Consider the following 144,179-nt stretch of genomic DNA (forward strand, 5'->3'; position numbering starts at 1 on the left):
TCTACATTTTACATATTACATTACAGTAATCGTTTTATTGATTTTTCAGTGTTTTAGAAACGTTAATTAAAATTGATACGACGATAATGGTTGACCATGAAAAGAGAAATTTATCTTCTTTTTTCACTTGCTTTTTGTTTATCAGAAGAAATAGAAATTTGGTGAATTAGTAAACAAGATTGTTCAAAAGTATTTTATTCAATAAATAAAGTCATTTCTTGTTAATTCATTGAACTAACTCTTAATAAGTGTACCGTAAATCTGACACATACGCAAACATTTCCTGTCAGTAAAAATAATTAATGGTAAAATTTTAATAATTTTCAAGTTTACTTTGCAACATTATTATTGAAGCATTTAATATTTCTATTATTCTCTACAATGTGATATCGTGATATATTACATTTCCAAAATCTAATAAAGCATTGAATTCAGAATTATTCAGGAATGGTAACTATGAATTTGCATAATGGAAGAATATTTCTGGTTCACATTTACTTTTCCATATCTTTCAATGCATAATGTATAGAAGCATCCCCACTTTCTCTTATTGATTGTTACAGTGTATCCATGACTTTATGCAGAGAAAATCTGCCTAAATTGTATAGCATCCTTAAAATTTATGGAAAATGCAAAGAGACAGACAGCACAGAGATAAAAGCAGAATATGCTGTGATAATTCTGAAGACCTAATGTAGCTGATAGTTAAAGCTTATTTTGAATAGAAGAGGAGGAAGGTGTAGCTAGAAAAGGGACAGAAGAACGTAGGAAAGCTTTTTTCGTTTGTGTTCATATATCATCGTTGATTCCCATCTAATATTTTCATTTATAATCCTTTTCCGAATAAACGCTTACGTTCATTCATTGAAAATATGCGTTGAGTTGAAGAAGATCTCTCATGCAGTTCTGATAATGAAAGCAATGATATCTATTGATTTTTACTTCAATATCAATTATCCATTATCATCAACATTTATTATTATCACTTACTATTATTATTATCAATATTATCATTATCATTATTTTTTATCATCATCAGTACAACTATTGCTATCATCACTCTTTATCATTATTTTTCTCCTTATTAGCATTGCAGGCAGAAATACATAGTAATTTCTACTTTTTCTTCGCTTATTCTTCCCGTAAATTAGAGATGTTTTCACATTTACTTTGAATAAAATAATACATTGATCTTTGGTTTCATAGCCGAAATAAATATGCTTTAACTTATTTCACTTCTTTTGAGGTATGAAACTTGCTATACTTTCGAGGTGTATATAATAACATTTTTATATCTAAATAAACGAAATCTTGAAAAACTGCTGGAAGACAATTTTGATATAATTACATTAAAAAGCAATAATTGCAATTAATTGACATTTTTTTTTTTTTTAATTTGAAGAAAACTTAAAAACACGGTCATTTTTATGAAAGGAAGATATTAAATTTATTGGTTGAATGTATTATTTAAGAAATAAAAAAAAAAAAAAAAAAAAAATGAATATTAAAGTGTCCAGTCATATTTCTATATAAAATTTCCATGAATTTATTTAAATTGTTGTATAATCTGTGATCAAAATTGACGAAGTTAATCTTCAATTTAATAATATAATTGAATGTCAATCATTTAAATTGAAACAGTGATTTTCAAACACGAAATTTTTCGCCAATTTAACAATAACAAAGGGATATGTGTTAAGAGAAGAATTAAACGAATTTCACATCTTGTTTTCAGAAAAAAATGATTATATTTTCAAGTTTATCTTCTCTTATCAATCTTAGTAACCATTCTTTTCTTTTTTCCTTGACTTCTTCATGATCTAATTTATATTTTTAAGGTTTTTTATTTTTAATCATAAGCAACATCTATTATACATGATTAAAATTAGAATTAAAATTACATTAGGTGAAATTAGGTTAAATTCAAATTTCATTAAGAATAAAACTGAATAAAAAAGTTAAGAGAAATAAGATGAACTTAAATTAAATCAATTTAAACTAGGATGAATTTGAATTATTAAAGTAACACAGAATGATAATATATTCTAAAGTTTTAGTATTTCAAATTGAAACATTCATAGGGAATTGAATTAAATAAAGCTTAAATAAATTGATGAATTGATTTAAATATGAAAATGATGCAACTCATCCTCACACACTCCTTCCTTTTTAATGATTCTCTATGCCATTTAGATAAGCAGCTAACCAATTGCAAGCCTTTCAGTGTTAGGATTTCACGTCGGCCGCACGCTGCTGCTACTACTACTATTACTATTGCCCCTTTCTTAACGTAAGTATCACTGGCGTGATCCTCGTCTTTCCGTGTTATCCGTTTGTTGGGTAAATCTTAGTTTCTTTTTTTTCTTCTTTCTTTCTTCTTTTTTATTATTAGTTTTTTAAACAAGGTAAATACTATATTAGCTGTTATTGTAGAAAAAACGTTGTTATAATTGTGATGTCAACTTTTTCTCAGTTTTTATAAATGTTACATTTTTATTTTATTTTCTTCTTAAGTATAATGTAAAAAAATGAATTTTCAGTACGATGGAAGCAATAGTTGAGCGAATAGTATTTGTATTAGCTTAAAGTAAAAAGTGTTGAAATAATGGAGGAAGGACGAAGTGGAAGCGAATTGCATTGCTCATCGGGAATGAAGTATTGTTATGTTATCTCTCATAACACTTATCATCAATACTTATCGTTTATCTTTCTCTGATATATTAGTTATCTTTTTCATTTGTCGACTTAATTCTTTGCAAAAGTTTCCTCTTTTTTTTTCATCATTTTTTTTTTTTAAATACAAACACGGCTTTATTAAGGTGATGATCTTATTTCGCTAGTGATTTGCTTTAATTTTTCGTCCTTTTCAACCTTTTCAAATAATTTTAAATCTCGGATTGTATTAAGAATCAGTCGATACTTTTAGCCCAAGTGATTGCAAATAAAAAACAATAATAGAAAAAGACATTAGGTGATGTTAATATTCCATGTTTTTTATTTACAATTCTCATCTACTGCAGAGTGGAATGGGTGGAAATTGTGGAACCGCAGACACGGCAATATATGTATGCAAATTTACGAACGGGTCAATGTGCTTGGGAGCCACCAACTGGTGTACCAGTGTAAGTTTTTCCTTTTTTTTTTTTTCATTTTTAAGTTTTAAAAATGATTCATAGCGAATTATTCACATTTCAAGTTGTTTCATTATTGTTTCATTTCAACTTTCAGTCTCTTTCATTAAATGAATATACAGCTGAGTAGAAAGAAATTGTTAGCTCAATCAAAATATTATTTTAAGTACAGTTAATATAATACAAATTATATTTTATTTACGAATGAGACTGGAATAATTTCTGTTGGCTATTTGAAATGCTTCATTTTCTTAGGAAGAAGACTGCAAGCAATCAATGGTGGGAATTATTTGATACCAATTCACAACGGTTCTACTATTACAATGCTACTACTATGCAAACGGTATGGCAGAAACCAGCAAATTGTGATATTATACCACTTGCGAAACTTCAGGTAAACAATTTACATGCAGTATCTCTAGAAGCCTGTTGGAACGGCGATGCTATTATATTTGAAAGTGTGATGATATGCGACACAATTCAGAGATAGTAATCATCGAGCAGAGAATTTAAAAAATTCTGAAATCAAAATTCATCATGTCTTTGCATTCTTTACTTTTCTCATTGGAATTTGCAGTCATTGTAGCAGTCGTAACAAACACAAAACGTTTAATATATATACATATACAGTGTATGATGAACTCAGTTCCTAATTTCAATACTTTTTAACATTTATGAAATAGGATAAACATTTAGCTTTCCCATTTATTATTCACAGTTTTTCTATAGACCCTCAAAGAAAATACCGAACTTCATTCCAATTTGGAGCATGATGATGAGTGTCCAGTGTTTGAAAGAACAATGACAACTAAACGAAATACTGAAACGCAAACATCACCGAAAGAAGAAAGGAGATCCGGTAGCAGCCGTAGTTTATCCCATACAATTTTTGCCCAAGTTAGCACTATTTATGTATTAGTGAACTTCTGTCTTCGTTCGAATTATACTATTATGTTTATAGCATAATTTTTATGTAAAATATACCACTTTCAGTTTGGGTTTAGTATTGTTTTAATCAACTTTTTTTTTAGAATATTTCACCTGAATCAGGAATTGTAACAAGAAGACTCAATTCACCACATACATCCATTTCAAGGAAGGCATATAATAAATCATCCTCTTCAGTGCAAGTTTCGCATGGTTATATTGCACCGCTAGTTAATACTGTTCAGGTAATCATTTCATTAAATGACTGATCGATAACAGCTTCTATTTATGCTTTTTGAAGAGCATATTTTGCAAAGAAGATAACTTATACGAAATAGCATGTGAAAAGAACCTTAATATCTTCATACTACAAATTTAAATAGTAGTTGTCATAATTTAACATCCTGAAACATAAGACATTCCGCCATTTATTCTGCAAATGATTCTAGAAGAAAAATTAGAATTTAGCAGTTTGAAGTGTGGATTTTTTCTTACGCTTTCTTTTGTAATACTTTTTTCGATTTCTCATTAATCGATTTTGTAAAACTTATATTAGTTAAGCTCAATAACGTTTTTGAAATGTAGAGCTGGAATGTTTTTCAGGGGTACTGTATATACATATATATGTAAAATGTTGTGCTTCCTTGAATGAGTCATCCAGATTTTTTGTTAGAATCACATAATATCATTCCATTATAGGACAAGTTTTTATTAACATAAAACAAACCAGCTGTTGCTATTTTACAGTGATATCATAATGAAATGATCGGCAAAGCGCAGAATTGTCCAATCTCTTCCTTTATATCAATCTTTTTTTTCTCGTTTTCCCATTTTCCACTTCGCTGTTTTTGTAAATATTCAAAAAATAGAGGCGACGAATTCATTCTTATTCTATCTAGACCAAATGAAATAAAGAAGGTGGATCAAAATGATTGAAATTATAGAAGTTTTTGAAATTTCTCTATGTGTCTATTTTCGAAGCAATTAATTGACGCCCCTCAAATAAGCGTTATTTTTACTCTATCCTAAAATATCTTTCTTTTATGTCATTATATCAGTGATATTGCTTGAGCACAAATAATCGAAAGGCAATGGGTACTTTTTTCTTGACAAGATAAGATAGGATAATACATTTCTCTATGTTACTCTGAATTTGCTAATTTATGCAAATAAATCGTTTTATTGCAGGATATGCGTATATACTCAAATCGAGAATGCCTACCGCGAAATGTTCCTGCTATGCCAGTTGCTTCGTATATTCCTCGTGATGACTCACTGGAAGGTCATTCAACACCTCTGCACCGTCCGCAAATCGGTAAACTTGAAGTAATATTAAAGTAGAGTTGGAGCTGTAAACAACAGAAATGAAATGAATAATTATTATTTATATGGTATTGGTGAATAATTGATAAATATAACCAGAATTTTTCATTGCTGTTTAATTGCGTATTGCTGATATTTTCAAGGTTTTTTTCTTTTTGTTTAAAAATTTTTATCTTTCTGTTGCAGTTATGTCGACTCGTACAGCATCATCTGCTTCAACCAATATTATGCCATCAATTATTCAATCTTCAGCTGGTAGTTCCAGCTCATCACTTACAATAAGCAGTAGTCGTCTTCCCCTTGATGATGGTGCAACACTGAAAAAATGTCACAATTCAACATCAAGCCCAAAAGTTCGTGAATTTAATGACGCCACTCTTGGAGCATCAGATTGCTGGACTAAAGAATCCATCAAACAACCCGTTTCGGGCAATATGGATGACAAGCATGTGAAAAAAGAAGCACCAAATATGTTTAAAGTTATCCAGAGCTATATGGGTGACCGGAAAAGTAAAACGTCCATTGATCAGGTTGAAATTTGAAATTCTTAATTGTAGCAGAACTTATGCTAGGATAGTAAATCTTAGAACTGAAAACAGGGATAGTGGATATTGAATAATTACTTTACATTATCTGAAAAATTGAACTTATGTTACAGTGCTATCTTTTTTAATTACTTTTTTATTTAATATAATATTGACATCCCAGTTTATGTTCATTTTTTTTCGATGTAATGATTAAAAAGAGTAATGTACTCTGTGTTTTCAATAACTCTGTGTAAGTATGTTAAACAATTTTATCTTGATTTTTTTAGCTGGCCTTAACACTATGTGAATGGGGTATTTCAAAGGAAGGTTTGGCCGATGAACTTTTTTGTCAAATTATGAAGCAGTTGACGGGCAATGAGAGATTTGACTCGATACGAAGAGGATGGGAATTGCTTGCTATTTTTCTGTCTTTTTTCTCGCCGTCAAATTCGGAAATAGCTCAGAAATTGACTGAATTTATTGAAGCAAATTCTGATCGATTATTGGATATGCCCGAGGTATCATTCTTGAACTAAATAATGTAGACATCAAATATTCAAAAAGTACAAGGATAAGCAAAACTGACGGATGATTTTATGTCGAAGAAATGGGAGAAATCGAAAAACAGTAATTGGCAGACTTTTTTTCTTCTACTGGTTATCATCTGATACTACTTTACTTTTGCTTTTTTCTTTGATGAAAATTTTAGAGGGAAATGTAAATCATATTTGATCTGATTTAGGTGCCCGTCTCACATTACGCTATACAGTGCAGCAGACGTCTCGTGCGTTTATCGGCTACACGACCAAAACCGTCGCTTAGTCTTATTCAGGAATCTCGTGTACATATTTTTAACCCACCGCAATTTTGTACTCCTCTGGAAGAACTGATGGAAATGCAAGCGGAAAAGTATCCAGAAAGGTTTGTCTTGATGGTTTAAGTTTTGTAGATGTTTTGGAACTCCATTGTTCGTAAGTTAATCAGTTATTTTAATATTAAGTGTGGTAGTAATACAGCAGTTTTTTATTCAGGTTTACGCGGCCAAAAAGGGAAAAGAGGGGGAAATAAAGGGAAAAACAAAAAAAGGAGGATGAGAGACAATTATGTCAGTAACAATTCCAAATTGTGGCTAAGAAATTTAGCAGTTACTATTAACAATATATTTATGCATGCTATTTTATTAATCATTTAGGCATTGTTATTTTTGAGCTTATAACTAATAACTGATGTTTCAAAAATTTTCTGAGTGATGAATTTTTACTGCTAGCTATCATTCTACTTTTTTTTGCTGATAATTTTGTAATCTCATCGTCTTACACTTACACTAATTTAAGCATTTCGGTGCACTCTAAGCTTAAGCATAGAATATATATGGCATATATCTCAATCACAACTTTTTTTCGGTCATTCTCAAAATTTATAATAATGTTTCAGAATCTTGCCTTGGCTCGAAACAACCTTGATAGATTTGATATTATCGGCAGATGGACAACATACTGAAGGTGTTTTCCGTGTACCAGCGGATCCAGATCATGTTCATACAGGTAAGACTAAGTTTATTTATAATTGTTATATTTGACTAGTTTGGTAATTATGCATTACTTTAATAAATAATTTGAAGTGCTGGGTACTCTTGTTTTAATTATGTCCTACTTCTCTTAAACTAATTCGGGAACGAGAGAGAGAGAGAGAAATATTTAAGAGAAGAAAACTTTAAACATCATAAGCCGCCATATTCTTAGAAGTTAAAAATTTTTTTTTCTTTTTTTGAGCGAAGTATGTTTTTCAACGCTGAAGATTATTTATAATATATAAATAAACTTTAGCGACGATGACTCAAAAAGTGTTTTATCGCTGTTTTTTGTTTTTAATTTTAGCACGATTGCGTCTTGATCGAGGACTTATTCCGGTTGTGCGTGATGCGCATGTTCCAGCAGCGTTATTAAAATTGTGGTTACGTTCATTGCCAGAACCACTACTGCCGGATGCTTTTTATCTACGTTGTTTAGCAGTATGTGATCAACCTGAAGAAGCATGTCGTATAGCTGAGTTGTTACCTGCTGTAAATCGTCTAGTCTTAGCAAAATTACTCGAACTTCTCCAGGTACATTTTTGTTTATTTTCGTGATACCTTTGTTTGACATATAATAATACTATTACTGGGATAAACTTATAGTTTAAGATTGAAATTTTATTTCATTTGTTTTACTATATGATTTCTTTAAATCAGTTTTAAAGTTGTCATATTAGGAATAGATATAACAATTCATTGTTCATTTTTATCACAGATTTTCAAACAAATATATATTACAGTTACTCGCAGAAGAAGAAACAGTGAAATATACAAAGATGGATGTATGTAATTTAGCGATGGTAATGGCACCCAATGTATTACGATGTGGTAGTGATGATCCACGTGTTATTTTTGATAATGCGCGACGAGAAATGACGTTTCTAAAAACACTTATTTTGCATTATGATACTTCCTTTATACGCTCTGTTTCCTAAATTCTATAAATTTATTCTTGGAAGTGTAAGAAATATTAAAGGACGATTATTTCTTCTTTTAATTTGTTTAGAATTATTGAAGTATTCTTACAAATGATTTCTTTTTTCCGGTGTTGACTTGATTATATCTCCAAGATAACTGTATATGAGCTGTTTAAAGAAGGTCATAACTTTTGCAGCCCGAAACTATTTCATTTAATCTACGTGCTCTTCAGATTTCATATGGCTAGCAATCAAATTTATATATTTTATATGAATGGAAGATTTGTTTTTATTGAAAACAATATTGAAGGTCTTGTCTTTAGGTAAATAAATGGTCTGGACTTTGAATTTCTGCATTAAAAATTTTTTCTATGATTCATTGATTTATATGGCATTACATTTGAATTTTTTTAGAAAGAATCTGTCATAAACGCTATGTATAGATATCGATTTTGACGTTTTATTTTTATTATTTGCCTATCAGTTAATTAATCTGCTCATCGATGCAAATAAGTTTATCAAATTATATTTCATCTTATTATTATATGTTAATATCGTACCAGGTATCATTTGCCAAGGTATTTCATTCACTGCTGACAGTAGCATAATATATCGTAATTACCGTGTTTGTCTTTTCATTCAGTGCACCATCAACCTTGGTAATAACTTTTTCATCGTTCCAAAAACAAATGTCGATAGTATATCTGTTAAGCCTTTCCATCTAATTTAGTAATTAAACTTCGGTGGTTGTCATGCACCTGTCATAATTTTTCGTTTTCTTTTTTTTCTCAAGTCTGGAATTGTTCAATTTTCTCAATTTCAATAGACATTGTAATTGTTTTAATACGGTGAATTTTTTTTTTTTGGCATATTTTCATGATTATATTATTGTATTTTTCGTATCAAGTTTTAAAATATTTACATGTTTCATAAATATTGTTACAGAGTAATTATATAATTTTGAATAAGATAGGATAGCATTACTGTTTAGTAAGGAAAAGTTTGTTGCTTAATAATAAATGCTATCAATTGTATTATATGATTATGTCTGAGGATATTTTTGAAATAATATTTTGCTTTATCTACAACTTTAGATTGATGACTTTCGCATTAGTATTCTAGTCTATCCTATCATTCATATTCTTCACTATTTTTGAATAATCTAGTCGAACTGTCGCGTCTGATTCAGTTCTTTGTTTTTTTTTTTTTTTTTTTTTCTTTCTTTTTTTTTTTCAATTATTGTATGGTTTTTGATCGTTAAAATACAATAAATACCTCAGAAAGTTTAAAATTTGTAAATTTCTAAAACATTTTTACTTTCTTGATCTTAGATAATATACATATCTTCGAATTAAATTTAACAAAATGCACAAAACTTTATTGTATTACTTCTTAATTGATATCATTTGATACAGTATAGTGTGTTATTTTCGGTAGCAAATATGGTATATCAATTATTAACAGGGAAGAAATTTCACATTTGTAATTTGTACGGATAAGGATTAATTAATAGATGAATTATCTTCAATTTGTGAATTATATGTGGTACTTCCTAATTAATTCATCCATTTCTTTTACAAATGGAATTAGAGAAAGGGGAAGAAAGAATGACTAATTAAATTTGTATACCCTACATGTAATTTTTAGAATTACTTTAACTTTACATTTCTATCATTGAAGCATACTATGGTTGTTCATAGAGTTATGATTAAAATAATTTTACAGTACTTGTGGATGGTTATAATAGTAGAAATATGGAAGATATAGAAGATGTTATTCGTGTTCCTGCAACTGTTAATTTAGGACGAGATTATGTGATTGTTAGAAAACGTCTGAAAGGTGATGGTGAAATATTTTACGGTGATAGTTTTGTTCCTGGTATGTACATTTATTAATGTTTATCGGTATTTCAATATTTTATTAGTTCATCTATACCATTATTAATTCATATATTTTATGCAGTTTCATTTAAAAAAAAAAAGGGAAACGAGTTATAAAATAAATTTTACTATGTAAATTTGAAAAACTTTTTAAATAAATCTTTGTTTAAGTCAGTTCATTTAGTTTTATTTTTTATATGAATTCTTAAAATTTTTTTTTTCTTTTATACAGACAAGAATTTTTTGTAATAGAAATTAATAGAATTATTATCCAACGATATTATCATTTAAATTTCTTTGTATTCATTTAGTGAGAAGCTTTTTTTTTTCAGGAACACAAAAAATTTACATAAGAACATGGGGTTGTACACATAATACAAGCGATTCTGAGCAAATGGCTGGTTTATTATCTGCAGCTGGTCATCAACTGACCAATAAAAAAGTATGTGTTTGTTGTAAAGCATTTATTTAGTTACTCTTACATTATTTAACTGACTAATTTTGTGCTTGAAAATTTTGGAATTTTATCTAAAATAATTTATCCATATTTTTTTTTCTTTTTCTTTTTTCTTTTGTTTTAGGAAGATGCATCTTTATGGATACTAAACAGTTGCACTGTAAAGACACCATCTGAAACACAACTTGAAAATATGGTTAGAGAAGCTCGAAAGTTGAACAAATTTATTATTGTAGCAGGTTGCGTATCTCAGGTAATATTTTAAGAAAAATTCTCTTCTTTTTTTTTTCTATGAAAATGAAAAATTTTAGAAATGATGGAGATAAATTATTTTGAATTTTTATTAAAAGTAACTACAAAAAGTATTTGAAAATGTAATTATATTAATCAAAGATTATCCAAATATAGTTTATTTTAATAAATTATTCAAAAATGATTATGGCATCCTTTTTTTTTTTTCTGGATGTTTCGCAGTATATGTCCTGTATCATCTAGTGTTTTCAAGGCTGAACCAAATTTGCGATTTTTGGATGGAATTTCAATAGTTGGAGTTAAACAGATTGAGTGTGTAACACAGGCAGTGGAAGAAACACTGAAAGGAAATTGTGTGCGATTCTTGTCGCGAAGGAAACAAAATTCTAATCTGTTACTTCCAAAAATACGAAAGAATAAATTTGTAGAAGTTAGTGAGTATAATTTTCTTTAAGTAGGTATTATAGAAGTATTCGTCGTAAATTAAAAATTGAACAACAATTTCTGGTTTTTGCCAATTTGGAATAGTTTTTCCGATTTTTTAACTTGTTAATTTATAGATTATTCTTTATTGTATCTCAACATGTATAGTCTCTGTGGAATATGAAATGTTTATGTAAGAGCAACGTTAAGAAATTTTAATATATTTCATTATGCAATTTAATCAAATTGGATTTATCATTGACTTTTTTTTAAATAGAATTTACGAGTGATACAGTTTTTGCAAAGCAAGAGTGAATCGTATTTGCAGATTCTTGCAATTAGTAGTGGTTGTTTGAACCATTGCACTTACTGCAAAACAAAATCTGCTCGTGGAAATCTTGTTAGCTATCCACTTGATAGTTTATTAGAACGAGCACGAAATGCATTTGCTGATGGTTGCAAAGAACTTTGGCTAACATCAGAAGATTTAGGTGCTTGGGGTCGCGATATTGATATGGTATATTTATCAATGCAGTTTTTATTGTCTAATAAGAATATTTATTTCATGATCGTATAGTTTGTCCTATTTTTATTGAAATATGAAAATAGATAAACAAGTAGTATGACAACATTGCTGCTACTCACTTAATGTTTCTATTCTATTGAAAATGTAATTTTCTAATAGTTTTTGCTTAAAATGACCTTTTTCTTGACGAACATCTCTCTCTTTTATTTCTTTCACTCATAATAACATTAATTTCTTTTAATTACTATTTAAACAGAAATACTAACTTACTCTTCCCTATCTCTAAAATTTTATACAGTTCTTATCTCTTTTACTATTCTTCAAAATTTATAATTGCCGTAATTCTATTCTAATGAAGAGCAGAAAAAAGACATAAGACGATGAAGAATTAAAATTTTTTTATCAAAAATTTTCTTTCCTTTTTTCCATAAGAGTGATGGAAAAGTATCACTGTTGTGTTTTTCTTTTTTTTAGAAGAAAAAAAGATATATCCTATTATAGGTTTTACCAGATCTATTAAATGCACTAGTAGAGATTATTCCCGAGGGATGCATGCTGCGACTGGGAATGACAAATCCACCATACATACTGGATTTTCTTGAGGTTAATTTTTCTGAGCTCTTATTTTATAAAAAAATCAAAAATTGCGATAGATTTTGCTAAGCATTCAAACAGTTTATGTACAGCAATGAATTTTTTTGGATGCTGTTAAATCTGCTATGAATTTCAGGAGATTTCGGAAATTTTGAATCATCCAAGGGTTTACTCCTTTCTTCATATACCTGTCCAATCGGCAAGCGATGCTGTACTATCGGACATGAAACGTGAATATACCTGTACTGATTTCTGCCGAGTTGTTGATTACATGATTCAAAAGTTTGTTAACTTTATGATTTCATATTCTCAAAAATGATGCATTTTTTTCAGTAAGAAATTAACGAAGACATTATTTTCCTTGTGTTTTATGTATAATAAAGACTAAAATTATAACAAAAACTTTGCAAGATGTGTAGTATATAATAGAGAACAAATACTAAAAATATGTATAATAAAAACAATAAATGATAAACATAAAAACTACAACTATAACAAAAACTATCTGAAATTATAATAAAACTCATTGGTCCGTATAATGTAGAGGTTTTGAAATGAATATTTATGAATAAAGTATTGTATTTACAAGTAGATCTCAAAAATACAGTAGTAAAATCTACTATTTTATGTAGCAAAGAAACATTTTGCAGCGTTCCAAATATCTATATAGCGACAGATTTCATTTGTGCCTATCCAACCGAAACAGAAAGTGACTTCGAGGAGAGTATGGCATTGGTACGGAAGTATCGTTTCCCTTCATTGTTTATTAATCAATTTTATCCTAGAATTGGAACTCCAGCTGCAAATTTGAAGAAAATCGACACCATCGAAGTATGTTTTATATAATTTTTCCGATAAAAAAATATACTGTTGGAATTTTCCTAGTAGTATGGAATAGATAATAATATGCAAGTCTAAAAGTATAATAAAATAAATGAGAAAAATACTGCTTTGGATTGATCGAATAAAGCCACCTAATTCGAATTAATATTCAAACAAAAAGATAAAATTAATCAGTGTTTGCCATAAAACACCCCTTGAAAATCTGTCTGAAACTATATACGAATGATACTTAGAGTGAAAGTACATTCGATTTCCAAAATTTTTCTATTTTAAATTACGAGTGCTTCAGTGGAATGAAATTTTCAACATTTTTTCTATTAATAAACTTCTAATTAAACCAAAGCTAAATTTATCTATTCTATTCTTAAATTCTTCAATACTTAAATGAGGAATACTGGTTATGAACTAGACTGGTTTCAGATTCCTATCAACCTAGTCAATCCATGATGGTTCGATTACATATTATTTTATGAGAATTTTAAATCAGTTACAAATTTAAACTATGCTGTTTCTTTTAGGCCCGTCGTCGGACCGCAGAAATGTCATCGCTTTTCCGGTCTTATTCAAGATACAACAAAGAACGAATTGGTGAAAAACATCGAGTCCTTGTTTGTGAATTGGCAACTGATCAGCAGCATTATGTAGGCCATAACAAACACTATGAACATTTTCTTATACCTTCCAAGAAATGCCTTTTAGGCAAGTGGGTTCAGGTGCGCATTACAGATGTTTCTAAATTTTACATGAAAGCTGTGTTAATAGGTGGTGATATTAATGCATGGTTAAGCAATGATTCGATGGCTATTATCTCGGTCCTAGCACATAGTTACCGAATAACAGCTTTTAGTATAATCATGTCGATCCTCATTTTTTGGTTGCTGTTGTTGTAGCATGGTTTGATTGTTTATGTTTACTTGAAATTCGATTTAAAATAAAACCTTCGAAATTTTTCTGAAATTAGTTCAGGATAAACAATTTTGAATAGGAGAAAAAAAATTTTAATGGAATGTTGAGCTCTGGTAAAGACTGTAAATTGTTGGAACTGTTTCCTCATTATTCTCTCGAAAATTTAAGATTTACTGGTTTCATACTCACATTTGAATTTAGCTGAAAAGCTGGACTGAAATGGAAAAAACACTGAATTTATGAAAAACAAATTGTTTGAAAGGAAGTATTGCCGAGAATGCTGCTCAAAAAAGCGAAATTCATCAATTCTGTTATCAAATTTAAGATTGAAACTTTTCGGGGAAAAAGAACGTCCTTATCATGGTCAAATTCCCAGGTCAAGGAGGCCAAGGGTTTTAAAAATCAGAACTTCATAATTATCTCTGAAATTGAATTGGCAAACTACATTCTAATCATTAAACTTCCATTATCTAGTGCTCAGTTAAACATACTGGAAATTGATTTTAGTAAATGTATTAACGATGGAAATAATGTGATCTTTGTTGTTGCCGAGGTCAAATTCCCAGATGACCAACGAGGTCAAGGGTCATAAATAACCCTATCAACATCGCCAGATACATTTACGAACCAATAAAAACACAAATTGATCCATAAATGGAATGCTCTTCCTTTCATCTCCTTTTATCTCCTCATCATTTTCCCTCCCTCCCAAAAAAAAAAAAAACAAAAGAAAAAAAGTAATTCACTGCATCGATAAAGCTAATCCTACAACCCAGTCTGAGGTTAAAGTTCAACTCTGCATTTTACTGTTGCGGTTTGCTGTACCAGATAATTTCTGCTACTATTATTATTCCTTTTCTTTAATATAATATCAAAAGATATTTATCATACAATTCATCTAATTTCTCCCTATTCATATTTCTATATTATTTCATGTATAACGAAAACAACAAAACGATAACAAAAAAAGAAAAAAAAAAGACTCTACGGTCAATCTATCAACAATTTATTACTTGGATATTTTATCAATTACTATCAATACAAATGGCATGCAAAGGCACAAACAATTCAACAGCAACAACTTCAACTTCCAACTCTGATAAAGATGACGGTATTTTTTCATAGAGTCCTTAGTTAAAGGCTGTGTAAAATAGGGCTGTCAGAAGAATTGGGTATGGCGTACTGATAAGAGTTATCGGTGGCATATGTGTAATTATTATTTTTTTTTCTTTTTGTTTCTTTCTTGTTTTAACAATTATCAATAGCTGTATGGAAAGTATTTTTTTTTTCTTTGGATTTTTTCATTTATATTATGACAAGAAAATACTTTGACAGTTGTTATAATCTTAATTGAAAATTTGGAAATTTTGTAGTAGATTAATAAAATAAAATATACTACATATCAGCAATATTGATATCCTATTAGCTGTTATTGGTAGTATTTCATTTTTAGTGTAGATTAATTTGATAATTATTTTGACTTTTGTTTTGATGACTAATTTTATTTGGCAAATTTATTTCCAGATTTAAAAAAAAAAAAAAAAAATTCTTTAAAGTAGCAAAGATTTGCTCAATCTGTAAACTTTTATAATGAAAGGCTTGCTTTACGCAAGGCTTGGATAATCCCTTAAAGCTGTTCCATTTTCTAATTCGTTTTATTCTATTAATTTTATGTTTTTAGTCTTTTCTCTAGGGTGTGACAACTGGACTTCTCCTTACCTTTTAGAGCTTGTCTGTGATTTTTGTCTATGATTTAGAGCTTTTAGAGCTTGGCATCTCTATTATGGAATGTAATCGAAAATAAAAGTTCATCTCACTTAGAAGATTTTTTGTTTGAAGTGTAAAGTATTCATGCCTTTCCTTCTTATTCAATTTTCAGTATTCGGTAGCGATGACTTTACTATAACACCCAATCGGTTGTTTTGGCTAATGCGGAAAAATAATGGAGAGAGACTGCGAGACGCTGAGGGATTTCGTTTACGAGCTGCTGGAATATGCACACGCGGTGAGGGTAACAGCCGGGAAATCTTGCTAGTTACTGGTGGCAAAGACGATGGTCGATGGATCATTCCGGGTGGTGGCATTGAGAAGAATGAAAATGAATCGGATGCCGCTTTACGTGAGGTTTTTGAGGAGGCTGGAGTTAAGGCGGAAATTTTAACTCGTGTCGGAGAATTTAGGGTTAGTGTTTTTTTTTTTCTGCTGCTTGAAGTTTTTATTAATAGAAATCTTGGTAACTTATTTATATAAATTATCCGTCTTCTAAATTTGAACTAAGGGAGAAGACTATCAACAGATGAATGAGATAATAGAACAGTGAAAGTGGATAGATGAGTGAGAAAAATTCTACTTCATACACTGTTCACAATAAAATGGGTTTTCTGCAATGTAAACAATAACCGTATCGTCGAGTTGGACTTTCTTAGGGTAATCCCTTAAGCATTTTATTTAACATTTTACAGTTGCTCCAGGTTTTATGATGTCTGGGAGAGTTATCATGACTTATAATGCAATTAAAAGAAAAAAAAATAGCGAATTTTATTTGATCTTTTATACATCATTTGTAATCCGGTTCTGATTTTCGTTCTGTGACTTTTAAATTTAGGATGAAGAAAGACGGCATCGGACAGTGGTATTTCTTTTAAAAGTTAAGGAAGAATTAAAGGAATGGGAAGATAGCTGTTTCGGACGACAGAGGGAATGGGTAAGCCTACAAGAAGCATTGCGACGAGTGAAACATTCGCAAACATGTATTATTGAACATATTTGTAGTATGTAGCTCAAATTGATTGCGTTCATCCGTCCTTATCTTTTCTTTATTGTGGGAAGATATTAGAAACAGCTTTCAGGGAAGCAGCTTGTGCATTTTTTAAATTTAATTTCGAATTTGAAATTATTCTGATGTATTATGTTTCGAGTTTATCTCTTTTGTCAGTATTTATAATTTCTAATTTTGTCTGCTTTTGATTTATGTTGTTACAATCGATCTGGAGCGTATTTTGTTATATCCTCAGCTTTCAAGAATCTTATTTTTGATTTTAATAAGTTGAGTGGCTCAGGAGGGTGCCATCTTCATTTGCGTTTCATATCGGTGCTTTTATTATATTTCAATTGAGAGCTTCAACAATCAAAGATGTGTAGTTACTTGCTCTTTATTTTATTTGATTGTCTCTTATTGTGTTGCTATCAATAAATCGATTTCCATTTACATGATTTTTTTTCAGCCGGTCTGCTCCGTGCAACCCAATCATTGTTTTTCTTGATCTTAGCTAGATCTTCTATTCAAAATATATTATGGAATCACTTCCTTATTTTTTAGTATGAAGATCATTATGGAAATAATAGTAAACGGAAAAGAATCATCTAACCACTAGAATTTCGCAGACTGATTATTGTGGAGAACGTGCATAATTTGTAACATGTGGGTCGCTGTTTATACATGAAATATTATGTTCACTTTTGAAATCAGTAAATTAGCTTACTGCAAGAGGAAACTGTCAAAGAGTTTCGATAACAAATACTAAAAAATGAATACAAGTTTGAGCTTTGGTCATAATAGTATGCCTGACATCCTGAATTATGTGGATTATTAAAACAAAAGCTTTTGTATTAAACATACCTTGACATGTTTAATAAACATATTAAACATGTCAAGATATTTAAGAAGGTAATTAACTCAAAGATATCACAGATTAAAAACCGTAAAGATGAAAGAAAGGGTGAAGATTTCATCAACTGAGATCAATAGCAGAGTGATTACGCGTTAGCACTGTATAGAGCCATCGCATACAACGGTCAATATTAAGACCTTGTAATGCCGATATCGAGATGAGAGCCAAATCACCCCTATGTCGGTCGTCGGTTGTTAAAACTCTAATTATTTCCGTTCCTATGCATTCTTCTATGTCACTTTTGTTGCAAACAACCAAAACCGGCATTTTTTGAACAGCCTCACTGTTCATTACTAATTCTGAAATTAAAAATCTTGGACTTGAAAAAAGTGAAAAAATAAATCTGCATGAAGCTTAGAAATAATTTCTAATCCATACTTATATTTCCCTAGTTAAAGATTTATTTCAGTATTTGGAAACCTTGATTTGAAGTGATGTCTTCAAAACAAAATATTATTTACTTACTGAATGCTTCACTAACTTCTGGAAATCGATCAGAATCACAGGAGTCAACTACAAATATCAGTGCCTGTGAATCCTCGAAATATTTATGCCAAAGTGACTGCAATTCTTCCTGTCCTCCAAGATCCCAAAAACTGAGACGAATAGAACCAAGTACAATTGTTCCAGCTGCAACAATTATCATAGAACTCTCATTAAAGTGTCACATTTCAAAAAATAAAGAATCAAATTTTTTTTAGAATCGGTACTATGAACATTTCGTATGAAATACCGCAAATCATCTTACCATTTAAACCAACAGTGCTTGTAATCTTCAGTGGATTTAACATCTGATAATTCTTAATAAATCTCGACTTGATCTGTTCCAGAAAGGTCTGTAAATAGTTGATATCTTGTCTGTCAAAAGATAACCTCAAAATATCTACCACAGCTTTCTAACGATTATCCTTTTCTGGAAAATTACAAACATCTCATCACGAGAACAGCTCGAGAATAAGTTATTCGCAGTAGTTTAGAAGGTTGAAACAATTCTTTAAAAAAAAAAAAGGGGGGGGGGGGAAAAAAAAAAAAAACGCAAATAACAATTTACAAGTATCCTTATAAAAAGAAGTGGTAATTTTACGATAGAATCTTGTAAATTTTGAAATATTTGACAAAAATATTCTTAAAGCTAACAAAAAAAAGAAAAAAATTTTGCATTGATCAGAATTTCAAAAATACTTACTGTTTTTCCGGCATTATCCAATCCAACGATAACAATGTAATAATTGCTCTTTCGTCTCAAACGTTCCCATATACCAACTCCAAGTGTATACATCTTTCCGTTTGAAGTATGCTTAACTCCTCTTTTATATACCAAACATGATTGAAAGAAATACAATCCTGAGTTTGGAAAATTTTTCAGGAAACTAAAATTTGCATATATAAAAATGTAATCACATCTATGGATTGTCATATATTATATTCAGTATAGTTTTGAATCATTTCAAATGTAACATAATCTAAATCATTTCAGGTTTAGTACAATTCCAATTCATTTTATATTCAATATAACCTTGAATTATTTTATGCTTAATGTTGTGAACATCCCAATTAAAAATTTGATTGCCTATCCTACATTTTAGACTTCCTAGTGATCAAAGAATTATTATATGAAAGTTTTCTGACAATACAGCTAAATAATATATAAAAATGTAATAGTTGTAAATTGTTTTCGTTCTCTTACAACGAAATTTTGAATATGTATGACTGATTGGCGAGGAGAAGATGAAAGAGGAAAGAAGGGGAAGAGGAAGAGGAAGAAGAGAAGGAAAAATAAATATATTTACCTGGTGGAGGGGTTAAGGGATTTGTCGCAAAAAAAAGAAAAGAAAAAAGGAATAGGATTGATAACGTGGATAGGTATTGAGAAACAGGTAGAATTACCTTCCATATTAAATATTGAGAAAAAAAAAAGAAGGGGAGAAGCATTTTTGATGATCTCATAATATTTCCATTTGTTTTTCATTTCACTACTGCTCACCACATTTATTAATTGTAACTGGCAATTTGGCACTATGTTAATAATAAAAATTATGAAATGTTAAGAGAATTTGATAATTCATCCTCTTTCTCTCCCTCTCCCAATTTTTTTTCTCTCTTCCTTCTCCTTGTATTTCTCTTTCTGATCTTTGTATTTTAATGCAAGTATCCATGTTATAGTTTGATTTACTTGTTTTATTGGTTAAATATTCTCTTCTGATCTATTTATACTAGTAAATGTCGAAGTGATACTATGCTATACTATGAATGCTTTAGCAAAATTAATTTAGCCATGAATAAATGATTTTGCTAAATTGTTCTGTTGTTTACCTATCTCTTCTAATTATATCATTAGTTAGAGTTAGTGAGGGGGAGAAAGAGAGAGGGCGAAATAATTTACCATATGTAATCCATTATTTAGAAATAAATAATTTTGTTTTTCGGACCTTTTCTGGATTTTCTTTTTTTATGCAACAATAATGATGCAACACTTGGTGGTGGAATTTTGAATGGTTTCGTTGAATGCGCTGTTTGAAAATGTATTTCTTTACCTTTCTTTTAGATTGGAATCATCAAAATTAGCAAAGACGTGAGATGTCGGACGGTCTCGTACAGCGACGTAAAACCGTTGCATCTCTCAGAAATGACGAGGTATGCAAACTTAGCTAATTCCTTGTGTTTGGAAAATAAAAAAAAAATTCTCCATATATCTAATCTTTAACAAAGAAATTTTTTTAAATATTTGTGCGTTAGGAAATTACACAGTTTTATTGTTTGATATAATTTAGAAATTTTTTTTTGTTTTTTTGTTTTTTCTAGAATGCGAAAGATTTTGATAATATTGACAGTGATGATTCTAAAGGAGAGTTTGACGATGATAAAGCTACAAGATTAACATTAATGGAACAAATTTTGCTGCTTGGTTTGAAGGATAGAGAAGTTAGCTTTTTTATTTTTAATATAATTCGAATGTTTGTTTGAAATTTGTACTCTTTATTCCTAAAAATTACCATTTATATAACGAAGACCTACTAAATGAATGTTTTGAAATAAATGATTTCGATCATTTATCCTATATAAATGTAATAAATTGAAGATTAAATCCGGCGTGCGACTGTTGTAAATTTTCTGTTATTACTTAGGGTTATACATCATTTTGGAATGACTGCATTAGTAGTGGTCTTCGGGGATGCATTCTCACTGAATTGGCACTAAGGAACCGAATCGAATTAGAGAAATGTGGAATGCGGAAGAAAAGTTTAATGAACAGGAAGGTATACTTTTATAACATATATTTGCATGCTTCTGTCATCATTGTATTTTATATTAAAATTAATTCAGTAAAGAATTGGAATTTTTTTTTTTTTTGTAATTTTATTTTTCATTTGGTCTTTATAGGCATATGCTTGCATTTAAAGAGCAGAGAATGAATGGATTCTGAAAGAAATTGTAGAATTAGAGTATAGAATTTTTTACATCATAAAATTAAACTCAAAATTAATTTGCAGAAAAAATTAATTTTTATTCAGCTGTTAAACATAGTGCTTTTTTTATAGATTAATTAATTAGCGAGACAGGAATGGAATTTACATCATTTTGGCACTTAACTGTCAGAATGATTTTTTACAACTGTACTTTAGGTGTTGTTGAAAAGTGATCAACCCACAGGCGATGTGATTTTGGACGAAACACTAAAGCATATCAAGGAAACACAGCCACCGGAAACCGTGACGAGTTGGATTGAATATCTCAGTGGTGAAACGTGGAATCCACTTAAATTGCGTTATCAGGTTACTTTTTATGATTTTCACTTTTCATTTTGAGATATTATGGATTGTGTCTTTATTTGAACATAATGTCAAAATGTTTTTGTTCAGCTTCGTAATGTACGTGAACGACTGGCGAAAAATTTGGTTGAAAAGGGTGTACTAACAACAGAAAAGCAAAATTTCTTTCTCTTCGACATGACTACTCATCCACTTCATGATTGCAACATGAAACAGAAACTGATTAAGGTTTACATTTTTGTTTTTTAGAAATTTAGAAGATTAACAGTTTGAAAGGGCAGCATTCCTTATTTATTTATGATTTGAATCATCAAGGAATGTTGTCATTATTATTCGGACTCATATTACATTACCTCTGAAATTATTGAGAGATTATCACCAATCATATCAACATGCAGTAGTTGTTTATTTGTAGTTCGTTCAGTTTGTTGCAGTTGCATCGGTTGACATGTTTTTGTTTCTCTTTCTGCTTATTAATGTATTTTAAAGAAACAAAATAAATGAAACATTTATCGTTTATATCTTTTTGTTTTAACCTATTAGCTTATAAGGTCAATTTGGTTCATTACAGTCATTTCATTGTGACCACTTTAAGCAAACATCATTCCGGTTGCTTTTCAATGGAATAGAAATCGAACCTTATTTTTTCCCAAATTTAAGTTGTATTAAGTCATTTAGTCATTAGTAACTTACTAAAATAAAACTGATTGCAGTCGACTATCATATGGTTTGATCTGTTACCTTTTAATAAAATATTCCACTTCATATTAAATTTAATTAATTTAACTAATATTGGATTTAATTTAATTAAGGCATTGTGATACTGGTACCACGACGAAATTTAAATTCAGAAGTATTTTTTTTTTGTCAACGCAGAAAGAAAACGGAAGCAGATTTTTAAGCGCTGTTTTCTTTTTTTCAGAAAGTACAAGAAACTGTATTGTCACGGTGGACTAATGATGTACAGAGGATGGAGAAACGAATGATGTCATTGGTAGTGTTGGCTCATGCTAGCGACGTTTTAGAAAATGCTTTTAACCCTCTTTCTGATCAGGTTCTCTTTATGTTTAATTATTATTAATTCACGACTTAACATATCTTTTTCTAGGGCAATTTTTATTCCACCTATATATAGATTTCAATGTTTTAATGATGTTTGCATGCCACTACATTTTTACCTATTTTCGGAGTACAAAAAAGAAAAAGTTTTTTTGGGTCGCAATTTTTTAGAATGAAATGGAACCTTACTTCAAATCGTAATGTTTTCATCAAAACTCTCGATTTGACAATATGCCAACGGAAATGTGTCGATTAATTTAAATCTATTTTAAGTTGAAATTATTTGCACATATAAATGGTATTTTTCATCGATTTTTCTGAGGTTCTTGTTAAAAAAATTGAATATTTTTCTATTGGAAAATGTTCATTTTCTGAATATGATTTTTTTTTTTCCTTTTTACACCGATTTGGTTCTTACTTCTTAGTGTTCATTGTCAATAATTAGTTCAGAATTTATTGTTTCTTTACTATTTTACTTATCTTACTGAAAGCTTCGTATGTGATTCTTATTTAGAAGGAATTAACAATCTATATGTTATTTCCTTGGCATTTTTCCTGCTTATTGCATCTTATAGATAGTTGTAATTTTTTGACGGAGTTTCATTTCTGTAAGCGGAAAGTTTGTTGTACGACTTTTTTTCTTTCCTTTTTTAAATCATCGACTGAAGTTGAACGAACCTAGTGGCTGTCATAACAAGATAAAAATCGTAATGTTATACATATACTGTCCAATTTTTGCAATGTTCTGCTTGAAGAATGTAAGATTGAGATAATGCGACTTCTTTGTAGAAGACAATAGTCAATCAGTCATTTTTGAGCAATGTTTTAGCATGATGTTAGATCAATTTGTGGCAAAAGTTATCTTTCAAATTTATGTCTGTAAGTATGATTGATTTGAAGTTGAATTTTTTTAAACATAAAAAATGTTAATAGAACTCTTTAATTGACTATCTGATGTCAATTGTACGACTAAAGTTTTAATAGTAGTTCTATTTTCTTCTTCAGGATTATGAAATAGCAATGAAGCGTGTACGATCTTTACTTGAACTTGATTACGACGCTGAAAGCGACAAGAAGAAAGATCCATGTGTTGATGTAATGTGGGCTGTTTTCGGAGCCTTTAACAAATAATTTTTCTTTGGTGACATATCAGAACTGTAATTTGTTGTTTAAATTAGATGAAATGGTTATATTTTTGGGAAAATTTCCTTTGAAAGGTTTGTTACAGAATTCTTATATTTTGTTTGGGATAACATTCTAAGAACGATTCCAAGTGATTAATTTTAATTTATTCGCTGAACTTTCTTCATTAATTTATATCTTTCATTTATTAGTTTTCAGCGCAGTAGTTGCTCCAGAACTTTGTAGCCGGCAATTAAGGCGCTGTAAAATTATAAATTATGACGGAAATAGACTATACTATTGCTAAGCAAGCTACCTCGATCCTCTTTTGTCTTATTTATTGAACAAACATATTTTTGTTTTGTAACATATTTTGGTAGCCATTTCACATAAACATAATCCTTTCACACAACCTTATTTATTTACTAAATTGGGTCTTTCTTTTATTACTGGAATAAGTTTTGGAACCAATACGAATTAGCAAATCGTTATACTAGTAATAATTACAGATTATTTGCACATTCATGTGTGTTTATATGTATGTATGTGTGTTTGAGATGTTTGAAATTAAATTTGAGACCGTTTATGGTGCCTTTATTGCCATTTTTTTTTTTGGAGTGTTGGCAATTTATCTTTATTTCCTTCACATTGTTACATTTCAGACTATTTTCTTTTCGGTTGACTAAGACATCTCTTTGCGTAGATTATTTCGCTCTCCAAATATCGAATATTTCTGTCAAAAGATTTCTCGACTTTCATTGTTTTGTCTTTTCTTGTATCATTTACAATTTTGAACAAATCTAATACTTTTTAGAATGATATTTTTAAACCGCAAAGAATTGCTAAAAGTTACTTCTTTCATGTATTTTTATATTTTCTTGCCAGAAGATTTCCTGAAAAATATGAGATGTCTGTGATAAGCTTTAATAGATGGCTCATAATCTATTGTAATGTTACTATTTTATATAAATTCCACTGATAAAACTTGATGTGGAATAATAAGCACATTTTAAAAGCATTGTATAAAATAACAAAACATAAAGATAGCAATGATTTATATTTTTAATTTCATATTGTTAGTGTAATTCAATTTTTAGTATCGCATTATTCGTATTTCTTCATTACTCGTTTCGATTCTGTATATAATTTATATATACATATACACACATGCATACATATGGGATATTAAGTCGCTTTTTTTTTTTCGTATTAATTTTCATTTACTATTCGCTACTCTTATCCATTGTTATTATTCATATAACATTTCTTTTTTTCTGCAGATTTACTTTGGTGAAATATTTTCCATTTATATTCCTCTTAGCAAGTCAATAAAGCAAATTTTATTTTCTTCATATCTTATTTTACTTTTTTAATGAGGAACTATCACCTGTTACAATTTATAAGCCTAACATATCTCATATTAGTTTTATTATTTATGATAAAAAACACATGGTTTACACTTATGTAACTAACACACAGGGATTATTTTGAACCTTTCTAATAATAGTCGTATCCCAGCACAGCAGTAATAATAGTAGTATATTGCTATGCTAGGATACGCTAGTATTTCACAGCGAGATAGGACTGCATTAAAATTTGATTTAGGAAGTACGTTATGGGATTGAGATGCTCATTCGAGTTAAAGCTTTGGTGTGTTTTTTAGCGTAATTTACGTTTTTAGCAGTTTCTTAGGTTCTCAATTGTTGATAGTATGAGATAAGTTAGACTTACCAATTTTAGCACATGATTACTTACTATTACTTATTATTTGGTAATATATGATCATTAGTAGGAAAAATGGGAGCATATTTATAAAAGTGTTTCGTAACTCAAGTAATTTGATTCTAACCATTGATAATTTGACAAATGACTGAGATATAAAGGACGAATTGATATTAATTGCTTCTTCTGGGAAATTATTTATATTCAGCAATTAGCTAATTATATCATTGTAAGGTAATATATCAGCAGAAGTATAAATCGTAAGTTAACAAATGAACTGTACCTGATCGGTGTATTTTTGCATTTCATAAAGTTGTTTGTTTATTTCTGTTCGTTTCATTTGAAAATCTTTTCGTTGCATGCTTATCGAGGGCTTGAATTGCTATCATGTATTTTTATCTGTTGCAATAATGTCAGGGGTAGTAGGTGAAATTTTTGGAAAATCATCAAAGATGTTGATGCCAACAAAAAATCGGAAAGCTATTTATGAGTATTTGTTCAAAGAAGGCGTATGTGTGGCTAAGAAAGATTATAATTTGAAAACACACCCTAATATACCAAATGTAACCAATTTGGAAGTGATAAAAGCTTGCAAGGTGAGTTATTTTTACTATTTTGATATTTTTCATTTATGTACTGTAGTTTTTTTTTTTTTTAATTAACATAGCAACTTGATGCACTGTAGAAGGTTTGGGCAACATATTTGTGTCGGATAACATTGACATGTATTGTAATATATAACAATTTGGAAATGTTCATATATGGAGGGTTGTATGTGTAAAGTAGAAAAAAAAAAGAAGGATATGGATTTGATTTCTTCCAAGGTGAAAAAATATGTTAATCGAAGTTTTGAACTGCAGAGTCTTGCTTCACGGGAATACGTAAAAGAACAATTTGCTTGGCGGCATCATTATTGGTATTTAACGAATGAAGGCATTGATTATTTGCGAGAATATCTTCATTTGCCAGCTGAAATTGTTCCATCTACTGTCAAGGCCAAACAGCGAGAACCAAGGCTTGGTTTCGAGCGTATGCCCCGAGGTAATCTTGATTTAGCTTCAAAATTTGGTAGCTTGTGAATCTTTTGTTTTCTTAGTTCAAGTGTGGCTAGTTAGAGTTTTTGGCTCCTTGATTTAATGCTTACTAAATTCTGGTCTTTCTACGGAGTAGATTTATTTTCAGGACCGAAAGTAGAAAGCGATAGAGATGCATACCGAACAGCTGAGAAAGTAACCGAGGCGGGTCCAGGTGCAGCACCAGTATCAGGTTATCGGGGTGGATATGGTCGGGGTGCAGGAGCCCTGCAATAAGACTGTATACAAAAAATGATAATGATTGGAAATGTTGTTTTTTGTTGTTATTACTGAATAAATGACTCGAGTAGATGTAATTTTGTAATACACCAGCAGAAGTATAAACCGTATTGCTGCGTCATTATTTCAGATTTAGCATTTAAGTAATGGGATGATAATATGACATATGTAGAAATATAAATTTAAATTTCGGTTTTTTGTTGGTTGTTGCTGTTGATTTGAACTCGTTATGTTGGTAAAAGATTGCGAATGAACTGAAAAAGAATGGTTAGTTATTGAGGAAATGGAAAAGAATATGGAAGACGGCATTTGATTTATTTGTATTTAATGAGCTGAGTCGGAGGGGTTGTATTTTGCAGCAGTGATGGATGTTCCTGGTCCGTCACTTTCGAGTCGCGAGAAACATCATCTGGAAACATCAGATGCGTCATCACTTTTCTTGCTTAAAGGTGAGTTGTACCGGAAAATCGATGAGCAACGTCGAAAAGCTGCTACAGCTACGGTGAAAGCTTCCAACAGGAAGGTATGTAACATTTTCATGTAGCTGTTTTCCGGAATATAAATTTGGATGGTTTATCTTGTTAGTGAGGTGCTGAATATTAGAATCACTTCTTTCCCGAAGATATTTACTGCAGAGAATTTGGTAATCAAGCATTTCAGTGGAGATTTGAAAAATCGCAGTAATTTAAACGGCATTATAAAGAATTTCTATACTGAATTTTCCTGTAGAGTGTTTTACGAATTAGCAAAGAAGAAGAGAAAAAACTTGCGGAGGAGAAACGCCAACGAGAAGCACGTATCCGTGAACTAGAAAAGTCAATAGCACATGATGAAGAACAGAGGAAGCGTGTGCAAAAGATACTAGAAGAGAAAAGTGAAATTTATTCTCGCTTAAGTCGAGGCGAAGCAGTTTTAACTGGTTCGTTTGGTTATTTTTTAGAAGCAGCATTCTTTTTTTTTTTTTTTTTTTGGAAGCACTAAAAACGTAACAAATAATAAAATGTAACAGCGAAAGTGTAGTTTCTTTTCTCTACTTGTATGTGATTTAGTAAAACACATGAGCAAGTACAAGTAATTTAGGAATGATTGGGACATGTACATGAAAAAGTTTTTTTTTTTTCAATTTGCATAATTATTTTTAATTTTGAGTGAGCATTGAGTGGTACAATGGAATGAGTTGTTTGAGAAAAGTCGATAGATAATACATTAAAAGATTCGTTTATTGGCTGGTGTAGAAGTAATAGACTGAAATGTTTAGTTTCGTTCAATACAATGTGTTTTATTAAGTGGAAACAAGTCATTTTTGCTTTTATTGGTAACTGTGTCTTTTGAGAGAAAAAGATGAATTAAAAGCAAATCAAATTATTCTTGCATTTCAGGTGACAATGAACCAGTGGAATTTCTGGTAGACTTCAATGCAAAGAAGCGTGAGCAAGAAGAGCAACGTTTGAATGATGCTGAAAAAGCAAAAAATGAAGAAAGTGAAGCTGTACACTTCAATCCAAACGAAGGTATAATAATTGATCAAAGTTGTTTTCATTTTAATTTTCAGATATAAAAACTAGTCAGTTTGAGTAGTAATACTTCTTGATCGATTTTATTTTTACCTGCTGATCACTAAACTATCCATCATAGTTTCTTATAGTTAGGTCTTATTTTTTTTTACAATATTTCTGAGCATTTTTTTTTCTTGATTATTTAAAAAAAAAAAACTATTTTTTCAATTAGTTTATAAATAAATTTAGAACAGCGAGTTTACGGTGTTTCTCATGTTCCGCTTCCGGTCACTGAAAGTAAAAGGCAAGAACAAATACAAGAGTTACTGGAACTGAGTAAGGTAAGAAATCAAAAATAACTAACACAGTCTAGGATTTTCTTTTCAGTTGCATTTTTCTATATCCATTTTTCGGTGGTGATTTCTCATCTTTAGAAAACTGAAGTTAATCGAGCGAAAAGAAAACATTTACTTGAAGAACGAGAAAAGAAGAAGTGGGAACAGTTGAATAGAATACGGAAGCGAAAAGGTTTGGAAGAATTACCCTCATGGAACTCTGAAGGTAAATATTATTTAGTGATTTTAAGTCTTAGTAGTATACCATGTAGTGGAAGACATAATTTAACTGTAAATCGAAAAGGATTTATGTTTTTCACTCCGTGATGAATATTGCATAGAAATTTCAGTTATACTTGTTTCCACTTTATTGCTTTCCTTGTTAGCTTATTTCTTTATTTCAGGAGATAATGAAGCGAATTTTCTTGACATTCCACTTCCTGATCAACTGCCAAAAGCTGAAACGGTGCAACCAGAACCAAAAAAATTCATCCCTGTTCGTGAGTGGGATCGTGGAAAAGGTATGTTTTTTAACTGAGGAGAGGATCACCAGTATAAATATCTCTACTGTCATGTCTTTTGATATTAGTGAAAAAATGACGCACATATTAAATTATTTGTATTTCAGTGCTTTATGATAGATGGATCACAAAACAGCGTGATGAACGTGATGATGAATTTGCACCACCTTCAAGCTACTTTAGATAATTCATAATTGAACTATTCTTTCCTTAGGCATTTCAAATTTTTAATTTTATGTATATAAGTCTTAATAAAGGTATTTGACAAAGTTTTCTCATCTTCTGATAAATGTTATTTCATTCAATATCAATATTCATTTATATAATCAGTGTATAGTGTATATTTGAATTTATTAAATGCATTAGATGACTGAAATATTACTGTAGAAAAATGAAGTTCGTAAGATAATTTGTGGAAGTCACTGGTAGATTTATATCTTTAAACATTAGATTTGGAATGAAATATATGACTGAGTAAGGTTATCTTTTATAAGAAATCATGTTCTACCTTCAAACTATGATAAGTAATTCTCGTGATAAATCGAATTGAATATAATATATCGTGGATAGCTTGGACGATTGCTTGAATTGAACGGTTTGACACATAGCATTTCATAACTGTTCCAAAACATTTTTGTTTGTATTACGAATATACTGCTCGAGATCTTTGTAGTTGAAGTCTTTTTGCATTATTGGTAGATTCGACTAAATACAAAGGGAAGTACTTACATCTTTTCTGAATGTTTCAGAATGAATTTTAATCCAAACTTTGAAGAAATAGGAAATGCATTCATCCAACATTATTATTCGAAATTCGATGTGCAAGATCCTGCAGCACGAAGTTCAGGTCTAAGCGATCTTTACGATCCAATGAATTCCTACATGACATTTGAGGGTGTACAAGTAAAGGGACGGGATTCTATTTTGCAGAAATTTGCTGTAAGTACTTTTCTTGCAGAGTAGGATTACCAATTTCTCAACAGGAAAGTGTTATAGGCTAACGAGAAAATTATGTTTCTATTAATCAGCTTATTGTCTAACGATTTCTAGGATATTTACAACCTCATAGAATTGAAGAATAGAATATCACTTTATTCTTAATATATATACTCTAACAACATTCATTTTTCTTTCAGGCCTTGCCGTTTAGGATGATACAACGAGCGATAACAAAAACAGATTGTCAACCACTACCAGACGGGTCTATACTTGTTGCAGTCATTGGACAGCTTAAGGTTGTCTCTTTTTCTTTCTAAATTTCGACTTCTGATTTAAAGGAATTATGCCGGTGGGGAACTATAATACTGGGCATAAATAAACCTTGCAAATAAAATGGTCTGATTTTGTATTGCATCATTCAAGTCCTGAAATTTATTTTTCTGTATAAATTTACTAAATTTTTTGAGATTAATTAGTTTGCAGCTTGAATCTTGTTATTGAGAGAAAAGTTTTCTTATTAAAAAATGATTTAAATTTTCCATCACGGAACAATAATTGCACCATTTTTTCTTTTTTTTTTTTTTTCATTATTGAAGTAGACATGGAACGAAACATACTGCAAAAACGCGTTAATATTTATGTTAGGTTTTATAAAACAGAAAGCCTAGTTGCTGTTAGACGTCTTAATTAATAAGAATGTTTAACGCGTTTTTGTGAAATTATTAGGTCATATAAGTGGTTATCTGGATGAGTAATTTTATATAGTATTTTATTATCTGAAAATATTTTCGAGGTTTTTTATCGAAAAAAGCGATTTCGACAATTTTTTTTTTCCAGACGGATGATGATCCAATTCAGTCGTTCAATCACTTTTTCGTACTTCGTCCTGCAACCGGTTCATTTTTCATCTCAAATGAAATCTTCCGTTTAGTATTACACGATCACTGACAACAGTATGATATGCCATTATTGCTTTCTCTCTCACTTTTTCGTTTTTCCCTTGACATAGTTTAATATTTTTGTTGTTTTCATCAACTTACATTGAAGTAAAAAGAGTAAAATGCTGCCTATCAATGATATTTATTTAAATTGAATGTTTTATCATTTTAAATATTACATTCTTTGTGTCCTTTATTTGACTGAATTCATAGTTGGTTTAAATTGAATTAGGTTTATGAATGAAGTTTTGGATATGTGTTACATTGATTTTATGCTAGAACCTAATTATTTTTTTTATTCTTCTCAAAAATAATATAAGATTTTGAATACCTAAAAATCTTTTTCTTATCCATTAATGGATGGTTACCTTTGATCTCGCTCAACGCTGATAAGAATAAATGATATGCTTGACCTCCATCTATGCCAAATTTTGATAAGCATTTCATGACATATCCCCTACTCCTTTTAGCATCTTTTGATAGCTGCATATTTGTTTCATGACGTAATTAATTATTTCTTGTTGCATTATCTTCCAACTTTGAAATATTTTCTTAGTGAGACTTTGTGCTCAATTTTTTTAACACTCTTTTTTTTATTCTTTTGACTTTTTGAAGAGAAAAATATTCCTTCGTTTTGTTAGTGTTACAATGTGTGATGTATGTTGATATCAGTAAATGTATTTGTATAACAAAATGATAGCATTTGCTTTTATTGTTTCTTATAATATTCGAATGATAACCTATTTTATTTGTTAAGCTTCGTTCGAAATTTTGTTTAAAGCGTATGAAAGTATTTGATCACCATTAACAGTTACGTTTAAGTTTATGGTATTAAATTAATCTACATAACAATTTTTATACTCTTCCAAATATTTCAATATGGTCGTATTTGCTTCAAATTTTTTCAAATTAAAATTAAGAGAGCCAGAATATATTTCAATTTAATTACGTTTTATATTGCATTAATCATACAAATTGAATCTCTATTAAATGATGCGAAAAGAATGTTCCTAGATTAATCTTTTACTGAATAATATGGTTATTATCATAACTGTAGTCAAGTACATTAGGAACAATCTTGATGAAAATGATTTTCATCAAATCTTAATGATATTAAAAGAAAGAAATTAAGCATTCATTTATTTCTAGTGGGATTTATTATATTGGTGGAAGCAATATAATGCTTGAACAGTGATGAATATAAGTGGGAAATCGGGTAAAGCTGCCACGCGTGGCCAAAAGCAAATTTATGAAGAGAATCAAACTGTGATATTACATTACTCAACTGCTTCCATATTTTCTTCGGTAAGCATATTTCATTTAAATTTTAAACAATAATTGACTAATGTTTAATGTGTAGTAGAATTTAACATACATTATATATGTAGTAAAAACAAAAAAATATCAGTAAATATTCTAAAAGAAGTTTTATTTTATCATAAGCATTTAATCTATTTGTTTGCTGAATGCCTATGGATGATTTGAATTGCTTGGTCTTCGTTGAAAAGACTTTGTTGGATTTACTTAAATGATACTGGACAGATGTTATCATATCTCTTCGATAGAATTGTTAGTGTATTTAAATCAAAATTTATCAGCATTTCATGAAAAATTATTTCCATTGAGAATTTTTATATTTTAACTTTTTAAATTTTACATTTTATTTTTTCTCATCATATAGCAGTAGTATTCAGTTCTTGTAACAAATAAGCATTTGTCATTTCCTATAACAGATTATGTAATTATCATTCAGAACGACTTCAATATCTTAAAACTACATTTTCCAGGTTTTTTACATACTGATTTCGGTATTTTTCTTTCAACGAACAACATGGGAATGGGTACATTGTTTAATTACTTTTTATATGTGTAAATAAGTAACATAACTTTATTGCTATCTTCAAAGTCTTACTAAATGTAGCTGCTTTTTACACAATTGTCTATTATTATCAAACTTTACTTAACATTTGATCATAATATATGCGAATTTTATGCCAGTCAATAAATCCCTTCTTTTTTTTCTCCTTCTTTCTCTCTCTGTCTCTCCTTAGTTCCAAATCATTTTTAAAACTTTATATATTTGCAAAATTGTGGTAATTTTCAAAAATAAAATAAAAAACTATTTTTGGTTTTGGAAAGTTTGGATTTGATAATTTTACATTAATATTATTTTATAAATAATTGCTTTAGTTGATGATTTTAAATTTAATATTGTTCTAGGAAATAGTTATTACGAATTATCAATATTTTTACAGCTTGGTTTCTCTATTTGCTGTATGCTTGAAGTGGCAGCCATTCTAACTATGCGTTCTATGGCACGATGTCATCGTAATGAAAAAGGCCAAGTAACAGATGCTGGCTCAGATCTTAATCAGCCAGATGCTTTTGGAGAGTTAGTATTTTGCAAATTTTTGATCACTGATAGTAAACATTTTGCATAATGTTTTTGTCTACATTTAGATCATTTATATAACTTTAATACTTTTACTTATAAATGAATAAATGATTGAGAGAGAGGAAGATAAAATTCTTTAAAACTTTTTTTGACTTTAATTTAAAAATTTCGAGTCTACAAAAAATAATTATATTAATATTACTTCAGGTACTGTAAAGATGTGGTAATTTTATGCTCATTTGTTGCAATAGTAGCTACAATTTGGTCGATGATTTTATGGCTCTTATTGTTAATTCCAGCTTATGTATTTTACAAACTATGGAAAGTGATCATTGCACCATGGTTTTTCGCTGAACCATTAGAACAAGATGAAGAAAAGAAAATAAAAAAACGTGAGAGGAGACTTCGCAAAACATGAAATTATCTCCCTATTAAATATTAAATATTATGATTGTATATTGTTGATTTTTTTGGGAAGAAATATTATAGGTTATTAAATTTATTTCACTAATAAAAGTAGGTATTTGTGATTTATAATAATAGTAATGTAAGAAAAAACTCAATGATGATTTGATTTTATTTTTTACAAAAAACGTACTTTTTAATGCAAAACATTTTCATCTAAATTCTTATGTATTTAAAAGTGTGCTTTATAGTCATTTTGAATTTTTTTTTTTGGAATTTTATGGATTTTGTATTCCTTCTATTTGTCAAGTATTTTTCGGAATTTATTTTTCTTTTTGCAATTCGTTATCAGCAAATATTATGCGAACTATTTTCAATATTGTTCGCTGAATAAAAATTGAAATTTTCAATGTCGATGAAAGCATTTCCGCCAAGAATATGAATTCTTTATCATTTGTCGTTGCTTATCAACTATCAGTTTTCAATAGATTCCATTTCTTTTTCAATGTTTTAAAATTTGTCGAAAATGTTAATACTTTCTTCCTATTATTGCAGTGTTCATTTTAAATCTGATAAGTGCTTTCATAGTGTTTATGATAGAAATTATGAAAATAAAATTAAATATTCTTGTCTTCATTTCATTTTTTTTCCTGCATTTGCATGGGATACGTTGTTAGTAGAATATTTATACTTTTTAGATCAAATTTCTAAAATATCTTTTCGTTCTGCTTCTGCATCCTCTGGTTACTCTTAATCTTACACTACAATTAGTCTTTGATATAAATAAAATCAGAGCAGAGGCTCTTGCCATATTAATTGATTATTCTTATGCATAATGGAAGTGTATCATAATTAAACAATAAATTGAGCATGTTTCTTTTTGAAGTTTAGAAACTAATACTCGAAATTAAAGTTAATATAGTAAGTGAGGTGAATGAATTATTTTTTCTAAGTAGGTTAAATTTAATCAGATTTGATAAGAATTCTGAAGTTAGTTTATATTTTATATATATACATATTTTTTTAAAGAATGGATATATATGGTAGCTATCCGTCACGCTTATCAATTGCCTGTTCTGAGTTGCTACCTCGAATTCAAAATCAAAGCTATACTTTGGATGTATATTTTTTGCAATCAGTTGTTGATCGTATTTTCAACGATTCACAAATTGATCTTTTATCTGTTTTATCACAATCAGGTATGAATGATGCTGGAAATGAATATGACCAAGTAATCGAACTGATTGGTATAAATTCGGTTGTATTTAAGGTAAGATTTTTTTTTTTTAAATCATCTCTTATTCTATCTCTAACATACTTATACTTAATATTAATAATTGAGTTAATATCTGACTAAAAGATATTTTATATTGCAACAATTAAGATTACTGTTTCGTTGCTGCAGTACTAAGCTGTAATTATATTTATAGATTAGATTGAGCTAAAAAATATAAATGGATTAGAAGGCATACATTTTCATGTTTCAGCTTTTATTGGAATCAAAAAGTGATTTTTTCAAATACTTTATGACTTCGTTTTGTCGACATTTGGAACGTAGTTCGTGTATATTACCACTGAAAATTGTTCAAGATAGTGTCTATATGAGACTTCTCTCCGATTATGTTTGTTTTATGATGCCAGTTAATGAGGAAAACGCAAGTGCTGTAACAGGAAAGAAAATTCATCCTGAAAATACAATGAAAAGTAGTTATAGTACACCGTTAAATCTCTTTAAAGAGGTATGATTTCAACTTTAATTATCAACTTTAATTAGACTATTATCATAAAAACTATATACAATCATTTGCTATCATTGGGACAAAAAGTAATGACAGAAATGCATAGCAAGTGTAACTTTCCATTATTTGGATTTTTAATGGCTTGATAATAATCTAAGAGTTGCAATTTGTTTCATTTTAATATTAATCATCAATTTATATTTATTGTTAATTTTATTGTTACAGGAAGCTTTAAGGCGATATGCACTATGTCCTTCATCACATTCCATTCGAACATTACGAACTATGATTCAGTCTATTTCACCACACTTTTTAACATTCATATATATTCTTGTTCGTTCATACTGCTCACTATCAAATTGGCCAACTGATTATCGTTTGATCGCTCTAAGGTTAGCAATGATTATATTTGATCAGAAAGTTTCATCATTAAAAAAAAAATCTGGATTTCAAATTTTGTTAAAGATTTTAAAATAAAGCTTGTTTTTCTCTTCCTTGACCTGTTTTCTAACTTGTCTGAAATGAAGTAATTTTCGATTATGTTCTTTTAAGAATTTCGAATTATACCATTTTTATTTCAGATTTGTTCTTAAGGAAATTCATGTATTTGCACTTGCTGAATCGGAAGATTTCAATTTTTCTCAATCGAAACTTCAATTGCAATGGAATGCACCATTTGCGGATGAACTTTTTGATTTTTTCTTGTCATTATTCACTCGTTGGCCACCAAATCCATCATTTATTAATCTTTTCGGTTGATCTTCATTAATTAAATCATTCATTTATTTGTATTCTCTATGAGAATACTTATGTGCTTAAATTATGCTTTGAAATTTAAACTTTTTCGAGAAAGATGAATTGAATTCTCGAAACCAAACGAAGTCAAGATATAATTTTTAGATGTATGGGTTACATGGATCCGACCATGGCGTTACTGTGGCAATGATCTACAACGTGTTATGCCATTTATTCGTTCCAATCGTCGTTATTATATCGAATTATCAGATGCATTCTGGGAACGGAAATTTTCGCTCGAATGTACAGGCGACATAGAGAACTTAGCTTCATACATTTGTATTCTAACTTCTCCTGATATGTTGGAAGTAAATTTTTTTATAATTTTAGATTCTAAATCTTTTTATTATTTTAAATTCGGAATGTGAAACATATGAGTAAATAGTTATATATATATATATATATAATTTAATCATGGTTTTGAATAAAAATGTAATAATCCAATTCGTGGCGTTATATGTCGGATAAAGGACATTGATAAGTATAACTTCAATATAAAAATTAATTATATCCTAAAAATTAATTCTGTTTATGTTTTGTGTATTGGTACAATATCAATATAGGTTCTCCTCTTTTCTTTTTAAATGGTGAAACAAATTCAAAATTTTTTTTGGATCAATGAAAGTAAATAGTGATTTGATGATGTATACATCGTATTATACAGATATACGAAACCTTGGAATATAATTTGGAGCCAAATGTGCTTGCTTTATTGAATTCATTGAAAAATGATGCGGAAAATTTACGTTTAAAAGTGCTGAAATATGAAGAGCAATTAGCAAAAACAAACTGGTTTCAGCGCACATTCTTTTGTCTTGGTTTGATTTTGCTTTTAATCATTAGTTGATCTATTTATTCTATAGTATGATAAAAGAAAAAACTTTTTTTTTTTTTTTTTTTTTTTAACAAAATGGAATATTAAGAAAAATCAAAATATTTTCTGTATTTTTTTCATAAATGTTTTTAATAATTTCTTTTTCCATGAATATTTGTGGCGATTTCATTGCTAATAATGATGTAAATTATTATATGGTAAAATTTAATTCCAGTTTTTAGTTTTATTTTTGATAGAAAATTTTGTTTTCAGTCATTTTCAAAGATGAATCACCTGAGAAGAATAAATATATAATGAGTTTCTTTTCTTTTTTTTTTTATTTTTAATTGCTGCTACGAGGCATTCAGATAAGAAATTGTCACCAAATATGGAATCTTAATAAAAGTAAAAAACAAAAACTTGTCAACATTATCAATAATTTTTCATAAAATCATTCATCTTTAAATGAGAAATGTTATTTACAGAGGAGGAATTATTGTTGTCGGAACAAAAAAAGACTTTGGAAGCACTGGAAAGGCTTATTTTGAACGCAAGCAAAGCTATGCCAGATGGAGATTGTAGTGAATCACAGGATGTCAACTTTGCTACAAAGACAATTTCAACAAATGAAGCTGAGAGTACTTATAATTCATCTAAATCACTAAGCTCTTTCTCACCACTTTCACGAAAGCAAATTCCCGATCATTATATTGATTCAACGACAAAATTGATGTATCTTACACCACTTGGACGAAAGCAAGTAAGCTTAGATCATATTTGAATTATATTTAAAATATTGAAGTGAATATCGAAAATCGACATAATTTTTTTTTTGCTAAATGTAACTTCACTTCATTTCGGTGAAGGAAATCGATAAAGGAATGGTTAAAATATTCTAAGATGCAAACAAGTTAACAAAATAATATCATTTATTTTTGAGTAATGCCATTAACAATTCTACAGTTGCTTTAAACAAAACATTTGAACAGCACTGTTGATAATATTCTAATTGTCTTTTACAGTTAATACTAAACAATCTCTCATGTAATCTGCAAAAATGGTGATATCAAACAAAAAAAAAAAAAAACAAGAATTTAAGCATATTCGAAAAAGGCTTTGATATGAATTTTACAAAAGGATTCATTTGATATCAAATATATTGATTAAAAATGTGTTAGTTAAAAAAATTTCAAATTTATTCTAATTTATAAATTTTAAATCAATTTATAGGTTGCTCAAGGAACACATCGTTTTGATTATTCGAATTGCTGGAGAGCAACACCACCAATTATTTCATCACTTCGTTCTGATGAAGTCTGGTGGTTATCCAGATTATTGTATCGAATTTCTAGAGCTATTAATCGTACCAAATTTATTGAGCATCTTTCTCAATCCTATAATGATACTACATTAACTGGTTTTATTGCTCGATTTTTGCTTGATCCGGAATATCCAAATATTTCTGTTCCGGCACATTCATCAGTTATTGCATTTCAAAAACCATGCTTAAATTTACGTTATTTTGCATATTATCGTAATTTAATACCATTTTGTATTTTCTTTATTTTACTCTTTTTTCTCCCTATTTCATACTGCTCAATAATATTGTTTGGCATGATGTTGTATAGTAGATTTTTGCCATAAATTATTTATACGGTTAAATGATGATAAAAATAGGAAGAGCTTTTTTAATTTAAATGAAACTTATCATAAATATCAACAAAAAGATTTTCTTTTTTTTTTAAGAAATGAAAAATATACATGAACAAAGTACAATTTATTACTTATTATTGATGCAAATATCAGTCATTTGCTTTATTACAGTTATTATTCCGGTTAAAAATTGTTCACTGCTTTATATCGCTTTATGCCATCAAAATGTTTTCATTATGATTTCCTTAATTGTTCTAATAGCAAAATTTTAAAGCTTTATCAGTATACTAAAAAAAAAAAAAGAATTTATTTCGATCTCTTCTTTCAAATATTCATAATTTTCATGTTGTTGTTTTTTTTTTTTTTTTTTTTTCTTTTTTTTTTGTCTGAATTTATATTTCAATAAAAGTAACAATTCTTTTTCTTTCTTTTTTTTTGGCATAATTATGCACAGATTGGACCATTTATTTTCCAATTTATGACTTAAATTTATTTGAAATGTCAATTTTTCCTTTTTTTTGATGCAAAATATCATTGAATAGAATCTTCGGTATCTCTTATTAAAGAATATTTTCTATAATATCATTTTGCTAATATTCATACATTTTCTTCCAAAAATGATATGCTGAAACTGATAAGATCTGTAAGAGAGATATTATGGTTTGTATCAGTTAAGGATGTTTTTCATAATAAGATGAATTTTTTGGTTTAACGAAGGAATCTATTCGAAGGAAATTAATCTTAAATCATTCTTCTAAAAATTCGAAGTATCGTAAAATAGCACAATATTTATATGATAATGATAGACAATTGTCTTCATTTATCATTTATTTTCGGTAATATTTCATATAATTTTTTAATCTTTATAACTAATTAAAAATCATTTATTTTCTGTAATATTTCATACTGTTTCTTAATGTTTATAATTAATTAAAAAAGGTATATTTAATCATGTTTCAGTCAATGGTTATGAAAACGTAGCTTTAAAAAAATTTTTAAATAAAAAATTTAATTTTATAGATAATATTTTCAGGAATAAAGTTTTTTAATGGATGAATTCCTAGATATGAATAGTTTGGATAGTTTAAGAGCAATGCATGAAAGCGATGAGCAATGGAAATTACGACGAATGTTTCTTGAACGACACATGGATAATTATCCTAAAAATCGTTTACTCTGTCTTGCGCAAATTTTTTGTAATATGATCTCATTGGGTTGTACGTAAGTTCATCATTATTTTATTTCTATTTTAAACATTGATAACTGATAAAATGATATTAGTATTATAGTAGAATACTAATAAGAAAAATTAATTATTTGATTGATTAACAAAATACTATGTAAATTTGATATCTTGAATAGATTAGAATAATATTATTTTACTAAATGAAAAATTTTGTATCTTAATAACACCAAAATTATTTTTTCTTTGGAAATTTGTTTTCTTAGAAAATGCTTTTATAAATTTCAAAATTAAATCTTATCTTGTTTTTCTTTTTTTGGATAAAATTCAAAAAATTGGTAATTTACAGTTAGTTTAATAGTTTTATTCTAAAAACTAACAAGTTTTCAAATTTAGTCAGTACATGTTAGCTTTAATTTATTCTTTCTTAATCTTAATTTATTTTTTTTTTAAAAAAAAGTTCTGCTATGAATAAAATTGTTGGGTTCATTTTTATGCCAATATCGATTACTAGAATATTTGATGGATAAGCAAAACACATTAGCACGAGAATAAGGTCTGACAAATGTAACTGTCTTTGCAGGTATAACCCAGAATTGATGAAGACAGTCAGGGAAATGGGTGCAGGATTATGTGAAATGTCTAAGGTCAATACTTTTCTCGAAGCTAATAAAGAATTGCAAGAATTTTTTGAATTTGGTGGACTCAAATTAATGCAGTAGTTTGAAAAATTTAAATCTATAGAATAAAGAGATGAACTTTATGTAGATAAGAAAGAGATAAACTTTATTTATGGAAAAATTTTTATTATAATCGGCGAATATTATAATTTTATTATTATCACCACATATTTAAATCGATTTCCTATAAAATGATTTTTTTTTTTTCATTTTTTAGGGTTATAAAAGAACTTTTGAGGAGAACTCTATCGAAGCACCTGTTTCGAAGAAAGAAAGATTAGAATCAAGAAGAGTTAGTACTATCAGTGAAGATTCGCCATGCGCTTTGAAAAGAAAAGTTTGTTTGGATTCTTATGAAAAAAGAAAAAAAAAAATTATAGCTAGTTTTTCTGTCTTTCATTATGCAATAATTTAGCATCTTCTAATTTAGAACTATTAAAAATTTCTAGTTTAGCAATTCTTAGTTTTAGCCTTACGTTATTTTATTCAGTAATGTTCATTTCGATAATAAGAAATACGTTTCCTTTTTTTTTTTTCTTTGCAGAGTTTTATGATAATGAGAGCACAATTAACTGTCCTTGAAAAAGCAACTGAACCACTTGTTTCACTCAATCAATTAACATCACGACTTAAGTATAAATGGGAGCTGAAAAGTACAGAAAATGGCAAATCATTACTTCTTGTAAACGATGTTACTGTTTTGGAAGGGATTTTACCACCATGGAATGATAATGATGCAAAAAATTTTGCTGCTGCAGCTGCTTTAGCATCATTATCAAAGGTATGATTTATTACTTAACAATTCTTATCAATAAAAAAAAAGTATGTTGAATGATAAAATGAAAAGAAATTACCACTTCCAAGTTTATCATACTTATATGACATATTTTCTTTTAAAACAAAAAAAGTTCTTTTCTTCAATTTAAGACCTCAAAATTAAAAGTGATTATTCAACTACAATTAGGCATAACAAACATTTCCCAACAAATTGTTAGCATTTGATTGCTCTTTTGATTCATATGACATCATTTATGCATTATAGGAAGATCGAGAAGTACGCGCAAAAGGTGGAAAATTTGAATTGTGTAAAGGTGATGATAGTGGCCCATGTGATTTTTATACCTCCTATCTTATGGATCAATTGAAATTGGCTGTTAAAGTAATGCCTAGCAATGGAACATCATTTGATAAATTAGAAAGTGGTCTTCGTGTGGTACGAATGCCATTACGATATGTTGCCGAACGTGGAACCGGGTAATGATGACATTATTTTTGTATCTTATATCTAATTCTTTTTTACTTCAAAGTTAAAATACTAATACTTAAATTTGAATAATTTTAGATGGGAACAAAAAATATCAATAAATGCACTAAATGTTCAACTAGCGAATGCTGTTTTACGAAAAGGTGAATGTAATAAAAGTCGAGAAAAAGAACGAAAAGAAGATCTGGCCACTTTAGTAATTCAAAAACTCAGTAATTCAGATTTTGAACTTATTCCGAGCAACAATGGATATATACTTCGCTAGTACCATCGCTTATAAAAAATATACGATATAGCATCTTTTCGCAACTGTTTGTTTGTTTTTTTTTCTTTATTGTGTGTTTGAAAAACTGGCAAATCTTTTTTTCTTTCTGTTATATCAAAATCAAAAAAAAAAAAAAAAAAAATTCGTGATAATGATATATGATAGTCCCAAAAATAAAGAAAATAAGCTAAATTTTATCTATTTCTGTTGTGGTTCACATTCATTTTAAATTTTATAAACACATCATCACTACCGTAATTTATAGTTACAGGACAGGAAATACATCTGTACAAATCTGACATTGATTGGTCAGAATTCAAAAATTCACATTTAAAAATTGATAGTGAAGTGTGTTACCTGAAAGAATCTAACGAAGTCAACTTAACAAATAACTGATAAATACATAGGTGATGATCGCTTTAAAATAAACCAATTCAATAAATAAAATTATGTATACACATTAGAGGGTAAATAATACCAAAAATAATTCTAGTCAATGAACAATAAACAACACATGTAACTTAATAGTAATGAAATGTTATCGATTGAAAATATGGTAGTGATGTCAATCTGATCTAATTTGTCTAATTTCTTATTTGTTGTCTACTTTTATTCAAATCAATGATTACTATTATTTTCTACCATTTTTATGATTGGAATCATTTCAATTATTCGTTTCGTATTATGTGCAACTCTTAAAATTCTGATCGAGTAATGACTAAGGAGGTGAACCTCCTTTCGTTATTTAAATGTTCGCAAAATAGTAAATTGCTTACTACGTGTTTATTATTTTAACAATACTCTCCTATAAATAAAAAAAAGTTTTTTATTTCTAACTTTATACAACTAACACTCATGCAACATTGAAGTTGGGATGAAATATTTCACAAAACTTTTTACAGTTATACATAAATCTATTGCATACCATTTTCTTATAGTGAAAGTTTGTATTGAATGGGTAATTTTTGAATTGAAAGTGTGAATTTAGTCATTATGTCATTCTTTCGTTTGTTCATTTTTCAAAAATTTCCGCAAAGTTGTTCGATAAATGGAAGTTTTGTCATTTTGTTAGAGACTTCATGAAAATAATATTCTCTTCTGAATATTATTTCACATTTTTCAATTCAAAATCAAAAAAAAAAAAAAAAAAATTTAACATTCTCACCTTTTATTAAGATATAACTTTTGTTTATGGAAAGTTGCTGTTTAATTATCTAAACTGTTGCTTACTAAGATTGTCGAAATACAGCATCATCAGAAACCTTTGTCTCTTCTATGCCACATACCGTAGAACCTTCATGAATTCTACCTTGTACTTGTGAGCCACCGATATCGATCCATAACTATAAATATATGTGATGAAAAAGACTGTTTAAAACTTATTCAATTTCAATTGTAACGTCTAGGCATGAATTATGCAGGAAATTTTATGCAAAACTGGTTTAAAAGGTCATAAATCATTTGCCTAAATTTCAATAAAAACAAAATTTGCAGTCATTTGTAATAATGATGAGCATTTTCAATTTTCAATTATGTGAAGAAACAAACATTATCCTCAGGAGTGATATCCGAGTGTACCCAAGCAAAAGCAAGTGGTCGATGAAGGCGAACACTGAATGTTCCTGATGTTATCTGTCCCACTCGCTGAAATGATACAGTCACTTATGATATAATGATAACATTATGTTATCATTTTTCTTGCATATATTATAGATCATACAAAATTATCCCAAATAGAACAATAGATAACATACATCTTCTGAACCTTCCTTACGAATTACTTCCATTCGTTTCGGTATCATTCTCCAACTTTGAGGTTCAGTAAGCGGCTCACAAATCAAAAGTACCTAAAAATTTTGTATTTTAAAATTTAAGCGATTTTATTAAGATGTAGAAGAAGTGATATCTTCCACTTGTTTTGAATAAAATCAAAATTGCTTTTCTTTTACTATTGCTTCCTGAATGTTTTTCTGATATGTTAACCATATCGTAACTAACATTAGTTGATTATATGATTTTTATCTTACAAAGACAATATGCTTTTACTTTGCCTCAAATTTCCGCGAATGCGAATGCATTTTAGTCGATATTTCCGACCAAAGAATAAATATTGGATTTATTTGACTTCAGTTAGTTTGTTTTATACCATTATTTGGCTCTCAAGTCATAGAGAGATAACGTATGATAAGGATGAAATATGTACGACTCTTACTGTTGTCTTTAATCTTTCTTTACAAAATAATGTATCTCACCGCTCCTAATGTCCCCTTTTTATTTTATTTTAATGGAAACATTATTGAGGTACGTATGGACACCTTTTTAATGGATATATTTATATACACTTTTAGATCATTTATTCCTTTTGCAAAAATTTTGAATTATTTCTAAGATTTTGTTATTTGAAATTTAAAGTTACCTGCTTCCGATTCCACTGTTTCTGCGATAATTCCATGCAAGATGTTTTGCCAATGAAGTTTTCCTTATTCAAATCTACCATCTGACTTAATCCACATTCGTAAGGATTTGTGTTTAGCGTAAGCTGTATAAAGATAACGAAATATTCATTAATAGCAAATATCACTATCAGGATAGAATAATAAACAAGAAATTTTCCCATCTATTGATGTCCATTAATGTGATATCATACGCCATATGATACTTATTATCAAATGCTAGTGAAAGAATGATAAAATAAATAAACAAACATACTTCTCTGCCCCAAATCTTATAACCATTCTCGATACGCATCATATTCAGTGTACTTTGACCAAAATTAACAATTCCATAATTTTTACCAACCTCCATTAATGAATTATACAGTCCCAATGTATCACCTCTAAAAAAGAATTAGTTTAATTACTAAGATATAATTAACGTTTTGAAAAACCGTTAAACCATTTTTCGATTACAGCTATACTATTATCAAATAATATACAAATGCTAAGATGGTTTTGCTAGAGTTATAGTCCGATAATTTTAAATTATATGTTCAAATTGATAAAGTTTTATAATGGAATTTTTTGAAAGATGAACTGATGAACAACTCTAAAATATATTTTTACTGCTTAATTTCATATATAATAATATATTTTAATAGGCAAACCTGCTATGATAGAGTTCATAAGAAAGTTGTCCTGTTGCATCTGTAGTACGAACAGCAATAACTGGTGCTGATCCAAGTCTCATTAGTCGTGCTGCATTTTGTTTAAAACCCAAGTCTGATTTTGTTAATTCTTCTAACACCTAAAATTTTGAATTCCATATGTTCACTTCAGAAATTAGTTCCATACATAACTATTCGTTGCAAATGATATAACGAAGCAATTAAAAATAAAATGGTATATCGAAGTAAGTTATTAAACACGAAAATTTTTATATTTGAACTAAAAAAATAACTAATGAATTACGAAGATATAACAGAAAAATCAAAGCAATCTAAAAGAATTTTTTTTTTTGTCAATTACTGGTTGATAAGTGACATAAAAATTGAGCAGTAAAGTTTAACAAAACATTTCTGCATATTTCATTACACATTTAATCAGTATTGCTTGCTTCTTATCTGCTAATGTTATATCGAAAGGTATAACAGTAACAGATAAAAAAAGCAATACAAAATCATAGCTTAAATCATAGACTGTCACTATCGAGAAAAGAAACTCACTTCCCGACTTTTTGGACCGACAATAGCAAGCGAAGCTAAATACTCACTAACGCCAGATATTTCTACATTAGCTTCCATTTCGATTGCAGCTCTTTTTAGCCAGTTAAGTTCACGAGATTCTCGTTCTGGATCGGTTAAAAGTATAAATTCTGATCTGTAGTATTTCAGATTTTCAAAAGTGTACCTATACATATATATAATAATTTTATAAAAACAGTTAATCAATAAACTTATATTTTATCCTTTACTCTAATTTTTGAATAACATCCTCAGTTAGCATCGAGTCAGTTAGACCAAGATTATAAACTGAAATTTTTTACTTGTAAAAATTAAGATTTCCATATCGTATAATTAAAGAAGAATGTGCAACCGAACAATTCCCCATGACTATAAGCTACTAATTAGCTCAATCTTCATATTGTAGAATTACCTGTACTGATCATGATGGAAAAGGTCTAATGATCCGAAAATATTTCCCTTTTTCGTAAGCATTAATCCCGAAGATACTTCGCCTAGTTGAGGTGGCTCGTTAGCCAGCACATAACTGAGCAACTTTTCAGAATCCTTACCACGTACCTCAAAAGATGGTAGTATATTTCGAACGAAAAGAAAAAAGAATGAATTTTAAACTCAATTTTCAAAACTTAATTGAATTTTTTCTTTAAAATTTCATCATTTTATTGCAAGAATTTTTTAAATTTTCCTCTGATTACCAATAATGGTCAAAATCTTTTGTAATATTTAATCGCTGACGAAAAAAAAGTTAATTAATAAACAAAAAGAAAAGGAAAGAGAACTTCAATTTTGCCACGCCAAGATAAATCGATAACACCACATTTATTTGATACTAACTCATATTCACGTATCATATTCGGTAATTTATCTTTGTATTCAGCAGCAAATGATTCGGCAACCTGTAGAAAAATGATTACTTATCATATGCAAACTATCATCAATATCATAGTTCACATTTCAGTACTTTCAATGATTTATTGAGAACTGCTTATCAAATCACTAAAACATTTATATATCTCCATTTTAATTAAAATATATGAGTATGAATTGCTTATATAATATGATGCCATATATAACAAATGTAGATTATATGATTTCAAGGTTTTGAAAATATTTTATAACCTTAACAGTTATCACTCTTGTAACAACAATTTAATTAAATTTTATGAAGAATTACAAAATAAATACAAATAATAAATAATAAAAATTGAAATAAATTGAATTGAGCCAAAAAAGAAAAAAAAAAATTTAAATGACAAGATATAAAATTACCTCCCAACCATTGCGGAATAAATAAAAGCATCCCTCCTTTTGTAGCCGCCCATAAATTCCACTTATACGTTCTGTAGGTCGTCCAGCTAATCGATTCTTGTACGACCAGTTGTAAAACATGGAATATGTTTCACGACATTTATCAATGATATAATCTCGTGTTACCCAACGATCAAATCTGTAATGAAGTAGTAAAATAAAAATAAATAAATAAATAAGTAAATAAATAAATAAATAAATAAATATATATATATATATGCATAACAAGAAAGAAAAAAAACAATAAAATTTAACAAAGAAAAAAAAATTAGTTTCAAATAAGCAAAAGAAACTTCCCATATTCTCGAAACCCACTAGAATTATTAGTAATGCAAAGAATTCTTCTTTTTTTTAGCGAAATGCTTTCCAATAGAAAATATTCAGTTAAAATCATTTAAATATTTCAAAAACAAAGACGATAGATTAAATTATTAAACATCGAAAAAATTCGATTTCTGAATCTAATAGAATAAATACCAAACAATCTCTCTAACTTAAAGCATTAATAACAAAATGAAAGTGAAAAAGGACATAAAAAAAACAGAAAATATGAAAAAATAAAACAAATTTTTAAGATAAAAAGTAATAAAGTAAAAGTGAAAAAATTATAAACCAAACCACACCTATTAGCATCAGTATCAAACAACTCAGATGGAGGTTCACCATCGATTATCCAATCTGCTAAATACTTTCCCATTCCACCACCGCTTGAAATACCATCAAAATATCCAGCCTATAAGATGAATTAATTTATTTCCAAGACAACTAAATATTTCTAAAAATCTTAAAAAAGTAAACTAATTGTCAGAAATATAAAAGTTTCACCTGAAGCCAATAATTTTGTTTATGATTGATAGGTCCAACAAGCGGATAACCATCTGCCATCATTGTAACAACAGATGCACGTGCATCAACATTAACACCACGTAAGCATGGAATAAGATCACATGCACGCTCATAAGCTCGTTTCAAGCGTTTGAAATCTGGTTCAATGACCACTTCTGAAGAGATCTAATATTGCTCTGTAATTTCAAAAACATCAATTTAAATTAAAAAAATGAAATTAAAAATGAAGTATAAATTTTTTTCCAAATTTCATCTATCTCTTTTTTTTTTTTTTTTTTCATACAAATGCTATAAGTGATGAAAAGAATTAAATAAGACAAGCAAAAACGAAATATTGCACTCAATTACTGCACTACTATTCCAAAAACTTTAAAGCATAGCACAGAAATGTTATTCCCTCCAAGTTTTATTATAAGATTAATTACTATCTTCATTATTTTGCTATCTTCTAATTCACTATATTTTTCAAAATCCTTTATGAAAGATTATCGTGAAAATTCAATTAAATAAAAACAATCCTAATAAAGCAAGCAGGGTTATATTTTTGTGCTACATAAAAAAAAAAGAACTCCAAGCATACCTTCCGGCATGCGTTCTATCCAATCTTCCCGAATAACAACATCTGAAGGTTTTTGCTCGAAACCACCAAATAACAAACTATCACCTTCTCTGTGTATATAAAACGTACTTTCATGATCTATAATAGCTGGCAAATCCAATAGCGGTTCTACCTAAATTTTAAGATAATATTGCATATTGCTTTCTCGACTAAAAATACAATCTAAAATATTTGATCAATCATGAAAATCAATCCCAAATTATTAATTTAGCTATTATAGTTGGGCTACTGTTGTTGATAAGAAAACTTCTACTTTCCAAATAATTTTAAATTTCTTAAAAAAAGAAAAATTTGATTTACCTCAGGTAAAGGACCAATACGAGCAAACTGATGTTCAACTATTGCAAGCGGTATATCTAAATTTGTCAAACGACCAAATTCTCGAGCCCATAAACCTGAAATTCTCTTTATAAAAAAAAAAACACAACACACAATCAAAATGCTAATACTATAAAGGTTTCATCCAAATATAGCATAAATGAAATCCATTGATACAAATAAAATTTCACATTAATACTAAAAGATACAATAACATCTTGAAAGATCCTGAAAGACCTTCTATCTTTCTCTTTCTCTTTCTCTCTCTCTCTCCATGTCTTTCTCTTTATTCATAAATAAACAATACTGAAAACTTCTATTGTAGTATCAGAAGTACTATAAAAATACAATCTAAAATATTTGATATGAATATCAATCTCCAATTATAAACTGAAATTTAGCAAAAAAAGGAGCCATTAAAAATTGTAAAACCAAATAAAATTCATTAAGAAATGACCATCTTTAATTACTTTTAATTAAATCTAACAATAGAATAGTCTACCTGCTGCATTAACAATATTTCGAGTTCGTATTTGTCTACCATCATCAAACTTCACAACCCAATCAGTTTTTCCCTCTTCCACTTCTGTAATTTTTGGGCATTGTTCGATAAGCACTGCACCGCGTTTTTCAGCACCTTTAGCCAAAGCAAGTGTTAAATTTTGAGCATTTATATAACCATCGCCAGATGTATATAAAGCTCCCAAAATAGTTTTTGCATCCAAAATAGGTGCCAAATGTTTCACTTTGTTAGCATCAATCAGTGTTGTTTTTGCTACATCACCTTTCTGTAAAGAAGATTGAAAAATTGTAAAATATTTTAGGAAACACTTTTTTTAAAAAAAAAAAAAAAAAAAACATCCGTATTGCTATGTAAATGACAGATACAAGATTCTTAAAATTATTAATCAAACTTTTAATATTTTAGTATGAAATTAAGCATTTTTTTTTTTTGAATTTATATGATGGAAAAACAATAGTAGCATAGAGTAGAAATTAGAAAAAGATTTGAAATATTCATTCAACAACTTAAAAAATTTTCATTTTAGTTCATTTTTTATAGAAAAAATGAAAAGTACTTGAAAATAATCTCGAGCTGTGTACTGTCGAAATTCATCTAAACGTGCCTCATCAGTTGCTAATCGTAATGTCCCAGGACGAAAAAAGTCAAGTTTCTAAAATTATATATGCAATAAATTAAAGAATTATATAATTTGGCAGAAATTTTAATCTTTCTGGTAGAAACTTCAATAAAAAAAAAAAAAAAAAAATTACAAAAATTCCAAAGCTTAAGAGGGGTTTAATTTTAAAAGACATACTTCATCTGCTTCTTCTTGTAAACGTACATATAGTTCAACAGACCATGCAAGAAATGGTTTGTAGCGATGAATTGGATGTGCTGAGCTAACCAAACCTGGCTACAAATTTAAAAATAGAATTAAAATGATATATTTTTTTTTTTTTTTTAAATATCTAAACAATTTAAATCAATCACTATGCCAATTTATGAAAAAAAAAGAGGATGAAGAATCATTCTATAACACAAAGACATCCAACAAATTCATGTGTTATAAATTACCTTAACTTAATTAATTTCAAATCAAAGATTTCATACACAAAACAAAAATTTGCTATCGTAAAATTCTAGAAATTTCAAGAAATAAAGAAAAATTACAATTCATTAAAGCATTTTTCACTTAAATTTCACTTAGAATTTTTTTAGGTGAAATTTGTGTAATAAATTTTAAACTTAAAGAAAAAAAAATTAAATGATTAGAAACTCAAACCAAATGCAGTGATATGCCATCGACTAGTTTTCCTCTCTCCAATAAAACTACATCACGAATACCACGAAGTGTTAAATGATAAGCTAATGATGTTCCAACAACACCACCACCAACAATTAATGCAAATGCATCCTTTGGTACTTCACTAAGATGCCTACATAACTTCCTATTGTAAATTTATTACTGCAAATTTTAATTTGATAAAAATTCAATTTTTTTTCCAACACAGTATTCATTTTCATTTTAATCAATAAAAATAATGTTGTTTTCTTGATTGATGAAGAAAAAATTTTTCAAACTATTGATAAGCTTTATAATTGAACAAAAATTAAAAAGTTGAATTTAATTTAAAGGTAAAAATCATAACATTTCTTCAAAATAGTCAGATGCTAAATAAAAAAAAAAAAAAAAAAAAACGATATTAGCAAAATATAATATATTAATAATTCATCTCCTCTATTCTAGTATGAAATATCAGGTATTTCATTTCTTTCTTTTTTTTTTTTTTTGCATATCTGTGTCTTACCCAAACTAATGGAAAAAAGTTTTGTTTTTGCTTATGTAACAATAACTTTGATAAACCTATCAATGGACTAATTAATTAATCATCAAACAATTCAAAAACAGGAATGATCATAGGATTTTTGATCAAAAAAGCTTTCACTAAGTTAAAAAGTTAATAAACATTAATAAGAAAGGATGTCACATTATTTTTTAAAAGATCAACAGACAGTGAAAATAATCAATTTCAAAAATCATTATTTTATTATAATGAAATTTATAAATTCAGTTACCGTGCCTGCTCAGTTAATTGACGTTTTCTGGAAGCGGTTTTCAACAACGCAAACATTTTACACTTCTGCTGTTAAACGTAGCAATAATTGGTGAAAAACAGCAATAAGCAAGATAAATAAAATTATCAAATATCTGAAATTCTCAGTTAGCTATTTCTTGTAATGTTCTTTGCAGCAGCATATAAAACCGAAAAGTATGAAAACCAAAGTATACAATACAAATAATTCAAAGTATAATATAAAAAATAATTCATTGATGAATAAATTGTTTTTTTAATATAAAGAAAAATTCAACTCGTTATTTTAATGAATAAATATGGTTGATGAATATAGACAAGTTTAATATAACCTGTATTTCTAACACTGATTACTAATAATTCAAATTTAGCTTTAAAAAAAAAATCAAGACAATTACTTCTGTGTTGTTAATGTTTCTAATCAAAAATGAAAGAATTTTGGAAGCTATCATTTTTTAAAGAATTTATTCAAATAATTTTAAAATATCAAACATATCGCCTCTTTCCGTTTCGTTTTTTCATCGAAATACTTCCAACTATCGATATATTTTATAAGAATATTAAGTGATAATATCTTTACCCTTACCATTTTTCCCAAAATGTTATTTTGTACTTTAATTAGCGAACATTTGTTGTAAAAATTGTATTCAATGAGTTTACTATTTATGATATTAATTTAAGATAGTATAAAGTTCATGAACTAAAGTGTATTTCCACTGATAAATGTGAGAATAAGCTGTAAACAACATTTGAACATATGTGTATGAAATAAATTTATAAATTACGAGCTTCAATTACTATCTTTCGATTTTCTCATAATTTATAATCTTTTAAATCATCGATGATTTGTAACTCTCTGTCATTTGTGCTTATCAACTAATCCTTCCTTTACGATCAAAAATTTTCAAACTATCGCTTCATTTCTATGCTAAGAAAATTTGTAACATCTGAAAATCAGACTAATGTAATAATTTTTAAATCTTATAAATCCTGAAGTTCTGGTTAACAACAGATCAGTAATGTTTAAAATGAATAAGAAAAATTTTGAAATGAAAATCCAATTTTGAACAATCAGAAATACTGATAAGTATTTGAATGTTGCTCTAAATTCAAAGAATTGATTTCTAATGATCAATATATAAAATTTAATAAATTCATCTTTGAAATGTGCATAGTGAAATATATTGAGAATCATATAAAACCAAACGTCTAGCATATTACAAAGCTGCAAAAGATTTAGAAAATAAAATTTAAAGTAATATTCGTCTAGCAGAACAATTAATTGTTCAATTTAACGGTCAAATATGAAATCGTAGACATGAATGCGCAAAATATGTCAATCTCGAAATTAAGAAAAAAAGAAAACACTATGCTGCAGAAATAAATTTCGAATAATAAAGTAATAATATCCAGGAAAGATAATTTAAATGGTAGTCTACCAAAGAATTGCACAATGCAAAACATATGTGTTCTTAAAATTTATTCTGATCAAAACTTTAAATGTCAATATTTTAAAATACAATTACATCAAAAAGAATGCAAAAGAAGACGAATACTGTAGATGGACAGAAAGATGAATGGAAATAATTACTTGAACATAATTAAAAAAACATAATTCGGGAACATAATTATGCTTGATTTCAAGCTAATTAAGCAACTCATTAGCATTATAAAGTTTAATGATAAAATTTCTTCAAATTCTTAACCTTAATTCAAAAAAAAGTGATTGTCAGAATAAATTTTAACAATACAATCAGTTAATCACTAATCAACAGGATGAAAAATATGATAAAATCTCATGTCAAAAAGTTTCAGTCATTCAAAAATAGTGCTTAAGTGCAAAATTTGTGTACTAATTTGTGAGGGAAATCGATATGGAATCATCGCAACATACAGAATAATTGCTTTGGCTGATGGTCTAAGTTGATCACTTGCTGCTGGATTACGATCTAATTCTTCCGCTAACAATTTCATTACTGCCACGCATAAATCTGGTAGCACTAGCCGTATCTGAAAGGTCGAGAAAAAAGTTCTCCAAAAAAAATTTAATTCCTAATATAATGCTCTTAATGTTACTACAGATTAATATTATTAAGTATAATTAATCATAAGCTTTATTAATTCCACTTGAAACATATTTTAATTCATAAAAAGAGTCAGTTTTATCATGAAATAAATAAGAGTTACTAAAAAATTTCAATAAGGAAATTAACTTTTAGCAATGTAAAGCAAATTTTTGAAAGATTAGCTATTTACGAAGAAAGTTCAAGAAATAAATAAAAATGAAAACAAAAAAAAGGAAAAAAAATGAAAATGCGCAAAAATGTGTATCTATTTATAACATTTTCATGATGCATAACCAATAGGTTAAATTGTTGGTATTTTTCTTTTTAGCAATTCTCAAACAAAAAAAGCTCCACATTTTTAACTCCACAAAAAAAAAAAAAAAAACAAAAACAAAAACAGACTTGATCAGAGACCATGTAAAACGTAGATACAAATGCTTGCACCTCATCTGGATTCATCGGTATGCATTTCAGTTTCTTTATTATTTCCATACATGCTTCAAATCTAGAAATAATTCTTAAAAGATATGCATCAGATGATCATCTAATGCTGAGCTGTTAGACAGATATTATAAAAATAATTTCTTTTTAGTTTAATTTCCTTATTGAAATTCTGAGTATAAATATATCATTCTTGCATTTCTAATAAGTAAATGAGTTATAAGGTTTTATTATTTTTAATTTATTGCTCATATCATAGCTAACACATATTTAAACCATTGGCAATGATAACTTCGCATTTTCGCATGAATCTAGATGACATAACCAGTCACATTCATTTAGAATAATAATATGATAAGCAAAATAATTTGAAATTATCAACTTACTTCCTGTCATGATAAAATTGGAAAAACGTGGACAAGTCAAGCAAAAGATATAAAGTTGGAAGTGCATCCAATGTATTCTTTCGAGCTGTTGTCGTCGAATGTTTGCAAATATTTGCAATCCATAGCGCAAGCTCACGAGCTTCACCGGCATCCTTGTAATGAATTATCTCTTTAGCTAAACCTTCGCAAGCCAATCGTATTGCGTCATCGACATGCTGTACATAAGATAAGTTTACATTACATTTATGAAAAAAACCAATCAAAATTTGAGAACTAATGACCCAATTTATAAACAATTTTTCAACCAAAAAATACTTCTATTAAAACTATTCAAAGATCACATAAAAATTTTAATAAAGAATAAAACTAACATTAGCAGCCACATAAAGTTGTCCAGCAAGAGTTCCATCACCGCTAACTTCAGTATCTGAGGCTACTTTTGCGATAGCATCTTCTATATCGATATCTTTGGCGTATTTATCGATTAAACCTTCATGTCGAGCACCTTTTTCATTAATTTTCCCAATAATTCGCCATGTTTCATCAGTCAAATAAATCGTACGAGAAATGCAAGAGTAAAATAAATTCCCACCTGCAACAGCAATTAATTTTCTTTAAATTACTAGACTTTTTGTCTCTTGTTCAGTAATAACAATGAGGATTTATCAATATCAACTAAACTTTCTAAATTCAATGCAGTAACAAGTCAGCAATGTTTGTCATAGTTTTATTGACTTCTTTAGATCCTTTCAACCGCATTAATAAATATTCTTACCTTAGAAATTTCTCCCCAACATCTTCATTCATTTTACTCTCAATTTCAATTGATAACATAATTATATTTCGAAGTGCATTCAAAATCTGCGGGAAAATTTCCTTCCTCACTTAACAATACATTAAGAATTGAAGAAATCAAATTACAATGTTATTTATATATGATAAAATCATTACCAACAGGTGATTCCATCTTGTTTAAAAAATATGCATAATCCAAAGTACGTTCAACATCAGTACATTCAAATCCTTTCACATAGAGCAAAATAAGGCGACAAAAATTGAGAGAACTTTGTACTGGGTCTTCTTGCTGACTGAACACTGAATTTAAATAGATCAAATTCGTATTACTACGATATATTAAATATATATATAGCATTTTATAAAATCTATAGATTAAGCTGTTCTACTAGTTTTCCATCAGATTGTTTAAAACTGTAAAAATAAGTAACTTTAAGATTTCAAAAAAAAAAAAAAAACTAACGTATTGAATGGCCAATATCATCAACAAGAATCAGCACACCGTTGAGAAATAATAAAATGGCCATATGAATTGCATGCATCAACATATTATTTCTATAATTTCAAATTAATTTTACTGCTAGCTTGTTTTTTTTTTTTTTTTTGTATGAGCAAGTAATCAGTCCAGAAAAATTCTATATTTTATATATCACAAAAGAAAAATTTTTAGATTGCAAAAATATTACAAATTATTGAAAATTTTCATTACTTTCAAAGCTTTGTATACCAATAGTTTAAGTCCAGATAAATTAAAAATTCTAACAAAAGATACTATAGAGAAGACAAAGCATATGAATAACCTATATAGTAGATTTATCGCACGTTCATACTGTCCTGTTAACCATAATGCTTGAAAATAAATTAATACACTTCCATCACTACCGACAAAGTAGTTTTCACCTAAAAAATACCCTATTATACAATTAGAATAATTTAACTATTTGATTACTTAATACAGCATATCTAGATAACAGGAATATGCACTGTACAAAGCGACATATGGATTTTAAAATGTAGGCTTAAATATACAAGTTACAATCTTATTTCGCTGCAAACTGCTATAGCTCAAGCAGTCAATCATCAATCTTAACTAATCAGTAAAATTTTGATAATTTCTAAAATTTCATTATGAAAGTGACATCTGTTCAATATTCTATCATTCACTGCCACTCTTATCATTTATTTGTAGATAATACATAAATGAAAATACTCGCAATATTTATAATTATAAATTACCATAGTCGACGGATATAAGTCGCTGAAGCTCTTTGAAAACTGCAGGCGAAAGTGCAGGATCTATACCACATGGATATAATTTCAACCAAAGCCAATTTTCTAAATTATTGCAAACTTCAGGTACATCACCACCAAGCAAAGCACAATATACTGCTTTTTTGTAAATATCCACAAACGAACGCGATTCACAACGCCATTCCGCTTTCACTTTTAGTCGAATATCAGCAGAAAGCCTAAGATTAAATTAAAATAGGCATTAAATTAAAGACAGCCATTTAAAGCAATTATGCCGAATTACATAAAATCTGCAAAATAATTTCAGCTACATCAAAATAATAACGCGATTGTTATGTTGAAAGATAAAACTAAATAATAATGCGCTTTTTATGTATAAAATCAAATATTCAAGTACATGTGCAAAAGTTACGGATGAATCCCGCTAAAATCTAAGAAAAAATAAGTTCTATAAGAAACTTACTTTTTATTTTTTTCAAGATGAAGCAGAGCAACTGTTACAGCTGCACATGAGGGTAAGTTTTTCAAATGTGAATCAGCTATTTTTGCAACAGACTGCAGTTCTCCAGCTCTCAAGCAATAATAAACAATCTCCCAAAGGGCATGTCCATTTGGTCCATACACGCCATCCTAAAAATTGGTAGACTGTTAAATGAAAAAAGTGCTAGAATGTTTTCAGTAGATGCGAATTCAGTCTCAGTATCTTGAAAATTTTCAAAATATGATTAGACAAGGATAGCTTCTAAAGACAAATACCAAAATCAAACTACCTGAGTGTGTCGCTGAGTTGGTTTTAAATGTTTCACATTTAGAAAAGCATCGATAAGCGATAACATTGTTGGATTACCACCTCTTCGAGCGACTGCTAAATTATTTTCCACAACTGTTTCCATATACGAAGTAAAACTGAAAAAATATTTACTTTGTATGAATTAATAACTAATTCTGATAAATGGAAAATTATTTGCTATAATTTAGGAATAAGTATAAATATGTATTTATAGAAGTTGAATCATACTTGTATTGCCATAAAAACAATTTTCTCCGAATAGTTCAGCATTCAAAACATAAATATTTACTATAGCCTTTCTCTACTTCTGCTTATTTAACTAAAATATAATCTATAAGGTAATGGAACACTAGAAGAATTAAAAATTGGCTCACTTCTTGTGAAGAAATTCCAAAGTTGTATCAATGATGTGCTTCATCCAGGAAATCGAAGAGCGGAAATTTTTGGCAGTACCAGTAACAACAAATTGGTGATTCAGTGGAGCAAGTGCCTGTCCCCATAATGCGACTATCCCATCATCACGTGATTTCGATGCAGCTTCTTTGAAAGCCATAGCCAACTTATCCTCTTTCTTTTCAACTATGTAATCAGAAACCTGAAAATTAAACAACATAAGAGGAAAAAAAAAGCTAAATTATGCCATAAAAAATCTTTTCTGTAGATAAAAAATGTACTTCGCTTAATCAAATTGTTTCCACTTATTTCTTTAATAAAATAATTTGTGTTAAATTTAAAAACTTACACCCTTAGCGAATGTTAATTCTATACTGTCACCAGGTTTGATGGAAGTCGTGGAATCCAAGTGTGTTACCTAAAAAGTTGTTATGTCTAAAATATGTGAACAAATCGGAAGATTCTTACTTTGACATGGATATTGAATGTGATACATAAAAATGATTCTCCAAGAACAGAGCATGGTCGAATTACTTTCAGCAACTATTTAACAGATTAATTTATAAAACTAATTGACTGCTCAAATGTTAACAGTTACTACATTTCATGATAAGAAATACGAATTATAAAAACAAATAAAAAAGGAAAGTTACAAAAGTGTAAAAAACATTCCGTTAATAAACATTAAGTTATTGAACATTGTAGCAAGCTTTTATCCCAATAACTACTGATATCTTCAACAATTAAAAGGATTAATCAGTGACTGGAAAAGACTAACTTTGGAAGATGAAATAGCAGAAGGAGTAGTTTTCTTTAAAGATTTAGCCGTCGTATATGCTTGATCCACTACACGTTGATTCATGAATGCTCTTTCAGCTTCCAGACGAGTACGCATCGAAGTTTCAGCAACAATTTCATTTAACATGTGTTGGCAATCTGACGAAGGCTTTACTTCTGCTTCATTTTCACTTGGCCCTTCTTGCATTTGTGGTACTGAACTAAGTGAGAAGCCTTTTCCACCCAATAATAAACCCATCTTAAAAGCAAATTGTTAATTAAATGAAAAGAGAACAATAAGTTGTCAAATTATGCACAGTATAAAAAATCATAAACGATGAATAAACGTACTTCTATATCAGATAACCGTTCCTCGGCAGGGGTCTTTCTTTTCCATAAATCTTCACTGCGTCGGAAAACATCATTTAATGCAAGATCGACACGGGTTTTGTACTGAAGTGGAATGATAATTCATCCATACTTTAACGAAAGAATTTATATTTCTCATTTCAATTTCAGCTTTTTAATTTCCTAATAATTCCATGAAAAAGTTCAATTGGATAGGGACTTTTGTCGTCATTGCTCTTCACTGCAATACAGCAAAAAACATTTTTTGCCTAAATACAGCTTAGATTTTAGCCAAAAATCGCAATACTTTGAGTATAAAATTAGTTAATTGTTTCTTTCTATGTTCAATAAAGGAATTTGAGAAAAATGAAATACAATTTAAGATTACCGATGATCCTGACGATGCTTTCGGAATGACTTTAGATGGTAGCGTCAACCGATCCGACTTATTCAGCAAATCTTCGAATGCTCCCGGCATCCTGAAATGTAATCACCAAAATGGATGGAAACATAGATTCTCAGCTGTATTTTCTTTTCGCACCATTGATATTTCATTCACAAATTTCAAGATTAATTGAACATTACTCCAGATTTGGATGAGAATTTCTAAGATAAATCAAATCAAAATCCTAATAATGATCCGTAAGAGTAATGAGAGTTTAAAGAAGTTGATGTTCAGTTAATAGTAAAGCATATTACTTTAACGAGCTATCGCTGTTACTTTAAGTTATCATTATTTATATTAAAGATATATTTCACGAATTCGTTTTCATTTCATTGAATAATATTCACCTCACTGAACAATAGCTCCAAAAATATTAGTTGGATGAAAAAGGTTAAGGTGAGAAATAAGAGATGATTAAGATGAGCAATACCATAAATACTCTCCACATATTTAATGTAAACAAGTTGAAATTACAATTCTATGCTTAAGCTTAAGCATTATTGTTTTCGATGTTGCCTTTTTTCCTTTTATTTTCCAAGTATTATCAACTGTGTATGGTGGAATAATGCAACAATAATGTGAATGTTTCAATTCTGCTTAAGCTAAAGTGTATTACAATTAGTATTTAATTAAATATTCCAAATAATCATCTCTGTAGTACAATTTCTTTTCTCGCAAAAAAATTTCCAAACAAAAAATGATGCAAAATAAGGACAAACTTTTGCATATATTTGAAAATTTCAATAATTAAATCCTAATTCAAAAATTTTTATATTGTTCTTATCTTTCTTTTTCAATCAAATATATCAAATGAAAAAATTTTCTATTTACATCCAATTCATTTACTCAAAGATAATAAAAAAAAAAATTAAATGTTACAGTCTCAATAATCAAACTACACCACATACACACTCTCAATCTTTTGCATCACAATTTACTACTTTCAATACCCTCTCTCTCATCTCTATTATCAATCTCTGTCTTCTCTTCAATTACCCTACTCCCTTTTCTTCCCCTCCGTCCAATTTAGTAATATTATTTCAAAATTATTAAGTCCTCGCATCCATCTAAGATTCATTATTAATTTATTTTCAGTATGCTAATTGCTAACTTAATTTACCGGTGGATCAGTATGAAATTTTGAATTTCCCAATTATTACAATGCATCCATTTCATTTTATTTCAATAATATTTAATAGAATTATTCAATTATTATGAATTAATTAAATTATTATTAATACTAAATTTAAAAAAATTATTAATATTGCTAATACTATAATATATTCAAAAAAAATTTTTTTTTACACTTATTTTTAATACATTTACATACAATCATTGTAACTTTTACTAGTAACACAAATGTTTTAGCAAAATATTTAATAAAAATATTCAGTAAAAAATTTTTACCATTTGAATATCATTTATTTTAAAAAATATTGATTAATTTTTTATAAATTATTAATACTGCTAATACTATAATATAATGTAATAAAATATTAATAATATTGCTAATATTATAATAGAAAAGATATTATTAAAGTAATATTAAAATTAAGATTACTAGTAATATTATTTGAGTAAAAGTAATAATACTTTCCCTTCTAATGGATAAATGATAGAATAATTAATACTTTATCCATTTTTATGCATCGATATAAAATATATTTATATTTATTTATTTATGCAAATATGTTATAACACTGGTTTTCGCTTTTTTTTGTCTCTCTCTCTCTCTCTCTTTACTTTTTTAAAAGGAAAAAAAAATTATTTGCATAAGGAATGAAAATAGAGAGAAAGAGGGAGAGAGAGGGAGAAAGAGAGAGAATAAATGATTACGGTAGCTTATTGAATGATATCAAACATTACACCAATAGCAGCTATAGTAATAAGAATAGCTAAAGTGGTTTGTTATCGCTGTTATGTGTTTATGGTTAGCACCGCTCGGTACCATCTTTACGAATATTAAATGGTAGGTAGGTATCTTTGCCTTATTGTTACCTGATTCACTCCATTTCATTTCATTTTATTTCATTTCCATTCTATTTCATTTTATTTCATTCCATTCTATTCCATTCCATTTCATTTCATTTCATTTCATTTCATTTCATTTCCATTCCATTTCATTTCATTCATTTCATTTTATTTTATTTCATTCCTATTTATTTCATTTCATTCATTGATATATATGTGAGAGAATATTTTATATATTACATAAAAGTACAATTTATAATCAGATTTGATAAGTTTTATTTATGCCATCTTATTATTATTATTATTCATTTTTTTTATGAAATGATTCATCATCAAATGATTAAAATGTTTGCATTATTATTTTTTAATGTTATATGTAAATTTCAAATACAAATAATAATAATGGGGTAAAAAAAAAAAAAAAAAAAAAAAAGAAATGAAAAAGAAATATATTAATAGATTTTAATGCTATACAAAGTTCTATAAGTTCATGCTTTTTAAAAAAAAAAATAATACAATTTCATGGTTTTCTAACAAAACTGCAAAATGATAATAATAATAATAATAATAAATTAATAAATAAATAAATTGGGTAAATAAAAAATTAAATAAATAGAAAATAATACATTGCTATAATTCAATTCAATTTAATAAAATATAACTATGCATTTGCAAATAGTTATATTTTATTACTTAGATTGTAAGATGATGATAATAATGATAATAATAATCCTAATAAATAGTCAATAATGCTTATAACGATGACTGCTACAATATGGAAATAAGTCTATTGTAATGGGAGTATTTATTATTTGTTCTGATGAACAGGTAGATACAGGTGTACAGGTGTTAAAAAAAGTATATGCCAATTATATGGCTATAATATATATCTATGTTTGTGTGTGTATGTATGTGTGTATGTGGCGTGTGTGTGTGTGTATGTGTGTGTTTTAAATCAAAGAATTAAAAAAATAGCATTTGAAATAATTCATAAAAAGAAGAAAGCCTAACAAACAGTCATCTAAAACAAAGTTTGCTTTTTGTCTAACATTTAAAAAGCAAATGCTTTATGGCATTATAAATGTTTCGTCTATTTTTTTTTTCTATTCAAAAAAAAAAAAATGGAAAGGAAAAAAAGAGAGAAAAGTGAAATTATTTCTGCTAGTTTAAAAAAAAAAAAAAAAACGAAAAAGTAAAAGTTAAAGTAAAAATGGTTAGAAATAAATAAACAAAAAAAAAAATCTTTTAGTTTTATGCTTTTAAAATAATTTAATAAATCATTCATTTAGTATTTTAGCAATTTAAATGTTAACGGAAAAAAAAAATAAAAAAAAGAGTAAATAATTGGGAAAGAAACAAAAGCTTATTGAGCTAAAAAGAAAAAAAAATATATGTATATATATATGATGTAAACATTTAAAGTAATTAAATATTTTCAAAATTATAGTATTATATGTAATATTAGATTTCATTTAATAAGAATAATTTTTTAAATTAATTTTATTTTCTTCTTTTTTAAGAAAATTAAATCTTCTTATTAGACGTTTTTCAAAAAATTTTTTAATTTAGCTCGCATAAATTTTTACAAATTTCATTTTTCCAATATTTATGTAATCAAAAAAAAGGAAAGCAAAGATTGCAGATTAAACATAAATTTTTTTTCTAGACAAAATTTATCACTAAAGTTTAGCTAATAATTGATTGATTCAATTAAATTTTCTTATTGATCATTTTTACATATCAAATTAGTAATTGAATTTTTTTTTTCGATTTTAAAAATAAACTTTTTCTCTTATTTTTCTGTTAAGCAAGAAAGCAAAGTTAAAGAAATGTTTTCTTTGAAAGAGGAATTTTCAGTAAGTGTTAATTATCAGTTTGTTATGCTTCTTTATCAGTTTATTACGTTTCTTTTTTAGGGTAAACTTATCAGCTATCATATGTAATATGAGTAAATTGCTAATATTAGCTTTGTCTAAAATTTTGTTTATCTCTGAAACAAATTTATAATAATAAGGAATATATCACTTATCATTTGTTTATCAGCAATTTTCAATGTCTCATCATTATTATTGTCAAAAAATGTCTGTGATTAACAACAAATGATGCATTCTGCTCTATCAAATGATTGTTATCTAAACCGAATCCAGTTTTCGGTTTACCGGATTCACTGTTATCTAAACAGTTCTCTATCACTACATTTTTTTGATGTCATTTGTTTGTCTTTATGTGATAGCAAAATGAATGAATATTGATTCATAATAGCATCTCATTGTCATCTCTATGATATTATCAGTTTCACAATTTATCATTTATTGATAAATGAAAAAAAGCAGAGAATTTTGAGAATTCAAATAATTCCAGAGAAAAACCAGTGCACTTTTAAATATTTCAAAATAAAAATTTCCAAATGAATGATTAGTACAAAAACCTTACATTTTTATTTTAGATTTATATAAATTGATGGAGTGAAAATGAATTTTGCAATATTTTATTATTAATTAAAATCAGTTATCATTGCTAAAGCAATTCACTATCTAAATTCATTAATTATTCACTTGTTATTTAGTTATATATATTTAATTTTTAATCTATAATTTTCTTTGTCCAATTCTTTTCATAATTCTTTTCTTAATTTGTTTCATCTTATTATTTCTTTTACATTCATTGTTTTTCATTTGATAACAAAAATATCATTATTACTATTATTACCATTATTTATCATCATTATTAATTATTGTTATCATTATTATTAATTATTATTATCAGCGATCATTAGTATTGTTATTATTTATTATTATTAATTATTACTATTACCATTTATTACTATTATTAGCAATCATTAGTATTATCATTATTATTACTAATTACTACTGCTATTCTTCTTCTTCTTCTTATTATTATTATTATTATTAGTAGTAGTAGTATTATTATTGTTACTATTATTATTATTAATTATTATTATTATTATTGCCATTATCAGAGTTATGCAAACATCTGTATGATAAAATTTATTTCAAACAATACATTTTTCATTTTAATTTCTAATCTATAACTATCCTTATCAATTATCAACAATGATAAACTGATATGTACAACAATGTATATTATAATTAATGAAAGAATAAAAATTTTTTGTTATTTCAATAGCATATCGTAATAATTTAAAAGATTCGTTGTTATTTAGTATTACTAATAACAGCTGACATTCATTCATTTATTCATTTCTCATCCATCCCATTAATATTTTTACATTATTGTAATAAAAATGAGAAAAGAAAAAGGAAAGAAAACGAAAGAGAGAGAGAGAGAGAGAGAGGGAGAGAGAGAGAGAAAGAGGTGAAAAAAAAAAAATCTTTCAAAATGTATAATTAGCAAAAATTGCATTTAAAATGAATTGTCATGTTTTTTTTTTTTTTTTTTTCAAAAAAATTGTAAAGTGAATAATAATATATGCTATGGGACAGGTGGCACAAATTTTTCACTATGAAAAAAAAAAAAAAAAAATGTAGCAATAGCTTAAAAAGCATTCATTTTACAACAAAATTTTCACATCTCAAAATAAAACTAAACAAAAATTTTTCATTAATTTAAAAAAAAAAAAAAAAAACGACAAAAATTGCTATTAATTTTATTTAATGAAATATGTTACTTTCTTAATAAATTCATTTTCTCGTTTTTTCATTTCCTTTTAACATTTATTCATTTAATTTTTTTCTTAAATTATTCATAGTGTTTCGCTTTTTTTTCTTTCCTTCTGCAATATTCCTTTTCCTCTTATTAATTTAATTAATTAATGAATAATTAATCAACAATATATACTTACTTCTATCATTTGAAAATTTTTATAATTAAAAAAAAAAAAAAAAAAAAAAAGAAGCAGAAATAATTAAATTTTCTTTGAGAACAGTTATACGGTATTTCTCTTGTGTTCATAAATATGATATTCTATTTTGTATTAATTTGAAATTAATTACAAATTAATTAAATTATTCAATTAATAGTGAATTATTTAATTAATGATTATTTCTTGATTTGGAATAAATAAATACCATTCCTTTGTTTCTGTTATTGTGTAATATATTTTTATTAATAAAAAAAAAAAAAAAAAACAGAAATTTTATTAAAATTTTTTTTTGACAAGAATTTTGATTTTTTTAAATGAGTTTTTTCTTTTCTATTTTATTTTGGAATTAAAAAAATAATGGAATATAATTTGTAATATAGAATGTTGTTTTTATTTCACTCTAACTTTTACCATTCATTTTAAGAAAATTTTGAAAAAAAAAAAGAATGGAAAATTAGTATTTTTATTTTCAAAAAAAAAAAAAAAAAAGGCAAAGTAAAATGCAATAATTTACATTTTAATAATAATTTTTTAAATTTAGTACAATTAATTATTCCTTTGTAAATTTTTTTTTTTTTTTAGCTTTGACAAAATTCATATTTAGTAATGCGTAATTTGAGCATTATTAAAATATATTCGTTTTTCTCACTTTTTTTTTCTCTTGTAGTAAATTTTTTTTTTAATTAATTTGGAGAATAATTTTAGCATTCATATTATGAATATAAATTCATTACATTCAGTTATTTCAAGTTTTACCAAAATTTATTTTACATTTTTTGATTAAATTTGGCGAACATTTACAAATTCTTCTCCTTAAAATTCAAGGTTATTTTAAAAAAAAAATTTTTCTAACTGTAAAATGTAAAATTTTATCTTATTATGATAATCAATTCTAACATCAATTGAAAAGTTAGTTTTTGATGATTCTACTTTTTAATAATCAATCGCTTTGTTAATCTAATAAACTAGTTAATATTCCATTTAATATTCAAATGTAATCCAACCCATTAATTCAACAAAATAAAAGTTATTCCTAAAATTCGAAGGAAATTTTTTTAAAAAAAAAATTTGGAAAAGTTTTTTTTTTGAAAAATTTTAGAAGAATACATTTAGTTGATTTTTCGAATATTTTACTTGAAAAAATAAAAAAAAGAAAAGGATGGAATCTTTTTTTTTTTTTTTTTTTTAACAAAATTTTTTGACAACTTTAAGATTTGTAAATATTTCTTCATAGATTTTTTTTTTTTTTTTACCAAACAAATATTTAACTGAGTGTTATTTTCTTTTTTCGTTTTTACAATGGCAAAAAGTGTGTTTTAAGAAGTTCCAATTTATAAAGCATTGTAATTTGACAAAAAAAAAAAAAAAAAACTTTGACACTAAATAACAAACTTTAAAATGAAAAAGCCATCAATTTTATGCTAAATTTTACACCTATTAATGTTAAATCTGAAGAATAACAACAAATAACAACAAAAACAATAACAATAAATAACGACGAACAACAAACAACAACGATAACAATAAATAATAACAACAAACAACAACAAAAATCTTTCATTTCGAATTTAGGATTCTAATCATTTGCTTATAAAATTTCTCTGCTCATAATTATACCTTCTGCTCATTGAATATTTTCAATTCATCGGAAGATGATTCATTTCGAATTTGGGATTCCAATCATTTGCTGTAAATTTAACAACAACAAAGACAATATATATGATAAGGATGAAATAATTATATCATTTATAAACAGCAAAATAAATAAATATTGCACTTATTATTGATATTAGATTGAAATAAACAATTTTGAAAATAAATAAACAATTTGAATTATTTACTTTTATGTTCATTAATGCTTTAGTATCAAATTAATTTTCAATCATTTCATTAAATCGTTGCCGAATTTTTTCATTTTTCTTCTCGTTTCATTCTTTTTTTTTTCTTTTCTTTACTAATTTCTTTTAAATGCAATTTTTGAGATGGAAAAATCCCATCGATTTTTTTTTTTTTATTTTTGTTATTATAAGATAAAAATAAGACCTAATTATAATATTCATAAAATTATTTTCAAAAATAATTGTTTTTTTTTTTTTTTCTTTGTTATTATAAATTTTTATCATTTTATGCATATTTATACACCAATCATTATGATTAATTTAAAAAAAAAAAAAGTGTCAGAATCTCATTTTTGAAGTATTTATTATTAAAAAAAGAAATTAATATTTATATAATAAATAAGTAAATAAAATTATTCCACTAATACGTAATACAACAAATATTTATATGTATCAAATTTAAATAACGGAAGTAAAATCTAAAAAAAATTTTTTTTTTAAAACAAGAAAAGAGAGAAGCAAGAAAGAGAGAGAGAAAGAGAGGGGAAAAAGAAAAGCAGATAAATAAATAAAAATTTCAAAATAAACTAGATTTTCTTTCCTTTTTTTCTTTTTTTAAAAAAAAAAGAAAAAAAAAACTAAGAAAGAGATAGCACTAAATACATGAAATGAACATACCAATTGACAATTTAATGGCTCATAAATTACAATTTTTGAACCACAAAAATATCTCTCTTTTATCGTTTGTCAATTTGTTGTTCGACAAAAGCGCCAATTTTCCCTCTTCTTTCCTCTCTTTCTGTTTTTCTTTCTTTCCACTTTTTTTTTATCGTTTTATTTTTATTTTTATTTGTTTATTTTTTTATATAATTGTAATCTAAAAGAAAAAATGACAACTTTCTTTCTACCTTTTTTATCGTTTTATTTTTATTTATTTATTTAATTATTTTTTTATATAATTGTAATCTAAAAGAAAAAATGACAACTTTCTTTCTACCTTTTTTATCGTTTTATTTTTATTTATTTATTTAATTATTTTTTTATATAATTGTAATCTAAAAGAAAAAATGACAACTTTCTTTCTACCTTTTTTATCGTTTTATTTTTATTTATTTATTTAATTATTTTTTTATATAATTCTAATCTAAAAGAAAAACTAACTAATATTAGATGAAAAAGAATAAAATGAACATATTTTGTTGACATTTTTTTTTTTTTTCTGTGTGTTATGTATATTTCTTTTCTTTTTTCTTTCGATTGTTCAAAATAATTGGAAAAAAAAAATTATTTTGAATTCATTTTTGATGAAATAATAATTTTTTTTTTTTTTTTTTAGAATTTATTCATTCATCTAAAATTATTCCCTTTTATTTCCTAAAAGTTAATTTTTTTTTTTCTTTTTTACTTTTATTTCCTAGAATTAAATTTTTATATTCCCTGGCTTTTGGCTTTTTGTTTTAACTAGGCTAAAATTCGTTCTTCTCTCTCTCTCTTTTTTTTTTCCTGAATTATATATTTGTTCTTCTTTTGCTTCTCTTTTTTTTTTTTTAAAACTAAATTTTATTCCTTTGCTTTTTATTTTTCTAGGCTACATCATTCCTTTATATCTACCATTTTTTTTTTTGCTAGGCTTCTATTTTTTTCTTTGCTAGGCTTATATCTTTATTGTCAAAAAAGCCTTAAAGAGATTTCTTTCTAATAACTTATTTGAAATAATAATTTAGTTTTTTCTTTTTTCTTTTTTTTTTTTTTTTTCATTTGTTTGTTAACTGCGAATTAATACTGTTATTGATTTTTGATTAAGAAAGCAAAAATTGTTCTAAAAAAAAAAAATAAAAAAATAAAATTTATCGAACTATTAAATACAATCATTTAAAATTGAAAAAAATTCGTTCACTCTCATCGTATTTACCCCAAATCTAACTAATCTTATGTTACCCAATAATACCCAACATTACCCAAAAATATACAATACAATTAATCTTACCCATTCATATGTATGTAAAAATCCATTCTATTAAACGTTATTATTTATCATTCTACTTTATATTATCCAATACATTTATTCATTTCTATATTTTATTTCAATATTTATTCAATTTGTTAACGCTTCCTTTTCCTTTTAATATTTGATTGAATAAATTCAATTTATTATTAAATTAATGATTTTTTTTTTTTTCTTTTGTTTATTTATTTCATTTTTTTGTGTGCAATTCAGTTCATTTAAAATTCTTTCTCTCTTTTTTTTTTTTTTTTTTTATTCATTTACTATTTAAAAATTTAAGTTTAATTCTTTAATTATTTTCAATACAAAAAAAAAAACGAAAAATTTTTAATTAATTTCAATAAGAAATATTTTCTTTTCTTTTTTCATTCATTTACTATTTTAAAAATTATTTTTTTTTTCTCAACTTTAATTTTTAAAATTTTTAATTTTGATTATTGAAAAATTTTTTGTAATAAAATTATTTGTCGATACAAAACAAAAAAAAAAAAAAAAAAAAAAAAAAAAAAACCGAAAATTTCTAATTAATTTTAATTTCATATAAAAAAATTAATTTTATAAAAAATATTCATTTATTATTATTAATAGGTGTTGATATGATTATCTTATCATTTAGTTTTATCATTCTTCTTTTTTTTTTTTTTTTTACCTATACAAAAAAAAGAAAAGAAATGAATGTCATTGCAAATGTCAACACACATAGATATATTCAAAAATGACCTTCTGTTATTTTACGTTGACAATCGATCAAATCTATAAACTATTTTTGAAGATGTAAAAATGTGACAAAAGATAAGACAGATAATACAACTAAAAACTAAAAATGATTAATTGATATTACTATCTTTTCTTTTTTCTTTTTCTCTATCCAAAAATTTTTTACATTTTTTTTTTTACATTTTGCACCTTTTTTTTTTTCTTTTTCAACATGCATATAATTAAATGAATGAATAAATTTAATTTGTTTTTTTTTTTTTTTTAAATAATTTCATATTTTGATATTTTTAATTAATTATTTGAATTAATTGAAATATTATGAACAATTATAATTTAATTATTAATTGCACTAAGAGAATGATGTTTTGTTATTTGATATATAATTTTCATATTTATTATTTTTAATTTATATATTTATTAGATTGTAATATTTAGATTAAAATAATTGATTTTTTTATTAGACTAATATTCAGAAATTGTCTGCATATCATTTATTAGATTATGATATTTAAATTGAAATAGTTTCAGATTTCAAATTATAATTATCATTTCATAAATACGAAAAATGTTTAGTCCCAATTAATAAACTTGTTTTACTATTGGATATTTAAAAATTAAAATTGCTTAGTTCTGATTTGTTAATTGTCATTGACAATTTTATGTTATATTTATTCTCGAAATTGATTTTTTTTTTTTTTTTCATTATCTAAGCATAATTTTAATAATTATGATATAATTACGATTTAATAATAATTATGACGTAACTGCAATTAAAATAATCATTCCCGTAATGTAATTTTTTATAAATATTTAGGCATAATAATACATTTTTCATTCGAAAATATTTCAGAAACTAAAATTATTTTCTGCGATGAATTTTAGTTATTTATTTGCTGAAATTAATTTTTCCAGGTTTGTTAAAAAAAAAAAAAAAGAAAAAAAAATGGAATAAATAATGGATAAAATATTTATTTAATTAAATTTTTAAATGACAGAATGATTTTGATAAGAACAGTTTGATAATCTAATAATGGTTATAATTTCATTAATTCTCTTTGAAAGAGAGAGAAAGAGAGAGGGAGAGGGTGGGAGACAAAAAGGAAGTAGTAATCCAAAAATTAAAAAAATAATCAAGTAAAATTCCAAAAAATTAATAATATTTGAAGTAATGATGAAGTTTTACTACATTCGTTTTATTCTCAAGCAATTATCTTTCAAATGTCTAAAAATGGGAATTATTAATAATTGTAAAAGTTTTTTCAATAAACTTGTAAAATAATCAAAATAATTTATCAGTAAATATTTGCTGCAAAATTAGTCCATTGATGAAAAAAATGATAAATGTTATGATAAGTGATAATTAATTGATAGAAAAGAAGATAATCGATTGATAAGTGAGATGAAATAAATAAGATAATGATTAGTGAGTTATGATAAATGAGATAATTAATTGAATAAATAATAGAAAAAAAATGATAATTTATGATAAGTGATAAATAAAAATATAAAAGAATGTAAAATACTTCAAAATTTATATTGCAGTTACAAAAATTTAATTTCTTAAATCATTCTTATCACTAATTTCATTTATAAGTTCATTTTTGAATAATTATTTCTCACCTTTTACAATGATAAATTCTTTATCAAAAAAAGAAGCACATATAATGATTGATAATTAATATAAATATGCATATTCTAATTGTATTATTTTTGCTCGGAAAAATTTTACAAATATTTAGAATTTTCATTAGTTATTTCAATTAACGTTACAGAAATTATTTTAATGCATTTTAATTACTAATTTAATTTATAATAAATATTTTAATATATTTTAATTTATGGTAAATTTCTCCTTCTATTTAACAATAAAATGCGTTTTTCTTTTCATTTTATGTTTTATTCATTTCATTTCTTTTGTTTTTTGTTTGTTTATTTTATTTTCATTCCTTTTTATTCCTTCAGCTCTTCCATTTCTTTTTCTTTTTCTCTTTAAAAAAAAAAAAATTTCATTTACAACAATAATATTTGATTGATCTGAAAATATGTATGTCTGAAAAAAAAATTTTTTTCAAATTTTATTTATTTAATATTTTGAAAAATTTAAGTTTTCCTTTTGCAAACACATGTATAATATATTATCAATTTATTTTGATTAAATATTACTTCTTTTAATTTATTAATTTATCTTTCAAAATGATCAATTCTATTTCCTCCTTCTATTCTTTCTCTCCCTCTCTCTCTCTCACTCTTCCTCCCTCCCTCTCTCTCTTTCTTTCTTTCATTCTTTTTCCCTCAGAGAAATTTTATTCTTTAATAGAAATATCAGAAAGTAATCAATTTAAAAGAAAAAATAATAATTCATTTATTTTTTTCTTTTTTTGTTATTATTTAATTATCAAAATGATTCATTCAATTATCATTTTTTGCACATTTATTTGTTATTTCGTTGCATTTCTATTCAATTTAAACTGTCACTTCCTCTCTCTCTCCCTCTCTCTCTCTCCCTCTCTCTCTCCCTCTCTCTCACTCCCTCTCTCTCTTTGCTTTTAACATATAAAAAAAATCGTTCATTTTTCTTTTTTTGAAAAGTTATTTATCATTTATCTATCATACATACTTTCATTTCACTCTTATCAATTATTTAAGTATTTCATTCTTTTTCCTTTTTCTTTCCGCTTTTTTTTTTCTTTTTTTTTTTTTTTGTTTTAAAGACAAATAAATTATTACAACAAACATTTAACATTGCTACTTAATTTTCTTATTTAAGCTAACTAAAATTGAAATTATATTATTTTATTTTGTATTTGAAAAGATAACTACAAATTTTTAATATTTCTATTTCTTTAATTTTTTTTTTTTTTTCAGATAAAATTGTTATATAATATTTTCAATAATTCTTTTTTTGTAAATAATTCAAAATCAAAATAAATAATGTTATTAGTATGAAATGATAAATAATACAAATTATTGGATTAAAAATATTTATAAATTATTACTGCGAGACATTTGCGTAATTGTAATTTGCGCTAATTGTAATTCAATTATTGTTTATTAATCCAAAATTTTCATTATTCCATTATTTGAACTAAATTTTTGTGAATGAATATTTAAAAAGTTTTATTAAAGTGAGGGAAAGTTTTTTTTTTTTTTTTTATATAATATAATCATAAATTTATTCAAATCGTAAAATTATCAATTAAAAACTAATAAATTATTTGATATTATCTAATTTTTGTATTTAAAAAAAAATTTTTATTTTCAATTTCAAAATTAATTCAAATTTAATTAAATTTTCAATTTCAAAATTAATTCAAATTTTCAATTTCAAAATTAATTCAAATTTAATTAAATTTTCTAAAAATTTCAAAAATTTCAAAATTAATAATATTTTCTAAAAATTTGAATAAATTTCTGATTCTATCATATAATATAAGAAAACATTTCGTTTATTTCATTTGCATACTTTTTGGCAATTTGTTTTTTTTTTTTTTTTTTCTCTCTTTTTCCTTTTGTTATGTTTATTTTATAAAAAGGAATATCTAATGGATGTGTCGATTTGTTAGCGCTAATAAAAATATAAATGCATATTTCTTCTTCTTCTTCTTCCTCTTTCTCTTCTTTACCATTTTATTTTATACTTTTTTTTTTTTTTTTCAAAAAGTTTACAAAAAAAAAAAAAATAATTGAAATTTGAAAAAAAAATTTTTTTCTTTTATTCTCAATACAGATGCAACTTATCATTTACAATTCTAACATATAATAATAGTTATAATAATTTATGATATAATAGTGATAATGTTAGAAATATTTTCAAACATTGATAAAACATAATGAATAGTAATATTAAATGATGATAATGATATGATAATCTGATAAATTTTACTCATCTTGAAGTATTAATTTAATAAAAATTTGATTGGAATAAAATTTTATTCATTTATTAATATCACCTATTGTTCAATTAAAACAAACAAATACCCATTTATCAGCTTTATAAATGTTTGTTTAAACCGGATGAGATGTCAAGTAACTCTTGTTGACTTTATCAGTTACTAAATTAAATCGGATAAAATATCAAATATCAATCATATGTTAATTTTATTAATGCCTCATGTCAGTTTTATCATTATCATATCAAATCGAATAAAATATCAGTGAAATTATCAAAATTATTCTAATCTAAACTCCAAAATGAATAATATATAATACTACTTTTTCATAAAATTATATTATTATCATTAACAGTGATACAAATGACAAACAATGATAATATGCAAATAATGATAAAAGCTTTATGAACTAACTATTCAAATAATCACACCTCAATCACTCAAATGTCCTATTTGCGCATGTATTAATTTCCGCTCTATTGTTGTTTTTTTTTTTTTTGTTTTTTTTTTTCCTGAAGGTCAAACATTTTCTTTTCCCTTTTTTTTTCCTTTTTTTTTTTGAATGATGAAAAGTGCGAAATATTTTTCTTTTAATCTTTTGTCATGAAAATCCAAATTTTTTTTTTCTTTTTTCTTGGAATTTTTCAATGCTGAAATGATTTCAACAAAAATTATTCTTCTATAAACGATTATTTCTTTTTTTTTTCTTTTTTTGATATTTTTAAAATATTAAAATTAAATATATCATTTATCTAACAGTATTCTTGAGAAACCTAAAGTTTAAATTATCATTAATTATCATTACTCCTATTACTTATACTACTATTAATTTGTTAGAAAAGTAAGATTAACTATGTAATTCTTCTGTAAAAAATAATTTTCAAAATACTATACTAAATTCTATTTGACTCTTAAGAATTTAATTCTTGATATTTATTAAGTATTCTTGAGAAATCTCGAGTTTAGATTACAATTATTACTATCATTATTACTACTATTACTTATACCATTACTTTTACTTATGTTTAAGCAAAGAGAAGCTTAATAATTATATAAATTATCAATATATTTTGTCACGATAAGTTTTATCATTTTAATTTAGTATTTATTAATTAATATCGCTTTATATTATAATTGAATGGTTTAATATTATAAAATAAAATTATAAATTCAATACATTAAACGATTTAAAAAAAAGATGCGAATTACAATTTTAAATTGAATTTAAATTTGAATTTGTGTTCACAATTTATTTTGAGTCGAATATTATTATTATTATTATTTTTTTCTCTCAAATGAGTATTATTGTAAAATATTTAATAAAATAAATTAAGCAATTAAATTGTTCATTTCTTAAGCTTATTATAATTTAATTCAATTCATGATTTAAAGTACTAAATTTTTTTCTTTTTTGTTTTTATTTCAGTACATTATTTAGGCTTTTAAGCAATTAAAAAAAAAAAAACGCAAATTACAACTTTAAGTTGAATTTAAACTTAAATATATATTCAACAATTATGAATACAATTTAAAATTTATTTTAAATCAAATATTGTTATTTTATTTGCTGTATTCTGCAATAGTACAATCCATTAATTGAATTCTAAAATTTTGGAGTATTGAGTTGAAAAAAAAAGAAAAGAGAAAAAAAGTTTTAATTTTGCCGAAAATGCTACAACAATTAAAATTGAAAATTTAAAGCTAGATCCATTAATGCATCAATGATTAATTTAACAACTCATTACACTTGTTTATTAGAGAATGGAATTTCAATAGTAAAGTAAAATTTTGAAATTAAATTAAAAGGAAATAATTTAAAAAAAAAAAAGTGAAAAGTTGAATAGCAGAAAGTAAACCGATCATTCAAATATGAAATAAAAATTGTAATAATTCAAAATGCAAAAAAAAATAAATTTATTTGTTACCATTACTTCTTATTTTTTTTTTTTTTCACTTAAAAAATTCAAATTTAAAATGAAAAAAAAGAGGAAAGATTCAAATTAAGACAAACAACTTTTTTTTTTTTTCTTATCAAATACGAATTAAATATATGAAAAAGCAAATAAGAATTTAATTATCAAAATCTAATTTATATTTAACACAAATATTCCAATTCTTAACAATTTACATTTTGTAATTTTTTTTTTATGTTAAAAAATACTAATTAAATTGTAAATTTCGTAAATTAGAAATTATTAATCAAATTCTTATTTTCATTTGATAAATTTATTAGCTATTCTATAATATTTTATTTTGTTTTATTTCGTTTTTTTTTTTCTTTCTTATAAATAAAGGGTTGAATTTTTTTTTTTGGTGGAAAATATTTCGATGAAATAATTATTGAATTGTACCATTCCCTAACATCGTTTCTTACAAAAATAATATTTATTCCTGTATTAACTAACAAATAACAGATGTTTGTTTACCTTTTAAAAAAAATAAACTGAAAAAAAAAAAAAAATCACAATTCTTTACATATCTAAATCTCATCGTTAATTCATAACAATTTACGGTTCAATCTTTTTTTTAAAATAAATTTTATCCTATTTCACCTATTGTTAGCTTTTCCACTTTCCTCAATCATTCAATCGGCATCTTTCTTCTTTTGCGTTACGTAAAAAAAAAAAAAAAAGAAAGTTTGCTAACTTTTTCCAATTTTCCCTTTTTCCACTCCCTCTCTCTCTCTCTCTCTCTCTCCCTCCCTCTCTCTCTCTCATTCTGAGCTTTTTTTGTTCGCTCGCATCAATACATTTCTGTACAACAATTCATATCGAATTGATACATTTTCATCATCAATTTCTATTTGTTGCATTGATTTATGTCTTTTCCTCTTTTTTTTTTTTTTTTTTAATTTTTCATTTCTATTCAGTTCAATTCAATTCTATTCATTCCTTTTCAGTTCAATTCAATTCTATTCATTTCTATTCAGTTCAATTCAATTCTATTCATTTCTATTCAGTTCAATTCAATTCTATTCATTTCTATTCAGTTCAATTCAATTCTATTCATTTCTATTCAGTTCAATTCAATTCTATTCATTCCTTTTCAGTTCAATTCAATTCCATTCATTTCTATTCACTTCAATTCAATTCTATTCATTCCTTTTCAGTTCAATTCAATTCCATTCATTTCTATTCACTTCAGTTCAATTCTATTCATTCCTTTTCAGTTCAATTCAATTCCATTCATTTCTATTCAGTTCAATTCAATTCCATTCTATTCTGTTCAATATCATTCTCTTCTATCCACTATCATAAGTATCACTTATTCTCTTTCATTTTGTTTTATTCTATTCCTATTCTATATTTTTTTTCAGTTCATCTCACATATAATATCATGTCACGTTAACCGGAACGGTCAAATAGTCTATGTTACATTAATATCGTTAACCGGAACGGTCGAATTAGTCTATGTCATATGTAATATCATGTCACATTAACCGGAACGGTCAAATAGTCTATGTCGAATGTTATAACATGTTACATTAACCGGAACGATCGAAATAATCTATGTTGTATTAATATCGTTAACCGGAACGATCGAAATAGTCTATGTCACATGTAATACATTGTCACGTTAACCGGAACGATTGAAGTAGTCCATTTCACATGTCTGGATCGGAATAATCCATTTCAGATGTAATATCATGTCACTTTAACCGGAACGATCGAAATAGCGTCACATATAATATCATGACATATCATCCGGAACAATCGGAATATCCATTCATGTGTGATATAGCTAAAGTGATGGCAAATATATAAAACAGTCATTCGTATTTCGCTGTGACAAATTTATAAAATTTATCTATTTGTTATAACTTTCTTCATTACAATTTTTGCTTGCTGTTCCAATATGAACAAAATTTTTATTCTTACAAATTCCTATTAAATTAGTAATTTTACTACACAAATAAAAATGAAGAATGAAAGTATATGCATTTATAAAAATTAAAAAATGGATTATATACTTGTGTAAATTTCTTAAATTTATCACTCGAATTAACAATATTATTTGATAATTAAAAAAGAAACTTTAAAGAAAAAAAGAATTAATTGTCAATGCTTATTTTTGAAATAAAAAAATTATTTGAAAAAATTACATTTTCATTATAGAAAATTTTAGTCAATTCAAAAAAATATTTTTTGAATTTATTAACTTTTTGTCGTTTTTTTCTTTTCTTTTTGACGAATTCATAACAAATTCGGCAGTAGCAGAAAAGAAGGAAGACAAAAAACAAAAGTGACTATTCGGGATAAAATATTTTCACTTTGGTGACAAACCGTTACTATCGTGTAGACTTATGCCCTAAATTGGGTTGATTTGTATGACGTGACCCGATGACCCCTTAGATGGTATTAAGTGTTAAAATTTTAGATTTTATATCTACAGTGACTGGGTTGCAGGTAGTTTTCATTTTTCGTTTAATTCAGTTAATTTGATTTACATTTTTTAGTGGTTTTTCTAAATGATGAAATTATTTTACATCCATTATGCTAATTTCAAATTTCTATTTTTTATTTTTTTTTTTTAAAAATTTTTTTCTCGTTAATTCAAAATGCATTAAATATTATTCTCATTTAATTTCAAATTATTAATCAAAAGTTTACGATTAATTTCAAATTTCATAAATTTATTTTTTTTCGATTAAAAATGTAAAATTTGATTCATTTTCAATTTTAATTTAATTCGACATAATATTATCAAAATTATTTTCTTCTTGTCTTATATAAATAATCACTCTGTTTACTTCATTTGATAATTCATTGTTTACAAATTATTCATTCAATTTCCGTATTATTGTTTACTTAACACCTCATCTTTTTGTTTACTTGTTTATTCGTCTGCTAGACTGAAAAATTTTGGTGTTCGTTAGATTATTAATAATATGAATATTATTGGCGACAAGTTTAATTGAGCACAAATAAATTGATTCATATTTTTATAAATCAATTTAATATAAGAATCAATTATTCAATAAAATTTCTTTCCTTTTTTTTTTTTTTTTTAACAATTTTTCTTTTCTCATATATTCTTTTGCTTACCTGATTGTTATTTCTTCATTTATTGGCTTGGTTTTTAGTCAACCTCCGCCTTTTCTCGTCATCCCATATTTACATCGATAATATTTTCTATCATCATCTTTGCCTAACTGATATTTCATACCATTCATTCATTCATTCATGACCTTCATTTAGTCAAATACTTAACATTTTGTTGTTGTAAAGATTGTTCAAAAAATTTTTTATTACTTCGTTTTTCCTCTTTTTTTTTCTTCATAAAATTTGTTATAGTGTTCTAATTTTTCTAAATTTTACAAATAACAATCTAGTTTGATCAATCTAATCATTTTTTCTATTTTAATTTTACTTTGCAATTTTCTTTCTATACCTTGGTATTAGAGTGATACTCATTTTTGCAATTTTTTTGATATAAAAGTCAATTGTGGAATATCTTAAATTTAATTAATTAACTAATTAATCGACTTTTTTTTTTTTTTTTGTAGGCTTTTCGAAGCTTTGATATATATAACTTTTAAAAACTTTAAAAGTAAATTGTTTAGAATATGAGAATTATTCAAATGTATACAATTGGTTCGGTAGCTGATATATATCACATAGTAAATATTTAATACTTAATATTTATTAAAATATGAAGTATTTGTAATACTTTTTAACTACACAAAGAGATGATTTAGTTGTGGTAACTATATTATTTGACATAAATGTTTAAAGTGCTTTGTAAATATCGAATTAATTTGGATGTAAGTGAGTAAAATATTACTAGAAAAATTAGAGAGAGTAGAGAGAAAGATTAATATTATCAGTACGGGATTATTTTATTATTGATAATAGAAGAATTTTATCTTCTTTTAAAAATTAATTCTGAATAAAATATGTTTTTCTTTTTTTTTTTAATTTTCTTGCAAATATTTTTTGTTCATATTTGAATAATTTGAATTTATCTCTGTACGGATAGTATTTGTTAGTTATAGTACGAATAATTGTTAGTTATAGTAGGAATATACGCGCATCACTTATTTCAATCAAAGCTATTATTATTACTTTTTCTTTTCCTTCTTCTTCCATTATTTTCTTTTATCATATTGAAAATTTCAGATGAACTACGGATGAAACCGCTCAATAAATATTTCTCTGATGCTATTAGCGTATTTCCAAGTTTAGAAGTGCATAAATTTTTTCAAATTCATGGTATGAATTATGTGACCATTGTTGTGACAAATTAGAAACAAAAATTCATGATATTATTTATTAGACGAAAGATATCACTGTCATATTGAAACAAGAATAATAATGAATTTAAAATAATAAATAAAGATTGATTTTGAATATGTAACATGATATTATGTTAATAATCTTATATACTCGGGTTAGTATACTAAGCTTTTGAGTATAGATTTAAAAGTCACGGAAAGAAGCATGAAGCCTTATTTCGATCAGGACGAGAAAAGTGAAAAAAAAATTAGTAGTTATTGATGTATAATAATGAATTTAAACAATAGTGATGATTTTGAGTCAAAATTAAAAGCGAAATTAGACATTATTGCTAAATACAAATGATTATTGTAGCTAAATTGAAATATTGTTTGATTAGGTTGGATAAAATGGATGATGAAAAAAAAAAATTTTTTTTCTAATTTAGTATTAATTTAGTATTCTAATTTAGTATTACAATCATTGATTGACAGGTATATCGTTCACATAGCCTGAAAAATGTTTTTGAGGAATTTAAATTAGAAGTTGAAATCAACAAGATGCTTTTCAGCTTCTAACTTAAATGTAAAATGAGTATTGCAGGACTGTGCAAAAGCAATCCAAATGGTAAGCCTGTTATTGAATTACGAATCTCATCGGAGGTGCCTTTCGATCTCTTGCCTTCACTGATTTTTTCAACTTATTCTCTTTATACCAGGCTAGTTCTTTTTTTTTTTTTTTTTTTTTTTTTTTTTTACAAGAGATTATAAACTAAATGAAAAGTTTGGATTTGACTATTTAATGAAGGATTAGAGGATTATTTTAATAGTTTATGCAAACTGTAATTTGTACAAAAGTGTTTTATAAAAATTCGTAGACCGTTCACTTAATAAATATTATTGACTTTTTATTTTCGAAATATTAGTTTTTTTTTTTTTTTTCTAATATAATGGAAAATACTAATTGGAATAATTTATGGATTCGGAAATTTTTTTTTTCCTGCAGATGTTCGGATAAAAAACATACGTTGTACATAATCATTGATGTTCGTAATTGCTCCGAGGAATGCCTCCATACTTTTCTTCAAACACTGCGACAATCAGCCGTATGTTTCTGTTTAAATTAATACATTTCGATGATTAAGTTTTTAGCAATTTAGTGAGATTCTATACCTCATTGAATGTTAAGAAAAGTGATGATGGTCTAGGTTACTGATCGATTTTCAGGTACGCAATGTATACTTCATGAAATTTTCAGAAAAAAAAAAGAAATATTATTGTTGAACTTGAAGTGATTAAAATTGCTAAATTGATTTAAGTGTACTTTTTTTTTTTTTTTTTTTCAGTCATGGCTTGAAGGTACGATTGACTGCATATTATGGGTTATCGGGTCCTCTTTGCCTAATATAGAAACTATCATCAATGAAGATCTCATTTTATCACGAGCTAAAGTTAGCATTTCCTAAGATTTTATGAATATGTATTTAAGTATGTATTGTTTTTCAAAAAGTATTTATCTAAAAAAGAACTGTAACACCTTAATCTATAAACAGTGTAACCCTGTAAAAGATGACGTATCAAATTTACTTTGCAGAATATCATGGCCGATATTGAGGGTATTACAAAATATATTGAAGCGGGCAGTTTTTCAACATATTTAAATGGTTTAATCGATCCCGAGATTACGCGACATTTTCTTCAAATGCGATTCGTTAGTTTCGTTGTGTTCGAGTGAAAGTTTATGTGGAACGAAAATATAGAATCTTTGGGAAAGAAATAATAAGTATTGCCGTCGAATCGTTTACTATAGCTTAGCTATTGATAGTGTGATAATACTGCCGGCAGCCATTAATTATTTCGTTTGAATCATCGACTGTTTAAGGCAAAATATGAGATTCATTTTACACTGAAGCTTTTTTAATCTTTTCTTTATTATCATTTATTGTCATCAGCGGTTGCCTACTAAACTTCATAATGTTGTAGTCAAACATTTGATATCAGCGAAAAAAATTAATTATATTTCCTTCAATGCAGTTCGTTTTTCGTATTCATATGACAGCAGATATATTGTACATTGAATTTTTTTTTTTCAATATTTGTATAACTTATTTGCTTTCATTGTTTATTCATCAGTGAATTCTATTGCAGTGTGTGGAAGATTTGTTGAAAAAAACACACAAAACAGCAAAACTGTATATGAGTTTACATGAATATCTAAAGCAGTTTGAAGTGCCGCAAGACCTTACAACCGCTAATGCTGATTTATTGCGGGAACAATCTGAAGAGTATGTTTTTTTTTTACATTTACAAGTTTTATTATAGTCACGCTTTTTATTGTTTTACTGGGATCACAGGTGTTTAGAGTTTTGATTTCGGCAAACTTTGTTTTACTTTTTTTTCTAACGTTTAAAAGCGAAAATTGAATGAAATGTGAAAAATCATCGAAATAAGCTAGAAATTCAAAATTAAATTTGCTTATAACTGCAAAGAAAGTTAACTAAATAGCTTTTACACTTCTTTTAATCAAGTATTTATATGTATCATTCATAGTTCTATAATATTTTCTATATTCTGTTTATGTTTTCAATCAGTTATTATTTGCCACCAAATATTTTAACGTTTTTAAAACACGTTAGATTATATCTAATGCTGTTTGATTACATTCGAGATAGTGAAAAGTCTTTTTTTTTTTTTTTTTTTTTTTAGAGAAAGTGATAGAATACTGTATAATGCTTCTATCATTCCAAAAAAAAAAAAGAATATTTAAAAAGTCGTCGATAATAGGCATTATTTATTGGTACAGTATTTTGCTGAGAACTGTTATATTTTTCATATTATATTTTCATATTGAATTGAGGCTCTTTTTTCTTTTCTTTTTTGTTTTTTTTTTTTTTGATTGACAGAACTAATCTGTTTGTTTGCTGTGCAAATCTTATACTTTTACACCTTTACAGATTAAAGAATCGATGGAATGCTGTGAAAGATGAACCAGATGTGATATTTTTGTTGCATCGTGGCGAAATACTGTGCGAAGAACTAAAAACACAATATAACAATCTTCACCATCTTGATTCTTACCTCTTCGCGTATGTTTTATTTTATTACTTCTTAAACTCTTAGATTGTTATTCTTCTTATGAATACCGTTAGAGATTTTTATTGCGAATATGACATCGATTATAATTTTCAAACATGAATCATGATTACTATTTTATAATTTATATGTTCTCTTCTATCTTTTTTTTTTTTTCGTTTATTTTTTTATTCATTTATATTTAGTTTATTTCTTTTTGTCCGTATGGCGATCAAACAGTTTAAGTATTATTTAGCTATTCTTATAATTTAGAATTTAGATTCAAAAATGCACATCTATGGATGTTGTTAATGTCCATAAATTTTTATAGTACCTTTTCATTTCTGTCTTTAGAAATCAATTTTGTGTTTTATTTCACCTTGAAAATTGTTTATTAAGCTGATAACCTTAATCAGAAGTGTCTTATCACTTATACAAATAGGACTTCCGATTAAATACCAACAAATTAAGTAAAGTAAATCATAATAATGCATTTTGTCTATTTAAAATAGCTCTTTCTTTTTTTAATATTTGTATGTTTGCAATTAACCTTAGAATTTTTAAAATTAATTAAAACATTTTCCATGATTTTCACTTTACAGAACTGAATATCAGATCATATCTGTTCATCAAAATTCTTAGATTTACTAGAAATTTTTTCGATTCCATAACTACAGAGTTTAATCTATCATATGTTTTGTGGAAGAGTTTTTTTTTTTCTTTTTTTTAATCAGCATAATGTAATTAGCATAAATGTGTCAGTGATAAATGTCCCTTTTTCTAATAACGTTGATTATATATTCGTATAATCATATAAGTTTCTGATGTTCTGATTTTTACATTTTACTCTAGCTTATTTTTTTCATCTTTTTTTTACAGTGATGCAGTAAATCGTGCTGTATCAGGGTTCGAAGAAGTTAAAGTTGTAATGCAGCGAAGTAGTTCAAGCATATCAAAACGTCTATACGCTCTTAAATGTTCAGCAGAAGCAGTTGAATTTTTGAAATATGTTCCACAGGTTTAGTTTTTCTTTACGATTAAGTGCTCTTTTTCAGGTTTTTGAAATTATATTTTGTGCAGATCGTTTTCTTCCGAAGTTTTGTAATTTTTGATTGTAGCTTCTTATTTTATTTTTCTTTATTTTTTTAAACAATTTCTTTGTAGTTGATGGAATTTATCAATAATGAAATAGATGATTTGGAACAGCTAAAAGTAATCAGGATATTCAGTGTTGTAAGATTGACATCTCAGGTTGGTTCTAATAATATTCAATCATTTAATCATAATTTTAGTAATAAATTTCTTAGTTCTTTTCTTTCCTGTTCTTTCTTCTTTTTCTTTTTTCCTGATTCAGTTATTTCGTGTCAAATTAAAAACTCATTCATATAATTTTTGTTTATATATTGTTTATTTTAGATTAAGCAAGTGGATAGTAAAACCACAGAATTGACAAGATACTTAGATGAAGCTGATAGCCGTCTGAAAGAAGTGGTGCATTTGCCAGAGGAAGGCTCATTTGGAAATGTAGACCGGAAAAGAATCACTGATATGTTCGATTCATTCAGTTCCTTTCTAGTATCTTGTAAACAGCGTGTTATGGAAGTACGGCCTATTGTTCAAGCTGCACTTGATTCCCGTATTCACATTGATCAGGTGTTTAATTTCAATTTTTATTTTACATCTTTTATTTTTAGAAATTTTATTTCTAGAAATATTTGATTTTTGTCTGGATTTAGTTTTTGTGAAGTTTTAATTGGTATTCTAGTAGTCTCTTTTCGTTTAATTTTAATTCAGTTCGCTATTCTGATTTCCTGCCACTATGAGGAAATTAAGAACTTTCATTGATACGATGATATTACTTATAAATTTAGGTGTATAATTGGGCTTTGCTTCACGCTAAAAGAAGTGATAATGAAAAGGAGAAAGAAATGTTAGTTTCGAAATATCCGTCTACTGCTATTGCTCGTCTTCATGAGTATGTCGCTGTTAGTTCGACTGATTGCACAGTAAGTTCTGATTATAAATTATTTGCTATTGTTAGGTTTTCAGATTTGGAATAGTTATATTTCTTATATTTTATTTCCCGTAATGTAACGTGTAATAGATGAATATTTCATATTTCATAGCTGAGCGCAAATTGTCCAAATCAATTATTTGGTGAAATTTGTTTGTACCATTTAATTTTTTTTTCTCTTTTTCGTAAATAAGAAATATTGATTTCATTGTTAGGTTCGACAGGAAATAGAAAAATTACTTTCGGATTGCGAAAAAGCCATTATGGGTTTGGATCCTACACTCAAGATTTGCGATTTACGTTGCCAAATGAGCGCTAGCTCAAGTCAAGAAAGTGGTGATGGTACTGCGAGTCAGGAAGTTGGCGCTGTTGATTCATGCTTTAGTGGAGAAGCTGATTGTTCAATCATTGATTTATCGTTACCAAAAAGTCGTTGCTCTGATTTATCAGATTCAGTGTCCGATACACCGATGGAGGTATATTCGGATGTGGAAGAAAGTTTTACTGTTGATTTGCGGAATGATTTGAATGCAACTGAACATTCTCGGCAACAGACAAGCCCAGCTCCAACGCAGTATGAAATTCCAATTTCAAAAGCAACTACTTCAACAGAACATCAACAGCCGGTTATTGTTTTTACATTTTTCTTTTTTCTTTTTGCTTTTCATATATTTCTCCATATTTTCTTTCCATAACTATTTATTAGTCTAGTTATTCACATTATCCCTTTCTTTCTTTTTTTGATTAAAAATTGATTTTGCATATTTGTGGCATGCACAGATTCAGTGTTCTAAAAGTTGTATTTTAATTACGAAATAACTGATTTTCTGATATATAATATAAAAGCAGATGTAGATGTATGCATGTATTTATTTTTAAACATTGGTTTCTTTGAACATATATTTTATAAGACAAAATTTCTTAATATTTTTTTTTTTTCTATTTTAGGGATTAACAGAATTGGAAGAAGTTCGATGGCGTCGCAATTCATGGGCACCATCCGTACATACCGGTCCATTGGAAATCATTGAGGAATCCGCAATTGGAGCTGCACCCGTAACCCTTAATATGACTAATAAAGTAAACTTTATATATGAAATATTTTTTTTTTTTTTTAATGAAGATCAGTTTACCTATTTTCATATAAAACATATCTGTGATAAGTGAAAAACTGTTGAACTATTGTGATGAATTTAAAAAACACTAAATATTGTCTTGATATTTTATATTAGCAATAGTATTGCGTATTTTTAATATTTCAACTTGTTACACTTATTTTAGGTGATTACATCGATGTCTACAAATACATTGCACAAAAGATTGGATCAACGTCGTTCTGCTAGTACTGTTCCATTACGTCTTCCAAATCCATTCCTGATAAACGGAGCTGCTCGTCCCGGATCAGCACGATTTGTGGTATCTCAGAAATCACGGCGTCCATTGATGAGAACTTCTAGTAGTGATTTTTTGGAAGAGGTATTGCTAAATTTTAGGAAAACTTCAAAATATCTCCAGTTTTGCGATGTTTATAACTGTAATAAATGTATTTTATAGGATTGTCGTTCAGCTCTAAGCGCTTTCCAGTTTCTGGACGATGACTGCTGCAGCATAAGTGAATCATCACCTCAACCAACTATCGCATCAGGTTTTATACTTCTATTCTTGATTTGCTTTACTCATTGAAGGATGATAGTTCAATTAAAATACATAGCAATAACTACGGTTTATATTTCATTATTGGCATATTTTAGCTTTTGTAATGAGCACTCGGCTTTTTATGGAACATTTCTGAATGATTAATTAATGTTTTCTAATATACTGAATTTTGTGTTTTATAGCATTCTCAGCTTTGGATTTTTCGATGCGTTCCGAACAGATAGATATGATACGAGATTGGCTAAGTCCGGCGAAAACAAGTGATGCGAATTTCAGAATTGAATGTACTGTTGTACGGGATTTGCTGGATTCGGAAATTGATTATGTCAGTGCTTTAAGGCTTGTCGTTCAGGTACGTTTTCTTGCTTGATCTGAAGGTTTTTCTGTTTAATTAGCAATGTTTTAGGTGAATTTCTAAAATGAATTTGAAAATTTTCATGTTAATTCAATTTTTTACTACCATTGTCAATTTAGTAAGAAATCCATGCTTCATTTGTAATCCAAGATTTGTTTGAGATTAATGTCAAAATATGAACTTATTGTTGAATAATTGTGTGTTGAATGAATCATACTGGTAGATTATCAGAAATATAATATATGCTATTTTCTTATATCTTCCAGGATTTCATGCCGGAAATGGCGCGAGTTGATATCCCGAGTGCACTTCGTGGTAAAAAGTCATGTATTTTTGGAAATATCGAGAAACTTTTTCAATTCCATGCTCATTCATTTTTGCCTCAGCTTATTTCACGACTGAGGTAAAAGAAAAATTTTAAACTGTAAAAGTGTTGAATAAATATTGATATATTGTTAATGATAAAATGATATTCTGAAACTTTAGCAAATATTAAATTATAATTTGTTTGTAGATTTCGTTGTGCTGATGAATCAGTTTCAATGACAACTGGGCGATTATTTCTCGACAATCTTAGCTATTTTGAATTGTATGCATTGTATGCAAAAAATAAACCTAAATCTGATCAATTGATGCGTGAAGCTGGGCATAAATTTTTTAGTTCTGTTCAGGTTGGTGGGATAATTTTTTTTTTGACAAATCATTTGTCAATTTTCGAATACATATTTGGCTTTTTTTTTATTAGTTTTAAGAGATTTTACCTTTTGTTGTTCAAAGTATTTCTTTTTACGTGCTTTATTTTTATTTTTATTTCAATGAAAATTTGCAGAGCTTGGCTGACTTATCACATTTATTAATTAAACCGATTGAAAGGATAGGAAAATATGCTCTTGCACTTCAACAACTTCTCAATGCTGCACCACCAAACAAAGTGGTTAGTGGTCACTGTCTTCTTGACAAACATTAAATATTTATATTTTCCTTTCATTGTAAGTTTAAATTTAGCTTAACATTTCAATTAACTTTTTTGACTGTCAACTTTCAATTCCAGGAAGTTGTAGAGGTATTAGAAAAAGTGGCTATGATAGTTGGGCAGCAAATTCGTCGTGGTACTGATTTATTAGCAATGGAACGAATAAGTAGTTGCGATTTGAATCTCAAGGAGCAAGGAAATTTGTTACGGCATGATACGATGTATGTCACTGAAAAACGTGGTTTGCAATCTAAGAAACGTGTACGAAGCGTATTCCTATTCGAGAATTGTGTTGTCCTTACAAAACCAAAATTATCTCGATCATGGCGAGGAAATACATTTGATGAGCTGAAATATAAAAGTAGTATACAGGTGTTTTAATTTTATCGACTTTTTTTCTTTTATTACTCTTTTTGTTATTGAATCAGTTGGTAATCTCTGCTTCATAATTTCTAAATCTCGACTTGTTTCTTGTAATTTATTTTTTATTGATATATAATTTTAATTAAAGAATAACTAAGGAAAAATTAAAGCCATACAAATTAATTGTTGTCAATTAATGTTAATGAAGGCTAAATAGATTTCAATGAAATTTGAAATCAATATATCTAGTAATCAAATTGAATGGAATTGGTCGAAAGTTTCCTTTCTGACTTTTGTTTTTAATATTTGAATAGCAAGTTTATTGGATACCAAGTTTTTCTTTTTTGTGCTTCCATAAATTTTACCTTATTTTTTCTCTGGTTTCATTAAGATATTGGTTGAAATATTTATCAGTTTTATGATTCTGTAGTGAAATAAAATTATTTCATTTAAGATGACTGACTGCGGCTTAACAGAAATGGTGAAAGATTCAAAAGTTAAATTTGAATTATGGTTTCGAAAGCAGAAAAATTCATTCACATATGTAATGGAGGTAAAATTTTGACAATTTTCAGAATTTTTTTATTTTCCTAGATTTTTTTTTTCTTATATTTTTGTATGGATCTCTTTTTCATAGTGTTAGATTATTTTGCTATGAAAAATGTTAAACTTTTGCAAATATTTTTTTTGAAATAATATAAGATGCGATTATTTAACTTTATATGTTTTAGTCACAAACAGCAAGTATTCGTGATGCTTGGGTTGAAGATATTCGTAATATTCTTTGGAATCAAGCAATTCGAAGTCGTGAAAAGAATATTCGTGAAAAGGCAAATATGGGCATTGAGTTACATTCCTCGTATATTCATTTAGGACCACGCGCTACGGTTAGTAATATGTGTATATTTGTTGTAGAAATGGGGAATATGTATGATGAGATGATTGAGATGTAGCTTGATAATGAGATATGATGTACTTGATGCCGAATCAAAAAGTTGTTTAAATTCCTTGTTTAAAAAAAAGTATTGAAAAATCAAAAAGATGTTGAAAAAAGCTAAGCTAATTGATCTTTTAAAAATTTTGTTCACATCCACTAAAGATTGAAGATCGAGATATTGCCTGATCAGTGAAATTAGTTTATTTGAAATTCCACTTATTTTACTAATGTAGCAACTTAAAAGAAAAAAATTCCGCTTATGTACTGATATAATTACTTATATATTAGTAATAAATGTTTTTAATTGTTGTTATCAAACAAATGAAGATATATCATAGCTTATTGAATTGTACAAGTTTAACTATCTTGTTCAAAATTCAGGAAATTTTGGACAGGATTTTTTCCATCATTCTTTTTTTTTTCCATTACAGCTTAGTGGATTGCGTGATTTTGGTTTTGTGGAAGGTACTCGACGACCATGCTCACTAATATCATTAACAGCTTCGTCATGTTCAAGTTCAAATAATTTAGGACGAGTACAAGGTAACATTTATTTACTTTTAGAAATTTCACTTATGTTAGATAAAAATAATTTTTTTTTTTTTTTTTTTGCAGAATGTACATTATCAGCTCCTATAGATTATTTTATTGTTTCCGTAATTTTTTGGGATTTATTGAGGCATTTAGATTAGATTCCATGACATATCTATGATATGAAGATATCATCCCGTACGGAGGAACAAAGAAAAATAGAGAGTTTTTCTTTTTTTAATTTTTACATGAGGCAATTAGAGTAATTCTCTGTATAAAATGGCTGAGATTTCCTGTCGAGTATACTTTTGTATTCTGAGAAAATTGGTATTTTTTTTAACAGGAAGGGGTACATGCGAAATTAGCGGTGATCTTTGTCGGGTGGAAGAAGGTGATGAATGGGAAAGTATGCACGAGTCCAGTCCAACTGTCAAGTATGCAGAAAGCACACTTCCACGTTTTCGAGCTCCACCACCACCAGATCTGAATCAGTAATAATAAAAGTGTCAACCAATGAATGATTCATCCAAGATAATTGTTTTTCTCATTGGTGCTGTAATTATTTTATCTCCCATATTTTATCCTCTTTTTTCTTTTGTATGCATGGTGATATTATTCCATTGTTATCAAATTTGTTATCAAATTCCAGATTGTCATAAGAGATTTAGTCATTCAGACAATCATTCTCAATCTTTTATGCTCTGTGAATGCTATCTACACGCATGATATATGTCATCATCACATATTCAAATTTGCCAAGATTTATAGTTTTATTGCAGAATCTAATACTGCATAAACTTTAAAAGCCTTTCTCGGACTGATTGCCGTTGAATAAAAGTTATGTCACTATTACTTTAATTAAATATAATAATATAATAAATTATAGTTCAATTGCAACTTGAATCTGTAGGATAACTGAATTCATCAACTTTTTTTATTTCTCTAAATTTACATAATATTCAATGGCGAATAGGAAAGAAAAGATCTACTCACTCCATCTGCTTTGCCGATTTGTTTGTCCCATATAAACAATTACTGCAGGTGCTTTACATAATTTCAAGTATCCTTCTATGCTTGCCTTACTGTGCTTAATTGAGCTTTGCTTTCTTCTCGTTCTCTTTTGATGAGCGGTCTATACTTCATGTAAAAGATACTGTAAACAATTCCTTAATTAATAAACAAACACTGATGAATTTCAAAAATGCTAGAGGGTAGTCTTCAACGACTTTATGAAAAATTTATGAAAACATGAAATGCAAGATGACAAACATTCTAGCTTAGAGAGAATAAATTGAATGATGAATTAGTAACTGGTTATGAGCCACTATTAATATGCACTTTAAAAATATTTATTGTCACTGAATGATAATGAAAAAGTTGTATTAAATGAGAATTTCAAATGATGCTATATGTAAGGACACTATCATTTTCTCTCAAAGGGGAAAGTATAGCGTCTTTTTTTGAATAAATTTCAACCCTCATGATTTTTCTCTTGTTTACAAGCATTTTTTTTTTCAGGTAAATAATAATAGTAATTTATATACAGCGTGGTTTAGAACCAAGATGAATACATAAAATGAGATCACAATGGACATTCGACAAATTGTAGCAGCGTGTATGAAACATCAAGAAATCCATTGAATCCTCTCCATTTTTCCATGCCTACTTCTATACAGTATGTTTCCTCCATCAAATTAAAATTAGCTGATTTCAACAAAAAATGTATTTGCTAAAGTAGATTCAGTCTCGAATACAATTCAAGACTGCCTCAATTCAAAATGTGTAGGATTAAATAGCAACATCCACCAAGTTCTAATTATAAGATGAGAAAATGATGGAGTAAGATTCATCATGTTGGACATGATATAAAGAAAGCCCGTTAATGAAACAGTTGCCGGCATAAACAATAAAAAATTGAATCGAGACTGCCGAGACTGCCCAATCAATAAAAATTTACGAATTTATACAAAATAAGAATAAACTTATATCTCTTTCAATAACGGCTATGATGATGGAGGAAGTTGAACTTGAAACTGCTGTATGTTGCCTTCCGGTAAATTTAATGCAATCAATTGAATAGGTTGGTTGCCCGTACCTACAGGTAGCTGTATCGGTTGTCCAATTTGAGTAGCTTGTACAACTGAACCTGTTGCTAACGCTCCATCTGAGGATCCAACCTAAATAAAACTATAAAGAGAAGAAAAACTATCAATCTATAGGAAAAAAAGTAGAAGTAAATTTATATTTCTATCAATTTCATCCAAAACAAATTCCCGTCCGTAAAATTGCGGTAATATGATTTTTACTGGAAAAATTTTTCAAAAGAACCACTAGACGAGAACAAAACGAAATTAAATAAGATAAAGAGGAAAAATAACTTTTCAGATACCTGTAAAACATATTGAACATTCCCATTGGTAGACATCACATTGTTAGCATCTGCAACAACTGCTTGTACTTCTTCAGCTTGCTCTTGCTGTAGCATAAAGAAAACATTATTGAAAGAGAAAAAGCTGATTTGAATCTCTATCTCTCTAAATCAAAAAACTGCCAATCAGCAAGTACGAATTTCGAAGATATTCATATAGCTTCAAAGTTTGATTTCATCCGACTTCTAATTAATGTTAGAAATACAATTAGACTATCAAAGATTAATAACAAATTCTTGTCAGTAAACTGAGCAAACTAAAGTGATATATGATTTTAGTTTATTCATGAGATGAGATACTAAAGTTAAAATCCTTACTAAAAGCTACTGGAGAAAACTTTATAGTAATTTGTTACTACCCTTTTTTTCCTTTTTATGATTTCTACCTCATCTTACATATAATTCAAAAAATTGCATCTATTTTAGAATTAATTAAACAAAAGCAATCCATGAATAATAATTTCAATGAAATTGCTGAAAAATCGCAAGTGGAAACCATAAGATATCGATTCGACTATACATATGAGCATGACTAGATAAATCAGTAATAATAAACAGATGAGAGCAAAGAAAAAGCAACCCACATGACTGTTAGATTGCAATGGCCATCTCGAATCTTCTCGTGGAACGATGTCAATTAAAAAATCGAACATATCGTTTCTGTAAGCAAAAATATTACCTCATAAACTTAAAAAAATTATCAAAATTAGATTTTCAAAATATATACTTCTAGAACTCTTAAAGTGCGCAAATTCTACCTAGACAATAACATAAAGAAGGGAAAAAGTTACCAAAAAAAAGAAAAAAAAAATCATACCAGAGAAATAGGAAAAAAAGTTATACCTGGCTATAGCCTGAGAAATATCCGACTTTTGCAGTGTTTTTCGCTTATTATCTTCCGTATGTTTCCAAGCATTTAACGTCAATTCTTCAACAAAGATTTCTGATGCTTTTGCTAGTAAAATGGGAGTTTCTGAGCCAATCATCTGAAAAATATAAAGCAATTGCAAAAGTGAATATGTCATTCACTGATCATAAAATTCTAGCACTTGATTTTCATAGTTACGTGAATATGGTAATAACTGACAAAATGTTAAAATCTTAGTTCACTGTTAAGATAGTCAGAAGCAGAAAAAAGTAATCAAACTTGCCATTCGTTTAACATCATCATCTAACTTCATGATTTTTTTTATTCTCGCCAAGGGTAATTGCAATTCTTGGTGACGGCTTGCTTCACGTAATGTTTTCTGCATTTCAGTAACAACAGAATATATTAAATTTTGAAGCTATCAGATTCAATATTTTATCTTCATTTTAAAATTATTTAGAAGAGAAAAAAAAACAAATAAAATCATTTAGATAATGCATTATCCCCTATAAGTTTTCTCGAGAAGTACTTTTAAATTTCATTAGTATTTTGATAACATAACTTTCAACATAAACATCGCAAAACAAATCTTTAAAAATTGTAAAGCAAACTATGCAAGACTCCTAACAGAGCTAATTTAAATATTAAAAATGAACCAACTGGATCAACTGCTTCGATTTTTGCACGAATACGAGACCAAAATGAAGCAATTTCCTGATCTATATCATAAATTCCACCTTCTCTACTAAACTGTAGTTCATCATTTCCTTCCTCCTGAAAAAAGAAATAAAGAGGACTGAAATTCAAATGTAGCATTTTAAGATATGATACGATTAAAACAGATATCAATAATACAAATAATTTACCTAATTATTGTTCTGCTAACGAAATAAAGAAGAAAAAATGGGTTCTCTGCCCATTAGACTTACATATTACAAATGACAATAAAAGATTACATTGATACAAATATTAGAAAGAAAAGATTGATAATGGAGCGAAAAAAAAAACAAAAAAACCTGTGAAATGGATCGATCAACTTGAATAAAATGTGTCTTATCATTCTCCATTATTTTTCGTATGAATAATCCACCATTAACAATTTGTTGTTGCTGATGATGTTTGCCATTTGTTGTTGTCATTGATGGCAAATAAATGACAACTTCTGAATGCTACTGAAAAAGCATTAAATATTATAAATGAACATTTGATAAAAAATAACTATCTCTTATCAGTGCAATGAAAATTGAGAAAAGTTGAACAATTATTCATTAGCTAAATCAATCAATTAAATCTTCAATCAGATCTTTTCAATTAATTAATCAATTAGACTCCTTTCACTAAAATCTGATACTTTTTCTTCTTTTTTTTTTTTTTTTTTTTTTTAAATTTAAAAATAAGACAGTGCTGTGAAATTATGTGAATTATTTTTGAAAAATAAGGAAAACAATAGCACTAAAAGAAAAAAAAAATTGGATAAATTATATGGGTAAAATAAATGGATATAATTTGGGTTGATAAATAAAAACATATGGGAAGTAAGAGAGCGGGTAGTAAGTTACCTGAGATAAACATGATAAGAATGTCAAACGATGTGACGAAAACATCCAATTACTGTCTGTCGTACAATCGTTAGGTCATCAGTCACTAGCATCGCATACAGTAATCATATCTTCGTGGTAAGATTTATCGAAAGACATTTATGCTCGTTTAATTTCTCAGAAAGTTTTTTGACACTTAAAAACTCGTTTAAACTCTCAGAAACTCTTTTAGACTCTCAGAAACTCTTTTAAACTCTCAGAAACTCTTTTAGACTCTCAGAAACTCTTTTAAACTCTCAGAAACTCTTTTAAACTTTTATTAAAACATAAATTAATACTATTATTATTTGTTTGCACCACAAATATGTCATATAATTGGGATATATCGGTACTATCGGGACAATTCTTTTTAATAGTTAACAAACAAAAATAAAACTTATAGAAATTTTTAAAACTATTCAACAAAGTATAAGTTCAAATTTAAACTTTTCAAGCTTTTCAATAAATTCAATGCTTATTTTTATTTCAAATATAAAAAGTCACACATAGATTTGCTTTATATTAAAACACACAAAAATTTATACTTTCTTCTTTTCATTCAATTATTTGTATCAAACAAAATTTATATATATCAAAATTATTTGAAATTTAAGAAAGAAGAAGCAAGAAATGATAAAATGTTAATCAAAATTATGTTAAAGCTTACATAACTTTTTTTATATTTGATATAAAAATAAGTAAATAATGAATTTGTTACTATTTTTTTTTTTTTTTTGATTTTGATTAGCAGTCTAATTAATATCAAATACTTTGTATTTTTTTTCATCTGATACTATTGAAGCAAATGCAATTTAAGTCAAAATTGGTATTCTTTTAAATTTTTATTTTTCTTTCATATTTAGAATAAATGATAATTGTAGTGATTGATTTATATATTCAGTTATAATTGTACTAATGATAACAGTGATTATTTTATCAACTTAGATCTAATGATCGATTTATACATTCAGATGTAATTGTAATTGTGATAACAATGATTTTTGATCAGTTTAGATCTAATGATTAATTAATATATTCAAATATAACGTAACATTTCATTGTAATTAATTTGCATATACATATGCTACTGGATGAATTGTTTTTTGCCGGATAAATGAAACCGGTAATTTGTCTTGTCATAAAATTTAGTAAGATCTATTGAGTTTAGTTTTAGTTTTAGCGCAAAACTTCAAAGTGACGAATGTTAGCGGTATTAGCTAAATTACCTTTGTAAATATTAGTTTGCAAATGTCTGTTATATCTTTCTTACTCTTTCATTCTTTTTCTTTTCTCTCTTTCTGAAAACCGGCTTTTTTTTTTTTGAGTTATTTTTTATTTTATTTAATATTTTGTTAAAGATATTTTGCGCCTATTTTATGTGTAATTTTAATTGGCTAATTTTTATGTGTAATTTCAAAATGGTTATATTATTAAAATTGAAAATGATATAAAGCATAGTTTTAAATCTATTAAAGCAATTTGCTCCATTATTATTATTATTATTTTTTTTTTCACTACCTATTTTGTATTTTATTTTTCGAAAAATATTTTTGTATTTTTAATTTTTTGAAATTGTATCACAATGTTTTTTTTTTTTCGAATTAATTGATTGATTACATTGATCGCTTTTTAATTAGATCAATGACATTCATTCTTTTAAATACTAAAATAATCAAACTCGTATGAAATTAATTGTAAAAATCAATTAACACAAATTATTGGTTGTAAAAAGAAATTGTTTTCATATGACATTGACATTTTCGCACTTTTATTAAAAAAGCAAAATATTTTTTTTCCCCCTCCCAAAAAAAAATAAAATTTTCCAGTTATGGTGATCATTCAATTCAGCAATTTCTATCATCATTTCATCCTCAACCAGTCACTATTTATAATTGCTATTCCTTTCTTTTTTTTTTCTTTTTTTTTTTCAAAGATCAATATGAGAAATTAGAATTTGATAAGTGTTAATAATCAGTAAGTTATTTCTAATCATGATTATTTTATCAGTAATTGATTTCTAACAATGATTATTTTATCAGTAATTGATTTCTAACAATGATTATTTTATCAGTAATTGATTTCTAACAATGATTATTTTATCAGTAATTAATTTCTAACAATGATTATTTTATTTAATTCTGTGTCATATTTTTTTTTTTTGTTTTACTATCAAGAAATATATCAGTAATTGATTTCTAACAATGATTATTTTATCAGTAATTGATTTCTAACAATGATTATTTTATTTAATTCTGTGTCATATTTTTTTTTTTTTGTTTTACTATCAAGAAATATATCAGTAATTGATTTCTAACAATGATTATTTTATCAGTAATTGATTTCTAACAATGATTATTTTATCAGTAATTGATTTCTAACAATGATTATTTTATCAGTAATTGATTTCTAACAATGATTATTTTGTTTAAATCCATATTACATTTTCTTTTGTGACAAATATGATTTTTCGTTGTTTTATCGCCATGAAATGTAATGAGTTTCAAAAGAATGTAATTCATTTTAAGCAATTTTCTTTATGCATATGTTTTTTTTTTCTTTTGTTTTTTTCGAACATATAATGCAAACTTTTTACTTTATATCATATAATTCTATTGCAAAAAGATTATTTATTTTTTATTTACTAAAATTAAGCAACAATTTTAGCACAAAAAACAATTAATAAATAAGAAAAGTGTTAATTGATACAATAAAAATTCGTCCCTTTTATAACTTTTAAATGAAATCAATTTTATATTACTTAAAATTTTCATTCAAAAATTTAATTATAAAATTATTACCTTTATTTAACAACAACAAAAAAAAAAAAAAAAGGAAATTGTTTTTATATTTTTTCGCCCTTTTTTTTAATACGATTAAACGATAGCATTTTCATTATTAATTATCTTAGCTGATAATATATTTAATGAAATATATCGAATAAATCATTAAAAATATTTTTTATGCATACTTTTTAATAAGTTTAAGTGTATTTGAAGAAAAAAAAAATTTTTTTTTTTCTTTTTCAATTTATTTTTGCCTTTTTTTTTTGATATAATATAATTATATTCATATTATATTAATATCGTTTTTTAAAACAAATTCTCATTATTATTAATGTATTTAGTGAACATAAAATATTTTTAATATTCATTTAACGATTGTAAAAATATTTTCAATATTTTTGCTTATCAAAATTCATTTTTTTTTTTTTTTCAACATATTTATTTAAAAATATTGAATATATTTGAATGTATAAAGTACATTTGAATATTAAAATCAAAATATTTTTAATCATTATCAACAATACATTATTAACTTTGTTAACTATGTAGCAAATATTTAAATACTTTCATTTTCAAGTAGATAATTTTGAAGTATTTTCTTATGTAAAAAAAAAAAGAAAAAAATTTGAGAGCACCCTTGAGAATTACTTTAACAAAGTAAAAAAAAAAAAAAGAAAAAGGAATTGAATATGATTCATTCTTCTATTTTTTTTCCTTGCTTTTCTTTCATTTTATACTAAATAATTCTCATTGTAATTGAAAATGTGATAACAATAAAATTAAGTTTAGTAACAAAAAAAAAAAAAAGAAAAAAAAAGTTATTCAATTTTCCTTTTTTTTTCATTCTTTTTTCTCTTTATTTCATTAATATAGAATGTTTTTTTTTAAAAAAAAAGCAAAAAAAAAAGAGAGAAACATGAAGTGAAGGTTAAGTATTAGTATAACTAAAATGGAAAGAATACTTAAGTGAATAGTATAAGTTAAGTATTATTATCAATTTTACATCATAATTAATCTAAGCAAGATGACATTGTTATAAGTTAAGTTAAGTAATAGTATAAGTTAAAAAAAAGAAATTATTAGTAGTATAAGTTGAGTCTGTTTATCATTTTTACATTATTATAAACAAGAAGACAGTATTATAAGTTTTTATAAAAGTTAGAAAAAATTATTAGTAGTATAAGTTAAATATGATTATCAATTTTACATTATAATTATTCCATTACATTTCTTTGATTACTTATTATTTTTAGAATAATTTTCAATATCTTTTTTTATTAATAATTTTGCAGTGTTAAAAAACTAAAATTAAATTTACTCAAAACATTTATTCTATTTCATTTTTAGATGCATATCTATAAATTTCTATAAGGAATAAATTCAATCTAAAATTAAACAAATGAAATATTAATTTAAATTTTAACACTGATAATTAAAACTTTCCTATTATTCGAATTTTCTTTTATTTTTTTTCTTAAAATTTCATTGCCAAAAATTTTTAACAATTATAATTTTTATTCTCACAATTTCAATTCAACGATGAAAACTCTTTTTATTATTTTTTGTTTTTATTTGAAAAAAAAAAATTTAATAAAATCAAAATTTAACTTTTTATTATACCAATTGATTCGTTTCATTTTCACTTTTAATTTTCACATTTTCAAATATATGTTTGTGTGTATTGGTCGATTACACAACATGTGATAATATTTATGATATTTCAAAGAGAGAGAGAGAGAGGGAGAGAGGGAGAGGGAGAGAGAGAGGGAGAGAGAGAGAAAAAAGTTTCATCATTTAATTAAAATGTTCTTTGGTATTTTATTACAGCAAACCACTCGTATGACATAATTTCTCGCTTCACTTCGCTGTCATCTTAATATCCTTACAATTTAAACGCCTAATTATCGTATGATTATTATCATATTCAAATTTATATTGCTTATATAAATTAAAATTTAAATGCAAATTTACACACATACACACACACACACACACATACAAACATACACATACATACACATACACATACATATATATGCTACACAAACTTTAAAATGAAATCATAAGTCGTTTCATTTAATAAATGAAAAATCAAAGAACAAATAAATTATTTTATTTCCATCAAAATTTTTACTTCTCAATGTTATCTAAAAAAAAAGAAAGAATAGAAAAGCACTTTTTGTAAAAAAAGAAAAGAAAAAAGTTGGCAAAAGTTTATTAGCAATTTTATTAGATTATTAAAAGTATTGTTTTGTTTAAACTTTCTTATTTTTGTAATTTTCTCCCATAAATAAATTTTCTTTTCTGTTTTTTTTTTTTTTTTTTTCAAATTTATTTGAGTAATTTTTTTTTTTTTTAAATTTAAAAATTATAAAGAAAAATAGTTTCCTTTACTGCATGAATATTAATGAAAGAAAGATTTTTTTTTCTTGTTATTTTGTGAAAAGTAATCTGAAAATTGCTCCTGATTTTAATTAAATTGAAAATAAAAAAAGGAGTGTATAAGAAATGATAAGTCGCCTAAGATTACTTATTGTATTGCAGTTGTAAAGAATTTAATTTAATCAAGTAGAAAACAATTTCGACTTCTAATTAGTAACCAATTAATTTTATTAATTAAATTCATGCAATAAATTATTGAACAAATTACAAAAAAAAAAAAAAATTAATTGGCCGCTAATTTGAAATTGAAATTGTTTTGCAGTGATACGAATAGCAAAATTATGTTTATCAGTTATTAGTTGTTTATCAAGAACAAATAATAAATCATTTATTTCACATTAATAATAATAATAATAATAATAATAATAATAATAATAATAATAATCAAATTTGTTATCAAAATCATCAACCATCGATCAAGTTTTTACAAAATAATTCTCTCTTACTAATATGAATAATTAATAATTTACATAAAACTCTAATCAAACTAATTTCATATATTATTAATCAGAAATGCCAAAATAACAACCATCAAAAAGAAAAAAGAAAAATTAATGAAAATGGGAAAGAATTTTAAAATAGTAAATGGTAATAATATTTCTAATCATTCAAAAAATCAAGAAAATCAAAATTTTATCATACATTTCTTAAATTTATTAATTATTTTTATTTATATTTGTTTCAATATTAAATTGAAATCTTCTAAAAGAAAAAGCAAGATAAATCAAATATTATTTAATATAAAAATTTTGTAATTTGTAATAAAATTTCAATATAAAATGTAAATTTAATATAAAATTTGTAATAAATAAATAAATTTGTATCAAAAAATGATAAAATTTTCGAAAGTGATATTTAAATAAATTAAGAAATATTACAATATGAATGTAATTTGAGAATTTCATACAATATATATTTCATATGAAGTATGAAATAATTCACAATTTAATACATCATTGCTTATTTTCAACAATTTCACTCTTCTCAATCCTTACAACTTCTCCCATTTCATCGTTTAACTAGCAAACTATCTTCCTCTAAAAGTATTAAACAACTGTTCTATGAATTTAATAGAGTATAAATTTAACAAATTTAAAATTTAACATATTATCATTAAAATTTCCATTGAAAACATGCACGCATTTATTAATATTTAGAATTTAAAGATTCATTTTACGTTTATTTTATTTCATCTTTTCATTTTTTTATGATTCTTTTCTCTTTTTTTTTTTTTTTGTCTATTACAATTACAAGGTATTTTAGGTTTTTTTTTTTTTTGAAAATTAATTAATTCATTAATTACTTATTTGCTTTAAGTTCTTTGACTAATATTAATTGACTAATTATATGTTTTTATTACTTTAACTAATATATTATATTGTCAGCGAAGAAGTTGTCAGTTATAATAAATGGATTAACCATTTGGTAATATGTCAAAAATTTTTGTATATTTCCGGTTTATTCCGATTACTCTCTGTCAGTTGTCTGAGAACTTTCAAAAAAAAAAAAAGAAGAAATGAAAAAAAAGTTTCAATTAAAAACATATTTGAGTATCAATAATAATAATAATAATATTAATAGTAATAATAATAATAATAATAATAAAATAATTAATAATAATAATAATATTAATAAAATAATCAATAATAACAATAATAAAAGAGAAAGAAAAGCTATAGAGATACATATTTTTTTCCAAATAAATAGCAACAGGAAAAAAAAAAACAAAAGAAAAATGATAGTTCTTATGTCGTTGCTTAACTTTTATTTTTCACCATAACAAATTTTAATTTTATCCTTTCGAAAAAAAAATTTTTTTCTTTTTTATTGCTTTTTCAATTTTGTTTTGTAAAGTAATATTTAAATTATTAGCATATATTTTCACATTTTTTTTAAAAATTTTTTTAGAAAAAATATTTTTCTAAAATTTTTTTAGAAAAAACTTTTAAAAAAATTCTCAGATTTAAAAAAAATTTTTAAAAAAATTCTCAGATTTAAAAAAAATTTTTAAAAAAATTCTCAGATTTAAATTCCAAATTTTTACTATCAATTTTTTTTCTTCATTAAAAATTCATCTAAGTGAATTTATTATTTTTAGGAAAAAAAACATACTTATATATATGTATAAAAAAAGTTACTTTAGAAAGTAGTTTAAAATTATTTGGACATTTTTTTCTAAAATTATTTCTGCAAATAGATCCTTCCCTCTTGTCTTCTTTCCTATTTATCTCTACTCTCTTTCATATCCGAACTCTTTAATTCATTCCCCTTTTCTCTCAAATAACTTCCCCAAGTTCATATTTACTTTATTTCATTCGATAGTTTACCTTCTTCAGATTGTAAATTCAAACAAAAAAATGAACACCTTTTCTCTTACGTTTTCCCATTTTTCAACCGTTTCAGTCAAAAAACCAAAGAAGAATACTGCAGATCTGTGTATGTGTGTGTGTGTGTGTGTATGTGTGTGTGTATGTGTGTATGTGTGTGTGTGTGTGTGTGTATGTGTGTATGTGTGTGTGTATGTGTGTATGTGTGTGTGTGTCTGTGTGTGTATGTGTGTATGTGTGTGTGTGTGTGTGTGTGTGTGTGTGTGTGTGTGTGTGTGTGTGTGTGTGTGTGTATATGTGTGTATATGTGTACATATATTTGTGTATGTATGTGTGATTGTGTAAATGTGTCTGTATATATGTATGTGTGTATTTGTACGTCTGTATGTGCATGTATGTATGTGCACGTGTGTATGTGTGCATGTGATGCACGTATGTGTACATATAAGTATGCGTACGCACATGTATGTGTGTGTGTATGTATACGCATCTGTGTGTCCACGTGCGTGTATGTGACGTGCACGACAAGCAGTCACACGTCCAACCTGAAGAGTCATATTTCATCCGGTAACCATCAACACCTCTGTGTGAGAGTGTATCGATGAGAGACAAAGTTCTGCTAATGCAAGCATTCGCACTAAAACCATCACCAGTAGTTGCAGCACTCTCCTCCCATATATCACACCATCACATCACTTATCATTACTCATCATCAACACACTCCACTGACAACGGTGATATTATTATTCATTAGACCACCTGCCAGCACAATTCCTTTTGAACCTGTTGTTCAATTGCCAATGGTCATTAATCCTACTACTACTACCACTGCCACTACTACTACTACTGCTACTACCTCAACTACTATTATTAATAATAATAATAACAATGCTATTAATATTATTGTTGACGTTATTATCATTCTTATCACTTCCGGTTGAACAAAACAAAACGAAAAAAAAAGAAGAAAAGAAAAAAACATTAGAGCAAACAAACTTTAAAATTAGCCAACCTCAATCATCTCTCAATTGTTTCGTCGAATTTCAAAACAACAAATATATGCTATTATTCAATTATATTTCAATTATTCAATTTAAATTATTCAATAATTATTAATTTCATTTAATCATTTTTGATTTTTAGTATATATTGTTTATGCTATTGTTCAAATTATTCAATTGTCTTTATAATTAATTTAATTTAATCATTTTTAATTCTTTATTAGTATATACATTTATTATTATATCGTGTTAATATCTATTTGATCATTCATTTTAATATTTGAAGGAGAAAAAAAAAAAGACAAAATGAATTGTTTATTTCAGATTTGAATGGATTATGCATTCCCGTTGCTGCACAAAAAGATGAATTATTTTTTTTTTCTGATTAATTTTGCTACTAATTGAATTTTACTAATTTCTATTGCTGCTAAATTTTTATTTATTATTCTTCTTTGAGGATTTCTACAAAAAATTTTCTACAAATTCATTTCCTTCACAAATTCAACATTCACACTCACAGGCATAAATACACATACACACACACACACACACACACACACACACACACACACATACAGACATACACACATACATATACAGACAAAAGTACTGCCTCTTTTAGTAAGAGTTAGTACCTTTGTTTTTTTTTTTTGTTTTTTTTTACTTTTTATTTTGTCCATCTCCCCTCTATCAGCTGCAATTTGATTCTATCAAAATATGGGTAATAAGCAAAGTTCGAATTGTTTAAATGGTTCGGAAGAATTTGAAAAATATAATTTGGAACGAAAAACAACCTTACGACAAAATTTTTTGTGTAATTTATTAAGAAAATCGCGTTGGATTGCAACATTTTTCACACGAACAAATCTCACCAATGTTAGTTCGTTATTAAATAATTTTATTAATTATTAAATAATATAGAATAAATAAGAAAAACGAATGAAAAATAGAAAGAACAAAAAAAAAAAAAGATTATTTTAATATTGATTTGTTTATTATTATTATTATTATTGATATTACTAAGTTAACTGTTTATATTTTTATTATTTTTTCTTCTCTTTTTTTAATAACATTAAAAGTTTAATCATTAAAAAAAGAAATTTTGTTTGAATTAATAAAATGAATGATTATATTTGAATGAAAAAATTTCAATTTCAATGAATTATTATTTGTAATTTCTTCATAATAAAATTATCACTCTTATAATATTCTTCTTTATAAGAGAGATAAAAAATGATGAAGAGAGAGATAGAGAGAGAGAGAGAGAGGGAGAAAAAAAAAACATTGAGATTGCATTTTGCAATAGAATGGTTTATTTATTTATTTTTTTGTTTGAAAAAAAAAAAAAAAATAAAACATTATTTTCACCTATTAATTAAAATGCTAGCGATATATTTCGAGGACATTTATAACAATGAACTTTTTGAATGTTATAAATTGAACAAATTTATTTGCTGTTATTTAAATTTAACATATAATTGGAGGAGTTTCATCATCTATTTTAGAAAAAAAAAAAAAAAAATGAATAAAATTAATTATAGATATAAAGTTTAGGGAGAATTTTAATCGAACCAATCATTTATCTTTAATAATAATAATTTTTTTTTTTTTTTTTTTTGTTTGTTTGTTGGGATGAATTTTCAATTTTATTTTATTTCGTAGAAAAAAAAAAGAATTGATTTTCTATCATTGGTAAATCATTGAAACCATAAATTGCTTAATTAGTTTCATAAAATTATTTGTTCAATAAGAAACACACAAAAAAAAAAAAAAAATAAATGGTAAAAAAAAAACAAAAGGATGAAAAAAACAGTATAATTAAATGAAATAATTAATTATATATATTAATCATAATAATTAAAATGAATATATAAATCTATTCGAATCTATTTGTGTTTCATTTTAGCCAAGTAATTATTGAAATAATTAATTATCAAATGATTAATTATTGGCTCATTTAGACATACCCGTTTATTTGGCTTTTGCTGACCAGAAAAAAATTTTGAAAAAATTTTTAACATTTATTCATTAAATTGAAATCTTTTTAATTTAGAATTTTTATTCTATCATAATAGTTTGTCTTTAAAAAAAAAAAAAAAAAAAGGAAATTATCCATCTTTTCTTTTAAAGAAAAGAAACGAAAAAATTAGTTTTTATGAAATTATAAATTGTGAATTAATGCGCTTTATTTCATTGAAAGGTACCATTATTGTTAATCCTCTAATGACCAATAATTTAGCATCAATGACCATTTCAAATGACCTATTTTTGCTATTCTGTAAAATTATGAGTAAATATTTTCCAATTCCCAATAATGAGGGTATAATATTTATTTCATCGCTCATTGCTAATATAATTTTATGCTAGTTAATTACTGATGCATGTAATATTTGTTATTATTATTATTTTTTTTTTTTTCAAAATGCACAACTTTATGAAGTGGTTTCAAAAAAAAAAGAAAAAAAAAACGAATAAATAAACAATAAATGATAAAAATCATACAGCTATTTATAATAATAACAATAATTTTATAATAATAATATTATTATTAATAATAATAAATTATAGTAGTAATGGTTAATAATAATAATAATAATAATAAATAGTGATAAAATATATGAAACAAAAAGGAAAAAAAAAACCAATCATTTATGTTATTTCAAACATATAAATTTTATAAAAAATATTTGATGAAGAAAGAAAGTGGATATGAAAAGAAATAAAATGAAAGGAAACAAAAAAATAAAAAAAAAGGAAATAGGAAGTAATGCAAATTTTTCATAATTTTCAATTTTTAAATAATTTCAACTTTCAATTTCACAGATGATATAAATTTAGAGGAAATTTTTCACGCAAAACTTGATATTTATAAATTCTTCAATCACTTAAATCAGGTTTATTTATCATATATACATATTTAAATCCTTCAATCAGGTTTATTTTTCATTCTCATTCTCATTGTCACTTATTTTTACCTGGCATATATATATATATGTATACCTGTATAATGTTTAATATATAAATATATGTGGTATAATTATCATAACACTTCTTCTAGCATTTCTATTTACCTTTTTTAAAACAAGTTTAAAATTTATTCGTCTTCATTCATTTAATACAAGTTTTAATATTCTTATTAATAAAATGACGAAAAATTTCTCCTCTTTCATTTCATTTTAAATATGAAATATAAGCATATGTTAATTGTAGTAAATTGAATTGAATTGAATTGAATGAATTGAATTGAATGAATTGAATTGAATTGAATTGAATTGAATGAATGGGTGAATGGATGAATGAATGAATAAGTATTATGATGAATACGCCTAATAATCATGCAATTCAATGGTACATTTGCGCTAAACGTGAGGTAAAATTTATTTTATTATATAATTAAATGTGAAATTTATTTATTTAATTAATTAAAACTAATAATTTTTTTTCCGCGAATAATTTTTTTATTTATTTATTTTTTTGCAAATTGCAATGATAATATTTGTTTTTATTTTTTATTTAAACTTCTATGATTGAATGTTAAATTCGATTAATTAATTAATTAGCATTAGTTAAAATTAATGCTAATTAATTTTGTTCCACTAATAATGTTATCTCTCCTTATTTTTCTCGTTTCTTATTGTAGTGATCATATTTGTTAGAATATGCTAGCAATTATATTACTTCACTTTTTTTTTTTTTTTAATTTTCAAAGTTTGTTCATTATCTCCTTTTCTTTTTTTTCATTAGTATATGAAGTGAAATTATTGTTAATTAAAATTGGAACATAAAAATTAGCATTTGTTTATTTATTTGTTTATTTTTTTTGACCTTTACAAAGAAAAATAAGTGCTAATTTTTTGCAGTTTTCAAATTTAAATTACAATAATTTAATTTCAAACGGATTGAAGTATGTCCTTGGATTGAACGAAATGTATAACCGAAATTATAGATCAAAATGACAAACAAATGATTTTCTTATCATCTTTTTTTTCTCTTCTTTTTTGAATTAAAAATAAAATAAAGAAATTTTTGTAAGTAAAATTAGACAAAATAATTTTGAAATTAATTTTTTTTTTTGTGTGGAAAAAACTAAAATATAAAGTGGCTTTTTCTTCTTTCCAATTTAAATTTAATATTTATAAATTACATTAACTATCAATAAAACAAACATATTATTCTATTATAATTAATTTTTTTTTACATTAATTTCTTTTATCTCTTAAAAACAATTAATTATCTTCACAACCAATATATTTATTTTATTCTATTAAAATGAATAAAAATTTAGAAAAGGATTTTTGATTTCTTTTTTTTTTAAAAAAAAATTAAATATTAAGAAGAAAACATCTTTTTTAAATAATTTAAAATTTTTTAATGGAATAATAAATAATATAATAAAATTAAATAAGAATGCAGCGAAAAAAAAAATGAAAATAACTGAATAAATTAATAACAAAAAGTAATTGGCTATATTAAGAAATAATTTATTTTAGAAATTTTTTAAAAGTTATTTAAAAAAAAGGTTTTAATTAATTTATCAATTTAATTTAAATTCACACTTTTTTTTTGTTGAATGTAATTTTATATAATAATGTAAAAATTTAACTTACATTTCAAATATTGCATAATTCTAAGTAAATAAAATATTTGACACAATTTTTTTTTTTTTTTTTGATTTTTAAATATTATCAAGCATTTTGCTTATTATTATTAATATTGATTATCATTTTTGTATTTTAAATGAAAATTGCTTGAATTATTATTTTTATTGTTGTGTCTTTTCTTTTAAGACATAAATTAATTAGTTTCTTAATGATTTTTTTTTTATTATTATGACAAAGTAATAAAAATATTTATATCCGTCCATTATTTTTATAATTTTTATTCCTTTTTTTTTTTTTTGTTTTTTATTACAAAAGATATTTTTATAGAAAGTCATAAAAAATTTTATTTTATTACATTTTCTAAAAGTTCATTTTTCTTTTATAAATAAAAGAAATAAGTGATGAAATTACGAATTACTAATTTTTTTTATGCACTTTTGAAAATTTTATTTTTAGTTGAAATTTTTTTTATTTTTTAATTGAAATTTTACTTTTTAAAGTAAATAAAATTTTGTTTAACTATCAGTTTCATAGTGTAAATATGCTATCATTCACAATAAAATTATTTGTTAAAAAAAGTTTTTTTAAAGTTTATGCGAAAAGTCAACCAAAAAAAAAAAAAAAAAAAAACATATATATTCTAACTTTATTTTAAAATGGCCATTTTATTCAAAATAATTTTGAAAAAAGTAATCGAAAATTTTATTTAATAAAAATTAAAAACAAATAATTTTTTTATTGTTTTATTGTGTTTCACTTTTTTCAATTCAAGCTATTATTTTTCTTTTTTTTCATTTTATTTTATAATACTTTTAAATTTTACTACCAGATTATATTATTTCTTGGAAAGTTTTAACAACAAAACCATCTTATTCATATATTTTTTGTTTTTTTTTTTTTTCTTCTATACTTTCAGAAATATACGATTATTTTCTGGGGTTAAATCTAAAAAAAAAAAAAAAAAGCTAATAAATGATTTAAATTTTAAAACAAATTAAAAAATGACTGAAATTTCAACTATTCATAAAATTTTGTTCTACTAAAAGTTAGTTGAAAATGTATTTGCAACATTTTTTTTTTTTTTTGAAATTCATTTCTTTAAAATTTTGTATATTTTATAGTCAAAATTATAATTTCTTCATTGCATGTATTTGAGTGATAATCAAATTAACATTGAAAATTTGATTTATATTGTTTGCATAGAAAACTATTAATGCTCAATTATCTTTGATTTATTTCAATTTGAAAAATCTATGTAAACATTTTAGTTACAATTACTGATTGATCATTGATCTTTGTTTTCTCTTTTTTTTTTTATAAAAGTTTTAAAAATTGAAAAATTTCAATCAAAAAAGAAAGCAAAAATTAAATTATCTTAAATTTTGATCTTATCTTTTACAGAGGGAGAGAGAGAGAGAGGGAGAGAGAGAGAGAGAGAGGAAGAAATTGAATATTATTTGAATAGTAATTGCAACTGTTAATTATCTGTTAAATATGATCGAACAAAAAATTTTGTCTATATTATAAAAAAATTTCTAATTATGAATAACATTTATTCGTTGAGAAATTTCTTTTCATTGATATTTAAATTAAATAAAATTTCATTAAATATATTTTAAAATTCGTTCATCTACAAAATATTATCATTTCTAGATGAAATTTAGTCATTAAAAATTGAGAATGTTTTAAAATTCAAAATTAATTTTAAACTTTATATATTGCAAAACTGAAATGATATCATTTTAAAAGTTAAAATTGAAGAATACTTTAATACATTATCAAAAATGCATCATAAACAATCATTTATACATTAAATAAGTTTTTTCTTTTTTTTTTTTTTTTTCAAAAATATTTAAAGTTTTTTGTAATTTGAAAATTTCCACGGAAAAAAAAACGAAAAATCACAATTTTATTTTTAATTTTAATTTCAGTTTCAATTCCAGGTTTAATTTAAGGCTTTTTTTTTTCAAATGAATCAAATCAAAAAATAAATAAATAAAAAGTGGAAGAAATTTGGAGAAAAATGAGAAATTAAAAAAAGAAATAATAATTCTTTCTTTTTATTTACTTAAAGTGCAAATAATTAAAAAAAATTCCATCTTTATCAGTTTAAAGTCATACAATTTTATAGCTTTTTCTCTCTCTTTTTTTTTCTATCCATTTAATCTCTTTTATCTTTTCAGAAAATAAATAAATTAGCAGTTTTTATTAGTTTTAAAAAACAAAATTTTCAAAATAGTTTTGCAAATTTCGAATTTTAATTTGTATTCAAACTTAAAAAAATTTCTTTTCATTAACAATTGCAAGAATTTTTCAATTTCGATTTAAACATATGGTCGATGAATATCAAATAATTGAGCATATTCAAATATTTGATTGCTTTTTGGAAGAAATTAGATTGAAAAGTTATAGTTTAAAAGTTTGAAATAATTTTTTATGAATTCAAACTCATTTTTGAAGTTGAAATTTTTCAAAAATCAACAATTTTTTTAAAATAATTTTAAAATTTAAATTTGAAAAAAAAATTTTTTTAACTTTTGCTAATGCAATAAAATTATTTCATTTCATATTTAACCATTTTTAAGCTGCATTTTTATTTTTTATCAGTCACTGATAACTTTTAAGTTAGCACTGAAAGAATCTAATATTGATAATTCATTAGAACAATGATAACAGTTTAGTTTTTTTATCACAATGAAAACTTTTCAGCAGTAAACTTCTACAATAATAAAAAAAAAAATGTGAGAAATAAAATTTAAATTTAATTTTCATTTTAAAAATAATTAATATCATTTTTCATTTCTAAAACCAAAACAGTGCAGCAAATCATTAGCCAAACTATTCCATTGAGATTTTATTTTTCAAATAATCACTCAGTTTTTGATGAAATTTCTAAATTGTGAATTTTAAAAGCTTAGAATTGACATACTTTACAATCTTTCCACCAAAGAAAAAAAAAAGAAGGAAAAAATATTTTTTAGCATTTAAAATATTTTGTTGTTTAAAAAATTTTCAACATTTATCGAAAAAATTCAAAATTAAATTTATAGAATTTAATTTTGAATTTTGAATAGAATTATATTTTATAGAAATGAAATATAAAATTAGCATAACGAATAATATGTTTATTTTTCAAAATTTGAAAGAGCAATTTGTAATGATTGTATTATTGAAATGTGTACTTTAATGTGTGAATTGTTTATTTTCACCATTTCTTGTTAACAAAGAAATTTTATAATGTTCTAAAATTTTGTTTACAATTATTTTCCATTTTTCATCCATTATTATTAGCAAATATGAAAAAGTAATTTTAAATAATTTCATTTCATTTTAATTCCTTCGAATTTATTCAAACAAACACTTTTTTTTTTTTCTTCTGCTTTTGTAATAGAAAAGAAAATGATGAAAAAAAAAAAAATTTTCTTTCAAAAATTTAAAATGTTTCTTTTTTCTCAAAAAAAAAAAAAAAAAAGCCAATGTTTAATATTGTTTAAAAATATGTTCTGTATGGCAAAATGTCGGTAAAAATTCTTTGATTTAATTATAATTAGTCTCAAAAGAAAATTTTAAATATGTATGTATGTGTATTCCTAAATTAGCACAGCTCATTCAAATTAAACTTGATCAATTAATAGTAGTAAATTTTAATGAGAAAGATTACATCAAAATCCTTTCGGAATTTAACAAAAAAAAAAAAAGAAAAAGAAAGAAAAAGCAATTTAAATTTTAGCAATCAAAAATTGATGCTTATAAATAATTAAATAGCAGAATAGCTTGTTAATGAGCTTTAACATGAGTGAGAAAGAAAACCGAAAGAGAATTGCTGGTAAATAAGAAAATTCAATAAATATTCAAAAAAAAAAAAAAAATTAAATAATATTTAAAAAAATTATCTTTTTAGAAAAATAATAAATTATAAATTAAGAATATGTGATGGAGAAAAAATTTTGTTTTTTATCGAAAGGTATTTTAAAATTTTATTTAGTGTTTTTTTTTTTTTTCTTTTAATTTATCAATTATACATACAAATATAATATTTCATTGCTAAATATAATTGTTCATAATTTTATACAAATACATAAATCGGTTATAATCATTTTATTCATAATAATAAAATTTATTAAACTTGATTTAATCCGATATTTCTCCAATGAATGATAATAAATTCTAATATATTCTATTAAATTTCAAATATAGTTTAATCATTATCAATTGCATTAGCAATTTCTCAAATGTACAAATTATATTTGTTATTTTTATCAATTACATCTGATAATTTTTACATAAAAAAGAAAGAAGAAAATATGGAAAATAATATTTTACATCAATTTTTATTGTTTATCAAAATTTTTGGCATTTTAAAAAAGTTAAAAATTATTTAAATATTTTTTTTTTTTGTCTCTTTCACTCATTAACATTTAATTGATTAATTTCATCGTTCAATAAAATTTACTTTTATTACTTTTAGTGATAATATCAATGACTTTTAGCATTATATCATTTTTGTGGTTTTGTTTTTTCGAATGTAAAAAAAAAGTGAAAATAAAAAGGAAAAAAAAAATTTGAAGTGAAACAATTGTTCAATTTGAAAGAGAAAAATGTTAAAAAAGAGAAAAAAAAAAAAAAAAAAAAAAAACATTACAAATTAAGAATTTAATTTGAGAGTTATTTATATTATTCATTCTTTCATACTTCTTTTTAGAGTATTTTTTTATAATAATAATTTTCTTTTTATCATAGTGATACTTGTAAAAATGGTGATAAATTTGATAAGAAAATTGATAAATTTTAAAGAGAATATTTCCTCTCAATAAATGCAATTGTGATAAAAGCATAAGGGATGAAATTAAATTTTCTCTAATAAAAGTTTTAATTTATTGCTTTCATTTTAAACTAAAAACATTATTTAAATAGATATATTCAATGTTTACACTGTTATATACATATCACATTGCATCATTTATTTACTTATAATATCATTTTAATTATTATTTTATATTTGAATATAATTTCTCATGTATATTAATTAATTAATAATTAATTAACAATTGTTATAGTGATATTATATATGTCCGAACATATTCAACTATAGTAATCATTATTTTATATATTAATATTTATCATTGTTATAGTGATACACAAATATATTCAATATAGTTGTTCAGATGACATAATAATAATAATAATTATTATTATTATAGTGATCGGAATATCGAAATATATCAATCATAATACATAATCATCATTGTTATAGTGATTACATATACCAAATACATTAGATAATAATAATTATTATTATAGTGATTTATGCGATATAATTAATCACAATACATAATTATCATTGTTATAATGCATATTGAATATAATGAACCACATTAGATGATCATTATTATTACTATTATAGTGAATCAATCAACTATGAAATAACCGAGAATATTTGAAATTTAAATTTGTCAATAAAATTTATAAATTCTTTTAACTCATTCTCACATTTTATTATATTATTAGTTTCATTTGTTGGAAATTCATTTATATCTAATTACTGCTACCTTTGAACTAATAAAATAGTAATTAATTTTTTGTCAAATTTACTTTGACAGTTTTCAAAACAAAAACGAACATTCGAGAGTACAAAAGTATTGGTCATAAAATGAAGTTTAACAAGTCATAAAACATTCCACTGATCTTTTTTTATTGTTTCAAATTAACTTTTCGAAAATTAATTGTTTGCCAGAAAAAAAAAAGCAAAACAAATTGATAAATTTTATTTTATTTTAAAATTTTTTTAATAAAAAAAAAATTCAAAATAGCTATTGTAGCAAAAAAAATGATAAAAAATACTAATTTTTTCCAAATTCAACAAATTTTGATAATTAATTTTGAAAAGAGAAAAAAAGGAACTATAAACTTGACAATTTTATAGTTTTTGCGAACAAAAAAATTAAGTTAATATTATATTAATTGCAATTTATTAAATCCTTGCTCATTAGGTTTCATTACATATCGTTTTTTTATTTATTATTTTGATATAAGTGATATGATATGTGATAACAATTATGATAAATAATGTCAACTTATCATACAATATTAACTGACATTGCAATCTTTTTATTTTATTAAAAATAGAAAATTGATAATAATTTTTAAATATTTTAATATACTTTCTAAATTCTTTTCAATTACATTTTAATAATATCAAAAATATAATTGGATAAGCTCAATATAGTAGTAAAGTAATATTAATATTCCTATACATTTTTCACTTTAATTTTATTAAATTCGATTTAAATTTTAGTGGTATCAAAGAAGTGCTTAATTTGATGAACTTAGAGACAGCACTAAAATAATTTTAATATTCCTAGTCATTTCTTCTTTTTTATTTTAATTTTACAAAATTAATTTTTCCCACCCTTTTTTTTTTTTTTTTTATTTTCTGATTACAATTTGAAAATATGTAAATCTTTTTAAAAATTTTTTATCACTTATTGTTTTAGATTTAAGAGCATCTGTTGTTTCTATGATTGATGGATGATCAATTTGAAATTGTTGCTATTGCTAACTTTTTTTTTCTTTCTTTTCTTTCTTCTTTTCTTCTCTTCTTTTTTTTTTTTTTTTTTTTTGTGTGAAATTGTTGCTATTGTTAGAATTTTTCATTTAGTAAAATTTAAAGCAAAAAAAAAAACTTTTGGAATAAATGTTTATGCATAGTGAGGGAGCATTTTTAACAGAAAAATAATGCAAAATTTTTGGCTAATTTAAACATTCCAACAATAATATAACAATAATTAGTTAATAAAAAATTTTATTTAAAATATATATTAGTTAAACTTTTGAATTTTTATATTTTAAATATATTAATTGATGAAAAAAAAAAAAAGAAATGATTAAAGTTAAAATTTTGCAAATTTTTATTTTTTAACTTTTAAATTTCAAATTTTGTTTATTAATTTTTAATTTAATTAATGCAATAACATATTTTTACAGAGTGATAATCAATCACAGAATCGTAGTATTACAACTATACAAGCAACTGATTGCATACTCAAAAATCGTCCAGCATTACGTCTTGATTCACGTCTTGTTTGCAAATATGAAGTATTAGCTATAATTGGAAAAGGTTCATTTTCACAGGTAATATTTCTCTTTTTTTTTTGTTTAATTAATTAATTGATTAATTAATTAACTAATTATTTAATTCTCTTTATTTATTATATATTTATTTATAAAAGTTCCTCTCAAACTATGCAAATTAGTTTTACATCAAAGTAAAAACATCAGAAGAAGAAGAAAAAATAATTAAATAAAACTGGAAATTATAATATTTGACAATTTGATTTGAAATTTTATTACTTGTATACTATTTATTTTTTTTTAGCATTACTTATATTTTTTAGAAAAGAAAACTTATTTATTGTAGTATTACTTATACTTATTGTAAATTTTATTTATTATAGGTTCTTCGGGTACAACATCGTCTAACACATAAATATTATGCGGTAAAATTAGTTTCAGCTGATTGTGGCACTGTAAATAATGAATTAGCAATATTAAGTCGTGTACAGCATCCATTTGTGATTCGACTTGAAGAGGTTCCGCAGAATTAATTAATTAATTAATTTGTTTGTTTCTAAACATTTTACATTGAAAGATGTATTCGTTTTATCTTTATTTATGTATTTTGTTTCTGAACAGTGTTAATTTTATTTTACGTAGAAAAAAAACAAATAATAAATAAATAAATAAATAATTGATTTGGTTTTTTGAAAGGAAAAGGTGAAAAACGAAAAAGAAATTTAAATAATCGATTTAATTCTAGAAGGTGAAGAAAGAGAGGAGGGAAAAAAAAAATCTGAAATAATATGTTCACAGAATATTATTTATTAATATTAATTTATTATTGTTTATTTTTTCTATTAATTTATTATTTCTATTTTTCTTATTATAAAAAAAAAAAATATTACAATTTATAAAAGTTAATTAAATTTGTTTAAATTTTTGTAGATAAAAATTACCATTTAGAATTTGTAATAAAATATACACATTTTTTAACTTTCATAGATTGTAGTATTTTCTTTTGTTTTGTTCTTTTTTTTTTTTTTTTTTTCTTTTTTTTTAAAGCATTTAACTTGTAAATAAAATAATTTTTATAAATTGTAAAAAAGAAAAATGAAATAAATGAATATTTAGGTGTTTAAATCATCATCACGATTATTTATTGTAATGGAAATGGCAAGTGGTGGTGAAATGTATAATCGTGTGGTAGCAAAAGGAAGATATTCTGAAATAGAAGCACGACAAGCACTTCGAATGCTTTTAAATGGTTTAGCATATTTGCATAGCATTCGAGTGACACATCGTGATTTAAAACCGGAAAATTTATTGTACAGTGATGCAACACCGGATGCTAGATTGCTTATTACGGATTTTGGTTTAGCATATCAAACGCAAACATCGGAGGAGAAAATGACTGAAACATGTGGTACACCGGAATATATTGCACCAGAAGTAAATAATTTATTTTTATAAATTATTTAATTTTTTTTCAAACATACAATTCTTTTGTAATATACATTTTTTTTTTTTTTTTTTTAATATTTAATTCTTCAAAATTTCAAATAATTTAATAAATTAAGTTTAAAAAAAAAAAAAAAAAAAAACTTTTTTGTTATTTTTATTTTTACTTTTACTTTTTTTGTTTGTTATTGTTACTATTATATAAAATATTTTGAAATAAATTTAAAAATTTTTATCATTTATAAGGTTCTTCTTCGATCAGCTTATACTGAAAAGGTAGATATGTGGGCAGTTGGTGTCATTGCATATATTTTAATGTCCGGTATAATGCCATTCGATGATGATTGTCGATCTCGTTTGTATACACAAATTATTACAGCTAATTATATTTATTATCCACAGGTTTAGTTTTTTTTTTTTTTTTCTGTAAATTTTTATTTTTACGGATTTAACAGAAACAAAATTTGTTAATGAATATAATTTATTAATAAATATTAGCATTGAAAAGAAAAATTTTTAAATTAACAAGTATTAAGTATTAAATGGTTTTTAAAAAAAAAAAAAGGAAAAAAAAATTGCAAGTTTATATTATTTTTTAAATAAATATATTAAATAATTTAAATAAATATATTAATTAAAAATTATTTCATTTAATTATAGCATTAGTATTAAAAAGAAAATGTTACATAAGTATGATTAATTATAGTTTTGGTCTGGTTCAGAATTAGCAAAAGATTTTGTTGATGCATTACTGGAAACGGATCCGGATGTACGATTAAGTGCAACGGATGCCGTAAAACATGAATGGTTTATGGGAAATCGAAATCAGCTAAAAGTAATAATTAAAACACGACCTGCTTCCGATTTTACGACAATTCAACGGGTAAGTAATGATAATATTAAATTTTATTATAATTGATTTTATTGAAACAAATTAAAAAAAAAAAACGGTAAAAATTTCTATCAATTTTTTACAATATTTTTTTTTTTCCTTTTTTAATATATAAAACTTTTATTCTATAATTTATTATTCAATAAATTGATATAGAAATAAATTTATGAAATAAAATTTTTGTATCTAGGAAGAAAAAATAAGTATTTTATTATGATTAGAATTTTAAATAATCTTTTTTTTTTCTTCAATGTATCAAATGAAAAGTTTCATTTTATTTAAGCAATTAATTACTTTGTTTTAATTTTTTAATTTTCATTTTTTTTTACGTATTTGCTAAGTTTTTTAAGAAAGTTAATTATTGTTTTTAATTTAATCATGCAAAATTATCACATTATCAGTGATATTAAATGGAAAAATTGATGATAGCTTACGGATTAGAAGAGAAGTAATTTAATTTTACAAAAATTTCCATTTTTAATTTAAATTCACTCTTGTTTGGAGTTTTTTTTTTTTTACTTTTAATTAATTATTTCTTCTTTAAATTGATCAGTACAGAAAAGATAAATTTTGAAGCATAAGAATTGATGAAAAAATTAATACTTAATTAAATTAATATAATGTAAATTAATTTTTAAATGAAAAGCATTTTTTTTTTCTTTTCATTTTTTAATTTTTTAACAAATAGCAATAATAATAATAATAATAAAGTTTGAAGGCGAAAGTATGAAATATAAGTAATTTTAAGTAATTTTAATTGCAATGATACGAATGTACGTTCCATTACTGAAAAATGTAATATATTAAATGGATAAATTATTTAATTGATTGATTAATTAATTAAATCGAATTGCTCAAGAGTTATTAAAATTGATAAAATTAATTAAAACTGAAAGGGAAAGTCATAATGATTCATTAGCAATGATAAATTATGATAAAGTATTTCTTATTTTTATTTCTTTTTTTTTTTTTTTATTAAATAATAGCAACAAAATTTTAAAAATGAAAGTATAAAATAATTTTAAAAAAAAAATAATAAAACAAATTTTTATTATATGTATATATTATTTTGTTCAGACACGTTCCACGCGATCAATTCGAAGTGTTACACGATCAGATCACGGTCATCGCGTTGATCCACGTGAAGTAGATCGTTTAGCTAGTGATTTACAACGTTTAGCAAAATTTCAACAACATTCAACTAAACATTACGGTTTTTTATAGTTTTATTCTTTTGTATTATAAATAGTTCAAAGAAAAAAAAAATTTTTTTTTTCTTATTACTTTGCTAAATTCCTTGGCTATTTTTCATTTTGTTTTTATTTATTAAAAATTTTGAAATTTTTTATTGTATAATGGAAATTAATTTGTTATATGTTCATTAGTACATATTTATTATGTATTATAATTTATTAATTAATCAATTGATTGATCGATCAATTAATTAATTAATTAATTAAGTCATGCTCAATTTCTACCTTTTGTTTTGTCGTGATTCAATGATGCATTTTCTTTCTTTCTTTTTTTTAAAAAAATATATATATGTATGTATCGATTCAATGAACTCAATAATATTCTGATGAATTACTTTTTGATTAGCATAATCATTCAACAATAATTAATTACATTATTCATTAATCATTAAGATTGATTAAATATGCAATAATGGATATAACGATTGATCAGAATAAGAATTAATTTAAATTTATTAAAATTTAGAGAATGAAAAAAAAAAAATACATATGTAATTTCTTCTTATATTCTAAATAATTATTTTATTTCTTCTATTTTATGTGCAAAAAAAAACAATTTTCGACTTTTTTCCTCAAAATTTCGAGAAAATTTTAAAGATTTGAAAAGCATTTCACTTAAAATACTTTCATTTTTTCCCAAATTTAATTTGAAATTAAATTATTTGTTATATACTACAATAACAAAATAGCTCGTTTATTTTTGCTACTTTGATAATAACTTCAAATTATATCTTCGATAATAATTAATCATTATTAGCGGATATTAACGAAGATCAATTATCAATCTATTATTATACTTCTTAAACTAAAATGTAACTGTAAAGATAGTTTTACTATATGATTAATTATAATTAATTTAATTAGAAATTATCCACAATGTTTGACCTTGAAATATAGTAACTTTTTCCCACTTTCCATATGAAAATATGAAATTCAATTTTCAAATACTTATTGAATTATTAATAATTAATTTAATAATACAGACAGGTGAATTAAAATAAACAATTAAAAAAATCATAGGCTTCTTTCATAATACTAATCAAAAATTTGATAATCAATCATTTCTGATAAATTGCTATATAAAAGCGGGATAGCAATCAAAAAAAAAAAAAAAAAAAAAATTTGTGAAATGAATTTCTAAGTATTATTGAATAATCATAGTAGCAGCATCAATAATTTCTTGGCAATTCAAAAAGAAAAAAGACTAATATTTTTATTTTCAACAAAATTTCTATATTTAATGGCATCGTATAATTATTCATGAAAAAAAGTTGAGTAAAAGTAAGAAAAAAAATAAAAAAAACATGTGAAATTAACTGAAAAGTTGACAATTCCGTAAAAATTTCTTTGAGAAGGCATAATTTCCTTGGCATGAAATAATGATATATTATGTGATATATATTCAATAACACTTTCTAATTACTATTTCTTTCAGACTATTTTATTATTAGAATAATAATATTATTGTAGAAATATTTGTTACAAATAAAAGAATTTATCCAATAAATTCTAAAAACATTGGAGTAAAAATGAGTAAAATTTCAATATATTAATATTGCAACATTTTTTTGAATTTGAAATGGATATCTATTAATTAAATATTAATCAAGTTTTTTTACTTAACTTTATCAATCAAGCATTTGAAACAATTTGCTGCATTAATTATAATTTAAATTTCAAAAATGTGCCTTAAAGTTAAAGTCATTTTAAAGATGCTCTCAAATGATCTAGAAAATTTATTACATAATGCAGAAACATAAACACACAAACAAACAAACATTACATTATCCTTTATCACACAACAGTTAACTTTATTTAATCAAGCATTTGAGGAAATTTGTTGCATTAATTAAAATTTTTTTTCAAAATTTCAAAAATATAGCCTAAAGTTGAGGTAAGAAAATGTTTGGGTATATTATTCTCTTACTCAAATGTAAACAACAAGAAAAAAATGAATTTCTAAATAAAAATCCATTTAACATATTAAATTTTTCGCCTTTCGTTCAATTTTAGCATTTTCTCTGCAAAATAATCATTGATCGAAATCTTATTGACAATCATATTCCCAGATGCCGGTGCTGATTTAACCTAAAGTTTGTGTTCCTTTAATAAAATATTGATTCCGATAAACTGGATTCTCAAGGAAGACCAAAAATATGTCCATACTATCAATTACTCTTTCTCAAAAAAAAGGAAAAAGAAATATTTCGAAAATTTTTAAAATTTCTAAACTATAAAAAAGAATAAAACCAGCTAACTTCATCTTTCTGCTTATTCTCGTCAATGCTTTTATCACTAGTACTTGGTGCTGATCTCTTGCCAAAAATAGCACATTTATCTTTTTCTGACATCATTGATAAATTTGGAATATATCTATCTTTCCTGTGCCTAAAATATCGATGTTTTTACAACGAATAGTAAGAAAAATCATAATCTGTTAGTAAGTTGATAATTTTAGCTGAAAATTTTGATCAAAACTTATTTTAAAACCACAAAAATTTATTTATCCAACAAACTAATATGTCCAGCTTTTTTCTGCGACATTTTATCATTTAAATGTTCTGTTAACATAAAAAACTAGTCAACTTTTGAGCAATTGCTTCTCTAAAATTTGTGGCATAGAAATAAGTCATTCTGAAACAACTTATTCGACTAAATCTACCTTTCAAAATCTAATTTTGCTATATTATGAATATTTTAAGAAAATCATCACAACATGATTGAAACCCACTCATTTAGGATTACTTTTGACTTCACTTTGTTCAAATTATTCCTCACTGGATTAGCAGCTTTTGAATTCTCTTTTTTCTTATTTAAATCAGCTAAAATAGCTGCAAAGCTATCATGATGAGCAATCCAAACTTCATCGTTTCTTTCATTACATCCTAAACCTGCAATTAAAACATTAATAATTAAATTTAGATGATTAAAATTTTAAATTAAAGGATTACGATATGAGAAAAACCTTTCGAAGTACTTCAATGATTTATCATCATTTCGATGACTAAATCACCTTCATTGAACACCTGCGCTGAATTAATGCTAAATAAATAACAATGACCATATGTCTTATTTCCTTCTTTCCACCTTTCATTTCCAGATGGTTTATGAATATATTTTCGAACACTACTACTGTAATAGTAAAATCTTTAATACTCCCATGACTGGAAAACTTTTACAAATATGATGTATATTTGAATTATTTTACTAATGATTTTGAAATTTGTAAAATAAACCAATATAATTTGATCCAACTATAAATTCTATACATCCTATCAAAGCATCAACCAAAAGATTCAAGGCTGATTATAGGCATTTGAGTAATATATCCATATATTTTTTTATTTTCTCTTTAATACATATAAATTGTATAAAAAAAAAACCTTTTGTTAAAACGTTTGCTTTCATTTGTAAATTTTCAGTGATTCCTTGTTCATATTTGCCTAATCCAGAACCCGGTTTCCAACCCATCTTCTCTAGCATCACTTGTCCAAATTTAGAATCATCTAAAAATTCAATCCAAATTCATTTCAGAAATTAAACTATTGAAAATTCCTATACAAAGTAGTGGAAAAAAAAAAGTTATAAAAAAAGATATACCATTTCGCCATGTGATATTTTGCGAATTAATCAAATTTCTTTGTTCTTGACGAGATTTCTTCCGAGATGACATATCACACTCTTTTTTTCTCCACAAATTTTAATAAACTAATCCCTAAAATTAGCATATATATATATATAGTTCGAAAAAATCGCTTTTGTTAATTTCTGTTTTTAAAAAACACTCTAAAAAAATGCTGCAAAGGAATCGAAACAAAACAAAAAATATTTTCTACATTGTATGTGCATAAGATAAATTAATCATTGAAATTTATCATTTTTTTAAAAAAGTTATTTCTTTAATTTCCTTAAATTATTTATTCGTCATGAAACTTAAATACCAAAATCCCATAAGCAAAAAACAAAACACAGAAAAAAAACAAAAGAAAAATGTAAGATGCAATATACAAAGATTCTATAATTGATTAATTATAGAATCAAAGTTACAAAGTTTAGTTTTAGATAACAAAAGCATAAAAAAAAAAAAAAAAAAACTACTTCAGCAAAAATTAACATTAGTAAGTAAAAATAGTGTCATACGATTATTATAAAAAGTAATTAACAATTTAATAGATTAACTTTAAACATATATACATATAACATCCAATTATTTCACCAATAATAAATAAACCATTTTGTTGGATGCTAAGAAAAGTCCCTTTATTAATTTCTTATTCATAATTGATTGGTACTATAAATTAATCAATAAACCAATTCATATCATTTATTCATTGATTAGATTTACAGCGATTCGAACTGCTAAATTTCAAATGAAACAAACAATAATTACAAATGTCAATAAATATGCAACTATTATATGTAAGAAAAATTTAGAAACAATACATCTAATGAATAAATTTTAAAAAGCAGCATGAAATTCAATAATCCAAATTTCGGATGTCCAAATCATTTTCATAGGTGCACCTTGATAAAGTGTACCAGCTGTAATAAATAATTGCGTTTCAGGTGAGATCTGATATAATCCATAATAATAAGGCAGCATCCAATAAGCAATCGGTGCAACCGTATAAAATTGTCCTGCATGTGTATGTCCTGAAAAAAAAGTTTTTTTTTTTTTAGATTTTTTTGCTAGTTTGTTAATCGTTTTTTTTTTTTTTTAATTTGCTAATAAAATTATACAGGCACACAAATCTTCCCATAGTTAGATGTAAATAAGATGTATCTTTGTAATCAATAGAAATAAGTAAATTCATATATACTTATTTACTAAAAATTTAAAAAGTATAAATATTTCGCTCACTAACCTGACAGAATGAGGTCAACACGTAGATGTGCACTATTAAAAGCAATTTCTTTAGCTGAAGCTGGATTATGTGAAAGTACAATAGTTGTAGTATTTTGAGGACAACCTTTTAGCGCTTCTACTGGTTGAAACTTATGAGCAGGCAATCTATAAAATGATAATAATATGTTTCGATTTGAAATTTAGTTTAGTTAAAAAATCTCTTAATACTGCACTTTAGCGGGAAAAAATATGAGAAAATTAATTAGTTTGACGGATAATATTAAATGCTTTTTCAAAGTTCAACATGTAGTACTAAAAAAGGTGGAAAATTCAGGTCAACTTACCCGCTTTCTCCACTAGAATAGTCACTCACACCAGCTATACAAATACCACGAAAAAGCACATGCCTGGAATAGCATGTAAAGTTGATTGAAAGAAAAATTTATCAACTTTCAAAACTTGCAATTTGAAATACAAGATTACTGGAACAGAAAATGTCTCAGATCAAGCAAAAGCAGGATAAATATATTAATTCATATTCCATATTTGCATAATTTTTAGAGAATTTTCTTGCTAATGTAAATACTTATGTTGTTCTCCTCTCCTAAACCTGGCTTATTAAAAAAAAAAAAAAATTGCAGAAAAAAAACCTGTTATTTAAAATCTCAAATCCATATTGTTGAAATAAATCAAACCATTCCGAAGCATTACCGTAATAATATTCGTGATTTCCACTAACATAAAACGTTTTCTGTTTCAAAAACCTTAAAAATAATCGAAAACTTTTGTGCTTAAAAGTACTTTTTAGATTTGATGAATAAATAAGTTTACTGTAAATTTCCATAAAATTACTGATTAAATTATTTGCAATTATTATCCATCATCAAAATGTAAATAATTTTGACATATATAGCCCAATAAGTTTAATGCAATTTCATACTAAACGAACATTTATGTTCTTTTTTTTTGTTTCTTCTTTATGTTCTTAGATTAATCTACCAAATAATTCCGCCAGATGAAATCACTCATAGTGCTGTTAATTCAGTGGAAATGATCGATTGAAAAGATATCAAAAATGTAAAACGTATAACTGTTCATATCTTTTCAGTCAGTCATTTTTATGAAATTTATGAATAATTATAACTAACTGACAAAATAAGAATAATGAAATAATCATTTATTTTTTTTCTTGATAAAGAAACAAGAATAAATTAATAAACGAAGATAAATCTGAATCAGACTTATAACTTAGAATATTTTTACCGTAACGGTTTTACACGATTTTCTATTGAATCTCTTGGAGCATCCACAGCATCACCAACAATAAATACAGCATCAATCGATTCACTGTTCACACGATCCACAATCTGCAAAATATTTATCCTTTATAATAATATCAGTAGTATTTTTAAAGCAAAAAGAGTAATACGACAGAAAAATCAAAAAAAAAAAAAAGAAAAAAAATCAACTTCACTTCTATCAGTATTCAACCAAATTTGAAAAACTAAAATAAATAAACAAAATGGAATCACTTTAAAAAAACAAAATCAAAAACCTAGCAATAATAAATATGAAAAGTACTTCTTCAATTTTTTCCTTAAATACTGTTGCACCTGCATGGATATCTGATATAAGGGCAAATCGTATGCCTTCTGTACCATTCGGCAAATCTTTTACATTCAGTGATACATTCTGAAATATTCTTTGAATTTAAAACCAAATTTGCTAACATAATGAAGTAATACTATATAGCAAATTTCAAATGAAGTAGAAAAAAATTAACAATACAAGCAAGTTGTAGAAGAAAGAAAAAATGTAAAATTATATTAATACTGCAAATGATAACTGATAGTAAAGATAATTGCTAAAAATTTTAAATAAAACGAATAAAAACAAAAACTAACTTTAATTACTAAATTATCACAAAAAATATATGAGAAAAAACATAAAAATATAGCAATCAGTAATGTGAAAGCAGTTTGCACATTTTTATTCAAACAAAATGCTTCCAAAACAGAAAATTTGGAGAAACATTTATTGATGAATGGATGACAAATATTTACTGTCTGAAATACATTTCGTTTTTTTCAAAACTCATTTTATATTATCTTAAACAGATAGTGAAACGACTGCTGAAGGAATATGCTTAAACAGTGCTGTGAACTTGTCACAAATATCAAATATTTCAAAAATTAAAAATTATGAGTGACTTAAATAAGTAATTCATAGGCATAACTTGCTTTCTATCAAAAGTTATATGAAAATTCGTTTTTTTAAAACTAATTTAATAGCTTATTTAAAAGCAGAAAATGAATGTTTCATTGTGGATGCATTACTTTACAGTAATGAAATGCAAGTAGAGAATGTAAAAGTTAAAAACTTACCTTTAGTTCAGAAATTACTGCTGTTAGAATTGCAAACGCAACTAAAGGAATGACAATATGGTACCATAAACCTATCGATAAAAATGATAACATAACCAGGAAACGTGGTACCAAGTCAGGAATGAAATATAAGAAAAGTGTTGCATGTCCCAGAAATAACCATAATATCGTACCAATAGCTATCAATTGCAAATAGATATTTTTTTTTCCCTATAAATTTACCATCTAAAATTTACAGCAATCTTAGCTATATAAAAAAAAAAAAAAAAAAAGAAAAAATGAATCTACACTAAATAGTTATAAACCCCCTTCAAAAAAAAAAAAAAATTGCAAAGTAGTAGTATCAAATATACAGTGGTCAGTGGAATCAGAAATAAAAATAACTTCATTATCTAATTTTTTTTTTTGTTTTTTTTATAACAAATAAGAAAATAAAACAAAACAACATTTGTTTTTTCTAACAAAAATGTTTTTGTTTTTTTTCTACAGCACTTCTTTTTTTCTAACAATTGTTACTTCATAAACAAAAGAGTATAAGTTGAACTTTTTTCTAGCTTAAATTTCTTCAAAATAGTTTTAGTAAAAATATTTACAAAATATTTTACGATATGCATAAATTACCTTTCCAGCATGATCTGTTATCATACCATTATTATTATATGCTAACACATATTTTGCAAGTTGAATGAGTCGCAGATACACGAAAACGCTGAACGGAAGTATAAAAAGTTCAAATTTGACTGTACTCAATTGACGTGCACGATTGCCTTTTCGATAATCGTGAACATCATTCACCTGTAAATAAGATATAAAAGTGTTCCTGAAATGCTCAAGGAATTTCAGTATTATATAATCCTGAAAAAATTGAGGAATATTGAGGAAAATAATAGAATGAGGAAAAATATAGCATTTTTCCTAAGTAAAATTTTCTAAAAACATTTGATCACAGTTATTTCTTTATGAAAATTAAATAAAATCAAGGAAACTAAATAAAAATGAAACAAATTACTGTTTTCCTTTCTCTTGATAGGTAATTGTATGTCAAATATCTTATTATCATCTATAGGTAATTTTGAAAGCATTTAGATATATTAATTTTGAAATAATAATGTAAAACTTACACCAAATATTCTCATGCCAAAAATATTGAGAAAAATGATGCTAACTGATGAGATAATAATGGAAATGATGACTGGAAAACGAGCGATCCGGAAATTCATCTTTCTAAAATCAAAAATTCTGTGAACAAAAATGTTATTTTAATTATGATAAAATGATGAATTAGCAAATAATATAATTAATAAAAACTTCTATGAGGAAAAAAAAATAAACTGTGCATAATTTCAAATAATTAAAAATGAAAACCGAATCCTATAAATTTCATTTAGCTTAAAAAAATTTAAACAAAAAATCACAGTAGGAATGATTGTATGGAACTTAAAAAAAGATCATTATTATTTGATAAAACTATATTGTAAGTATACGGTAACATATTTAAGACATGAATTTAGCCTGTCACATCCAATTGACATTAAGCATTAGCAATCATATGGAAAAATGAACGAATGCATAAGGAATAATTTAAAATTTTCTTTCTAATCTAATAAAAATAACTTTTTAAGAATTTTCTTCGTTGGATGCAGAACTTTGATCCAAACTAATTATCAAAAAATTTTTAAAAGTTATTTATTAATTATCAGTTGATCGAATGTTCACCGTTGTCCTTCATGAAGTTGTTTCTATTTCATCCATGGTATTACTAGACTTCATAAGATCTTAATGATGCATTATTACCAAAAATTATTTCACTTGAGAATGTCACGATTGTTTTGAAGTCTTAATTGTTCAATTGTTTTAAATTCCTGATATTTTGAATGCATTCCCAACAATAAATCTACCTGCAACGACACTAGGAGATATGCTAAAAGAAATGAACCCACAAAAACTTAACATTCATAATTGCCATATTATTTCAAATAAAAATTTCATTAAACTCCCATTATGCTAAAGAGATTAATTTAAGATGAAATTTTAGCGAATTTCATAAAAATAAGAAGAGCTGCTAGAAGAGTAATCATAAGAATTTCTTAGCATAAAAAAAAAATAAAAAAAAAAAAACTCCTGAGATGTAGCCAAGATTTTATACCTGACAAATATACAATTTACTAAACAGAAATGTTATAACTTACAAACATATAAAAAAATAGCGTTACAATCAGATAATTTTATAATTATAATACCATCAAAATAATGCAGACCCAAGCAAAAATATTAATTATCTTTCTACCATAACTATTGAATAACATAACCAATGGATAAATAAATGCAAGTAAACAAAAAGTCACGGTGTTAGTACAAATTACATACAAAATATCAACATAAAGTATCTTTATTCGTCATTAGAACGAAAAAAGAAGCAAATTGTACATATTATATTTTCTAAGCTAGGCTCATGCACGTAACGTCAGTAAAGTTATTTCACATAAGTTTAACATTTTTACTGGTGGACCCCAATAATTCACACCAGATGACACGTAAATTTGAGTGTCTCTATTTTTAATTTTGTAATGTCCATATAAGAAATCATTCTTCAGATATGCAAGAAACCATACGATATAAAACTGTCCAGCATGTGTGTGCCCTAGAAAAATTTTTAGATATGTCAATATGAGAGTTAATATTGCAATTTCTTGTCTAATATTTTTCTCGCGTTATTTAATATAAGTCAATTTATTTTTATGAAAAGAAAAAAAGTCTAATGTTCATATCAGATATATATCACGCGTAAAATTGAGCTACATTTAATTGCAGGAAGTAGTTAATTGTCAACGTTGTACTCGTATCACTTAATCCACTAATATCAAAAAGACATGTGACATTAGAATGGTCTATTACAAGTAAGTGTTCATTCTATCTACATACTGACACTCTGACTCGCTTTTTAATATATGATATCAAAAATTTTCATGTTATGGAAATACTTTGAACAAAGTGCAAAGCTTTCCATGTAAAAAATTAAGACTATATCTGGAAATTCGCCTATAAAAATTTTAACTAAATTAAAGTTTACCTTAAACAAGATGAGATTAAATGATTTGTTGAAATCTATTAATTAAATTCGTCAAGAAAATATGCTTATTATTAATGACACAAAACAAATAAAATTATGAGACAAAAACTTTGGAAATAGTTTAAAAAAAAAATAAAAGAATTTTCTAACACTAATTTTCTCGCAATTTTTGTCTTAATACTAACCTGATAAAATCAAATCAATTCGTTTCTTAGTATTACGTAAAATTTTAGAAGCACCATTTGGTTGATGTACCAGTAATATCGTAGGTTGTGTCTCACTACAACCACTCAATGCACTTTCTGCATCCATATGATGATCAGAGATTCGAAGTTTCTCTAAAAACAAATAAATTATAATAAAATTAGAAATGAAAACGTGCAAATGATTTCAAGTAATTTTTCAGTTTTTTTTTTTTTTTTTCTTAAAACAAAGAACTGATGTCTCCCAAAGCCAAATGTACATGAGTAAAAAAAAGTTTTAATTACATGAGTAATTTAGAAAAGGTCAAAACAAAATCTTCTGGCAAAATAACGAATGAAGAATACCTGTGAAAAAATCATCCACACCAGCAACACAAATGCAATCACCGCTACTCGAACAGAGATTACGATTTTCGTTACGCAAAACAGTGATGTTAAATTTCGTCGTGAAATAATGTAACCATTCATTCGTATCACCATAATAGTATTCATGATTACCTACAAACATATATATATATATATATATATATATATATTTATTAAATAGCAAATTTGTATTAAAATGATATTTTAAAAAGAATTTTCTAACTATACAATTAAAGAGCGAAACATGAAACTGAAATATGAAACAAATTAAAAATTGAGTTCTTGAAAGCTTTCTTATAAAAAAATTTCCTCAAAACAAATCAAGCGTAAACTATTTACATGCATATTAACTTAAAAGTATGCTCGAATAAATATGCTATTTTAAAATTTCGTTATTTCATAAGTCGACATATTTCTACACATTAAAAACTGTTTCAAAAATCAGATAAAAAAAATCATGTAGAACTTCAGATTGATAGATCTTATTCATAGTCACATAGTGGATTAAACTACAGTGAATGAATTTGCTTGAATATGATGAAACAAGTTTGAAGTTTATCTTTATAGAAAGAAATTTCAAGCATCTCTAAATATTTGGAATAAATTTTCTAGACATTAAAAGAAAAAAAAAAAAAAAAAAAAAAAACATGAACTGACCAGTAACATAATAGACACCATACTTCGATCGTAATTCTGCTAGGGGCAAAGTAGGTTGTACCAAATTTGATAAGAATCCATCAACTAAATCACCGGAAATAGCCACCATATCTGCATGTAATGCATTTGTTTTTTCAACAATTTCTCTAACCCGTTTCTGATCAACGGTAGGTCCAATATGAATATCAGTTAGTAAAACGATAGTGAAACCATCAAGTGATGCGGGAAGGTCACGAATTTTTACATTTACCCGATTTATCTAAATGAAATAAGAATTAAGTTGGAGATAAAAGAAAAAAAAAAAAAAAAAGACATTTCTAGATGCATATTATTCTTTCACTTCACAAAAAAATATTCAATGTTCATTCCTGTACTAGCAAAAATTTGATGGAATAAATTATTTAATTTCATAAAAGAGAAAAAACCCTTTAACACAGCACTCCTTCATAAAAAGAAATTAGATTTCTCATTTATTTTTGTAACCCAATCTATCTTAATAAAAATAAATAATTAAAATTAATAGGAATAAATAAATGTTTATATGCAATAGTATTATTTGATACAATAACTTACCACTGGGGCTGAACGTGTAACAGCAAAACCAGTACCAGTTAAAAATAATGCCAGTAGAAGTGATAATACAGTGTTGAATTTTCTAGATTGAAAAATGGCAAAAAATTTTGGCCAAAAATTCCAACGTGAAGTTAGAAGTTCGACAACTACTAAGATCAGTAGGAAGAAACCCATATGCAAATATATTGAAAGACAGATAAAACTGAAGAAAAGCAAAGTCTTTTACCGATTATCATATAATAAATTTTAAATGTTTTCAATCTAATAAATAGGCTAGCAAAAAAAAAAAAAAAAAAATAAATTAAAAAAAAAAAAAAATTTATTCCCAAGTTTTCATTATATTACTGTTTAAAAAAAATTATATTATTGTTTCATTATACTATATTACTGTTCAAATTTTCATTATATTTTATATTATGTTTAGAACTAAAAATATGCCCAGAAATTTCATTCTATACATAGAACATTAGTTAACAGAAAAAAAAGTTTGAATCCTTGTTTTTGGGAGCATTTTGAATTGTATTATATTATATAGTCATCAGGAAAAGAAATAAAACTTACCATATGGTAGAAATTAAGCTGCTATCTGGTAAATAAATATAAAAAAATACTAGTGAAGCATGCGAAAAGAATATGCTGAGTAAAGTTGATGTTTTGAACAAGTCTTGCAATATGATAGCAATCGGTTGGACCAATCTAGAATTTAACTAGTTATTAAATTTCAAAATAATAAACTTTATAGCTAACTAATAAAGAATGGCATATTCAAATGAGATAGGAAATATTATCTCAGCAAATTATTAGTTAGTTCTATTTCTTTATAATCAAAGCAAGAAAGAACATTCCTTTGCAAACAAAATATTACAGGTCAATAGAAGAATAAATTGGTATGATCCTTCCACTTATGATTGCTCTTTCGTTTTTTTTTTTTTTTTGTTATACATTGCTTCGCACTCCTTAATTTGTTAAGAAAATATGTCATTGACTCTTGAAATTTCAGTCCATATTCAAATAGAATTTCAATCAACTGGTTAGCAATGAAGATGATGCATTATACTGAAGCAGCAGAAGAAGCAGCACAGTATCAACAAACAACAACTACTACTACAATAATAATAACAATAACAGCATGCTAAATCAGTCTAAATAACTACCCGCAGTCTAATAGGAGGTAAATTAAACAAAACAGTTTGACGGTCGACATCATACATCTTCTTTGTAAGATACGTGTAACATTCTTTCTGATGAACGGCGACTATGTGTTGCAAAAAATTATGGGGATGAAATGCAGAATTATCAGGAAACTTTCACCCACTTTATTTTCCTAAAATATTTCATTCAAATTTGACTACCACAAGCACATCCAATTATACATATAATTAACACCACTGTTTAATTTTGATATGTTTTATATGTTAGCTCAGCAATAAGCATATTCGAAAAAAAAAAAAAAAAGAAAAAAAAAGAAGAAAAAGAAAAGAAAAACTTAATAATGCAACAATAATATACACAAATAGAGAAATAAAAAAAAAAGAGAGAAAAAGCTTACTCTTTAATTCTGCCATAAATGATAGATGAGATCATACACATAACCAATTGTGCAGAGAACATATCATGAAATCTGCATAGTTGTGCATGATATATGCCATTAGCTCGAACTCTCATTAATATGAGACATCCTTGAATTGCTATTACTAAAGCTATAAATTTCTTATTCATCCAAAGGTAGCTCTTTCCTTCATTTATCATTATTCCTTTCACTTAAAGTTCTGAAACAAGAAAGAAAACAATGTGACGAAAATTTGCTGAATTTATGAAATAAAACTAAAATATAAAATTAAATTAGGAAAGATCTAAATATAAAAATTATATCTTTAGGAAGTATATGCAAGTTGGTTTATGATATTATTTGATATTATTCATGTGATATGAATAAAGGTCATATGATAAATATAAGATAGGTCACATGACATATAATGATTATAGGGTTTTCGTCAATAATTCTTCCTTAGATTATATTCACTTAAATTTTAGCAAAATCTCACGAATTAATCTTAAACATAATTTTTTTTTTCTTTTTCCACAAACTTTTTCATAAACATGCATACACACAAATAATTTTCCATATTTTAATTTCACATAAGCATAAGGGATTTTAAGAAATTAAAAAGGAAAAGACAAGAAAAAAAAAAGAAAGAAGAAAACTTTTCCGAAATCATAACTGTTCTACCATAATTAATTTAAGTATGCTATATAATATAATTATTTGACTGTTCAAATGATTAAGACATACAATTACATTAAGACATACAATTATACAATTACATACAATTACAATTTCACTACTCAAGTAATAAAGTCAAAAATTAAAAATTCATTTAAACTGGAAAACATTTCATTTTATTACCTTATTACTAAACAAATAATTTGCTATACATTACTTTATATATTTCATTCTCCTTTCTCAATTCATCACACACTCTATCATCTCTTATCATATCTATTAAGTTTGTTATTTCTTTTACTTCTCATAGAATATACCATTCATCTTTATTCTCATTTATAATCTCTTCATTCTCACATATCAATTAGAAATTCTTCTCAAAACTACCTTAACTTCTAAAAATTTCCAAAATAATTTCTAAAATATCATTCGAGTTCTATAATCATCTCTAATTTACACTCACTCCGCACTCTATCCCTACTACTCAACCATTATCACTCAACCATTACCACTCAACCTTATCACTGGACCCGCTCTTATCAGTCAGTCATCTCTTCCTTTCGTTTTTTGGAACCAGAAACCATGATGAAATGAAATATGACGCAGACGCTATGAAACAGTTTGTATCACAGGATGGAGGATGACATAGTCATACTTTATAATCTGGAAAATTCATCATTTATAAATTTTGCATAGTACAAATTATTTTTGTATAAATAATCCAAATTGAAAATAAAAAAATGTTTTCTTTTTAAATAAAATATTAGCAAATTTAAGATGAAAAAGAATTTATTAGTTTCTGAACGTATCAATAATACAAAATTTATTAAATGTACTACTATTATATTTCATTGATAGTGTTAATTTTTTTTTTTAAAAAAAAAGAAAAAAAAGCAAAGAAAGAAAGGTTTGTTGCAAAATTATTTAAAATTATTTTAGAAAATGAAAATTTGGAAGAAAAATACTGAAAGCATAGAATTGAATTGGAATTGAAATAAAATATGAAAACAATGAGAATTATACAATTTTAATAATCAAATGATTTTTAAATATCTATTATTTTAAAAGATGGATTAAACTATCACTTCTGAAATGTTAGAGATTTTTTTTTTTTTGAAACCAAAATTAGATGAAATATAATAAAATAATTTGAATCAAAAAAGAAAGAGGAGAACATAACCTTATTTATAACTTGAAATATTCGTAAGTAATTATAATTAATTGCAATTAATTCAACGTAAAATAACGAAAAACTTATGCATAACGAAATATTTGAAATTCAAATTTAAAAACTTTCATAAAATTCTTTTTTTTCTTTAATCATTCATTAATAGTAATTTTGTTTTATTATTTATTTTTTATATGGGAACATATTTTTCTAGAAATTACATATTCTTATCATTTTTTTTTGTAGCAGATTATATAATTAAAACTATTCAGGTATTTTATTTAAATTAGTTTTGAAGCAGATTAATTCTGAATTATTCAAATTTGTTTATTTGTTTTTTTTTTCTTTTTTTTTAAATCTACTTGTTAACTCTAACATTTTTTGATATTTCAAATTGTATTTTGTTTGAAAATGAATAAATCTGCAGCATATGAAATAAAATTTACAAAAATAAATCAATTTATTTGATTAATTAATTCATTCTAATCTTTTTTAATATTCACAAATATTAAATTAAATTCTTTACATTCTGCATCTGAGTTTATTTTCTATTAGGCATTTGTCTTTTTCTTCTTTTTTATGGTTCAATTCGGAATTTTTTATCATTCCGATCAGTTTTCGATCAGATCACATTGCATTCACCTATTTTATTAACTAAAATTAAAAATTATGCAAAATTATAACCTAACTGAAGATAAAACTTTAATGTTTATCATAAATTACAATAATAAATTTTGAATTTGATTTTAGAATTGATTTATCATGAAGTAATTTGCGTTGAAATTATTAAAGCTAAATTATAAAACGTTAAAAAATGGCTAATTGACTTGCTAAATAAATCAAATTTTGTTTTTTGATCATATTTTGAATCTAATTTTGCTAAAAATGCTAAATGCATTACAAATTTTGCTGTTGCTAAGCAACCATATTGTTCCATTAATAAATATTGATTTCATTTTAGTTTAAGTATTTTATCTTCTTTAAACAGAAAAAATAAATAAATAAATAAAAGGGATAAAGTTTTTGATAAACAAATTTCTAACCATATTTTTATTAAATTAAGAATAATCATATAAAAAAAAAATCAGTTAATAATTTATTAATATAAATATGAATAAAATTTGTGTGATTTATTTTTTACTTTTTTTTTTTTTAGAAATTTTATTTTTATTAATATTTTAATTTTAATAATTATAATTCAGAATTTAATGGATGATTGCGATGGACCAAATACATATATTGCAACAAAATCAAAAATAATAGCTGAAAAAGTTAATACTGCAATATTAACTGATCCTCGACAATATCGACATCAAGGTTTTCCTTTTTTTTTTTGTTTCTAATTTTTTTCAATTTTTTAAATAATTTAAAAAAAAAATTTTTTCTACTCTTTTATTAAAGCATTTTTTTTGTTTCTTTTGCTAATATTTATTCATCTTTCTAATTTTTTTTTTTTTTTTTTCATTCTTCCATTACAAATATTTGTTTATCTGAAATTCATTTTGAATATATTTCAATGAAATTATCTATTTTGTTAGAAATGAAAAAAAAAAAGGAAAATTCTTTTTCAACTTTAATTTTTTAGATTTTGAGTAAATTTCAATTAAATTCAAATATAAGAAATAATATTTAAATTAAATTAATTAAAAATTATTATTAATACTATTGTTATTATTATTACTGTTATATTATCACAATTATTGTTATTACTATTATTATTAAAAATATTTCTAATATTATTATTATTATTACTATTGTTATATTACTATTATTATTATTATTATTGTTGTATTATTATTATTATCATTGCTATTATTATTATTACTACTATTACTACTACTGTTATTAATATTACTAATTTTTTTTGCTTAAATTTAAAATAATCAATTTTTTTCCTTTTTTTAGGAACGGATGCAATGCAATGTGTTAGTATTGGTGTACAAACTGAGCAATTCTCATCTTCCATAAGTAATACCACTTTAAAAGGTAATATTAGTAATGAAATTTTGAATTTATTATTGGAAACAGTGAAAAGTAATAATGAAGAATTGAATATTCTTGGACGATTGAACATTTTCCATCGTACTGATTCGGTGACATTATCAATGATAAAACAATATCAATTATCACAGGTTATTACTAAATTTATTTATTCATTTTGTTATTTCAAATTATTAATATAATGAAATTAGTTTAAAAATGGTCAACGAGATGAAATTAATTTATTTTTACTTTTACTCAATTTAACATAAATAATATTTGCATTAAAATTTATTTTCATTTCCTTTTTCCATCTCAACAATAATCTTTATATTAACAAAAGAAAAGAAAAAAGTTTAATTTTTATTTAAATAGTAAAAAAAAAAAAAAATACTAATAAAAATTTAGAAAATGGAAAATTTCTTATTTAACAAACAAAAAGGAAGAAATTTCTTAACATTTGTATGATAGAAAAAGAATAAAATATATTTTTCATAATTTTTCTTTAAAATCATACATTAATTTAATTAATAAATTTTTTGAAGAAATATTTTTTAAAAAATTCTTATTTAACAAATAAAAAGGAAAAATTTATTTTTAATTTGCATAATAAAAAAAAAAAAAATATATTTTTTAATCATACATTAAATTTTAATTAATAAATTTATGAAAAAATTATTCTTAAAAAGAAATTCTTATTTAACATATAACAAAAAAAAAAGAAAAACACTTGTAATATATTTTTCATATATATATATATATTTTTTTTTTAAAATCATGTACTAAATTTTAATCAATAATTTTGTTTTAAAAAACATCACACTTTAAATTTTAATTAATAATTCTTTAAAATCATACATTAAATTTTAATTAACAAACTTTTAGAAGAAATATTTCAAAACAAAAAGAAAAATCTTATTTATCAGATAAAAAATGTCATACACTAAATTTTAACAGATAAGAATGAAAAATTTATTTGTTGTTTGCATAACAAAAGAAAAAAAAAAAGCAAAATATATTTTTCATATTTTTTTTTTTTTATAAATCATAAATTAAATTTTAGTTAACTTGTTTTATAAATTGTACATTAAATTTTGATTATTTTTTTTGCATATTATATACTAAATTTTAATTCATTTTTTTATAAATTATATATTAAATTTTAATTAGTTTTTTTTTTTATGAATGATACATTAAATTTTGGTTAGTTTTTTTTTTTTTTTATATATTATATACTAAATTTTAATTCATTTTTTATTATAAATTTATATATTAAATTTTAATTAGTTTTTTTTTTATAAATTATATATTAAATTTTAATTAATAAATTTTTAGAAAGAAAATTTACCACTACACAGCATCGTTTGTGGTCCCAATGAACGCATAGCATTTTTATTTGCTAGTAAATACCACAAAACGTGGTGCTCACATAATGGTACCATTGCATTGTGGCAACGATATACTATGATTGAACATTTGGTACTTTCCAGTTGTCCAACAATTCTTCGGTAAATAATTTCAAATATTTTATCTTTTAAAATTTCAGTAATTTTCGAGCAATTAATTTACAAATCATAAAGTTATGGCACTTTTTTTTTTTTCTTTTTTAGTCAAAAATTTAAAATTATATATTAAAATTTTGATTTTTAATTAAATAAAATTTGAAAATAAATAATAAAATTTTGTTTAAAATAATGAAAAATTTTATTTACAGCTATGGTCCACATGGTTTAATAGCAGTAGGTTTAGTAACAGGTCATATTTTAATTATTTTAAATGGTGAAATATTATCAATAAATGAGGTATTTTTAAAATTTCAAAGATTTTATTTTATTTATTCATATAATAAATGAATTTACTTTTTTTTTTTTTTTTTTATTAATCTATTATTACTTTTTTTGTAATTTCAGAAGCATAATTTAACAGTTTTAGCAAATTAATTATTAATTGTGGTAAAAATAATTTTTGACTATAAAGAAAAAAAGTTTTATGAAAAAAAGTATTGTTAAATTAAATTTTCACTCATTATAGAATATGTAAATTATGTAAAAATTAAAAAAAAAATTAAATTCAATTCAATTTCAGGCTCATACTTTATCAGTAACATCACTGGAATGGCTTTATCACCTACAGCAACTTATCTCAGTATCATTAGATGGTCGAATTATCATTCATAAATTAAAATCGACAGTACTGGAAGTGAAATATTCTAAATTAATAACTGCTTTAAATCTTCCTCGTAATATTCGGAAATCAAATTTATCAACTAAATACATCGGTAAAGTATTTTTTTTTAAAAAAAAAGGAAACTCGGGAATTAAAATACATCAATTAGATATATTGGTAAAATAGTTTTATAAAAAAAAAAAAAAATACCATCCAAAATTAAAATTAATAACTAATTGAAATCTTATCATTTCTATAATATCTTAAAATCAAATATAACAATTAAACAAATGAAAAATCTCATTTTTTAAATCAATAATTCATCATAACTTTTCTTTTTCATTTATTAAATAAAAAATAAAACAAAATATGTGATAAAATTTGTTATCACTAATTTGCTATATCATTCGTTGTTTAAATTTAGATTTAAATTTAAATATTAAGTAAGAAAAAAAAAGCATTAGCGATGTATATATTTGAGTGAAAATAAAATTTAAAAATTTAATAAACTAATTTGCAAAATTTTCATTTAATGATGATAAAAAAATAAATTTTATTAGGTTTGACATCATTATTTGTTATCAAAGATCGATTAATTATTGGCAGTGAAATAGGCGCTGTTTGGATTGTGACAATTCCAAATTTAACAATCACTTTGCTTCATTATGAAATTGATTGTATTGAAACTGTCGCATATATTTCAAATTATACTATTATTACAACAACTTCTCATAAAGTATGTTTTTTTTTTTTGATTTTTTAAATTTTTCAAAAATAATTCCTTTGATCTGAAATAATTTTTATTTATTTATTTATTTTTTTTTTTTACAATACTAAAATAAATATTTCATTTAAGAGAGAAAAAAATTTTCGAATATTGTAAAATAATTAATAATTAGATATAGCAAAAAATAAAAAATTTTATTAAAAAAATTATTAAAATTATGCAAATATAATTTAAGTTTTTTTTTTTTTTTTTTGCTTTTTTAAATTAATGTAGTTTTTTTCTTCAAATAAAATTTTTTTTTTTATTACATTTATTGTTTGAATCGAATTTCATTTTCAAACAATATATTCATATATTACAATTAATTATGTTATGAATTAATAAATTCATTTTACAAATTTAATTAATAAAAAATTTTTACATGAAAAATTGCATAATTTATGCTAGCTATTAGTAATAATTAAGTTAGAAAAAAATTCAGTATTAAGATTATTAAATGATAAAATAATTTTAGTTTGAATACTTTTCTCTCTCTTTTTTTTTAAATTTATTATCTTACATTTGTAGCAAATTTTGGCAGATTTTTGTTTTTTTTTTTAAATTACAATTAAATGTGTAAATTAATTAATGAGAAATTTATTGCAATAATTAATTTAATCAACAAAAATGTTTTTTTTTTTTTTATTGAAATTTCAGGGTTTAATCATAACTGGAAATGGTACATTAACACGTATTTTAGATATTCCAATTCAGAGTGTTTCAATTAAAAATGCTAATTTAATTATTTGTGGTAGCAATGAGCAAATATGTGCAATTCAACTTGATGATTTAAAAATTTTAATGAAACAAACATTTGCATATGAAGCATTTACTGTTGTCCCCAATGATGATGCATTAATTGTAGTGGACAAACAATTATTGGTCACTTTGTATCGAATTAATATTAATCAATGATTACTTAATCATAAATGTTACTTTTAATAAATAATAAACATTAAAAAAGGAACGAAAAAATTTTTATGAATGAAAATTTTTAATTAATTAAAAAAAAATAAAGATTAAATTAATTAAAATGCATTCATTTATTGACTAATGCATGAATTAATTAATTTTAATGAGTGGAAATTTTGACTAAATTAATTAAAATATGTTCAATGATTGACTAATGTATGGATTAATTAATTTCAATGAATGAAAATTTTGATTGAATTAAATTGAAATGTATTCGTTTGTTGATTAATTATGGATTAATTAATTATTAATTGTAAAATATTCCATTTATTGATTAGTGCAAAGATTAATTAGTTTTGATTAAATTAATTGTAATACATCCATTTATTAATTAACGATTTTAATTAATTAATTAAAATATAAATTTGTTTGTTAATTTAAGTATGTTGCAAAATAATTTATTGCAAATTTAATTAAAATTCTTATAAATTATTTTGTTAAGCTTTGATAAATTTCATCGCAGAAAATGCTATTCTAATATTTATAAAATAAAAGATAATATTAAATAATTATTGAAATTTTGTCCAAATTTTAATTTAAAGAACAATTTAATGTCTATTTACAATGAAATTAAATAACAAAAATAATTCTACCTTATTTCATATATTCTTTTAATATTTATTTTTTTTTTTTTTAAATAAATTACTTTCTTTCATTAGAAATAATTTCATAAAAAAAAAAAAGAAAACTAAGTTTGATTTTTCATATAATATTGTAACATTTCTTGTTTTCTTTAAAAAGAAAAGAAAGTTTATTTTTGCGCTATAAAAGAAAGAAATGTACGATAATTAATCTAAAATAATTTGTAAACACATTTCAAATTGTATTTTTTATTTGAATGCATTAATTAAAATATATAATAGAATGTGCTTAAGTAAAAAATAAATATGAGGGAAGCAAATAATTGTTAAAAATAATATTTTAGGTATTTTTAAAAAATTGAAATAAATATTTCATATAGATGATCAATTAATTCTTCACTTTAAAAAAAATTTTAAATAAATTGAGCGAAAAAGAAAAAAAAAAATTCGAATATTATTTTTATATTTTTACAATTTCATATTGTTTTTTGTTTACTTTCAAAATATATTATTCCTAAAAAATCAAAAAAAAAAAAAAAAAAAAATAAACAAATAAACAACATCAAACAAAAAATGCATTTACCAAAATGCATTTTAAAATAAAATACATTCTTCCTAATCATTTAATTGAAATTTTTTTTTCTAAAATTTTAAAAGTGAAATTTTAAGTTTAAAATTTAAATTTAAGCTTTTTTTAACAAAATTTCCGATAAATCAACTGGTTTATTTGACTGAAAATTCATTAATGCAAATAATTCATCATCTGTTTTTGCAATTTCCTGATCCAGAAATGTCCAAAGTGCAAGCGTTTGCAGATAATACGGATGATTGAGACCAAAACATACTTCAAATATGCTCATCGCTTCATATGCATATGATACAGCCTAAAATTTAAATTATTTAAATTTATTTTTTTAAATAATATATTTAACATTTATGTCCAAAAAAGGAAGAAAAATTGAAACCAAAAGAATTTAATTAGATAATTAAATAAATTATCTTTAAAAAAAATTATTAATAAATTAGATGAATGTTTTATTATGAATATTTGTAGGTTATAAATTGAATTAAATTAGTGGTAAATGAAATTAAAAATGAAATTTACCTCTTTTCGTTCACCTTTTTCAATAAGTGATTTAACAATTTTTAATAACTGATATGCAAGGTGTCGATCGGATCGTGGAAAACATCTGAAATGAAATAATTATTATCGTTTAATTAATTTTTTATTGTTTTTATTTTTATTGCTTACGTTCAATTAATTTTTTTTTTGCCTTTTTTTTTTTAATTAATTGAGTAATTAATTTATTTTTAATTAAACACTTTTAAATATGTTAGCTGTTAGTATCAATTTTTTGATTACTTCGCCTACTTTTGTTTTGTTTTTTTTTTTTCCTTTTTTTCTTTTTTTAATTTCTATTATAAATAAACTTTTGATTTAAAATTAATTTCATAATTTTGAATGAAAATTTATTGTTGAAAAGAAAAATGAAAAAATAAAATTGTGTAAAAAGCATGTAAATTCAATATATCAATTTAAAACTAAAAAAATAGATGATGAATTAAGAAAAGATAACATTTTAAAGCTAAAAATAAATATTTAATTTTTGCAATTATTTTAAAAAATGAGTGATAAATTAAAAAAGAAAGTATACTTATATGCATTATTTGTTTATTTATTCATTCATTTAAATTTTTGCATATTTTTTTTTTTTTTTTTTTAAAAAAAAATATAAAAATGAAACTTACAATCTATAATTTTCATAAACACTTTTTTGAATGAAAAGTAAATTATCATTAAGTGTTCCAGTGAAATGAAGAAGTGCAGCTTTCAATCGTGTCACATAAACATTCTTCGTATGCAAATATTTCATTGCTTCATTAAGTTTTTCTTTAATCTATAATAAATAAAACTTTTTGTTTGTGTGTATTTTAAAATATTTTTAATACTAAATAAAAATTTAATTTAAACAAAAAAAAAAAAAAAATGAGAAAAAGAAAAAAGAAAAATTAAATTTAAATTTATTAACATACATTTTCAGTGCTACAATTAATGTCAAATTGTATCGGAAGATTAAGCATTAATTGTTGACATATTTTAATATGATTTGCATCTGTAATTTGCATACATTTTGAGCATTTAATATCGATTGGTTCAGAAATTTCAGTTATAATTAATGCTTCATCGCATAATTCATTTTTACAACGTATCGATGTTAGGATAATATCTGATTGATCCATGCATCGATCACATTGACAATCAAAATACCTATAATAAAATTTTATTTCTATTATTTATCAATTTTTAATCAATTAATTTTGATGAGTGAAGATTTTGACTAAATTAATTAAAATATGTTCACTGATTGACTAATGTATGGTTTAATTAATTTCAATGAATGAAAATTTTGATTGAATTAAATTGAAATGTATCCATTTCCATTTGTTGATTAATTATGGATTAATTAATTATTAATTATAAAATATTCCATTTATTGATTAGTGCTATGATTTATTAGTTTTGATTAATGAAAATTATGATTAAATTAATTGTAATACATCCTCTTTCAATCATTACTAATTAATTAGCACTATTTTTTTTTTAAAAAATGTTATAAAAAATTTTAATTTTTGAATGTAAATTATATGATTATATTTTTTTTTTAAAAAATGTTATAAAAAATTTTAATTTTTGAATGTAAATTATATGATTATATGATAAAATTGACTTAAATATTACCGAAAATAATTGTATCATTTTATTATCGATTTATCAAAATTTTTAATCATATTTTAAATCTTTTAATCATTTTTTAAAATCATTACTAATTGATTATTCCTATCTTTTAATAAAAAATGTTATTAAAAAAAGATCAAAATTTCGAATGTTAATTATATAATTATATGGTAAAATTGACTTAAATATTACCGAAAATAATTTCTATTTCATTGTCATCAATTTGTCGAAATTTTAATCATATTTCATATTCATATCATTATAAAATTATCATTGTATTTCTTTTAAATATTACTATTTAATTATTTGAAGATAGTAAAAATTAATTAGTAATATTTAAAGAAATGTTATAATGAATTTAAATTTTTTATGTGAATTTTATAAACACATAATAAAATTTATCTTTTTAAATATTTTCAAATAAAAAATATTATTGTTAATGTTTAATCATTTCCAATAATTATTTCATTTTAATAATTAAAATTGCTATTATATGCAAAAAAAGGCAAATAATACACGTAAATACCATTTTGATTTAAGTTGTTTTTGACGTTGATAACGTGAACAGCCAATGTCAATGTAACTAATACGTGCTACATGCAAATCAAAAACGTTTGTTTCTGAAGTTAACGGTCTTAGATAAGCGTGAAATCCGTCAAAAACAAGCGAGCAATTTGGACGACAGGAATGATCGTATGCAGAGACACCTGAAATTAAAATGAAATTTTAATTTATTAACTGAATAAGAAAAAAAAAAAAACTAAATAAATTTATTTACTTTTATTTTTCTGATTTTTTTTTTTTTTTTAAAGCAAAGAATTTTTATATTGCATTATTAAATTAATTTCTAGTTCAAAAAAAGTTAATAGTTAAAGAAAAGTTTCTTAAATTCAATTAACTTCTACCTCCTTTTTTTTTTCTCTCTCTCTCTCTCTTTGCTTTTCTCTCTTACTTTTGTTTTGTCTTTAATGTCATATAGAATTTTTCTTCTTTTTAAATCTA

General features: G+C 24.9%; 22 protein-coding genes and 1 further gene across 27 annotated transcripts in view; 14 read left to right on the plus strand and 9 right to left on the minus strand.

Annotated features, from left to right (window-relative positions):
• Positions 1–2,605: 2,605 nt before the first annotated feature.
• Positions 2,606–8,416, plus strand: Bm7188 (RhoGAP domain containing protein; the record flags this gene model as incomplete). The annotated part of the gene is made up of 12 exons (XM_001894857.2): positions 2,606–2,655; positions 3,021–3,122; positions 3,387–3,525; positions 3,861–4,028; positions 4,163–4,303; positions 5,247–5,373; positions 5,568–5,911; positions 6,196–6,426; positions 6,651–6,829; positions 7,343–7,452; positions 7,786–8,012; positions 8,222–8,416. 12 exons carry the CDS (start codon positions 2,606–2,608, stop codon positions 8,414–8,416), a joined length of 2,013 nt encoding a protein of 670 aa, XP_001894892.2.
• Positions 8,417–10,152: 1,736 nt separating this feature from the next.
• Positions 10,153–14,263, plus strand: Bm7187 (MiaB-like tRNA modifying enzyme, archaeal-type family protein; the record flags this gene model as incomplete). The annotated part of the gene is made up of 9 exons (XM_043080861.1): positions 10,153–10,276; positions 10,611–10,720; positions 10,860–10,988; positions 11,241–11,417; positions 11,739–11,927; positions 12,438–12,539; positions 12,667–12,812; positions 13,181–13,361; positions 13,892–14,263. The coding sequence occupies 9 exons, from the start codon at positions 10,153–10,155 to the stop codon at positions 14,261–14,263; spliced, it is 1,530 nt and encodes a 509-aa protein (XP_042936795.1).
• A 1,060-nt stretch (positions 14,264–15,323) lies between these two features.
• On the plus strand, positions 15,324–17,058 carry Bm7189 (hydrolase, NUDIX family protein; the record flags this gene model as incomplete). Its single annotated transcript, XM_043080862.1, has 3 exons — positions 15,324–15,390; positions 16,159–16,460; positions 16,885–17,058. 3 exons carry the CDS (start codon positions 15,324–15,326, stop codon positions 17,056–17,058), a joined length of 543 nt encoding a protein of 180 aa, XP_042936796.1.
• Positions 17,059–18,010: 952 nt separating this feature from the next.
• Bm6801 (small GTP-binding protein domain containing protein) lies at positions 18,011–19,229 on the minus strand (the record flags this gene model as incomplete). Of its 2 annotated transcripts, none has more annotated exons than XM_043080863.1 (4): positions 18,011–18,249; positions 18,416–18,580; positions 18,699–18,786; positions 19,137–19,229. In XM_043080863.1, 4 exons carry the CDS (start codon positions 19,227–19,229, stop codon positions 18,011–18,013), a joined length of 585 nt encoding a protein of 194 aa, XP_042936797.1. The 2 variants fall into 2 exon arrangements, with proteins under 2 accessions (XP_042936797.1, XP_042936798.1); XM_043080864.1 differs by having other exon boundaries at positions 18,244–18,249; positions 18,432–18,580.
• A 1,298-nt stretch (positions 19,230–20,527) lies between these two features.
• Bm6623 (trans-Golgi protein GMx33, putative) lies at positions 20,528–23,910 on the plus strand (the record flags this gene model as incomplete). Its single annotated transcript, XM_001894860.1, has 7 exons — positions 20,528–20,584; positions 20,753–20,872; positions 21,076–21,207; positions 21,574–21,723; positions 21,811–21,948; positions 22,643–22,774; positions 23,785–23,910. The coding sequence occupies 7 exons, from the start codon at positions 20,528–20,530 to the stop codon at positions 23,908–23,910; spliced, it is 855 nt and encodes a 284-aa protein (XP_001894895.1).
• Positions 23,911–26,075: 2,165 nt separating this feature from the next.
• Bma-rps-10 (40S ribosomal protein S10, putative) lies at positions 26,076–26,933 on the plus strand (the record flags this gene model as incomplete). Its single annotated transcript, XM_001894861.2, has 3 exons — positions 26,076–26,219; positions 26,484–26,664; positions 26,806–26,933. 3 exons carry the CDS (start codon positions 26,076–26,078, stop codon positions 26,931–26,933), a joined length of 453 nt encoding a protein of 150 aa, XP_001894896.2.
• A 367-nt stretch (positions 26,934–27,300) lies between these two features.
• Positions 27,301–29,475, plus strand: Bm2640 (nuclear transport factor 2 (NTF-2), putative; the record flags this gene model as incomplete). The annotated part of the gene is made up of 7 exons (XM_043080865.1): positions 27,301–27,459; positions 27,666–27,855; positions 28,316–28,447; positions 28,682–28,773; positions 28,867–28,993; positions 29,172–29,288; positions 29,396–29,475. 7 exons carry the CDS (start codon positions 27,301–27,303, stop codon positions 29,473–29,475), a joined length of 897 nt encoding a protein of 298 aa, XP_042936799.1.
• Positions 29,476–30,038: 563 nt separating this feature from the next.
• On the plus strand, positions 30,039–31,175 carry Bma-ran-4 (nuclear transport factor 2 (NTF-2), putative; the record flags this gene model as incomplete). 3 transcript variants are annotated; one of them, XM_043080866.1, is made up of 3 exons in its annotated part: positions 30,039–30,227; positions 30,425–30,523; positions 31,065–31,175. In XM_043080866.1, the coding sequence occupies 3 exons, from the start codon at positions 30,039–30,041 to the stop codon at positions 31,173–31,175; spliced, it is 399 nt and encodes a 132-aa protein (XP_042936800.1). The 3 variants fall into 3 exon arrangements, with proteins under 3 accessions (XP_042936800.1, XP_042936801.1, XP_042936802.1); XM_043080867.1 differs by having other exon boundaries at positions 30,073–30,135; XM_043080868.1 differs by lacking the exon at positions 30,039–30,227 and having other exon boundaries at positions 30,440–30,523.
• A 1,184-nt stretch (positions 31,176–32,359) lies between these two features.
• On the plus strand, positions 32,360–33,978 carry Bm5222 (HSPC171 protein, putative; the record flags this gene model as incomplete). The annotated part of the gene is made up of 4 exons (XM_001894863.2): positions 32,360–32,470; positions 32,953–33,006; positions 33,421–33,557; positions 33,768–33,978. 4 exons carry the CDS (start codon positions 32,360–32,362, stop codon positions 33,976–33,978), a joined length of 513 nt encoding a protein of 170 aa, XP_001894898.1.
• A 1,017-nt stretch (positions 33,979–34,995) lies between these two features.
• Positions 34,996–38,957, plus strand: Bm5225 (uncharacterized protein; the record flags this gene model as incomplete). Its single annotated transcript, XM_001894864.2, has 8 exons — positions 34,996–35,235; positions 35,453–35,704; positions 35,930–36,096; positions 36,286–36,458; positions 36,605–36,807; positions 37,164–37,317; positions 37,799–38,073; positions 38,544–38,957. The coding sequence occupies 8 exons, from the start codon at positions 34,996–34,998 to the stop codon at positions 38,955–38,957; spliced, it is 1,878 nt and encodes a 625-aa protein (XP_001894899.1).
• A 1,057-nt stretch (positions 38,958–40,014) lies between these two features.
• On the plus strand, positions 40,015–42,358 carry Bma-paxt-1 (uncharacterized protein; the record flags this gene model as incomplete). The annotated part of the gene is made up of 6 exons (XM_043080869.1): positions 40,015–40,187; positions 40,733–40,796; positions 41,047–41,166; positions 41,374–41,610; positions 41,872–42,083; positions 42,172–42,358. 6 exons carry the CDS (start codon positions 40,015–40,017, stop codon positions 42,356–42,358), a joined length of 993 nt encoding a protein of 330 aa, XP_042936803.1.
• Positions 42,359–43,587: 1,229 nt separating this feature from the next.
• Positions 43,588–51,765, minus strand: Bm6398 (dimethylglycine dehydrogenase, mitochondrial precursor, putative; the record flags this gene model as incomplete). 2 transcript variants are annotated; one of them, XM_001894866.2, is made up of 19 exons in its annotated part: positions 43,588–43,701; positions 43,907–44,002; positions 44,113–44,205; positions 44,775–44,897; positions 45,068–45,194; positions 45,462–45,601; positions 46,020–46,173; positions 46,450–46,595; positions 46,817–46,933; positions 47,307–47,484; positions 47,969–48,078; positions 48,171–48,346; positions 48,772–48,922; positions 49,111–49,205; positions 49,631–49,916; positions 50,208–50,303; positions 50,448–50,546; positions 50,916–51,069; positions 51,710–51,765. In XM_001894866.2, the coding sequence occupies 19 exons, from the start codon at positions 51,763–51,765 to the stop codon at positions 43,588–43,590; spliced, it is 2,511 nt and encodes an 836-aa protein (XP_001894901.2). The 2 variants fall into 2 exon arrangements, with proteins under 2 accessions (XP_001894901.2, XP_042936804.1); XM_043080870.1 differs by having other exon boundaries at positions 50,916–51,081.
• Positions 51,766–53,541: 1,776 nt separating this feature from the next.
• Bma-npp-13 (Nucleoporin interacting component family protein) lies at positions 53,542–59,451 on the minus strand (the record flags this gene model as incomplete). The annotated part of the gene is made up of 15 exons (XM_043080871.1): positions 53,542–53,736; positions 54,195–54,297; positions 54,620–54,834; positions 54,991–55,211; positions 55,571–55,714; positions 55,878–55,969; positions 56,215–56,314; positions 56,651–56,883; positions 57,129–57,295; positions 57,436–57,571; positions 57,830–58,050; positions 58,198–58,266; positions 58,627–58,884; positions 58,977–59,078; positions 59,362–59,451. 15 exons carry the CDS (start codon positions 59,449–59,451, stop codon positions 53,542–53,544), a joined length of 2,346 nt encoding a protein of 781 aa, XP_042936805.1.
• Positions 59,452–61,124: 1,673 nt separating this feature from the next.
• On the plus strand, positions 61,125–61,243 carry Bm15556. Its single transcript, XR_006227944.1, has one exon. The product of XR_006227944.1 is annotated as a pre-microRNA Bm15556 (primary transcript).
• An 18,570-nt stretch (positions 61,244–79,813) lies between these two features.
• On the plus strand, positions 79,814–90,293 carry Bm9771 (RhoGEF domain containing protein; the record flags this gene model as incomplete). Its single annotated transcript, XM_043080872.1, has 24 exons — positions 79,814–79,895; positions 80,502–80,616; positions 80,904–81,003; positions 81,244–81,348; positions 81,492–81,608; positions 82,046–82,182; positions 82,852–82,983; positions 83,849–83,987; positions 84,134–84,220; positions 84,386–84,622; positions 84,841–84,975; positions 85,199–85,609; positions 85,932–86,063; positions 86,265–86,459; positions 86,538–86,628; positions 86,822–86,991; positions 87,261–87,397; positions 87,509–87,665; positions 87,824–87,928; positions 88,046–88,339; positions 88,785–88,883; positions 89,062–89,217; positions 89,699–89,810; positions 90,142–90,293. 24 exons carry the CDS (start codon positions 79,814–79,816, stop codon positions 90,291–90,293), a joined length of 3,597 nt encoding a protein of 1,198 aa, XP_042936806.1.
• Bm441 (Uncharacterized protein) lies at positions 90,056–90,796 on the minus strand (the record flags this gene model as incomplete). The annotated part of the gene is made up of 2 exons (XM_043080873.1): positions 90,056–90,281; positions 90,792–90,796. The coding sequence occupies 2 exons, from the start codon at positions 90,794–90,796 to the stop codon at positions 90,056–90,058; spliced, it is 231 nt and encodes a 76-aa protein (XP_042936807.1).
• A 1,005-nt stretch (positions 90,797–91,801) lies between these two features.
• On the minus strand, positions 91,802–94,233 carry Bma-nfyc-1 (Uncharacterized protein; the record flags this gene model as incomplete). Its single annotated transcript, XM_043080874.1, has 7 exons — positions 91,802–91,975; positions 92,188–92,274; positions 92,811–92,886; positions 93,070–93,212; positions 93,390–93,473; positions 93,755–93,868; positions 94,111–94,233. 7 exons carry the CDS (start codon positions 94,231–94,233, stop codon positions 91,802–91,804), a joined length of 801 nt encoding a protein of 266 aa, XP_042936808.1.
• A 9,708-nt stretch (positions 94,234–103,941) lies between these two features.
• Positions 103,942–118,455, plus strand: Bm9769 (Uncharacterized protein; the record flags this gene model as incomplete). Its single annotated transcript, XM_043080875.1, has 7 exons — positions 103,942–104,100; positions 114,810–114,956; positions 115,280–115,414; positions 116,013–116,330; positions 116,586–116,741; positions 117,046–117,222; positions 118,309–118,455. 7 exons carry the CDS (start codon positions 103,942–103,944, stop codon positions 118,453–118,455), a joined length of 1,239 nt encoding a protein of 412 aa, XP_042936809.1.
• A 2,012-nt stretch (positions 118,456–120,467) lies between these two features.
• On the minus strand, positions 120,468–122,157 carry Bm5963 (MGC82072 protein, putative; the record flags this gene model as incomplete). The annotated part of the gene is made up of 5 exons (XM_043080876.1): positions 120,468–120,572; positions 120,743–120,872; positions 121,216–121,375; positions 121,868–121,990; positions 122,085–122,157. The coding sequence occupies 5 exons, from the start codon at positions 122,155–122,157 to the stop codon at positions 120,468–120,470; spliced, it is 591 nt and encodes a 196-aa protein (XP_042936810.1).
• Positions 122,158–122,943: 786 nt separating this feature from the next.
• On the minus strand, positions 122,944–126,934 carry Bm9768 (putative DNA repair exonuclease, putative; the record flags this gene model as incomplete). The annotated part of the gene is made up of 9 exons (XM_043080877.1): positions 122,944–123,137; positions 123,350–123,495; positions 123,675–123,737; positions 123,981–124,094; positions 124,594–124,697; positions 124,912–125,022; positions 125,715–125,924; positions 126,336–126,509; positions 126,836–126,934. The coding sequence occupies 9 exons, from the start codon at positions 126,932–126,934 to the stop codon at positions 122,944–122,946; spliced, it is 1,215 nt and encodes a 404-aa protein (XP_042936811.1).
• A 1,230-nt stretch (positions 126,935–128,164) lies between these two features.
• On the minus strand, positions 128,165–132,194 carry Bm9767 (Uncharacterized protein; the record flags this gene model as incomplete). The annotated part of the gene is made up of 7 exons (XM_043080878.1): positions 128,165–128,355; positions 128,970–129,122; positions 129,333–129,485; positions 130,011–130,269; positions 130,584–130,785; positions 131,145–131,279; positions 132,133–132,194. 7 exons carry the CDS (start codon positions 132,192–132,194, stop codon positions 128,165–128,167), a joined length of 1,155 nt encoding a protein of 384 aa, XP_042936812.1.
• Positions 132,195–135,183: 2,989 nt separating this feature from the next.
• Positions 135,184–139,802, plus strand: Bm17668 (Uncharacterized protein; the record flags this gene model as incomplete). The annotated part of the gene is made up of 7 exons (XM_043080879.1): positions 135,184–135,292; positions 135,881–136,107; positions 137,291–137,463; positions 137,670–137,757; positions 138,041–138,233; positions 138,682–138,857; positions 139,545–139,802. The coding sequence occupies 7 exons, from the start codon at positions 135,184–135,186 to the stop codon at positions 139,800–139,802; spliced, it is 1,224 nt and encodes a 407-aa protein (XP_042936813.1).
• A 1,321-nt stretch (positions 139,803–141,123) lies between these two features.
• The window catches only part of Bma-set-18 (Uncharacterized protein), a gene marked incomplete at both ends in the record, with an annotated part of 4,656 nt that continues 1,600 nt past the window's right edge, over positions 141,124–144,179 (minus strand). The window contains 5 exons of the mRNA XM_043080880.1: positions 141,124–141,324; positions 141,546–141,630; positions 142,190–142,338; positions 142,475–142,709; positions 143,704–143,884. Of these exons, the coding sequence (XP_042936814.1) occupies positions 141,124–141,324; positions 141,546–141,630; positions 142,190–142,338; positions 142,475–142,709; positions 143,704–143,884 (851 nt within the window). The remainder of the gene's footprint in view (positions 141,325–141,545; positions 141,631–142,189; positions 142,339–142,474; positions 142,710–143,703; positions 143,885–144,179) is intronic.

Source organism: Brugia malayi (assembly GCF_000002995.4).
Source record: "Brugia malayi strain FR3 genome assembly, contig: Bm_v4_Chr3_scaffold_001, whole genome shotgun sequence".
NCBI lineage: Eukaryota > Metazoa > Nematoda > Chromadorea > Rhabditida > Onchocercidae > Brugia > Brugia malayi.